The sequence below is a fragment of the Gorilla gorilla genome, chromosome X, assembly GCF_029281585.2.
Source record: "Gorilla gorilla gorilla isolate KB3781 chromosome X, NHGRI_mGorGor1-v2.1_pri, whole genome shotgun sequence".
Lineage (NCBI taxonomy): Eukaryota > Metazoa > Chordata > Mammalia > Primates > Hominidae > Gorilla > Gorilla gorilla.
This window is the reverse complement of record NC_073247.2, coordinates 131,527,219-131,669,881: the sequence shown is the minus strand read 5'-3', so window position 1 is coordinate 131,669,881 and position 142,663 is coordinate 131,527,219. Positions and strand designations below refer to the sequence as shown.

The window sequence follows — 142,663 nt, the reverse complement described above, 5'->3', positions numbered from 1 at the left end:
GCAGAAGCTCTTTAGTTTAATTAGATCCCATTTGTAATTTTGGCTTTGGTTGCCATTGCTTTTGGTGTTTTAGTCATGAAGGCCTTGCCCATGCCTATGTCCTGAATGGTATTGCTTAGGTTTTCTTCTAGGGTTTTTATGGTTTTAGGTCTAACATTTAAGTCTTTAATCCATCTTGAATGAATTTTTGTATAAGGTGTAAGGAAGGGATCCAGTTTCAGCTTTCTACATATGGCTAGCCAGTTTTCCCAGCACCATTTATTAAATAGGGAATCCTTTCCCCATTTCTTTTTTTGTCAGGTTTGTCAAAGATCAGATGGTTGTAGATGTGTGGTATTATTTCTGGGGGCTCTGTTCTGTTCCATTGGTCTATATCTCTGTTTTGGTACCAGTACCATGCTGTTTTGGTTACTGTAGCCTTGTAGTATAGTTTGAGGTCACATAGCGTGATGCCTCCAGCTTTGTTCTTTTGGCTTAGGATTGTCTTAGCAATGTGGGCCCTTTTTTGGTTCCATACGAACTTTAAAGTAGTTTTTTCCAATTCTGTGAAGAAAGTCATTGGTAGCTTGATGGGGATGACATTGAATCTATAAATTACCTTGGGCAGTATGGCCATTTTCACAATATTGATTCTTCCTATCCATGAGCATAGAATGTTCTTCCATTTGTGTCCTCTTTTATTTCGTTGAGCAGTGGTTTGTAGTTCTCCTTGAAGAGGTCCTTCACATCCCTTGTAAGTTGGATTCCTAGGTATTTTATTCTCTTTGAAGCAATTCTGCATGGGAGTTCACTCATGATTTGGCTCTCTGTTTGTCTGTTATTGGTGTATAGGAATGCTTGTGAATTTTGCACACTGATTTTTTATCCTGAGACTGCTGAAGTTGCTTATCAGCTTAAGGAGATTTTGGGCTGAGATGATGGGGTTTTCTAAACATACAATCATGTCATCTGCAAACAGGGACAATTTGACTTCCTCTTTTCCTAATTGAATACCCTTTATTTCCTTCTCCTGCCTGATTGCCCTGGCCAGAACTTCCAACACTACGTTGAATAGGAGTGGTGAGAGGGCATCCCTGTCTTGTGCCAGTTTTCAAAGGGAATGCTTCCAGTTTTTGCCCATTCAGTCTGATATTGGCCGTGGGTTTGTCATAAATACCTCTTATTATTTTTGGAGACGTCCCATCAATACCCAGTTTATTGAGAGTTTTTAGCATGAAGGGCTGTTGAATTTTGTCAAAGGCCTTTTCTGCATCTATTGAGATAATCATGTGGTTTTTGTCTTTGGTTCTGTTTATATGATGGATTACGTTTATTGGTTTGCATAGGTTGAACCAGACTTGTATCCCAGGGATGAAGCCAACTTGATCATCATGGATAAGCTTTTTGATGTGCTGCTGGATTCAGTTTGCCAGTATTTTATTGAGAATTTTTGCATCGATGTTCATCAGGGATATTGGTCTAAAATTCTCTTTTTTTGTTATGTCTCTGCCAGGCTTTGGTATCAGGATGATGCTGGCCTCTTAAAATGAGTTAGGGAGGATTCCCTCTTTTTCTATTGATTGGAATAGTTTCAGAAGGAATGGTACCAGGTCCTCTTTGTACCTCTGGTACAATTTGACTGTGAATCTGTCTGGTCCCAGACTTTTTTTGGTTGGTAGGCTATTAATTATTGCCTCTATTTCAGAGCCTGTTATTGATCTAGTCAGGGATTCAACTTCTTCCTGGTTTAGTCTTGGGAGGTGTATGTGTCCAGGAATTTATCCATTTCTTCTAGATTTTTCTAGTTTGTTTGCGTAGAGGTGTTTATAGTATTCTCTGATGGTAGTCTGTATTTCTGTGGGATCGGTGGTGATATCCCTTTTATCATTTTTTATTGTGTCTATTTGATTCTTCTCTCTTTTCTTCTTTATTAGACTTGCTAATGGTCTGTCAATTTTGTTGATCTTTTCAAAAAAACCAGCTCCTGCAGAGCTGAGTTCAATTCCTAGATATCCTTGTTAACATTCTGTCTCGTTGATCTGTCTAATGTTGACAGTGGGGTGTTAAAGTCTCCTATTACTATTGTGTGGGACTCTGTCTCTTTGTAGGCCTCTAAGGACTTGCTTTATGAATCTGGCTGCTCCTGTATTGAGTGCATATATATTTATGATAGTTAGCTCTTCTTGTTGAATTGATCCCTTTACCATTATGTAATGGCCTTCTTTGTCTCTTTTGATCTTTGTTGGTTTAAAGTCTGTTTTATCAGAGACTAGGATTGCAACCACTGCTTTTTTATGTTTTCCATTTGCTTGGTAGATTTTCCTCCACCACTTTATTTTGAGCCTATGTGTGTCTCTGCACATGAGATGGGTCTCCTGAATACAGCATACTGATGGGTCTTGACTCTTTATCCAATTTGCCAGTCTGTGTCTTTTAATTGGAGCATTTAGCCCATTTACATTTAAGGTTAATATTGTGATGTATGGGGCAGGGCGCAGTGGCTCACGCCTGTAATCCCAGCACTTTGGGAGGCCAAGGTGGGTGGATCACGAGGTCAGGAGATCAAGACCATCCTGGCTAACACGGTGAAACCCCGTCTCTACTAAAAATACAAAAAATTAGCCGGGCGTGGTGGCAGGCGCCTGTAGTTCCAGCTACTCGGAAGGCTGAGGCAGGAGAATGGCATGATCCCAGGAGGTGGATCTTGCAGTGAGCCGTGACCGCGCCACTGCACTCTAGCCTGGGTGACAGAGTGAGACTCCGTCTCAAAAAAAAAAAAAAATGGTAATGTGTGAATTTGATCCTGTCATTATGATGTTAGCTGGTTATTTTGCTTGTTATTTGATGCAGTTTCTTCCTAGCATCGATGGTCATCACAATTTGGCATGTTTTTGCAGTGACTGGTACCGGTTGTTCCTTTCCATGTTTAGTGCTTCCTTCAGGAGCTCTTTTAGGGCAGGCCTGGTGGTGACAAAATCTCTCAGCATTTGCTTGTCTGTAAAGGATTTTATTTCTCCTTCACTTATGAAGCTTAGTTTGGCTGGATATGAAATTCTGGGTTGAAAATTCTTTTCTTTAAGAATGTTGAATATTGGCCCCCACTCTCTTCTGGCTTGTAGAGTTTCTGCTGAGAGATCAGCTGTTATTCTGATGGGCTTCCCTTTGTGGGTAACCTAACCTTTCTCTCTGGCTGCCCTTGACATTTTTTCCTTCATTTCAACTTTGGTGGATCTGACAATTATGTGTCTTGGAGTTGCTCTTCTCAAGGAGTATCTTTGTGGCATTCTCTGTATTTCCTGAATTTTAATGTTGGCCTGCCTTGCTAGGTTGGGGAAGTTCTCCTGGATCATATCCTGAAGAGTGTTTTCCAACTTGGTTCCATTCTCCCCATCACTTTCAGGTACCCCAATCAGACATAGATTTGGTCTTTTCACATAGTCCCATATTTCTTGCAGGCTTTGTTTGTTTCTTTTTACTCTTTTTTCTCTAAACTTCTCTTCTCATTTCATTTCATTCATTTGATCTTCAATCGCTGATACCCTTTCTTCCACTTGATCGAATTGGCTACTGAAGCTTGTGCATGCGTCACGTAGTTCTCGTGCCATGGTTTTCAGCTCCATCAATTCATTTAAGGTCTTCTCTATGCTGTTTATTCTAGTTAGCCATTCGTCCAATCTTTTTTCAAGGTTTTTAGCTTCTTTGTGATGGGTTCAAACATCCTCCTTTAGCTTGGAGAAGTTTGTTATTAATGATCGTCTGAAGCCTTCTTCTCTCAACTCGTCAAAGTCATTCTCCATCCAGCTTTGTTCCGTTGCTGGTGAGGAGCTGTGTTCCTTTAGAGGAGAAGAGGCACTCTGATTTTTAGAATTTTCAGCTTTTCTGCTCTGGTTTCTCCCCATCTTTGTGGTTTTATCTATCTTTGGTCTTTGATGATGGTGACGTACAGATGGGGTTTTGGTGTGGATGTCCTTTCTGTTTGTTAGTTTTCCTTCTAACAGTCAGGACCCTCAGCTTCAGATCTGTTGGAGTTTGCTGGAGGTCCACTCCAGACCCTGTTTGCCTGGGTATCACCAGCACAGGCTGCAGAACAGCAAATATTGCAGGATGGCAAATGTTGCTGCCTGATCCTTCCTCTGGAAGCTTCGTCTCAGAGGGGCACCCAGCTGTATGAGGTGTCAGTCAGCCCCTACTGGGAGATGCCTCCCAGTTAGGCTACTCGGGGGTCAGGGACCCTCTTGAGGAGGCAGTCTGTCCATTCTCAGATCTCAAACTGCATGCTGGGAGAACCACTACTCTCTTCAAAGCTGTCAGACAGGGACGTTTAAGTGTGCAGAAGTTTCTGCTGCCTTTTGTTCAGCTATGCCCTGCCCCAAGAGGTGGAGTCTACAGAGGGAGGCAGGCCTCCTTGAGCTGCGGTGGGCTCAACCCAGTTCGAGCTTCCCGGCCACCTTGTTTACCTACTCAAGCCTCAGCAATGGCAGGCGCCCCTCCCCCAGCCTCACTGCCACCTTGCAATTTGATCTCAGACTGCTGTGCTAGCAGTGAGCAAGGCTCCGTGGGCGTGGGACCCTCCGAGCCAGGTGCAGTATAAAATCTCCTGGTGTGCTGTTTGCTAAGACCATTGGAAAAGTGCAGTATTAGGGTGGGAGTGTCCCGATTTTCCAGGTACCGTCTATCACAGCTTCCCTTGGCTAGGAAAGGGAATTTCCCAACCCCTTGCACTTCCCAAGTGAGGCGATGCCCTGCCCTGCTTCGGCTCACGCTCCGTGGGCTGCACCCACTGTCTGACAAGCCCCATTGAGATGAATCTGGTACCTTAGTTGGAAATGCAGAAATCACCCATCTTCTGCGTCACTCACACTGGGAGCTGTAGACTGGAACTGTTCCTATTCGGCCATCTTGGAAACCTCAAATTCTCACACTTTAAACAGCAAGACAAGGACTTGCGCGTTTGCAGTCCAACACGTAAAGAGCTTGGAAGTCATCATTCCTGTCCTCACAACAAAAAGCTGAACAAACTAAAAATAACTCTTCCTAGATATATCAGAGAATTACAGTGGAAGGCATGAAAACTAGAGACAGACAGGCAGATACAGAGAATTACCATTTACCAAGAGTAGAAGGCCATCAGCAGAAACCCACAGTTGGAGCCAGTACGAGTAGGAACACTCTGTAGGAACAACTGTTCTGATGAACTTCTAGAAGCTCAGTATGGCCTATCTAGAGAGTTAAAACTCCAAGGGTGGGGGCAGCCTTAAGGGGACTGCACACTTTCATGAGTTTTATCTCCAGAAGCCCCACCAAGTCGTCACTGGGAAGGGAGGGCATGGAAATCCCTTCCTGCTTCCAGCAGGTGGACAAGAAAAGCAATCATTTTGAAATATGCCCAGAGATCTCTGTTTTCCCTAGCCAAGGACTACCCTGAGAGGAAACTATTTTACCAGAGCCTAACCAAGTTCTGTTTCCCCAAAGCCTGACCAAACACAGGGAAAGGAAGTACTAAACTCCAGCCCTGTCTAGCCTTCCCCATCTAGGCTAAAGGGATGGGTGGGGACACTGAGAAGGACTTGTAAAGGTCACAGCCCAGGGACACAGGCTCAGTGAAAGACTGAGATCTAATCATGGGATGATAGAATGCTTGTGCTCCTCCCAACCTTACCACCACATCAGTAAGAATCCTGCGTAATAACCACAGATTATAAGTGAATTACAGCGGAAAAGACTGCAAGCCTCAGATCCTATTTAAGAAGGAGCCTCTGGAAAAACTCAAAGACAACAAAGGAGACAAAGATAAGGGCCCTACAAGAAATTTTAGCTTCTGACACTTAAAGCTACGGCCAACAGTAAACAGCATAATTCTTAGCCAGAGAACCATAAAACCTCACACAAAAGAACTACCTACCTCAGTGCTTTTTTATTTTTCCTTTTTTTGTAGTGACAGGGTCTCACTATATTATTGCCCAGGCTGGTCTCGAATTCCTGGCCTCAAGTGAGCCTCCTGACTTGGCCTCACGAAGTGCTGGGAATAGAGAGGCACAGCCACCATGCCCAGCCTACCTCAGTTCTTTCTACCCAGTACATCATGTATGGTTTTCAACAAAAATGTATAAGACTGCTAAAAGTCAAAAAACATATTCTAGAACCAGGTGCAGTGGCCTACACCTTTAATATCAGCACTTCAGGAGGTCAAGGCAAGTGAAACACTTGAGCCCAGAAGTTCTAGACCAGCCTGGACAACATAGTGAGACCTTGTCTCTACAAAAAATAAGAAAAATTAGCCAGGCATGGTGGCACATGCCTGTAGACCCTAGCTACTTGGGAAACTGAGGTGGGAAGATCGCTTGAGCCCAGGAGGTTGCAATGAGCCATGATCATGCCACTGCAGTTCACCCTGGGCAACAGAGTGAGACCTTGTCTCAAAAAAATCATGTTCTGAAGAGACGAAGCAAGCATCAGAACCCAACTAAAATACAGCACAGATTTTAGAATGATTAGGTTGGGAATTTAAAATAACTATGATTATTATGCTAAGTGCTCTATTGGAAAGAGCAGATAACATGCAAGAAAGATGAGTAATGTATAGAGTGATAAAAACTCTAAGAAAAAAATTAAAAAAGAAATGCTACAAATCACAAACATAGTAACAGAATTGAAGAATGTTCTGATGGGCTCATCGTTAGACTAGAGAAGGCAGGAAAGAAACAGTACACTAGAAGATATGACAATAGACTTCCATATGTGGGTTGGACATGGTGGCTCACACCTGTAAGCCCAGCACTTCATGGGGCTAAAGTGGGAGGATTGCTGCAGGCAAGTTTGAGACCAGCGGGGGCAACATAGCAAGACCCCATCTCTTAAACAAAATTATCCAGGTGTGGTGGCTGAGACGGGAGGATTGCATGAGCCCTGGTGTTGGGGGCTGCAGTGAGCTATGATCAATCCACTGTGCTCCAGCCTGGATGACAGACTGAGACGCTGTCTCAAAAATAAAGTAAAATAAGAAAAGAAAAGAAAAGCTCTTAATATGACAATAGGAATTTCCCAAACTGAAAAGCAAAGAGAAAAAATAATGAAACAAAAAACAAACAGAATATCAAAGAACTGTGGACCATTACAAAGGTGTAACATATGCATAATGAGAGAAGAGAGAAAGGAATGGAAGAAATAATTAACATAATAATGGCAGAAAATTTTTCAAAGTTAATACAGAGAGCAAACCACAGATCCAATATAGTCAAGGAACATCTAGTAGAATAAATACCAAAATAATCTATATTTAAGCATATCATATTCAAACTATAGAAAATCAAAGACAAAGAGAAACTCTTAAAAGAAGATGGATGAAAACAATACCCTACCTATAGAGGAGCAAGAAGAGGTATTCAAAGAAAAGCACCAACTACCTAGAATTCTGCACCCAGTGATATTACCCTTCAAGAGGAGAAATAAAGACTTTCTCAGACAAACAAAACTGGGAGAAATTGTCACCAGTATAACCGCTTTGCAATAGATGTTAAAAGTTTTTTTTTTCTTTTTTTTTTTAGACAGAGTATTGCTCTGTCACTCAGGCTGGAGTGCAGTGACACGATCTCGGCTCACTGCAACCTCCACCTCCCGGGTTCAAGTGATTCTCCTACCTCAGTCTCCTGAGTAGTTGGTATTACAGGCACCCCCCTTCCACCACACCCAGCTAATTTTTGTATTTTTAGTAGAGACAGGGTTTCACCATGTTGGCCAGGCTGGTCTCGAATTCCTGACCTCATGATCCGCCCACCTTGCCTCCCAAAGTGCTGAGATTACAGGCGTGAGCCACTGCGCCCGGCCAAAAGTTTTTCAAAGAATAGAAAAATGATCGGCTGGGCACAGTGGCCCAGGCCTGTAATTCCAGCACTTTGGAAGGCCGAGGCAGGCAGATCACCTGGGGTCAGGAGTTTGAGACCAGCCTGGCCAACATGGTGAAACCCCATCTCTCCTAAAAATACAAAAATTAGCTGGGCGTGGTGGCAGATGCCTGTAGTGCCAGCTACTTGGGAGGCTGAGGCAGGCGAATCACTTGAAGCCAGGAAGTTGCAGTGAGCCAAGATCATGCCATTGCACTCCAGCCTGGGAGACAAGAGCGAGACTCAAAAAAAAAAAAACAAAAACAAAAAACTCCAATTTACATAAAGAAAGGAAAAACATTAGAGAAATCATCGATAAAGGTAAAATAAAATAAATATCTCATTTTTCTTATTTGATCTAACTGATAACAGTGTTCAAATTAATTATAGAAACAATGGGTTCAGTGATTATAGTTTAGAGATAAGTGAAATGAATGACAGCAATGTTATAAAGGACAGCAATGTTATAAGGGAGGAATTGGGAATACTGTGTTATAAAATAGTTGTACTACCCATGCAATGATATAGTGTTATTTGAAAGTGAACTTAGATTAGTAGTAAATGCATATTGCAAACACTAGGGCAACACTAAAAATATTTTTAAGAAGTATAATTAGCCACGCGTGGTGGCGTGTACCTGTACTGCCAGCTACTCAGGAGGCAGAGACAGGATGACTGCTTAAGCTCAGCAGGTCAAGGCTGCAGTGAGCTATGATCGTGCCACTGCACTCCAGCCTGAGTGACAGAGTGAGACCTTACCCTAAAAAAAAGAAAAAGAAAAAGAAAACACACACACAAACCATTAAATAAAATTTTAAAAAAGAAGTATAACTGATATACTAAGAGAGGAGAGAAAACGGAATCATAATTAGAAGCTCAATTACAACCAAAGAAGGCAGAAAAAGAGTAAAAGACAAAATAGAAACCAAGAACAAAGGCAACAAATTGAAAATAGTTACAAATATGGTAGACACTAATCCAAATATATCAATAATCACTTTAAATGTGAATGATCTAAATACACAAATTAAAAGACAGACAGAAACTTCATGATATGAGCATGAAGAGGAAAAAAAAGACAGAAACACTCAGAATGGATAAAAATACAAGACCCAACTCTATATTGGCTACAAAAAACTCACTTTAAATACAAAAACAGGCCAGGTGTGGTAGTTAACACCTGTAATTTCAGCACTTTGGGAGGCTGAGGCAGGCAGATTACCTGAGCTCAAGAGTTCAAGACCAGCCTGAGCAACATGGCAAAACCCCTGCTAATATAAAAATTAGCCAAGCAGGATGGCCTGTGCCTGTAGTCCCAGCTACTCAGAAGGCTGAGGTGGGAGGATCACCTGAGCCCAGGGAGGCTGAGGTTGTAATGAGCCATAATCACGCCACTGCACTCCTGCCTGGGCAACAGAGTGAGACCTTGTCTCATAAATAAATAAATAAATAAATAAAATATAAAGACATGGATCAAAAGTAAAAGAATGGTTTTGATTTGGAGACAGGAGTTTTTTTCTGAAAAAGGATGGAGAAAGATTATGCTATAGTAGCACTAATCAAAAGAAAGCTGTGCCAGGTTCGGTGGCTCACACTTGTAATCCCAGTGAGAGGTGAAGCCAGCTGGACTTCTGGGTCAGGTGGGGACTTGGAGAACTTTTCTGTCTTGCTAAAGGATTGTAAATGCACCAATCAGCACTCTGTAAAAACGTACCAATCCACGCTCTGTGTCTAGCTAGAGGAGTGTAAATGCACCAATCAGCACTCTGTAAAAATGCACCAATCAGCGCTCTGTGTCTAGCTAAAGGATTGTAAATGCACCAATCAGCATTCTGTAAAAACGCACCAATCAGCACTCTGTGTCTAGCTAAAAGATTGAAAACGCACCAATTAGCACTCTGTAAAATGGACCAATCAGCACTCTATAAAATGGACCAATCAGCACTCTGTAGAATGGATCAATCAGCAGGATGTGAGTGGGGCCAAATAAGGGAATAAAAGCTGGCCACCCGAGCCAGCAGTGGCAACCCACTCAGGTCCCCTTCCACGCTGTGGAAGCTTTGTTCTTTTGCTCTTCACAATAAATCTTGCTGCTGCTCACTCTTTGGGTATGCACTACCTTTATGAGCTGTAACACTCACTGCGAGGGTCTGCAGCTTCACTCCTTAAGTCAGCGAGACCACAAACCCACTGGGAGGAACAAACAACTCTGGACGTGCGCCACCTTTAAGAGCTATAACACTCACTGCCGGGGTCTGTGGCTTTGTTCCTGAAGTCAGCAAGACCACAAACCCACCAGGAGGAGCAAACAACTCCGGACGTGCCACCTTTAAGAGCTGTAACACTCATTGCGAAGGTCTGCGGCTTCACTCCTGAAGTCAGTGAGACCACGAACCCACCAGAAGGAAGACACTCTGGACGCATCTGAACATCTGAAGGAACAAACTCCAGACACACCATCTTTAAGAACTGTAACACTCACCACGAGGGTCTGCGGCTTCATTCTTGAAGTCAGCGAGACCAAGAACCCACTGGAAGGAACAAATTCCAGACACACCAGCACTTTGGGAGGCCGAGGCGGCTAGATCACTTGAGGCCAGGAGTTTGAGACCAGCCTGGCCAACATAGTGAAAACCAACATAGTGAAACCTCCCATCTCTACTAAAAATACAAAAATTAGCCGGGCGCGGTTGCATGCACCTGTAGTCCCAGATACTTGGGAGGCTGAGGCACGAGAATCGCTTAAACCTGGAATGCGGAGATTGCAGTGAGCCAAGGTCATGCCACTGCACTCCAATCTGGGTGACAGAGTAAGACTCTTGTCTCAAAAAACAAAAAAGAAAAAGAAAGCCGGAGTAGCTATATTAATTTCAGACAAAGCAAACCTTAGAGTAAGGAAAATTATTAGGGATAAAGAGGGGCCCTTCATAAGGATAAAGGAGTCAATTCTCCAGAAAACAGAACAATCCTTAATGTGTATGTGTCTAATGAGAGAGTATCCAAATATGTGCGGCAAAAACTGACATAACTGCAAGGAGAATGAGCTAAACCCGCTATTATACTTGGAGACATCAACACGTCAACATCAGTAATTGACAAATCCAGCAGGCAGAAAATCAGTAAGGATATGGTTGAACCATCAATAAACTGGATCTAGTTGACATTTATAGAGCATTTTATCCTACAATAGAATACACATTCTTCTCAAACTCGCATGGGACATTCAGCAAGGTAGACCACTTCTTTGCCATAAGACACACTTCTAAAGAACACATGGATCAAAGAAGACATTTCAGGGGAATTTGAAAAATATTTTGAACTATGTGAAAATGAAAATACAACTTTTCAAAATGTGTGGTAATCAATGAAAGCAATGCATAGAGGAAAATTCATTAGCACTTAGTGCATGTATTAGAAAAACAGGGCCGGGCGCACGCCTGTAATCCCAGCACTTTAGGAGGCTGAGGCAGGCGGATCATGAGGTCAGGAGATCGAGACCATCCTGGCTAACATGGTGAAACCCCATCTCCACTAAAAATACAAAAAATTAGCCGGGCATAGTGGCACATGCCTGTAGTCCCAGCTACTCGGGAGGCTGAGGCTGGAGATTTGCTTGAACCCAGGAGGCAGAGGTTGCAGTGAGCCGAGATCGTGCCACTGCACTCCATCCTGGGAAACAGAGCAAGACTCTGCCAAAAAAAAAAAAAAAAAGAAAAGAGGAACTAAAATTCATAATCTAAACTTCAACCTTAAGAAACTAGAGAAAGAAGAGTAAATTGAATGAAAAGAAAGCAGAAGAAAAGATGGAATAAAAACTCAGAGCAAAAATCAAGGAAATTTAAAACAGAAAACAAGAAAAGCAACAAAACCAAAAGTTGGCTCTTTGAAAAGATCACAAAATCGGTAAATATCAAGTCAGGGTAACCAAGGGAAAAAAGAGACAAAACATAAATTTTTTCCTCTTTTGGCGGGAGACAAAAGTCTTGCTCTGTCACCCAGGCTAGAGTGCAGTGATGCAATCATAGGCTGACTGTAAACTTGTACTCCTGTGCTCAAGGGATCTTCTGCCTCAGCCTCCCAAAGTGCTGGGATTACAGACATGAGACACCATGCCCAGAAACAAATTTCTAATATCAGAAATGAAAGAGAGGTCATTACTACCGATCTCATGGACATTAAAATGATGAGAAAGGAATATTTTGCAAAACTTTATGGCCACAAATTTAATAACTTAGATGCAATGGACCAATTCCTTGAAAGATACTGTTGGGATGATCAGACCCAACACCAGGTTGTGGGGACGATGAAGTCCAGTGGAGTCAAAGGATTGAGAAAAAGACAGTTTGAGAGAAAGTGGGACCAGGGGGCCATCGCAAGTGTGGAGGCTGCAAAGGCCCTGAGCTCTGGGAGCCCACGCTATTTATTAGTGCTCAAAGAAACAGGTGGTGAGGATGTGGGGGTTGAAAGGAAACAGTGTATCAAGTGAATGAAAAACATATGGCTACTTGGGATAATGGGAGTGCTAGAAGCAAGGAGCCAGCAAGTCTAGCAGACATGCAAGCCCTGCCTCAGCTTCTCTCCCTACACTCAGCTTTTCTCCCTACACTCAGCTTTTCTCCCAACAGATACAATCTACTAAAACTCACACAAGGAGAAACAGACAATCTCAACATCTATATGTATTTTTAATTGAATCAATAATCTTCCAGAACAGAAAGCACCTGGCCAAGATAGTTTCACTGGGGAATTCTACCAAACATTTAAGGAAGAAATTATACTAATTCTCTACAATCTGTTCTAAAAAATAGAAGCATAGGAAATATGTCCTAACTCATCCTCTGAGGTTAGCATTACCCAAATATCAAAATCAGACAAATGCATTACAAGCAAGGAAAACCACAAATGAACATCTCTCATGAACATAGATGTAAAATCTTCAACAAAATGTTAGATCAAATTCAGCAATGTATACAAAAAAATTATACACCACAACTAAGTGGAATTTATTTCATGCATGCAAAGGTGGTTCAACATTTGAAAACCACTTAATGTAACCCATCACATTAACAAGCTAAAGAAGAAAAATAACATGATCATATCAACAGATGCAGAAAAAAGCATTTGACAAAATCCAACACCCATTCATGTTAAGAACTCTCAGAAACCCAGGAAGAGAGAGTAAGTTCCTCACCATGATAAGGACATCTAAAAATGCCTACATTACACTTAATGGTGAGAAACTAGATGTTTTCCCCTTAAGATCAGGAACAAGGCAAAGGCATCACCTCTCACCACTCCAATTCACAATTGTCCTGGAAGTCCTGCCTAATGCAGTAATAAAATAAAATAAAATAAACAGTATATGAACTGAGAGGAAAAAAATAAAATTGTCCTTATTCACAGATGACATGATTATATGTGTAGAAAATCCCAAGGAATTAACAACAATAAAAAATAACACTCCTGAAACTAATGAGCAATTATAGCAAGATTGTAGGACACAAGGTTAATATACAAAAGTCAATCATCTTCCTATATGTCAGCAATGAGCAACTGGAATTTGAAATTAAAAACACAATACCATTTATATTAGCACCAAAAAATTAAATACTTAGGTATAACATAACAAAATATGTGTTATATCTCAATATCTATATGCAGAGAACTACAAAACTCTGATGAAATAAATCAAAGATCTAAATGGAGATCCTTTGAGCTGCAAGGTAAAAAATTTAATAAAAATAAATAAATACATGAAGAGAGATTCTATGTTCATGAATAGGAAGACTCAATATTGTTTAGATGTCACTTCTTCCCAACTTGACCTACAGATTGAATGCAATTCCCATCAAAATCCCTGCAAATCATTTTGTGGAAGTCAACTAACTGATTTCAAAGTTTATATAAAAAATCAAATGACCCAGAAATTGCCAAATTAATTCTCAAGAATAAGAATAAAGTGAGAGGACTGACATTTCCCAACAACAAGATATTACTATTATAAAGCTACAGTAATCTAGACAGTGGGGTATTGGTGAAAGAATAGATTGATGAGACATAACAGACAGCTCAGAAATAGGCCCACACAAATATAGTTAACTGATCTTTGATAAAGGAACAAAGGCAATCCAATGGAGAAAAGATAGTCTTCTCAACAAATGGTGCTGGAAAAACTGGACAGCTACATGCAAAAAAATGAATCTTACACCTTTCACAAAGAGTAACTCAAAATGGATCACAGATTTAAATATAAAATGTAAAACTAGGCCAGGTGCAGTGTCTCACACCTGAAATCCCAGCAATTTCAGAGGCTGAGGCGGCTGGATCTCGTGAGTTCAGGAGTTTGAGACCAGCCTAGGTAACATGGCAAAACCCTGTCTCTACCAAAAAAAAAAAAAAAAAATTAGCCAGGCATGGTGGCGCCTGCCTGTAGTCCCAGCTACTCAGAAGGCGGAGGTGGAGGATTGCTTGAGCCCAGGAGGTGGAGATTGCAGTGAGCCCTGATCTCGCCACTGCGCTCCAGCCTTGGCAACACAGCGAGACTTCGTCTCAAAAAAAAAAAAAAAATTAATGTAAAGCTATAAAACTTCAAGAAGATAACATACGAAAAAATCTGGGTGACTTGGGGTTTGTCAATAAGTTTTTAGGTAAAAAGCAAACAGAATAGTCCATGAAAAAAAATTGATAACTTGGACTTCATTAGGATTAAAAACATCTGTCCTACAAAAAACATCATTAAGAGAATGGGGCTGAGCGCAGTGGCTCATGACTGTAATCCCAGCACTTCGGGAGGCCAGGGCAGGCGGATCACAAGGTCAGAAGTTCAAGACCAGCCTGGCCAATATGGTGAAACCCTGTCTCTACTAAAAATACAAAAATTAGCCCGGGCCTGGTGGCGGGCACCTGAAGTCCCAGCTACTCAGGAGGCTGAGGCAGGAGAATCGCTTGAACCCAGGAGGCAGAGGTTGCAGTGTGCCAAGATTGTGCCACTGCACACCAGCCTGGGAGACAAAGCAAGACTCTGTCTCAAAAAAAAAAAAGAGAGAGAGAGAGAATGAAAATACAAGCCACTGACTGAAAGGAAGTATTTTCAAAATACATATAAAAGGCTTGTATCCACAATACACAAGGAACTCTTCAACTCAACAATAAGAAAATAACCCAATTAAAAAGATGTGAACCAAAAGAAGACATACACATGGCAAACAAGCACATGAAAAGATGTTCAACATCATATGTAGTTTGCAAATTGAAAATTAAAATGAGATACCACTACACAGCTATTAGAATGGCCAAAATCCACAACACTGACAGCACCAAATGCTGACAAGAATGTAGACCAACAAGAATTTTCATTCATTGCTGGTGGGAATGCCAAATGGTTCAGCCACATTCAAAGACAGTTTGGTAGTTTCTTACAAGGCTAAACATAGTCTTACCATATGATCCAGTAATCATACCTCTAGGTATGTACCCAAGTAAGGTTAAAACATATATCTGCACAAAAACCTGCGCATAAATGTTTATAGCAGATTTATGCATAATTGCCAAAACTTTGAAACAATCACGATGTCCTGCAATAGGTGAATAGATATACAAATTGTGGTGTATCCATACAATAGAATATTATTCAGCACTAAAAAGAAATGAACTGTCAAGTCACAAGAAGACATGGAGGAATGTGAAATGCACATTGCCAAGTGGAAGAAGCCAGTCTGATTGCAAATATATGGCTGTGATGGTTAATACTGAGTGTCAAATTGATCGCACTGAAGAATGTTCCAAAGTATTGTTCCTAGGTGTGTCCATAAGGGTGTTGCCAAAGGAGATTAACATTTGAGTCAGTGGACTGGGAGAAGCAGACCCACCCTCAATCAGGGTGGGCTCCATCTAATCAGCTGCCGGGGGGCCAGAATAAAAGCAGGCAGAAGAACAGACTAGACTGGTTTAATCTTCTGGCTTACATCTTTCTCCCGTGCTGGATGCTTCCTACCCTTGAACATCAGACTCCAAGTTCTTCAGCTTTGGGACTTGGAGTAGGCTCCTTGCTCGTCAGCTTATAGACAGCCTACTGTGGGACCTCACCTTGTGATGATGTGAGTCAATACTCCTTAATAAACTCCATATATATATATATATGTATATATATATACATATATATGTATATATATACACATATATATATGCTATTAGTTCTACTAATGCTATTAGTTCTACTAATAGCATATATATACTACTATTAGTTCTACTGCTAATATATATGTATATACATATATAGTATATATATACATATACAGCATATATACATATATACTATATATACATATAGTATACATACACATATATTGTATATGTGTGTATATATACAATATATGTATACATATATTGTGTATATATATACATACAGTATACAATATATGTATACATATATACACACACATATATATGTATATATATAATTAGTTCTGTCCCTCTAGAGAACCCTAATACTATGGCATTCTAGAAAAAGTACAACTGTAGAGACAGTAAAAAGATCAGCAGTTTCCAGAAGTTTGGCAGGGAAGAAGGGAGAGGGTAGGGAAGGAAGGATGAATAGGTAGAGCACAGAGAGATTTTAAAGGTAGTGAAACTGCTCTGTATGATGCTGTAATGGTAGGTACATGACATTATGCATTTGGCAAAATCCATAGAAAGTAGAACACAAAAAATGAACCCTAACGTAAACTACAGACTTTAGTTAATTATCATATATCGAAATTCATTCATCAATTAACAAATGTGCCACACCACCAGGTGCAGTGGCTCACGCCTGTAATCCCAGCACTTTGGGAGGCCAAGGCAGGTGTAATCCCAGCACTTTGGGAGGCCTGAGGTCAGGAGTTCGAGACCAGCCTGGCCAACATGGTAAAACCCCGTCTCTATTAATAATACAAAAATTAGCTGGACATGGTGCCACATGCCTGTGGTCTCAGCTACTTGGGAGGCTGAGGCAGAAGAATCGCTTGAACCCAGGAGGCAGAGGTTGCAGTGAGCCAAGATCGCGCCATTGCACTCCAGCCTGGGCGACAAGAGCAAAACTCCGCCTAAAAAACAAACAAATAAACAAAAAAACAAATGTGCCATACCAAAACAAAATGTTCATAATAGAGGAAACTGTGGAGGTGGAGTGGGGCAGGGCAGGGGGAGTATATGGGAGCTCTGTACTTTCTGCTCCATTTTTCTGTAAACCTAAAATTGCTCTTAAAAATAAAGTCTATTAATTAAAAAAAAAAAAACAAGGCAAGATCAAAGCATGACTACAGCTAGCATCTCTGCTCACTGAGTCCAATGTTTTCAGGGCGTGCCTATTTTGGGTTTTCAGTTTATTGGCATGGCTTATCCGATAATAGATACGAGTACTTCATGTAGTGTTTAGTTAAATTTTGCAAAACTGCATTCTGAGGAAGTCCTGTTCTTTCATTTTTAAAGCTACAGGAAGAGAGGGGGAAGGGACAGAAGGGAAGGAGGAGGAAAAGAAGGGGGGAGCATGAGGGAATCAAATGACACAGTCCCATATTTAACATTTGCCCTTACAGGAATAGCAAATGTGCGGCACGTTGATTTCTCACTATCAGCACCAAAGTTTTGTACTCTAGATACTGCAAATAAGGAATGTCAGTTAATTGGAGTTAAGCAACACAGGAACAGAGAGTTATATCTTACTTCTCTCTGTAATCAACCCTCTTTCCCTTTTTTGCCCCTTCTCACATAGACGCAAACTGGAAGCTGTTCAATTGTATTTGGAATCTGTGACACAACTATTGTGTCTATTGTGATTATTGGCTGTGCTTTAGGATATCAGTTGTTTGGCCAAGTTTTGGGGCGGCCTCGCCCCCTGGCTAACATCCTAGTCCCCTAGGGACAGCAGAGCACTCAAATTCTCCATCCATGTCTAGCACTGAGCTCTGCTTCATTCAGTGTTCCTCTCTCTATCTTTTGTGTGTGCATGAGCACACACGATCTTTAGCTCGAATATATCCTAGAATGGTCACATCACTTATTTTATCCTGTGCTTTTGGTCCTCAGAACACACCTGCAAGTTCCAGCCATATTTCTACCTGTTTGTAGATACAGCTCCTCCTAGTGGAGTCAAATTAGAAACAGTTCTCCATTTATGACAGTCTTTCCAGTGTGAGATTCAAATAGGCTAACCCAAGAGTGCGAAATTTTCCATATTTAGGGGCCTAATATCATCCAATTTCTTCCTGTAGAAGTAGTAGCAATTCATTATCAGAGAAGAAATGCAGATAAGTGAGGTGTTAGAGGAACTGACAAAGCCAGCACGCCAGTTAAGTTATCAGGGATCACAGGTCTGTATTGACTAAGAAGTATTCTAAAAGAAAATTCTTTTTAGAAATTATGTAGTTCGGGTTTTGATCCTGCAAATTCTTTCAAAAGAGGTTAGTGATTAAAAACATTGTTTTAATCTCACAGTCTCTAAAACAATTGTTGGCATAATTGGAAAGCATCCTCAAATTCAAATGGACACAAACTACAAGAGTCCCCCTAACACCCACTCCTTAAATTCCATTTCCACAACCCAGATCCCTGCCTCAGTCCTCTGGGTGTTAGCCATGCACCTGTCCAGACAGCTGCAGAGTCTCAGACTTTGAAGAGGAGTAGTGAATGGAAACTGAATACCTCCATATCCCATAACACACAAATGGTTTAATTCCTGTAGAGAATGGATCAGGTCAGGTGAGGTGGCTCACGCCTGTGATCCCAGCACTTTGGGAGGCCGAGGCGGGCGGATCACTTGAGCTCAGGGGTTCCAGACCCACCTGGGCAACATGGCAAAACCTTGTCTCTACCAAAAATGTCAAAACTTAGCCAGGCATGGTGGTATGCGCCTGTTGTCCCCGCTACTCGGGAGGCTGAGGTGGGAAGATCGCTTGAACCCAGGAGGCGGAGGTTGCAGTGAGCCAAGATAGTGCCACTGCACTTTAGCCTGGGTGACAGAGTGAGACCCCCATCTCAAAAAAAAAAAATTTAAAGAAGAATAGGCCAGGCGCGGTGGCTCATGCCTGTAATCCCAGCACTTTGGGAGGGTGAGGCAGGCGGATCATGAGGTCAGGAGTTCAAGACCAGCCTGGCCAACACAGTGAAATCCCGTCTCTACTAAAAATACAAAAATTAGCTGGGCATGGTGGCGCATGCCTGCAGTCCCAGCTACTTGGGAGGCTGAGGCAGGAGAATCACTTGAACCTGGGAGGCAGAGGTTGCCCAGGCTGGAGTGCAGTGGCAGGACCCAAACTCTGCAAGCCTGATCCCACTGGCTGTCTGCACCTCCCTGTGTGCTCTAGCTCCCCCTCACTGCCAACTCATGAAACATAGGCTGCTCCCAGGATACCTGGCAAGAAGAGCACCATGCCATTCAGATGTGCAGGAGTAGGGGTTTTCTCTTCCCAACTAAAGTACATGTCCACCAGCCATGGGGCAGGTAGACCAATCACTGTTGCAGAGTTGGTTTTATAGGCAACTGATGTGAAGGTGTACAGCCTGTTGTCGCAAAAGTTAGGCAGTAGGTTTTCCATTGAAAACTTTCTTATTAGAAATTCTCCCCAATCTCCATCCCAAATCACAGAATTTCTCTTACTCGATTAAGTTTTTGGACCTGGCCCCATGACAAATTAGTTATACATAGAAGATATTCAATAGTGTGGTCCACTCTTTCCATTTAACATTATTTCATATGTCTTTCCCTTAAATTCCAAAAAAAGGAGATTTCTGATAATCAATTGGCATTAATTTTCATGATCTGATAAATTACTTCTTAGGAAAATCCCAGAGGCCATCATGCTACTGGCAGACTGGACTTGGAATTTCTTCAGCAAACCTATGTACCTTCAAAAATCCAAATTGAGGGCTGTGCATGGAGGCTCATGCCTGTGATCCCAGTACTTTAGGAAGCGGAGGCCGGCAGATCATTGGAGGTCAGGAGTTTGAGACCAGCCTGGCTTACAGGGTGAAACCCAGTCTCTACCAAAAATACAAAAATTACCTGGGCATGGTGGTGGGCACCTGTAATCCCAGCTACTTGGGAGGCTGAGGCATGAGGACTGCTTGAACCCAGGAAGCAGAGGTTGCAGTGAGCCAAGATCCTGCCACTGCACTCCAGCCTGGGCAACAGAGCAAGACTCTGTCTCCAGAAAAAAAGTCGAAATCAGTAGAATTAATGTTGGAATGCCCTTTGATTTAAAAACAGTAGAGGCCTAGGTGCAGTGGTTCAAGCCTGTAATGACAGCACATTGAGATGCCGAGGTGTGAGGATCACTTGAGTCCATGAGTTCAAGACCAGCTTGGGCAACATGGCAAAACCCCATGTCTACAAAAAAATTTAAAAATTAGTGAACCGTGGCACATGCCAGCTACTCAGGAGGCTGAGGTGGGAGGATCCCTTGAACTCAGGAGGTGGAGGTTGCAGTGAGCCAAGATCACACCACTGCACTCCAGTCTGGGTGAGGGAGCCAGACACTGTTTCACAAAAGAAAAAAGAAAAGAAAAACAGTATAAAATGAATAGAAATGCTGGGCGTGGTGGCTCACGCCTGTAATCCCAGCACTTTGAGAGGCTGAGGCGGGCGGATCACAAGGTCAAGAGATCAAGACCATCCTGGCCAACATGGTGAAACTCTGTCTCTACTAAAACTACAAAAATTAGCTGGGCGTGGTGGCACGCCCCTGTAATCCCAGCTGCTCAGGAGGCTGAGGCAGGAAAATAGCTTGAACCCTAGAGGCAGAGATTGCAGTGAGCCAAGATCGCGCCACTGCACTCCAGCCTGGTTACAGAGCGAGACTCCATCTAAAAAAAAAAAAAAAAAAAACAATAGGAATACTGATCCTTAACTCTATATTGCTGGGCTGGCATACAATGAGACTAGTTTAAGGAGCTGGACAAAGAGGGGATTACAAATTCCTTTTGCTGGATAGATAATAGAGGCTGGGTAGGGTATGTGGGAGGAAGCAGAAGGATGAAGAGAAATAGGTTAAAGGGTGCAAACATACAGTAAGATAGAAGAAATAAATTCAATGGTTTTTGTTGTTGTTTTAAGATAGTGTCTCACTCTGTCGCCCATGGAGTGCAGTGGATCAATCACGGCTCACTGCAACTTCGATTTCCTGGGCTCAAGTAAGTGTTCCTCCCACCTCAGTCTCCTGAGTAGCTGGCATGCACCACCACACTCGCCAAATTTTTAAATTTTTTGTAGAGACAGGGTCTCCCTATGTTTCCCAGGCTGGTCTCCAACTCCTGGGCTCAAGTGATTGGCCCGCCTCGGCCTCCCAAATTTCTGGAGTTACAGGTGTAAGTCACCATGCCCAGCCCCAAATTCAATGTTTGATAGTGACAGCATGGTAGAGTGAGAGTACACTATTTTTTTTTTTTTTTTTTGAAACACAGTCTCACTCTGTTGCCCAGGCTGGAGTGCAGTGGTGCAATCTCACTCTCGGCTCGCTGCAACCTCAGCCTCCCGGGTTCAAGCGATTCTCGTGCCTCAGCCACCCTAGTAGCTGAGATCACAGGCACGTGCCACCAGGCCCAGCTAATTTTTGTATTTTTAGTGGAGACAGGGTTTCGCCATGTTGGCCAGGCTGGTCTCAAACTCCTGACCTCAAGCGATCCACCCGCCTCTGCCTCCCAAAGTGCTGGGATTACAGACGTGAGCCACCATACCAGGCCAAGAGTACACTTAACAAAAATGTATTGTGCTCAGATAATGGACACCTTAAATACCCTGACGTCATCACTACACATTATATACATGTAACAAAATTTCACATGTATCCCATAGATTTGTACAAATTTAAAAAATAATAAAAAATTAGCTGTGCATGATGGCACATGTCTGTAATCCCAGCTACTCAGGAGGCTGAGGCAGGAGAATCACTTGAACCTGGGAGGCGGAGGTTGCAGTGAGCCAGGATAGCCACTGCACTCCAGCCTGGATGACAGAGTGAGCCCTTGTCTCAAAAATAAAAAAATAAAAAATAAAATGACACTTTTTGGGGAAAAAAATACAAGCCAGACGCAGTGGCTCACACCTATAATCCCAGCACTTTGGGAGGCCGAGGCTGGCGGATCGCTTGAGCCCAGGAGTTCAAGACCACCTGGGCAACAAGGTGAAACCCTGTTTCCCCCGACCCCCCTCAAAAAGAAAATTACCCAGGCTTGGTGTCGCATGCGCCTGTAATCCCAGCTATTCAGGAGGCCGAGGTGGGAGGATAGCTTGAGCCCGGGAGGCGGAGGTTTGCAGGGAGCTGAGATCTTGCCACTGTACTCCATCCTGGGCGACAGAGTGAGCAGAGTGAGTTCCAGTCTCAAAAAAAAAAAAAAAAAAAAAACCAAAAAAAAAAAACCTCCTTTTGCTGGGGCATATTGGTGGAGACGGTGGCTAGGGGATAAGTATGCAGTTTTTCTCTAGGCGGGAAACTTAATTGAAGTTTATCAGGCGCGAGTCATTAACAAAATTTGCGCCCTCTAAGCTAACACGGCAATATGGGGCTTAGACACCATAGCTCATCCCCAGTCGCGAAAAACCCTCCCGATTTGCTTGGGATTGGAAAGAAAAAGAAAATATACATTCATACTTTCATACATGACATACACACACACACACACACATTTATATATAAATACACACAGAAAGCACATGAAACACAAGCAGAATTAACTGTCTTGTTCATACGGCCACTCAGTGAAATGTATACTGTATATTGTGTTTGAAATATATACTTCCCTTCAAGTGTTTCAAGTTCAAGGCTGAGAAAGAACTTGGTCTCTTGCTTAGACTTGAGGAGCCTCACTCGGAACTGGAAGGATGCACGCAATCTAGTTGCCCCACCGGCTTATTTATATTGATGCACACATCGCTTCCTGTCGATGACGACCGCCTAGATCCGGGGAAGGGTTTTGCAGAAGGACCCAGAACTGTGTCCAAGGTTTCCTCAGATTTGGGCTGTTCCGCAGCGGCAGGTCCCGGGAACCAAGGCAACAGACATCTTCCTAGGCTCGCGAGAGCGCCCCCTTGTCCCACGGCTGCTGGGGCCCCCCAGTAGCCATGGCTCCGGTGTCCGGCTCGCGCAGCCCGGATAGGGAGGCCTCGGGCTCGGGGGGAAGACGTCGCAGTTCGTCGAAGAGTCCGAAGCCCAGCAAATCTGCCCGCTTCCCGCGGGGCCGCCGCTCTCGCTCGCACTCTTGCTCTCGGTCCGGGGACCGGAATGGACTCACCCATCAGCTGGGTGGCCTCAGCCAAGGCTCCCGAAACCAGTCCTACCGCTCACGCTCGCGGTCGCGTTCTAGAGAGCGGCCCTCTGCGCCCCGGGGCATCCCCTTCGCTTCTGCCTCCTCGTCAGTCTATTACGGCAGCTACTCGCGCCCCTACGGGAGCGACAAGCCTTGGCCTAGCCTCCTCGACAAGGAGAGGGAGGAGAGCCTGCGGCAGAAGTGAGTGAGACGGCCGCACTTTCTCTTGCACGAGCCTACGTGCCTTTGGAGTCCGATCTATCATTCATTCCGCTTCTGACTATTCGCATTTCGCTCACTCTGCTTGCCTTGCGCCCATTTTCATCCCTTTCTTTAATCCACCCACGACAACCCCTTATTCGTCCTTTTCATTTTCCCTTACCCTCAGGCCCCTTCATATAGTGCCCTGGTCTCCCGCTACCCCCTTCCGCCTCCTGTCTTGTTAGCGAATATTGCCGAGAGTTCAGACCTACCAGAACTGTAGCATTTACCTGGTTGTGTCATTATCATTCGTGAATATATTTGTATTCCCCACTAGACTGAGCTCATGGAAAGGAGGAGCCAGTGAACGGAGGAGAATTCTGATCACAGAATTCTAAGTGCCTGGTACTTTATAGGCGCTCAACCATTGCTTGTTGAATGAAGGAACTTACAGGTCTGAGATAACAGGATATTTATGTAGAAAACTTTTGTGGGGAATTAGGAAGGGATGAAATCAAGGGATTAAGTTGGAGAGGAAATAAACCTTCCCCTCAGACAAGACGATTAGATGCATGTAGGAAAAGTGATCTGATAAGCTATAGATGACCCCACTTTGAGGAAGGTCTTGTTAAGTGGTCTCAGTCTTGATCTCGAAAAATGACGCCAGGATGAGACTAGATCTCTAATCAAAGTGAGTATTGGAGTGGAAGAATGCATAGCTTGGGGATTGTTTTGTTTTGTTTTTGAGACAGGGTCTAGCTCTGTCGCCCAGGCTGGAGTGCAGTGGTGCAATCTTGGCTCACTGCAGCCTCCACCTTCTTGGGCTCAAGTGATCCTCCCACCTCAGCCTCCCTCATAGCTGGGACTATAGGTGCGCACCACCACACCCGGCTTATTTTCGTATTTTTTGGTAGAGACAGCGTTTCACCATGTTGCCCAGGCTGGTATCGAATTTCTGGGCTCAAGTGATCCTCCCACGTTGGCCTCCGGAAGTGCTGAGATTACAGGTATGACCCCACATGCCCTGCCGAACCTGTCCTTTTCATCACTATACTTTATTACCTCCCACTGCCGGAAGAAAAAGAGTCAAGACATCTCCCAACTGTTGGAACTTTAACCTACCTCTCAATGCCTGTAATATTTCTAAGTTTCTCATTTTTTTAAACATATAAGTGCACGTAAATAACTTAGTACAGTGCCTGACACATAATTTAACAATAAACAAGATATTAAGACTTACACAGCAATAATTATGAGCCTTTTCCTTTCTCCTTAAAACTATGCATTTTTTGGCTGGGCGCAGAGGCTCATGCCTGTAATCCCAACACTTTAGGAGGCCAAGGCAGGAGGATCACTTGAATCCAGGAGTTCAAGACCAGCCTAGGCAATATAGGGATACCCTTTCTCTACAAAAAGTGTTTTAAAAATCAGCTGGGTGTGGTGGCATGTGCTTGTAATTTCAGGTACTGGGGATGCTGAAGTGGGAGGATCACTTGAGCTGGAGAGGTCAAGGCTGCCGTGAGCCATGATCTCACCACTGCACTCCAGCTTGGGTGACAGAGGGAGATGCTGTCTGAAAAACAAACAAACAAAAAAAAAAAACAAAGAGAAGAACAGGAAGAAAGAAAGGAAAAGGACAAACTCCAGAATCAGACTGAGTATGAAGCCTTTATTTGCCACTTAATAGCTGTGTGACCTTGGTCAAGTTACTTAACCTCTCTGGGCTCCATTTCTTCATCATTAAAAGGGGCATAAAATAAGTACTATGGATTAAAAAGGATAAAATAAGTACTAGGGATTTGGGGATTGTAATAATTAAGTGGCTGGAACATAACTATTCCATAAGTGTTAGCTATTAATGTTTCATGCATGGGAGCAAAAACAGTAAAAACAGTCCTGAGTTAGGTTGGAGACCCATCTCTCCAAGTTACATTTTTCAGAAACATACCCACAGGCTATGTCAGTCAAAAAGTAAATAGTTTCTTCTTGGGGAATCCTCACCAAAAGATGTCAGAAGTGCTTGGATGAAACTTGCATATGTACATTTAGAAAATAAATAATGTATCTTTTTTTTTTTTTTTTTGGAGATGGAGTCTCGCTCTGTCTCCCAGGCTGGAATGCAGTGGTGCAGTCTCGGCTCACTGCAGCCTCCACCTCCTGGGTTCAAGTGGTTCTTCTGCCTCAATCTCCTGAATAGCTGGGATTACAGGTATGCACCACCACACCCAGCTAATTTTTGTGTTTTTAGTAGAGACGGGGTTTCGCCATGTTGGCCAGGCTGGTCTCGAACTCCTGACCTCAGGTGATCCACCCGCCTCAGCCTCCCAAAGTGCTGGGCCCGGCCAATAATTTATCTTAACATTACAGATGAAACCAGGTGACAACAGGACTTCCTGCTGTTTACAGTCTGGTAGGCGTTCTTCCCCCGATATCCATATATTCCAAGTACAGCTATAAATATGTTACCTTTTAAATTGTCTGTTACTTCAGGTGGGAAACCCTCTCAGTCTGACTCTGCATAGTTATAATACCTTTTCCCCTGATTAAGGAAGCAAAAACAATTTATACAAAAACTCATTGCAATTATATTTATTTTGGAAGGATTTTTAAAAACAAATGGAGTCACAAGCAGCTAAACTTTGAGAGAATGAGCCTTAGTCTTTGTTTTGTTTTGTTTTTTAGTTTATGAGGAATAACAAAAATTAAAACAGAAGAAACCATAGGCATAAAACAAAAGAAGAAACAAATTTTAGTGTCCTTCAAAGAATAGATACAAAATGCACTCCTTTTCCAAAAAGGAACTAAAAGGAAAACAGAGAGGGAACAAACCTTGTATCTCATTGAGTATAGTTTTTTTTTTTTTTTTGGTTTTTTATTTTGAGATAAGAGTCTCACTCTATCACCCAGGCTGTCATGTGCAGTGGCGTGACCTTGGCTCACTGCAACCTCCACCTCCAGGGTTCAAGGGATTCTCCAGCCTCAGCCTTCTGAATAGCTGGGACTACAGGCACATGCCACCGTGTCCAGCTAATTTTTGTATTTTTTTTAGTAGAGACAGGGTTTTACCATGTTGGCCAGACTGATCTTGAACTCCTGACCTCAGGTGGTCCACCTGCCTCGGCCTCCCAAAGTGTTGGGATTACAGGCGTGAGCCACCACGCCCAGCCCCAAGTATATTTTTTGTTAAATGAAACTTTTTGACTAGGTGCAGTGGCTCATGCCTGTGATCCCAACGCTTTGGGAGGCTGAGGCAAGAGGATTGCTCGAGGCCAGGAGTTCAAGATCAGCCTGGACAACAAAGCAAGACCTCTTTTTTTTTTTTGAGACGGAGTCTCGCTCTGTCTCCCAGGTTAGAGTGCAGTGGTGCGATCTTGGCTCACTGAAACTTCCACCTCCTGGGTTTAAGCGATTCTCCTGCCTCAGCCTCCCTAGTAGCCAGGATTACAGGCATGCGCCACCACGCCTGGCTAATTTTTGTATTTTTACTAGAGACGGGGTTTCACCATGTTGGCCAGGCTGGTCTTGACCTCCTGATCTCAAGCAATCCGCCCGCCTCAGCCTCCCAAAGTGCTGGGATTACAGGCATGTGCCACCGCGCCTGGCGGCAAGACCTCATCTCTACAAAAAAATAAAAAACTTTTATTTCGGGCCGGGTGCAGTGGCTCACGCCTGTAATCCCAGCATCTGAGGTGGATCTCCTGAGGTCAGGAGTTTGAGACCAGCCTGGCCAACATGATGAAACCCCATCTCTACTAAGAATACAAAAATTAGCCAGGCATGATGGCGCATGCCTGTAATCCCGGCTACTAAGGAGGCTGAGGCAGGAGAATTACTTGAACCCAGGAGGTGGAGGTTGCAGTGAGCCAAGATCGTGCTACTGCACTCCAGCCTGGGCGACAGAGCGAGACTCCATCTAAAAAAATAAATAAATAATAAAATAAAATAAAAACTTTTCTTTCATTTTCAGAACTTCAGTTGTTTTCTACGTCTAATGCATCATTTTTATTTTCTTCATTAATTCCTCGGTTTCTGAAAACTGAAGGTTTGACCATATCAAAAGAGACTTCTCTTCACCTTTCATAAATCTGTAAACAAATGAAGTTACTTACAAATGTGAAGCTGTTTCTGTCACATATTACAGATGATGAAATGAGCAGTTAAGAGCTGTGTCATGCATTCAGCAGAATGGATGCACTTGACAGTCTCCCAGGCCATCATTTCTATAGTCTGTACCATTTGATAGTATCATCAGAACATCAGACCTTAAGTGATGAGTTTACATTTAAACCAAGTTTTTATCCATGTTTAAAATATAAAGGGAAAAAAGGCTTAACTAGACTCCTATTGAATTTGATTATATATTTAGGAAACAACTCAGCCATTGAGTTATAATTTACATGTCTTTATCTGCTAGGAGATTAAGTGAGAGAGAGAGAATTGGAGAATTGGGAGCTCCTGAAGTATGGGGACTTTCTCCAAAGAATCCTGAACCAGAGTAAGTGGTTAAAAAATATATTTTTTAAATGTTATAATATGTGTTTAAATCCTGAATCTATTGTGAAAATGTTTAAGTGAAGAACTTTAAATATATTTCACATTTTTCTTTCTTGTGATTTATGTTCTTCTACCCCTTAAGTTTTAAAAACATAGAACATATCTAAAGATTAAAACATGTTGCTAGTAGATTTTAGCATAATCTAAAATAATTCATGGAGTATAATTTTCCTATTAATAGAAGGGTTGATTGTTAAATAATACACATTATTTTGAATTATTTTTTCTCAACTAAACTCAGTGGCAGATTGCATGTCAGATATTAGCATTACAAAGAGATTTTTTTTTTTGAGATGGAGTCTTGCTCTGTCGCCCAGGCTGGAGTGCTATGGTGCGGTCTCAGCTCACTGCAACCTCCGCCTCCTGGGTTCAAGCGATTCTCCTGCCTCAGCTTCCCGAGTAGCTGGGATTACAGGTGCCTGCCACCACACCCGGCTAATTTTTGTATTTTTAGTAGAGACGGCGGTTTCACCATGTTGGCCAGGCTGGTCTCGAGCTCCTGACCTCGTGATCCGCTTGCCTCAGCCTCCCAAAGTGCTGGGATTACAGGCGTGAGCCACTGCGCCCAGCCAAAATAATTTTCTAGATAATATTTAAATTACTCCAAGTATGATCTTCAGAGGAAAAGATTATATGATGTGGAAACTCCTTTTCTAAACTATTGTAGAATTTGAGTAATACTCATTTTCAGAATTCTCTGCAACAGAACAACATCTCTTTAGACTGTAGTTTGTTAGGTTTTTGCTCTGAGGAGACAGAACAGTTGCTGCTTTACCATTTGTCTTTTACGTGCTTAAAATAAAATTATAAAGTCTTTCTTCAGCCTTCTTACACCCAGTTTCTTTAATCTTTCCTATGGTTCCTGTTTCTCTACTTTTTCCCTGTGGTTTCTTGTGAAAATATAAATCCTCCATGCTGCTTTGTTTAAATAGCACTATGTAAACTCTAAAGTGTTATGCAAATGATAAGTTATTTTATTATTACGAAGATGGTAGACCCTCGAATTGCACGTTTATGAAAGTAGTTCAGTGCTTGCTTTGTTGTTGTTTTGGTTTTTTTGATTCCCAAGTTCTGCCTTAGGATCTCCAATGCTTGCTTTTAATGGTTCTTGGACAATCGATGCTGTTACTGAAAAATTTGGAGTTCATATCTTTATACTCCATGGTCCATATCTCATCACTTTCCTAATTCTTATAACCATTTTATTTAAATTCAGTTCTGATGAACATACACCAGTGGAGGATGAAGAGCCAAAGAAAAGCACTACTTCAGCTTCTACTTCAGAAGGTATTTTTTAAAAAAGGGTATTTTTAAAATACAAGCTATTTTATTGAGAGATTTAAAAAAATCAGTTTGTAAATAGTTGAACATTAGACTTTGCTTTTACTCAAATTGCCCATCGTCTGTTTCTTTTGATGTTCAGAAATAGTTTTTTAGAATATAATTTTTTTATTTGTACTTTCTTAGAAGAAAAAAAGAAGAAGAAGTCTAGCCGTTCAAAAGAAAGGTCCAAGAAAAGGAGAAAGAAAAAATCATCGAAAAGAAAACATAAGAAGTATTCTGAAGATAGCGACAGTGACTCTGATTCTGAAACAGACTCCAGTGGTAAGAACGCCAACAGCATTCTGCAAGCCTTGCTTCAAAACTAGTTTTACTTCTTAAAACTTATTTTAGAAGAAGGTTCCTGAAAACAATAATAATACTGAAGAGTTTTTGAACACTTGCTAACCTTGTGCCAGGTACCCCAATAAGTGCTTTATATTTATTATTGCCATTTAATCCATACAATAACTGTAGGGTACATCTTATAGATGAGGAAATGGAGACAGAGCAGGTTATAAGTACTATCCCTAAGGTCACACAGTTTGGATTCAAACCTAAGCAATCTGACTCCAGATTGGGATTGGTTGTGCAAAGTGTACAAGGCACATGGCACCAGACCAAGTCAGGGGGTTGGGCTGTACCAAAGTAAGCCTTACAGGGCTGCATCGGCCCAGTGGAAGGGCTCTTTTGTTTAATTCTCATGCCCAATGAGCACCTCTACAGTTTTCAAAAAGGTATGCCATAAAGTGCCTACTTCATGATGGCTGCCTATTTGTGGAAGGCACCCTATCTGGGGTAGTGCATCACAAAGAGTCTCCTTTTTGTACTCTCTCCTGGCTGATGATTGACCAGAAGGTGCCTCCTCTGAGGTTAACACATTACACAAAGATTCACCTTCCTCTGATATCGCCCAAGTTTCCTGGCCCTCCCTGTCACTTCTCTTCCTCAGTGCTAGAAGACAGAACTTTCAAATATTTCTGTATGCAACACTTAAAAAGAGGCATTTTTATACTTAACTACAACACTATCTCATACAATAAAATTAGTCATAATACCCTATAACACCAAATACCTACTTAAAATCCTTCAATAGCACTCCATAGCCTTCAGGGTAAAGTTCAGACCCTGACTCGTTTCTCTCTAATCACATATACCCTGTTACACTCTCTTGCAACATCCTCTGTAATCTGAAAACTACTTTCTGTCTCCTCAGTATTCCATGTTCTTTCTCTTAATTGTTACTTGGTAGAGAGGCCCTCTGCCTACAATGCCAGTCTCTCCCTCCATCCAGCTTGGTTTACTCATTGCACCAATGGGCATGCATTACTTCTGTAATCAACTACTTTAAGAGTCACCTTTCCTGATCAACCATTCCTCAGCCACCCTCCTCAAATCAGTCTGATTTTGAGACTCCTCTGTGTGTCCAGGTTCCCCAAGCTTCCCTCTGTCATTCCAGATTGTATTGATCTCTTTACCTATCTGTCTCCTCCATTAGACTGAGCTCCAGGAAAGGATTCTCTCTCCCCACTCCAACACACACATAGTTTTCTTTCCCTTTTTATCACGAAAATATTTAAATATTCAGAAAAGCGAAGAGAATAGTATAATTAATACCATATACTTAATCACCTAGATTTGGCAGTTGTTGGTATTTTTACATATTTGCTTCAAATATGGGCTTTTCACTGAGATAGTCAAAGTTAATTACAAATATCATCACACTTCCACCCTAAATATTTCTGTATGCATCCCGTAAAAAGAGGCATTTTCCTAGTTAGCCACCACACTATCTCACACAATAAAATTAATAATAATACCCTATATCATCAAATACCTAGTGACTTTAATTTCTATGTTCATAGTACCTCCTACAGTTCGTGACAAATAGCAATAAATGTTTCAATGAGGTAATTTCTTTGTAACAATAAGTGGGACAGCAATAGGATAGTTACCTACTCAAAAGTACTATGGTTTTAGAGTTAAAAAATTTTTTTCTTAATTGTAATGTGCTTTAATTTGCAGATGAAGATAACAAAAGGAGAGCAAAGAAAGCCAAGAAAAAGGAAAAGAAGAAGAAACACAGATCGTCAGTTTTTTAAGTTTTATTATGGAAAATTTCTTTTTTTTTTTTTTTGAGACAGTCTCACTCTGTCAGGCAACAGAGTGCAGTGGTTCGATGTCAGCTAACTACAACCTCCGCCTCCCAGGTTCAAGCGATTCTCATGTCTCAACCTCCCGAGTAGCTGGGATTATAGGCACCCACCACCATGCCCGGCTAATTTTTGTGTTTTTAGTAGAGATGGGGCTTCACCATGTTGGCCAGGCTGGTTTCGAACTCCTGACCTCAAGTGATCCTCCCACCTTGGCCTCCCAAAGTGCTGGGATTACAGGAGTGAGCCACCGCATCCGGCCAGAAAATTTCAAATGCATATAAAATTACATAAAATAGTATAATGATCCTTCCTGCACCTGTCATGCAGTCTAAATAATTATCAACTCATGGGCAGTATCTGCCATCCATCATTTATTTTGGACCCAATCTCAGATATCATTCCATCCATAAGCAATTCAGTACCTTTCTCTAAAAGATAGGCATTCTTTTTGTTTTGTTTTGTTTTTTTTGAGATGAAGTCTCGCTCTGTCGCCCAGGCTGGAGTGCAGTGGCGCGATCTCGGCTCACTGCAAGCTCCGCCTCCCGGGTTCACAAAGATAGGCATTCTTTAAAACAAAACAAAACAAAAAACTGGCCAGGCACAGTGGCACATATCTGTAATCCCAGCACTTTGGGAGGCCAGGCAGGAGGATCGCTTGAGCCCAGGAGTTCAATACCAGCCTGGGCAACATAGCGAGATCCTGTCTCTATATTTAAAAAAAAAAACAAACCCATAACCAGAATGCTATTATTGTGCCTAAAACATTTAATAATAATTCCTCTATTCTCAGCAGTTTTTTCTGTAGTTTATTCCAATCAGAATCCAAATAATGTCCCTAAATTGCAATGACCATATTCTTATGGTATTCTTTGGCATGTTCTGTCCTCTGTATTTCCAATAGATTAATAGGTCTAGAGGCCTGAGAAGGCTCAGATTTGAGTTTGGGGCAAGAATACTTCATAAGTGGTGCTGTTTACTGTCAGGAGGCAAATAATGTCTGGTTGTCACTTTTTGTCATATTAACAGCCATTGATGGTCATTATCTCGATCCATTATTTCATTAGGGGTTGTAAAATGGTCATAGTCTAATCCTGGCTTTATCCTTCATTTATTAGGCAGAATGATTCTATAAGAGAAACCCTCATCAACTATTTAGATACCCTGAAATATAGTTTATATTGTAAGAGCAGGATAATTGCTTGATTTTTTTTGTTTTAATGACTTTTCAAATAATGAATTGGATTTTTAAAAAGTATTATTAACCCAAGGAGTTAAACATATTTGACATATTTTAATCCATTACACAGAAAATTATTCATAATGTTCAAATTGTTGGGACTTTTTAGGCTGTTTTATTTCTGTTGTCTTTCTACAACATCAGAACTGTATTTCATTGTTCCCTTTAGTGAATTTTTTTTTTTTTTGAGACCGTGTCTCACCCTGTCACCCAGGCTGGAATGCAGTGGCACGATCACAGCTCACTACAACCTCAACCTTCCAGGATCAAGCCATCCTCCCACCTCTGCCCCCACTTTCCCCATACCTGGGACTACAGGCGTGTGCCACCACACCTGGCTAATTTTTGTATTTTTTGTAGAGACACGGTTTCGTCATGTTGCCCAGGGCTAGTTTCTAACCCCTGGGCTCAAGTGACCCACCCGCCTCAGTCTTCCAATGTGCTGGGATTACAGGGGTGAAACACTACACCCAGCCTCCTTTAGTGATAATTTTTATAGCAAAAGATGATTTGGTTAAATAAGTTAGAATACTTTTTTAAAAAATTGTTAAGAGGCAGTGTCTCGCTCTGTTGCCCAGACTGGAGTGCAGTGGGCTAATCATAGCTCATTGCAGCCTCGAACTCCTGGGCTCAAGTGATCCTCCCACCTCAGCCTCCTGAATAGCTTAGACTACAGATGTGTGCCATCACACCCAGCTACTTTTTTTTTTTTTTTAATAGAGACGGGGTCTTGCTCTGTTTCCCAGGTTCAGTTAGAAGCAGATTTTTTTAAGTAAAATTATCTTGTAAGTTTGAATAAGCTGGGAATTCAGATCATTTTATTGTCACCTTTCTTTGCCTTGAAAAATTAAGATGTATAGTCACCAGTTCAAAATTTAAAAAGAAAAGAAAAATTAAGATGCCCTCTAACATAGGAAGATTAAGTGAATTTGTATCAAATTAAAATCCCTATAGGAAGAAATATAAGAAAAAGAGGTCTAAGAAGAGTAGAAAAGAGTCCAGTGATTCAAGCTCTAAAGAATCCCAAGAAGAGTTTCTGGAAAATCCCTGGAAGGATCGAACAAGTAGGTTCTTCTGACAGACTAACTCAGAACAGATGAAACATTAAAGTAACCAATTAGTCAGAATGTGAATGTGTTTCTTAATATCTTTCATGCAGAGGCTGAAGAACCATCAGATTTAATTGGCCCAGAGGCTCCAAAAACACTTACCTCTCAAGATGATAAACCTTTGAAGTAAGTAGCAGTGTGTTTATAATATCTAAAGTACCTACCAAAAAGTCTGGTTCTAACTTAGCTTGCCAAGCTTATCTGACTCTATTCCCTTATTTCTACTCCAGCTGAGCTGGAGTTCCAGCTGAGCTGGACTACTAAATATTCCCTGGGCTTAATGTACACTTTGCAACTTTTATGCCATGTTCAGCTTATTTCTTCATCCAGTATGCCTTCCCTTCTTTTCCCTGCCCTCTGTTTTCTTCCCTATCACCAGTTTCTTCCTGTTAAAATCCTTACTATCCTTCGAAGCCCTTTTCAAAAGGAGATGCATATGCTGATTCCCAATACTTCCCCTCCACAAGTAGGTGTGATTTCTATTTCTCTTTGATCCTCACAGAATTTTTTATTCCTTTTTTTCTCTTTTTTCTTTTTTTACCAGCAGAATTTTTTTTTCTTTTTGTGAGACGGAGTCTCGCTCTGTTGCCCAGGCTGGAGTTTAGTGGCGTGATCTTGGCTCACTGCAACCTCTGCCTCCCAGGTTCAAGCGATTCTCCTGCCTCAGCCTCCTGAGTAACTGGGATTACAGGCACGCGCCACCACACTCAGCTAATTTTTTTTTGTATTTTCAGTAGAGACAGGGTTTTACCATGTTGGTCAGGCTGGTCTCAAATTCCTGACCTCATGATTCACCTGCCTCAGCCTCCCAAAGTGCTGGGATTACAGGCATGAGCCACCGCACCTGGCCTAGAATTTTTTGTTTGTTTGTTTTGTTTTGTTTTTTTGAGATAGAGTCTCACTCTGTCTCCCAGGCTGAAGCACAGTGGTGTGATTGAGTTTCACTCTGTCGCCCAGGCTGGAGTGCAGTGGCATGATCTTGGCTCACTGCAACCTCCACCTCCCAGATTCAAGTGATTCTCCTGCCTCAGCCTCCCAAGTAGCAGGATTACAGGCGCCTGCTGCCACGCCCGGGCTAATTTTTGTATTTTTAGTAGAGCTGGGGTTTCACCATGTTGGCCAGTATGGTCTCGAACTCCTGATCTCAAGTGATCTGCCCGCCTCAACCTCCCAAAATGCTGAGATTACAGGTGTCAGCCACTGCACCCAGCCTACTTTGTATTTTTTTTTTTTTTTTTTTTTTTTTGAGACAAAGCCTTGCTCTGTCGCCCAGGCTGGAGTGCAGTGACATGATCTCGGCTCACTGCAACCTCTGCCTCCCAGGTTCAAGTGATTCTCCTGCCTCAGCCTCCTGAGTAGCTGGGACTACAAGCATGCACCACCATGCCCGGCTAATTTTGTATTTTTAGTAGAGACGGGGTTTCGCTATGTTGGCCAGGCTGGTCTCAAGCTCCTGACCTCAGGTGATCCTCCCGCCTCAGCCTCCCAAAGTGTTCGGATTGTAGGCGTGAGCCGCTGTGCCTGGCATACTTTGGATTTTTTAAGGGAAAAAGGGAAAGGGAATCAGCTGGAGCCAGAACCAATAATGATAATACCTGTAGGGATAAATTAATCCATAATTGTAAACTGTGAATCTATACTCACAGCAGTTCTTTTCTTTCAAAATATTTCTGCATTTCTGGGTTAGTTGTATAGGTCATAGTGCAATGCAATGTTTAATACACTAATTAGGATAAAGCAATTCACATTGAGCTTCCCAGCACACTACTGCTGAGCACTGTTATTCCTACTCTTGTTTGAGAGAAAATGTGGGGGTTTTTGGTGCTCTCTTTAGATTATAAGCTTTTAATATTAAGATGATTTAATGGACCTTTTCTGAATTCTGAATTACTTTGTAGCTATGGCCATGCTCTGTTACCTGGTGAAGGTGCAGCTATGGCTGAATATGTAAAAGCTGGAAAACGTATCCCACGAAGAGGTGAAATTGGCTTGACAAGTGAAGAAATTGCATCATTTGAATGCTCAGGTTATGTAATGAGTGGTAGCAGGTATGTTGTTGGCATTAAGCTCAGTTTCCATGATTAGATCTTTTTCTTCTTTTTTACTACCAGAATTATATTTTGGTAATTGATTTTCATTAAGTGACTGTTTCTTATGAAAAGTAGAGTATAAATATTGGTTTGATATTAGTGTTGTTAGTATAACATGGTTTTCTGCAATTCCAAGTATATATGCAACTCAGCCTCAAACTCAGCTATATCTCTGACTTCAAAGAATCAATCTTCCTAATGTCCTTTCCTAGTTGGTATTTGCTTACAGATATTTTATCCACTGGAGGATATAGTTAAATTCAGCTATTTATCACTGCCCCATGAGGAATGTGGCAGTTAGGAAAATATTTTCACAAGACAGTGTTTCCTGGTTACAAGTTTGTCTTCAGTTCTTTATGGACCCAGATTTCTGAGACTGAATAACAGAAAAAGATGATAAAAGACATTGGTCAGCTGAGAATATATCCTGGCTAATAAATAAATGAATAAATAAATAAATTTTAAAAAGACACTGGATTCAGCATGGGAAATGAATATAAAATTAGGAAAGAGAAAAGTTCCAGGAAGAACCAGGAGAATGAGCAAATAGGGCAGCAGTACTTAGATCAAATTGAATTTTGGATTCTTTAAAACTTGATAAACTTTTTTTTTAAGTAGATAACTATTTTTAAATGACACTGAAGGCAAATATTTGCAGAAACCCTGAAGCACCTCCGGAATCTTGTAATACTGAGGACCAATATTTGAAGCATTGCATTGGAGGACCCACACAGTAAGGCAAGAAAAAGAAATTAGAGACACAAGGATTGGAAAGGAAGGCTGGGCACGGTGGCTCGTGCCTGTAATCCCAGCACTTTGGGAGGCCAAGGCAGGCAGATCACTTGAGTCCAGGAGTTCAAGACTAGCCTGGGCAACATGGCGAAACCCGTCTCTACTAAAAACACAAAAATTAGCCAGATGTGGTGGTACACACCTGTAATCCCAGCTACTCAGGAGGCTGAAGCAGGAGAATCGCAAGAACCCAGGAGGCGGAGGTTGCAATGAGCCAAGATCACACCACTGCATGCCAGCCTGGAGAGCAAAACTCAGCCTGAAAAAACAATAATAATAATAATAAGGATTGGAAAGGGCGATATAACAATGTCATTTTTTAGCCAGGCGTGGTGGCTCACGCCTGTAATCCCAGCACTTTGGGAGGCATAGTTGGGTGGATCACCTGAGGTCAGGAGTTCAAGACCAGCCTGGCCAACATGGTGAAACCCTGTCTTTACCAAAAATACAAAAATTAGCTGGGCATGGTGGCGGACACCTGTAGTCCCAGCTCCTCAGGAGGCTGAGGCAGGAGAATCACTTGAATCCAGGAGGAGGTTGCAGTGAGCCAAGATCGTGCCATTGCACTCCAGCCTGGGTGACAAGAGTGAAACTCCGTCTTAAAAAAAAAATGTCATTTTTTTGTGAATGACATGGTGAATGATTTGATTGTTTACATAGAAAATCCCAAAGAATCTCCAGATAAATTATAAATGAGAGGAGGGTTTAACAACTGGTTGGATATAAGGTTAGTACACAAAAATCCATTGCATTTCTATTTACCAGCAACAGACAACTAGAAAATGTAACTAAATAAGAAGAAAACATTTGTAATAGTATCAGAGAATATGAAGGACTTCAGAATAAATCTTAACAAAAGATGCCCAGGGCTCTGTGAGGAAAACTATAAAACATTATTAAGAGATTGTGTATTCAATACAGTTCCAATAAAAATGAACTGCATTTCTATTTACTAACAACAGAAACCTAGAACCTTGAACGTTTATAAGAGTGTCAGAATATGAGAGACTTAAGAATAAATCTTAACAAAAGATGCCCAAGGTTCTATGGGGAAAAATGTAAGACATTAAGAGTCCGTATCTTCAATATAGTTCCAATCAAAATCACAACACAGTTGTTTATGAGACTTATTAAGCTGGTTCTAAAATTTATATATTATACTAAAAGGACAAGAATAGCCAGGTCACTTCTGAAGAAGAAGAGCAAGAAGGTAAGATTAAAGAAAACTTAAATAGCTGGAGAGATACCAGGTTCACGGATAGGAAGGCAATATTGTAAAGTTGTCATTTCTTCCCAAATTGATCTTTATATTCAATACAGTCCCAATCAAAATCACAACACAGTTTTTCATGAAACTTAATAAGCCAGTTCTAAAATTTATATACTAGACTAAAAGGACAAGAATAGCCAAGTCACTCCTGAAAAAGAAGAGCAGGAAGGTAAGATTTCCCCTACAAATAGGAGGACTTATTATGAAGCTTACAGCACTTTAGAAAGCATAGGAGAACAACTGAATTGTTCAGTGGAATAAAATTCAGGCCGGGCGTGGTGGCTCACGCCTGTAATCCCAGCACTTTGGGAGGCTGAGGCGGGTGAATCACCTGAGGTCAGGAGTTCAAGACCAGCCTGGCCAACATGGTGAAACCCCATCTCTACCAAAAATACAAAAATTAGCTGGGCATGGTGGCTAGTGCCTGTAGTCCCAGCTACTTGGGAGGCTGAGGCAGGAGAATCGCTTGAACCCATGAGGCGGAGGTTGTAGTGAGCTGAGACCTCGCCATTGTACTCTAGTCTGGGCAACAAGAGCAAAACACTATCTCAAAATAAAATAAAATAAAATTCAGAGCCCAAAGATAACCATACACGTATGGAACTTCAGTGTATGAAAGAGATAGCATGTCAGATCAATGGGGAAAGAAAGAACTATTCAGTACATGAAATAGGAGGCTGAGGCAGGAGAATCGGTTGAACCTGGGAGGCGGAGGTTGCAATAAGCCGAGATTATGCCACTGCACTCCAGCCTGGGTGACAGAGGGAGACTTGGAAGTTAAATCCACTGATAAAAACTGCTGTTCAATTACAGATTTAGACTTGGTTCTTTTTTTTTTTTTTTTTTTTTTTTTTGAGACCTAGTTTTGCTCTTGTCTCCTAGGCTGGAGTACAGTGGCGTGATCTCAGCTCACTGCAACCCTCACCTCCTGGGTTCAAATGATTCTCCTGCCTCAGCCTCCCAAGTAGCTGGGATTACAGGTGCCCACCACCACACCCAGCTAATTTTTGTATTTTTAGTAGAGACGAGGTTTCACCACGTTGGCCAGGCTGGTCTTAAACTCCTGACCTCAGGTGACCTGCCTGCCTCAGCCTCCCAAAGTGCTGAGATTACAGGCGTGAGCCACCATGCCCAGCCTAGACTTGGTTCTTTTGGTTTTATGGTAAAGTAGAACCTTGAAGGAAGTTCCATCTGATTAATGACTAGTTAAATGTTTTATCTATCCTACTTCCATTTCCACAAAGGCAAATGGATATATCACCTAGGAAGTTTAATAATTTGCCCATTTCTGATTGTTTTACTGGAAACAAATTAGACGTATACCCTTAGTATTTGAAATTAATGATAGCGGCCAGGCATGGTGGCTCACACCTGTAATCCCAGCACTTTGGGAGGCCGAGGCAGGTGGATCACCTGAGGTCAGGAGTTCGAAACCAGCGTGGCCAACATGGTGAAACCCCATCTCTACTAAAAATACAAAAATTAGTCGGGCGTGGTGGCACACACCTGTACTCCCGGCTACTCGGGAGGCTGAGGCAGGGGAATCACTTGAGCCCAGGAGGCAGAGGTCGCAGTGAGCCAAGATTGCGCCACTGCACTCCAGCCTGGGTGACAGAGCCAGACTACAAGACTCACAAAAAGGAGAAAAGAAAAAAGGATAACATTTACTATGTTGACAGGAAATCAGAGATCATTATTTGAATAGTGGAAATGAATCAAAGACATATCAGGGCCGGGCACGGTGGCTCACGCCTGTAATCTCAGCACTTTGGGAGGCTGAGACAGGCGGATTACTTGAGGTCAGGAGTTCGAGATCAGCCTAGCCAACATGGTGAAACCCCATCTCTACTAAAAATGCAAAAATTAGCCAGACCTGTTATCCCAGCTACTCAGGAGGCTGAGATGGGGGAATTGCTTGAGCCAGGGAGGTGGAAGTTGCAGTGAGCCGAGATCGCGCCACTGCATTCCAGCCTAGGCAACAGAGCAAGACTCCATCTCAAAACAAAACAAAAAAAAAGGACGTGTCAGGCAGCTAAAATATTAATAAATGATCTTTTGGAAATTTAACCCATTTCAATTTTTGTCAGCTGTTAAATAGACCACTCTGGGTAAGAAAGGATTAATGATGATGTACTATGAAAATAATTACTGAGAAATTAAGCCAAAAATAAAATTCTCTCCAGGCATCGCCGAATGGAGGCTGTGCGACTGCGAAAAGAGAACCAGATCTACAGTGCTGATGAGAAGAGAGCCCTTGCATCCTTTAACCAAGAAGAGAGACGAAAGAGAGAGAACAAGATTCTGGCCAGTTTTCGAGAAATGGTTTACAGAAAGACCAAAGGGAAGGATGACAAATAAAGATTTTATGATTCTCTAGAAGACATTTTTAACAACAAAAAAGAAAGTCTGGGTTCCACACATACATAGAAAAAGATTATTATGTTCTGAGAAAGCTTTACAGTGCTACTGTGCCTTCTATTTAATTCTTTCAGTCCTTCAATAAAAAGCTGCTTATTGATATAACTTTAGCAAGTTCTTTGGGTTATTTTGGATTGACCATAATAACTTTCTGGTTTAAAAATCCAAATTATGGGCTGGGCACGGTTGCTCACGTCTGTAATCCCAGCACTTTGGGAGGCTGAGGCGGGTGGATCACTTGAGGCCAGGAGTTCGAGACCAGCCTGGCCAACATGGTGAAACCCTGTCCCTACTGAAAATACAAAATCAGCCAGGAGTGATGGCACACACCTGTAGTCCCAGCTACTCGAGAGGAAGAGGCAGGAGAATTGCTTGAACCTAGGAGGTGGAGGTTGCAGTGAGCCGAGATTGTGCCACTGCACTCCAGCCTGGGCGACAAAGCAAGACTGTGTCTCAGAAAAAAATAAAAGGCCAGGCACGGTGGCTCATGCCTGTAATCCCAGCACTTTGGGAGGCCAAGGCGGGTGGATCACCTGAGGTCAGGAGTCGAGACCAGCCTGGCCAACATGGTGAAACCCTGTCTCTACCAAAAAATACAAAAATTAGCCGGGCGTGGTGGTGGGCGCCTGTAATCCCAACTACTCGGGAGGCTGAGGCAGGAGAATTGCTTGAATCCAGGAGGCGGAGGTTGCAGTGAGCCGAGATTGTGACATTGCACTCCAGCCTGGGCAAGAAGAGTGAAACTCTGTCTCAAAAAAAAAAAAAATCCAAATTATGAATAAAATGCTACTGTATTGGAGGAGGTGGCTTGAACAAAAAGTGTTAGTGAGATGAGAAACTTCAATCTCACACCATGAGACAGTGCTACTATTAGCTCTATGCGATGCCTGCCCCACCCCCACCTCTACCCCAGCTGAACTTTTGGGAAATTATCACTCCTCTGTGTTGAGTGTGTTATAAATGGACTTGATAGGAACATATAGGAGGCCACTTTTGTTAACAAAATGAAGGCATTGCTGCGAAAAGCAAATCTGGAATTTGAAAACTGACTTGTGTACTATAATATATGATCTACCCTGGAAATAATGGGTTTGGATTTAAGTCCCTACCTCCACTCTAAAACCAACAAACAAACCAAAAAGCAAACTAACCCACAGATTTGTTGAATTGAAAATGTGAACATTAGATATTTTAAATTGTTTTTTTTGAGATGGAATCTCGCTCTTGTTGCCCAGGCTGGAGTACAATGGGGTGATCTCGGCTCACCACAACCTCCACCTCCTAAGTTCAAGCAATTCTCCTGCCTCAGCCTCCTGAGTAGCTGGGATTACAGGCATGTGCCACCATGCCTGGCTAATTTTGTATTTTTAGTAGAGATGGGGTTTCTCCATGTTGGTCAGGCTGGTCTCGAACTCCCAACCCCAGGTGATCCGCCCGCCTTGGCCTCCCAAAGTGCTGGGATTACAGGCGTGAGCCACTGCGTCCAGCCTAAATTCTTAATAAGTTTCTTAAAAATAGTTATTTGAAATATAAAGTCTTAAGAAGTCTACTCTTATCCCCATGTAAGTACTTTATTTCAATCTGAGCTGATATGAGCTTGAGGATAGGATAACATCGAAAAGAATAGGAGTCAACTATGGTCAAGAGTTCTGATAAGGAAAAATATAATGAGTCAGTATTTTAGCTTAATTGTTTCATAAGAGAAACTAAAATGATATTAAATATTTTTAACTGTCTTTCATATACTAAGTAGATTTCATTTTAAACACTTAAACCTTTCTGTTTGTTTTTAAGTTGGGGAGAAATGGAAAATTGTGGGACTATGATATCATGATCTTGTTCCTTTGTTTATTTCGTTCAATTTTAATTAGGTCAGAAGAGTGAATGGGGGAGGGAACCCAGGAAGTTTTGGCTGTTTTCATTAAGGTTGGTTTTCTGTTCTTTGTTTTTTGAGATAGAGTCTCACTCTGTCACTCAGGCTGGAGCCCAGTGGTGTGATCTCAGCTCACTGTAACCTCTGCCTCCTGGGTTCAAGTGATCCTCCCACCTCAGCCTCCCAAGTAGCTGGGATTACAGGCACTCACCACCACAACTGGCTAATTTTTGTATTTTCAATAGAGATGGGGTTTCGCCATCTTGGCCAGGCTGGTCTCGAACTCCTGACTTCAAGTGATCTGCCCGCCTCAGCCTCCTGAAATGCTGGGATTACAGGTGTGAGCAACCATGCCTGGCCGTTTTTGTTAAGGTTATTTGATCTGCATTATTATTACATGCCTATGATAAATTTAAATTACCTGAGTGATAAGGACATTCTGATTATACTATTGTAAAATGCCCGCTTGCCTTATATTTTTAAGTGGTTGTTTTTCAAAAGTGTTTAAATAAGGCAGTCATATTTCAAAGTATAGAGCAAAAGTTTTATTATTATTATTTTTGAGACAGGGTCTCCCTGTGTCACCCAGGCTAGAGTTCAGTGGTGCAATCTCGGCTCACTGCAACCTCCACCTCCTGGGCTCAAGCAATCCTCCACCTCAGCCTCCCGAGCAGCTGGGACTACCAGTGTGCACCACCATGCCCAGCTAATTTTTGTATATTTAGTAGAGACGAGGTTTCACCTTGTTGCCCAGGCTGGTCTCAAACTCCAGACCTCAAGCAATCCGCCCGCCTCGGCCTCCCAAAGTGCTAGGATTATAGGCGTGAGCCACCACACCCGGCCAAAAGTTTTATAATTAAACAGTATTAACAGTCTTAAATACTATTAAATATATGTTCCAGGAAATGTCTACTTTTAACCGGCAGCTACTGAAATAAAGAGTAAGCATGTAGCAGCATTAATGACCCCTGAATTTGAAATGATTTCTGTTTATTTATACCTAATTGTAGTTGCTGCCTAGCCTAATAAATCTGTAGTTTTCAAAAGTTAAAAAGAAACTAGTTCCCAAAGTTTTGAGTCTCAATCCATCTACTTCCCTGAATAATAAAATCTGAATTTTGTAATACCCACTTAAAAATTTTATTCTCAGCTGGGTGTGGTGGCTCACGCCTACAATCCCAGCACTTTGGGAGGCCGAGGTGGGCGGATCATGAGGTCAGGAGATCAAGACCATCCTGGCTAACATGGTGAAACCCCATCTCTACTAAAAATACAAAAAATTTAGCCGGGCGTGGTGGCACGCGCCTGTAGTCCCAGCTACTCGGAAGGCTGAGGCAGGAGAATTGCTTGAACCTGGGAGGTGGAGGTTGCAGTGAGCCGAAATCAAGCCACTGCACTCCGGCCTGGGAGACAGAGTGAGACTCCGTCTCTAAATAAACAAACAAATAAAAATGTATTCTCTAAGGACATTTTTTTTTTGGTTACTGGTTCCTAGAGATGAAATGATTATCTTATTTTCAGTAGGCAAGGTAGTTTAAATGCAGAAATTCTGCGATATATGAATATTGTGACATCAAGAACAGCTTCATTGGCATATTCTTTGGGAAAGAGGCAAGAAGAATAAATGGGCTAAAAGTATTTTATTTTCAGCTTATGAGTGTTGTTACTGCTTCAAATTGTGTTTAGTCACCTGAGCCATAAATCAGTTGTAGTAGGGCTATTGTATTTTAAATATATTTTTTGTTCTCCAAGGAGACTTATCTAGTTTGCCACCTCCTTGCCTATTGCTCTGATATGGTTTTCCCTCCTTTTTTATTTATTGCACAAATATCTAACAGTTAAAAAAGAAAAATTTCAGTACCATATCAATTGTCTTTCATATTTTGTGTTCCTCCTTTCCAGTGCTTTTCTATGTAAGTAAATATTCTGATGTACTTGTAAGTAATCACTCAGAGCATAATGTAATTTTGTCTTTGGTGTCTTAAAATTTTGCAGCCAGGCAAGAGAGGTTCACAGGGAAGGTAGGAACAAGTGATTATTCAGTGTGAGGATGGGAAGAAGATCAAAGATAAGTAAGGGCAATGATTGTATCCTTCCCGTGTCATTGCCCCTAGTCCCCAAGCCACCCTCCTGCAATCATGAGTATAGTGGTGTATTGTGGAAGGCAGCATGCCCAGTTTTCCAGTTTCAAAATATATTATTTAGCAGTGAGGCTTAACTCCCAGTAAATGAAGGGGTCTGTGAGTAGGGGAACCCTTCAGACTGGTTATATTATGAGCTGTAGAACTGTTGCCATTTTGTTGTTCCCAGTTGTGCCCATAAAGAGATGTGTCTGAGCTGGAGACTTAGGCTCAGATGGGGAACAAACAGCCAAGTACCAACCTTAGTTTGGTCCAATAGGTGAATTTTAGCAACTCTCTAAACTCAGCTCTATACCTGTAAGACTCAGAAGTGATACATATAGTGATAGAAAAAAATACTTTAGAAAATAGAAAACAACTTACTGGTTACTCTGCTAATGTGATGGAGGTTGCAGAATGGAAAATGAATGAATGCAAAAAAATACAGCTGGATTGTGTGCCACAAGTTTATTAATAAATATTCTGTGGTTTGACGTGCTGTATTGTATTTTTAATGTATCCTGATGAGAAAAACAATCCTAAGACATCCTGTAAGTATCAGACACGATTGAATAAGAAGGGGAATGACTCCATGAAACTATATTTGGCATCAGTAAGATTCTTCTGCCAGTTTTCTCGAAAGCGAACCATTCCTGGTCTACAAAGGAAGAAAAACAAACACTTTTAAAGTATTTTTAAATCAAAAGCTTTTAAAATCAAACAAAGGGGATTCCCTATTTACTCTTTTATATTCCTAGTAAGCAAGAAGCCTCTTTTATTGGCGGGGGAGGGGAGGTAGCTAAGGTTCTCTATGTCTATCCTTTACTGTTTCTTAAGCCCAGTCAATGAAAGGATTCATGAGCTTATATGTAAAGATACTTTAAGAGAGCTGCTATAAAAGGGATTATTATACATGAGTTAATTTTATGTGATATTGAAGTTTTCCTTAGAAACAATAGACATGACCCACTTTGCCTCTACCCCACTCCAGCAACTAATCCTCAAGCTTATAATGAATGAAAAACCAGACACTAAGAAAAATAATTTTCTAGAACAGTTTCAGCCCATTCTAAGGGGCTTGGTGGTCCAAAGAAGAAAAGTGACCATTACATGAACTATCTGTTGTTGCGCAACTGCTGGATTCCTGGAGTGTGATGACCTTTCTCCCACCCTTTTAAAACAAACCTCCAAATGTTCATTACCTGTGAACTAATGCTTGGTGGTCACCTACATAAGAAACAACAATGGGTGCATCCTAAAAAAGAGAAGCACAACTGTTAGCCCAGACCAGTCATACCAACTCTTTTTGTTTTTTTCAACATGGAGTCTTGCTCTGTCTCCCAGGTGTAAGTGCAGTGGCGCAATCTCAGCTCACTGCAACCTCCGCCCCCTGGGTTCAAGTGATTCTCCTGCCTCAGCCTCCTGAGTAGCTGGGATCATAGACGCCCGCCACCACACCCAGCTATTTTTTTTATTTTTAGTAGAGACGGAGTTTTACCTTGTTGCTCAGGCTGGTCTCGAATTCCTGACCTCAGGTGATCCACCCACCTCGGCCTCCCAAAGTGCTGGGATTACAGGCGTGAGCCACCACGCCCAGCCCAATCGTACAAACTTAATTCCTTACTTCCCTACACTTGCCCATATGCATACTTTTGAAGTTCTAGAATTCATCTTGCTTATGAATTGGGAATCTATAGGTGATAGTTTTTTGTCATTTTAAACCTGTGTTCCCCAAAATATCTTTTTGACAACAAATACCTTAAGAATCTTTACAATATTGGAAATAACTTGGGACAGGCTTGTGCTCCTCATTAATAGGAGTGTAAGTCATTAACCTTCTTTACATGCTCCACTTTACTCAACTGACAATCTCTACCTCTTAGGAATGGCATGAGAATGAATTAATATAGATGAAAAGGTGTGAAACATTTTTAAAGCAGCATAAACATGTAGGTTGTAATATTGTCTCCGTAGTCCCTCCCATCCTCGCCTCCAAAATTATACTTGGAATTTTGAGCAAGAGCCATTCTCCCAAGACCTCTCTCTGTGTGGTCTCTGGTGTAGTCTTGTTCCCCTCCACCAGTCTCATTTCCTGACCTCTGACCTGGCCAATTAGCAAGACAGCTGGTAGAGGGATATATGACCAGAAGTAAGATCTCCGCATATTGCACCTCTTTAGATTACTGCAGGTTCCAAACGCTCTGAATAGGCACATTTGTACTAGGATAGGATGAATATAGGACATAGTTGGCTCACTGACTGTGTGGTCATATACAAAATCTTAACATCAGGCCAAGGTGCAAATAACTTTTGGGAAAGGATGGGAAGGCAAAGAGGAAATAAAATGTTTATGTCTGTTATGTTTCAGGCACTATGCTTGGTACCAGCCCTGCTCCTCTGACGACCCTTCCCCTAGATTCATGGATGTTATTTTGGCTCTTTTCACACCAGCTATCAAGTTAACATATTTCTTATTCATGGTCTACCTCGTGGATACCAGCAATCATTCCTTCAAGTATTTATTGAGTGCCTACTATTTGCCAGGCCTTGTTTTACAGGAAGACAAAAATCCCAGCCTTTATGGAGTTTACATTCTGATGGAGGGAATAGACAATAATAAAACAATTACAGGGCTGGGTGTGGTGGCTCATGCCTGTAATCCCAGCACTTTGGGAGGCCAAGGCAGATGGATCACCTCAGGTCAGGAGTTCCAGACCAGCCTGGCCGACATGGTGATAGCCCATCTCTACTAAAAGTACACAAATTAGCTGGGTGTGGTGGCATGTGCCTGTAATCCCAGCTACCCAGGAGGCTGAGGCAGGAGAATCACTCAAACCCAGGAAGCAGAGGTTGCAGTGAGCCGAGATTGTGCCACTGTACTCCAGCCTAGAAGACGGAACGAGACTCCATCTAAAAAAACAAAACAAAACAAAACAAAAACAATTATATAGAATATGAAAAGGTGGTAAGTGCTATGGAGAAAAAGCATAGGAAAGTGAGTGAAAGAGGAGGTGAGGGAGCAGGCAATTCACATGCCTAGGGGAGAGTGTTCTAGTCAAAAGAAAAAGCAAGTGCAAAGGCCCTGAGGCAGGACTATACCTGACTTATTTGAGGAGAAGCAAGATCAGAATGGCCAGAGCACAGTGAGAGGGAAGGAGTAGTGGGAAAGCACAAGTAACAAGGGACCAGATCACACAGGGCCTTGTAGGCCCTTACTACTGAAAGCTGGTCTCTAGGCCTGCAGCCTCAGCATGGTCTGCGAGCTTGTTAGTCATGCAGAATCTGAATCCCTACCCCACACCTGCTGAATCAGATTCTTCATTTTAACAAGATCCCTAAGTAATTTGTACAAACTTTAAATTTCTTTCTTTCTTTCTTTCTTTTTTTTTTTGAGATGGAATCTCACTCTGTCACCCAGGCTGGAGTACAATGGCATCATCTTGGTCACTGCAACCTCCACCTCCTGGGTTCAAGCCATTCTCCTGCCTCAACCTCCCAAGTAGCTGGGACTACAGGCATGAGCCACCAGACCCGGCTATATTTTTGTGTTTTTCTTTTTTTTTTGAAATGGTGTTTCGCTCTTGGTACCCAGGCTGGAGTGCAATGGCATGATCTCGGCTCACCGCAACCTCCACCTCCTGGGTTCAAGCAATTCTCCTGCCTCAGCCTCCCGAGTTACTGGGATTATAGGCACGAGCCACCACGCCTGGCTAATTTTGTACTTTTAGTAGTGACAGGGTGTTGGTCAGGCTGGTCTGGAACTCCCGACCTCAGGTGATCCGCCCGCCTTGGCCTCCCAAAGTGCTGGGATTACAGGCATGAGCCACCGTGCCCGGCCTAATTTTTGTATTTTTAGTAGAAACGGGGTTTCACCATGTTAGCCAGGCTGGTCTTGAACTCCTGACCTCAGGTGATCTGTCCACCTCGGCCTCCCAAAGTGCTGGGATTACAGGCATGAGCTACCATGCCCTGCCAGCACTTTAAATTTTGAGAAGCACTTTTGGAAAGTTTATCTATTTTTTTTAATTTTTATTTTTATTATTTTTTTTTAATTTTTTTTTTTGGAGACGGAGTCTCGCTCTGTCACCCAGGCTAGAGTGCAGTGGCGCAATCTCGGCTCACTGTGACCTCCGCCTTTTGGGTTCAAGCAATTCTGCTGCCTCAGCCTCCTGAGTAGCTGGGATTACAGGCATGTGCCACCATGCCCGGCTAATTTTTGTATTTTTAGTAGAGATGGGGTTTCACCATGTTGGTCGGGCTGGTCTTGAACTCCTGACCTCATGATCTGCCTGCGTAAGCCTCCCAAAGTGCTGGGATTACAAGCGTGAGCCACCGCGCCTGCCCTTGGAAAGTTTTAAACAGAAGAATGGGCCAGGTGCGGTGGCTCACGCCTGTAATCCCAGCACTTTGGGAGGCTAAGCTGGGTGGATCACTTGAGCTCAGGAGTTCAAGACCAGCCTATGCAACATAGCAAGACCTTGTCTCTACAAAAACTCAAAAAAAAAAAAAAAAAAAAGTCAGGCGTGGTGGTGCATGCCTGTAGTCCCATACTTGGGGGGCTGAGGCAGGAGGATGGCTTGAGCCCAAGAAGTAGAGGCTGCAGTGAGCCCTGATCATGCCACTGCCCGCCAGCCAGGGTGACAAAGTGAGACCCTGTCTCAATAAGTAGATAGATAGATTAGATAGATAGATAGATAGATAGATAGATAGATAGATAGATAGATAGGCAGACAGATATAGATAAAACAGAGGAGTGACGGAAATTTGTTTTACAGCTGGGTGTGGTGGCTCACGCCTGTAATCCCAGCACAAAGTTTGCTGGGCATGGTGGTGTGCACCTGTAGTCCCAGCTACAAGGAAGGCTGATGTGGGAGGATCACTTGAGCCTGGGATGTCAAGGCCTCAGTGAGCTCTGATTGTACCACTCTGCCCCAACCTGGATGACAGAGCGACTCTGTCTTAAAAAAAAAAAGAGAAGTTTGAGAAGCACTTTTGGAAAATTTTAAACACAAAAGTGACAAATTTGTTTTACAGCTGGGCGTGGTGGTTCACACCTGTAAGTCCAGCACTTTGAGAGGCTGAGGCAGGAGGATAGCCTGAGGCCAGGAGTTCAAGACCAGCCTGGGTAACAAAGCAAGACACCATCTCTTAAAAAAAAGAAAGAAAAAGAAAAATTTGTTTTACAAGACTCATTCAGGCTGCCTGCAACATTGAAAACAGACATGATGAGGGCAAGGGTGGAAGCAGAGAGACTGATTAGGAGGCTATTGACATAATCTTGGTGAGAGAAGATGGTGTCTTGGACCAGGATGATAGAAGTGAAGTAGTCAGAAATTGTTTGTGGGGGCCGGGCGCGGTGGCTCACGCCTGTAATCCCAGCACTTTGGGAGGCCAAGGTGGGTGGATCACTTGAGATCAGGAGTTCGAGAGCAGCCTGGCCAACATGGTGAAACCCCATCTCTACTAAAAATACAAAAACCAGCCAGGCATGGTGGCGCACGACTGTAATCCCAGCTACTTGGGAGGTTGAGACAGGAGAATCACTTGAACCCAGGAGGTGGAGGTTACAGTGAGCCAAGATCGTGCCACTGCACTCCAGCCTGGGCAATACGAGTGAAACTCTGTCTCAAAAAAAAAAAATTGTTGGATTCTGGATATATTTTTGAAAGTAGAGCCAATAGGATTTCCTAATGGATTAGATGAGGGATATGAGAGAAGAGTCAAGGATGACACCAAGGATTTTGGCTATTAACTAAGATGAAGACTGCAAGTAGATAGGCTTGGAAGGGAAAATCAGAAGTTCAGTTTTACATACAATAAATTAGATGTTTATTAAACATCCACGTGGGACGGGTCTGTGCTAGAGATACAAATTTGGGGATCATAAGCTCTAGGTGGCATTTAAAGCTATGAGACTGGAAGAGATAACCACAGAACTGAGTATTAGAGAAGAGGTCCAAGGCCTGAGTTTCAGGACATTCCAACATGAAGAGGTTGGTATGAGGCAGGGAAACTACCAGTAGAGACGGACTGTGAAGGAATGGTCAGTGAGGCAGGAGGAAAATCAGGAAAGTATGTTGTTCTAGAAGCCAAATGGAAAGTTTCATGGAGCGGGGAGTGATCAGTTTTGGCAAGTGCCGTGCATAGGCCAGTAAGATGAGGACAGAAGTATGACTATTAAATTTTGTAAAAATGGGGTTATTGATGACCTTGACAAGAGAAGTCTCCATTCTCACTGAAGCCTCACTGAAGGGAGAAAAAGAAGAACTTACCGGCGGTTTGGTTTTGGAGACCTTCATGGTGAAGTAGGTACCAGCAGAGATTCGTGCTACGGGTAGGTCAGCAGTTGAGATACTCCAGTGTACATAGTAGATGTAGAGGAAGCTGTGAATTAAGTCTTTCCTCTCTACAAACTCTACGCCATGTGCCCAGCATTTTTTAGAAACACACTTCTGTTTCATAGAAAAAAGAAAAAGCACACAGAAAAAGAAAAGCCTTCTGTTCAAGTCCTGTAGATAAATGCAGCATGGCTGGGTGCAGTGGCTCATGCCTGTAATCCCAGCACTTTGGGAGGCCGAGGCAGGAGGATTGCTTGAGCCCAGGAGTTCCAGACCAGCCTGGGCAATGTAGCAAGACCCTATCTCTACAAAACAAATTTAAAAATTAGCCAGACATGGTGGCACGCACCTATAATCCCAGCTACTGGTGAGGCTGAGGCAATAGGATTGCCCGAGTCCAGGAGTTTGAGGCTGCAGTGAGCTGTGATCGCACCACTACACTCCAGCCTGGGTGACAGAGCAAGACCCTATCCCTAAAAAAACGAATAAATAAAAATAAAGGACAAGTGTGGCATGTAACAGTCAGGGTTAGAGCTCTGTTCTGGAGTCCGCTCCTATTTTTTTTTTTTTTTTTTTTTTTGAGATGGAGTCTCTCTCTGTTGCCCAGGCTGGAGTGCAGTGGCATGATCTCGGCTCATTGCAACCTGTGCCTCCCAGATTCAACCGATTCTCCTGCCTCAGCCTCCCAAGTAGCTGGGATTACAGGCGTATGCCACCAAGCCCGGCTAATTCTTTTTGTATTTTTAGTAGAGACGGGGTTTCACCATGTTGGTCAGGCTGGTTTCAAACTCCTGACCTCAAGCGATTTACCCACCTTGGCCTCCCAAAGTGCTGGGAATACAGGTGTGAGCCACCGCACCTGGCCACTCCTAATATTTTTTATTGGGGTCAAACTAGGGTCAGCTCCCAATTATCACCATGGGTGGAGGAGAGAAAAGGTTAAGCTGAAATGAAACAAGTGAAGAATGCAAACATCAGTTGAGATTGAGCCTTGGACTGTAGGGACACACATTGATTGACTGATTGATTGATTGATTGATTGAGACAGAGCCTCACTTCTTCACCCAGGCTGGAGTGCAGTGGCGTGATCTTGGCTCATTGCAACCTCTGCCTCCTGGGTTCAAGCGATTCTCCTGCCTCAGCCTCCCGAGTAGCTGGGATTACAGGCATGAGCCACCACGCCCAGCTAATTTTTGTATTTTTGGTAGAGATGGGGTTTCGCCATGTTGCCCAGGCTGATCTCAAACTCCTGAGCTCAAGTGTTCCACCTGCCTTGGCCTCCCAAAGTGCTGGGATTACAGGTGTGAGCCACCATGCCCAGCAAGGCACACCCTTCAATGTCTACGTGTACATACACACAGATGTTGCTTCAGACCCCCTCACAGGAGGCAGGTTCAATTAATTGGAAAATAATTAGAAAGTGATTAGAACACTTGTTCTGCTCATCCCAGGAGACCTAAATGTGTGACTGGAAAGTAATGAGGCTGGCTTTAGCCATTTGTGAAAATCCAACTCACTTAATTGTAGCCATAGGTGGTATATAAAATAAGTTCAGGGAGGCAATAGAATAATCCACATCCTACAGAAAGGAGGGATTCCTTGTTTGCACCCTTGGAGAAGCTTCCCCCTTTCTTTTTAAAATTTTATTTTATTTTATTTTATTTATTTATTTATTTATTTATTTATTTATTTTAGAGACCAGGTCTTGCTATGTTGTCCAGGCTGGCCTTGAACTCCTGGGCTCGAGCAATCCACCCGCCTCAGCCTGCCAAAGTGCTGGGATTACAGGCATGAGCCACCACTCCCAGGCGCTTCCCCCTTTCAAGGCACAAATCTTCGTAGTGATGAGAGTTGAGAAACAAAATCTTCCTTGGAATGTCTCCTTTGTCTGGGCCTATTCTTGGAGTTGAGATGGGAATACAGTCCCACCGCTGCGGATTCTAATACATAGGGCCAACCTTTTCAATCCACAGTTGGTTACATCCATGGATGGGGGGACGACTAAGGGACTTGAGCGCACGTGGATTTTGATATGCATGGAGGGTCTGAAAACGTATTCCCCTGCAGATATGGAGAGCCAACTGTACACAACTAAGGTTAACTACATTATTGAAAGTAGCATTTAGGCTGGGCACAGTGGCTCACGCCTGTAATGCCAGCACTTTGGGAGGCCGAGGTGAGCGGATCACTTGAAGTCAGGAGGTTGCAGTGAGCCAAGATCATGCCATTGCACTCCAGCCTGGGCTACAAGAGTGAAATTCCATCTCAAAAAAAAAAAAAGTAGCATTCATTCAGTTCTTCTTTCCTTCTTTCCTTCCTTCCTTAATCCATTTTTTATTAACCTTCGATCATATCTATTCTACCTGAAATGTGTCTCAAATCTATCCATTCTTCTCCAGTCCCACTGCCACTGGTCTACTTCAGCTCTTAGTGTTTCTCACCTGGACTTAGGCAATAACCTATCCAGACTCCATTGTCCTCAACCTCACTTCTCCAATCCCCCACCCACAATGAAGCCAGAGTTATTTTCCTTAAGCACAGCTTCAGTCATAGCTGATCAGCTCAAAAACCTCCCGTGGGCCAGGCGCAAGCTTAGTGGCTCACGCCTGTAATCCCAGCACTTTGGGAGGCTGAGGCAGGCAGATCACTTAAGGTCAGGAGTTCGAGACCAGCTCGGCCAACATGGTGAAACCCCGTCTCTACTGAAAATGCAAAAATGAGCCGGGCATGGTGGTGGGCGCCTGTAATCCCAGCTTCTTGAGAGGCTGAGGCATGAGAATCCTTCGAACCCAGGAGGCGGAGGTTGCAGTGAGCTGAGATCACGCCATTGCACTTCAGCCTGGGCGACAAGAGCGAAACTCCATCTCAGAAAAAAAAAAAGAAAAAAAGCAACCTCCAGCAGCTCCCCCATTGCCTGCCAAACAAAATGAAAATGTTTCACTGTGTCATTTAAGACTTCCCACAATGGCCAGGCGTGGTGTAATCCCAGCACTTTGGGAGGCTGAGGCAGGAGGATCGCTTGAGCCCAGGAATTTAAGACTGCAGTGAGCTATGATCGTGCCACTGCACTCCAGGCTGGGCAACTCCTTGTCTCAGAAAAAAAAAAAACAAGTTTCATGTCACACTTTTCTCAACAAAATGCTCATATTCCCATCAAACTATAACTAGCACTATTCCCCATGTTTACACCATGCTTTTGATCCAGCTGTTGTCATTTCTTGAGAAGCTTCTCTCTATCATCTACTTGATAAATTCTGTTTTCCTTAAAACTAGCACCTCCAAGAAGTCTTTCTGATCCCTCTTCCAACCAGATGTGACTTCACACCCTTTCCCTTTGAACACTGGTGGAACTTGTTTTCTGCCTGTCTTATGGCACTTGAGACATCCCCGCATAGTACAGCCATAAGGAACTGTCTGCATTGTAGTCTCCATATTAAAAAATTTCTTTTCTTTTCTTTTTTTTTTTGAAACAGAGTCTCGCTCTGTCACCCAGGCTGGACTGCAATGGCACCATCTCGGCTCGCTGCAACCTTCGCCTTCCAAGTTCAAACAATTCTCCCACCTCAGCTTCCCTGAGTAGCTGGGATTACAGGCGCCCACCACCACACCCAGCTAATTTTTGTATTTTTAGTAGAGACAGGGTTTCACCATGTTGGTCAGGCTGATCTTGAACTCCTGACCTCAAGTGATCTGCCCACCTCGGCCTCCCAAACTGTTGGGATTACAGGCATGAGCCACCATGCCCGGCCAATATTAAAACATTTCTAACAGGGCTGACTTATCTGTAAGGCATAGTAAGCTCAATACCTAGGGCCCACAAAAAAAAATGTGTTCATTTCTTTTAAAATTAGAAGAAAAAGGCCGGGCACAGTGGCTCACGCCTGTAATCCCAGCACTTTGGGAGGCCGAGGAGGGCGGATCACCTGAGGTCGGGAGTTCGAGACCAGCCTGACCAACGTGGAGTAATCCAGTCTCTACTAAAAATACAAAATTAGCCCAGCGTGGTGGCGCATGCCTGTAATCCCAGCTACTTGGGAGGCTGAGGCGGGAGAATCGTTTGAACCCGGGAGGCGGAGATTGTGGTGAGACGAGATTGCACCATTGCACACCAGCCTGGGCAACAAAAGCAAAACTCTGTCTCAAAAAAAAGAAGAAGAATATATGAATTTTAGGGTCATGATTATATTCATCTTTATACCAGTGCTGTCTTTAATTTTTTCATATTTTGAAGGAGAAAGGGGCCTACAAAGGGAAGAGTGCCTAGGGCCCACAGAAGTCAAAATGCATCCCTGATTCCTGGCACAGGGCCTTAGATTTCACAGGTATTCAACAAATTCAATTCAACTGAACTTCCTTGGGCTGGCTCTCGGGGCACCAGAAGCTTCTGAATCAAAGAAGAGCCTGAATTAAGATGAAGGTTCACAGAAGGAAGGAATTGTGAGAGTCTAACAAGTCCCAGTAATGTGGAGAGGGAGTACAGGAGACATCAAAAAGATTTCAGGCCCTCCTTTAAAAAAAATGTAGGCTGGCCTTTTGCCTCGGCTTATTTCAGACTTGTACCCAATTGGCTGTTTCAGTCCAGAGAAGAGCACTGGACTCGAGATTCCTTGAGATCAGGAGCTGTGTATTCTTTCATGTATCATTATTCCTTTTTTCTGAGACAGGGTCTTACTCTGTCACCTAGGCTGGAGTGCAGTGGCACGATCATGGCTCATTGTAGCCTCAACCTTCCCGGGCTTAAGTGACCCTCCCGCCTCAGCCTCCCAAGTAGCTGAGACTACATACAGGCATGCACCACCACACCTGGCTAATTTTTATATTTTTTGTAGAGATGACAGTCTCCCTATATTGCCCAGGCTGGTCTCAAACTCCTAGGCTCAACTGATCCACTGGCCTCGGCCTCCCAAAGTCATTATTCCTTCCTTTTTTTTTTTTGAGACGGAGTCCCTCTCTGTCTTCCAGGCTGGAGTGCAGTGACGTGATCTCGGCACACTGCAACCTCCGCCTCCTGGGTTCAAGCGATTCTCCTTCCTCAGCCTCCTGAGTAGCTGGGATTACAGGTGCTCACCACCACGCCCAGCTAATTTTTGTATTTTTAGTAGAGATCCAGGCTGGTCTTGAACTCCTGACCTCAGGTAATCCGCATGCCTCGGCCTCCCAAAGTGCTGGGATTATAGGCAAGAGCCACCGCGCCTGGCCCCAAAATCATTACTCCTTTTAATGAAGGGGCCCAACAGTCAACCCCTTATGGCTCATTGGAGCATGCCTCTTTTTTTTTTTTATGTTTTTGAGATGAAGTCTTGCTCTGTCACCCAGGCTTGAGTACAGTGGCGTTATCTCGGCTCACTGCAACCTCCGTCTCCCGAGTTCAAGTGATTCTTCTGCCTCAGCCTCCTGAGTAGCTGGGATTACAGGTGTGCACCACCACATCTGGCTAATTTTTGTATCTTTAGTAGAGACGGAGTTTCTGTGCTCGCTTCGGCAGCACATATAGTAGAGACGGAGTTTCACCATGTTGGCCAGGCTGGTCTCAAACTCCTGACCACAGGTGATCCACCTGCCTCGGCCTTCCAAAGTATTGGGATTACAGGCATGAGCCACCGCACCCAGCCAGAGCATGCCTTTTTTTTCAACTGTTCTATATTACTCAATATACTTTTCTAGCCCTAATGTTTAATCTGTCACACAATCACAGACTTTATAACATTGAATAGGTCGCTAGAGATAATCTAATGCAGCCCTTCACTTTGCAGATGAGGATACCAGGGCCTAGAAGTAGGTAGGGACAGTCTAACACAATAAACTGGGACTGGTACCCAGGACTCCTGAGCAGCCCACTCAGTGCTTTCTCCACCCCACTAGAAGCCTCAGTTCTAAGAGTTTCTTCTTCTCAGCTTGGCTCTTAGTGGATTTTTCCCCCCTTTTGTGAATGAAGGCAGCCTTACACATGACATTAAATTTAACTATTTTCATCAGGCGAATCTCCTCCCATTTTTATCCGTGTGCAGGCAGCAGACTTTTATGTATCAGCAGTGAGTGTGTTTTGTGATTTTTACATGATACTGCTTCATATACTCAGTTCCAGGAAACAGTATCTCACTGTACTACTTGATCATGGATGGCTTAGCCAGCTACATACTACTGGACACTCACAATCAACAGACACATAGAAGTATATGCACAAGGCAAAAAACAATGAAAAAAAAAGTATATGCACAAAACTGTTATCCATGGTAAGTGACCTTTGGGGTAATAGAAATGGGTATTTTGGGTAATTTCATTTTCTAATTTGTATCTTTTTGCTCACTGGGCATTTTTTATAGTGATGTCTTTTTTTTATTATAAAAGTAATTTTAACTCTCTGAGGTGATGGGCATTCTCTGATTTTTCTTTTATAAGGAACCCATTTGTATATTCCTGTTGCCAGACTGTGTTCCTGAAGAGAATGAACCAACTTTGCCATTGGCAATGTGTAAGTGTTCCCTCCCCACAACTATACCATCCTATACCATCCTTCTTCTTTTTTTTTTTTTTTTTTTTTGACAGAGTCTCACTCTGTTGCCCAGGCTGGAGTGCAGTGGCGCGATCTCAGCTCACTGCAACCTCCGCCTCCCAGGTTCAAGTGATTCTCCTGCCTCAGCCTCCCAAGCAGCTGGGATTACAGGCACACACTACCACACCCAGTTAATTTTTTTGTATTTTTGTAGAGACAGGGTTTCACCATGTTGACCAGGCTGTTCTCAAACTCCAGACCTCAAGTGATCCGCCCGCCTCGCCCTCCCAAAGTGCTGGGATTACAGGCGTGAACCACCGCGCCCAGCCTGTACCAGCCTTCTGATACCAGGTTTAATTATTCGTATTCACATTGTAGTACCTTAAAATCATTTGAATTTGTATTTTTAAATGATAATAAAAGTCTGCATTATTTTTGTCATCCAAAAGTACTTTTCCTGGGTCAGTAGAAGCTGATGAGAAAAAACAAATAAGAAAAAAAAATACTTTTCCTACTGTGGTGGAAAGAATATATCAGATAGAACTGACTGGGTGCAGTGGCTCACACCGGGTGCAGTGGCCACTGCCAGTGGCTGGCAGTAATCCCAGCACTTTAGGAGGCCGAGGCAGGAGGACCACTTGAGGCCAGGAGTTCAAGACCAGCCTGAGCAACAAAGTGAGACCTCATCTCTACAAAAAAATAAAAAATTTACTCGGCCATGGTGCTGTGTACCCATAGTCCTAGCTACTCAGGAGGCTGAGGCAGGAGGATCACTTGAGCCCAGGAGTTTGAGGCTGCAGTGAGCCGAGATTGCGCCACTGCACTCCAGCTTGGGCGACAGAGCAAGACTCTGTCTCAATAAATAAATAAATAAATAAATATTTTTTAAAAAGAATGTAGCAGGCCAGGCACAGTGGCTCACGCTTGTAATCCCAGCACTTTGGGAGGCTGAGGTGGGCAGATCACTTGAGGTCAGGAGTTTGAGACCAGACTGGCCAACATGGTGAAACCCCATCTCTACTAAAAATGCAAAAATTAGACAGGCATGGTAGCATGCACCTGTAGTCCCATCTACTCGGGAGCCTGAGGCAGGAGAATCCCTTGAACCCAGGAGGCAGAGGTTGCAGTGAGCCAAGATGGTGCCACTGCACTGCAGCCCTGGGTGACAGAGCAATGCCCTGTCTCACAAAAAAAAAAAAATCAGACAGACATATGATCATAACTTCGTTTTGCTGCTCAATCAGAGAGAGGTTGGGCAATTTGTGCAAAGTTCTCATCTTTTAAATGGGTACACTGATATACCCACACACAGTTTTGTTGTGAGGATTAAACGAGATAATGCATGATGATGTGCACTGCAGTGCTTAACACATAGCAGTGCTCAGTAAATGGCAACTCCTAATTTACCATCCCCTGATGTGTAGTGGACCCTGGGAAACTGGCAATAAGCTTGAAAAAGCTCTCCATCAGAAATGCCTCACACTTTGGCCGGGTGCAGTGGCTCACACCTGTAATCCCAACACTTTGGGAGGCCAATGTGGGTGGATCACCTGAGGTCAGAAGTTCGAGACCAGCCTGGCCAAAATGGTGAAACCCTATCTCTACTAAAAATTAAAAATTAAAAATAAATTGGCCTGGCATGGTGGCAGGTGCCTGTAATTCCAGCTACTCGGGAGGCTGAGGCAAGAGAATCACTTGAACCCAGGAGGTGGAGGTTGCAGTAGGCCGAGATCGCACCATTGCACTCCAGCCTGGGTAACAAGAGTGAAACTCTGTCTCAAAAAAAAAAAAAAAAAGAAGGGCCGGGCGCGGTGGCTCACGCCTGTAATCCCAGCACTTTGGGAGGCCAAGGCAGGCGGATCACAAGGTCAGAAGATCGAGACCATCCTGGCTAACATGGTGAAACCCTGTCTCTACTAAAAATACAAAATATTAGCCAGCACGGTGGCACACGCCTGTAGTCCCAGCTACTCGGGAGGCTGAGATAGGAGGATCACTTGAACCTAGGAGGCGGAGGGTGCAGTGAGCCAAGATCACGCCACTGCACTCCAGCCTGGGCGACAGAGTGAGACTCCGTCTCAAAAAAAAAAAAAAAAAAAAGAAATGCCAGGCATGCTGCATTAGTGGGGCTGGGAACAGGGCGATTTTACATCATGAGTTAATATAACATGTTTAGCTTTTCAGTCATTTACTTTTTAATTGTCTCTATCCTCACAACAGCCCTACGAAATAGGTAAGACAAATCCTTTGACCTGGCTCTTCATCTGTGAAGAAATATGGTAATGCAATAATAAATCTGCTCATGTATTCAACATAGAGTTATTGAGCATCTGTGTACCTGACATTGCTAGGGGCTGGGAAGAGAGCAGTCAAGAGAAATCTGCCTTCATGGACCATATGGTCTGGTGGTGGAAGACAGGCAGTAGGACAAGTAAATAGACTCTAGTAGGCAGAAAGAAGTGCGAAGGGAAAAATGAATCAGAGAAGTGGAGAGGGTTGTGATTTTAGATGAAGTGTCCAAGAAAAGCCTCAATGAGCAGGTGATAGTTTTCAACAAAGATCTGAAGGGAGGTAAAGCAGTGAGCCATGGGTATACATCTTAGGGAAGAGGGTTCCGGGGAGAGGGTTCCAGGCAGATGGAACAGCAAGAGCAAGGGTCCTGACAGGGGAACATGCCTGGCAGTCGAGGAACGGCAAGGAGGCAAGTGTGGCCGAGGGAAGAAGGTGAGAGGGGGGAAGGAGTGATGGCAGCTGAACCATAAGTTGGGAGGGGAAAGGGAACTCAGATCATATTGGGCCTTGTAGACCATTGTCAGGACTTACTTTTGCCTTTTACTCAGAATGATCAGTGGGATTTGCAAGGGAAATTTTTCCTACTTGCTATGTGTTCCATTCTAGTTTGATTCAGGAACCCTGAGTGCAGTAGGCAGGGGCCTTTGCCCAACCCCAAATGGAGAAGTGCTCCACAGCAGGAAGGCTCAAGAATAACTTGCACCATTCATCTTCACTATGCTCAAGATACCCCTCCTAATGAGAACGGTGAGTGGTGTCCGCTGGAGCATAGAAGGCGTGGAGCCAGAAATCCCTGACTTTTCCTCCTTCACACCTGACCAGGCCTTCCTAAGGCCTGGGAAACTGCCCTGAGGGCTGTAGGCTTTGAGGGGCTGGCCTGGGGAACAGAGACAGCTGGAACTTTTCCCAGGGGTAGGGGAGTTCGCCTCCACCAATTTCAACTGGTCTCTGTTCCATAGAAGCACAATGAGAAGGATTTCAAGCCATTTTTTTTTTTTTTTTGAGACAGGGTCTCAGTCTGTCACCCAGGCTGAGTGCAGTGGCGCAATCACAGCTTACTGCAGCCTCGACCTCCTGGGCTCAAGTGATCCTCCCACCTCAGCCTCCTGAGTAGCTGGAACTATACGTGCATACCACCACGCCCGGCTAATTATTATTTTTTTTTTTTGAGACGGAGTCTTGCTCTGTCGCCCAGGATTGAGAATGCAGTGGTGTAATCTCAGCTCACTGCAACCTCTGCCTCCTGGGTTCAAGCGATTCTTCTGCCTCAGCCTCCCGAGTAGCTGGGATTACAGGCGCCCAGCACCACGCCTGGCTAATTTTTGTATTTTTAATAGAGATGGGGTTTCACCATATTGGCCAGGCTGGACTTGAACTCCTGACCTTGTAATCTGCCCACTTCGGCCTCCCAGAGTGCTGGGCTTACAGGCGTGAGCCACTATGCCTGGCCTAATTTTTTAGTTTTATAGAGATGGGGTCCCACTATGTTGCCCAGGCTGTCTCAAACTCTTAGGCTCAAATGATTGATTCTCCCGTCTTGGTATTTCAAAGTGCTGGGATTACAGATGTGAACCACTGCGCCTAGCCCAAGCCATTCTCCTTTATTCACTCACCAGTTACGCAAAGTAATCCAGGGCCTTCTCAGCAAAGCTGCCACACGAAGAAGTCAGAGTCAGACACGGGCAGAAAAACAAAGGAATTCATGGGATTGTACATCTTACTATGCAGGCAATATATTCCAAAGCCAAATCAAAAAGTCTTTTGATCCATCTGCATCCCCTCTGTTAACAGGAGCATTCTAAAGTTGGTGGTGGAGGCTGGGTGCAATGGCTCACACCTGTAATCCCAGCACTTTGGGAGGCCAGGGCAGGAGGATCCCTTGAGGCCAGGAGTTCGAGGCCAACCTGAGCAACATAGCAAGACCCTGTCTCTACAAAAAAAAAAATAAAAATTAGCCAGGTGTGGTGACACATGCCTGTCTACTTGGAAGGCTGAGGTGGGAAGATCGCTTGAGCCCAGGAGTTCAAAGCTGCAGGGAGCTAGGATCGAGCCCCTGCACTGCAGCCTCGGTGACAGAGTGGGACCCTGTCTCTAAAAAAAATAAACAAAATCATGGTGGTGGAGAACTCCTATTTTGGAGGAGCATCTCCCTCCTTAGGCCACTAGGCCCCCATTTAATGCACCAGCATGGACAAATTGCTTAAGTAGGAAGAGCAAATTTTCCCAGGGAAATGTAAGGTTAGAATGATACAGACATAGGGAAAATGATTGTGATTGTGCATTTCACCTTCAAAGACTATCCCACCTTGATTTTGGAACTGAGATGGAGACGATGTTTACTTATTCTAGTCAGCCCCCTTTGATACCATCTCCTAGATTTTCCAGACTTCAAACTTTTGATCTGCTGAGAGTCTCTTTATTGTTCTTCACACTGGTGTACCATGCTGGAGTGGTCGGCCTAACTTACCGAAAAATATTCGTCAATTTGTTTAAGACCCTTTTCCACAGTGAATTCACCGTGAGTCATCCACTTGATGTTTTTCAAAGGGTTTCGCTCCTCTGCAAAAAAAAGGTGTGAATTCGTTAGTTGCCAGGTAGTGTGGTGCTATATTTAGACTATATAGACAATTATTTAGGCATCCAAACAAACAGGATCACTACCTTCCACAATCTTAACAGCATAATTGATGACATCCTCAACCAGAGCTAGAGCTACTTGAGTCAATTCATCCTCGTAGTTCTTGTCTTGTGTATTCGGCATTGTTTGGCTTGCGGCTTTGTTATCCTCATCCATTGCTTTCTGGCTTGTTGAATTTTGAGTCTCACTCATTTTCTTTTTCCTGGGGAAAAAAAGAAGTTACTGTGTGCCTGTGTGTGTACATACATGTGAACGCACTCATATAAGTACAGATCATCTCTTGAAGAATCACAAGAGACAGGAAGCAGTTATTGCCTCTAGGGAGGGGATTAGGGGTTTAAGGGTAGGAATCAGACCTGTGCCTGGCTGCTGATATCTACTTTTCCTGAAAACCAAGGATTCTCACATTCTCAAAACCATAATGAGGCCCAGCGCGGTGGCTCACGCCTGTAATCCCAGCCCTTGAGAGCCTGAGGCGGGCGGATCACCTGAGGTCAGGAGTTCAAGACCAGCCTGACCAACATGGTGAAACCCTGTCTCTACTAAAAATGCAAAATTTGCTGGGTGTGGTGGCGGGCGCCTGTAATCCCAGCTACTCGGGAGGCTGAGGCAGGACAATTGCTTGAACCTGGGAGGTGGAGGTTGCAGTGAGCCAAGATCGCGCCATTGCACTCCAGCCTGGGCAACAAGAGCAAAACTCCATCTCAAAAACAAAACAAAAAACAAAAAAACACCATAATGACTTAAATCAAAATGTAGTAGAAAAAAAGTAGCACTTCTTTGGAGTGCCTAGCAATATTGATTCCAAGTTGAATCTTTGATAAGAAACCCAATCCCTGCTAGGAGCAACTGAGGGCACCTGGCTCTTTTAAAATGATGTTAAAATGAAGTGGGTGTGGTGGCATGTGCCTGTAATCTCAGCTATTCAGGAGGCTGAAGCAGGGGGATAGTTTGAGGCTATGAATTTGAAACCAGCCTGGGCAACATAGTGAGATCTCCCCACTCCCCAACCTGTCTTAACTTTTAAAAAGAAATATAAAGGCCCGGCGCGGTGGCTCACGCCTGTAATCCCAGCACTTTGGGAGCCTGAGGCAGGCAGATCACGAGGTCAGGAGTTGAAGACCACTCTGGCCAACATGGTGAAACCTCGTCTCTACTAAAAATACAAAAATTAGCTGGGCATGGTGGCTCATGCCTGTAATCCCAGCTACACAGGAGGCTGAGGCAGGAGAATTGCTTGAACCGGGACCCAGGAGGCAGAGGTTGCTGTGAGCCGAGATCGCACCACTGCACTCCAGCCTTCCAGCCTGCGCTACAGAGGGAGACTACATCTCAAAAAAAAAAAAAAAATGTATAAAGACAGTGTTTTGTTTTTTGTTTGTTTGTTTGTTTGTTTGAGTCAGAGTTTTGTTCTTGTTGCCCAGGCTGGAGAGCAATGGCGCTATCTCGGCTCACCGCAACCTCCGCCTCCCGGGAGAATCCGGGTTCAAGTGATTCTCCTGCCTCAGCCTCCCGAGTAGCTGGGATTGGAGGCATGCGCCACCACACCCGGCTAATTTTGTATTTTCAGTAGAGATGGGGTTTCTCCATGTTGGCCAGGCTGGTCTCGAACTCTTGACCTCAGGTGATCCACCCGCCTCGGCCTCCCAAAGTGCTGGGATTACAGGCGTGAGCCAGCGCGCCGGCTAAGATAGTGGTTTTTTTTTTTGAGACAAAGTTTCGTTCTGTCACCCAGGCTGGAGTGCAATGGCACAATCTTGGCTCACTGCAACCTCCGCCTCCCGGATTCAAGTGATTCTCCTGTCTCAGCCTCCCGAGTAGCTGGGACTACAGGCGTGTGCCACCATGCCTGGCTAATTTTTTGTAGTTTTAGTAGAGACGGGGGTTCACCATATTGGCCAGGCTGGTCTTGAACTCCTGACCTCAAGTGATCCACCCACTTTGGACTCCCAAAGTGCTGGGATTACAGGTGTGAGCCACCACACCTGGCCTATAAAGATAGTGTTAAAATGAGTAGAGGCATTACAGCAGAGGAATATTGGTTTCATAGTTCTCTCTCTTGGGTTTTTCCAGTACAGTATACAATTATATCATCTCCAATAAACCATCACTTTTATCATCTTTTTTCCAGGAGTATATATCTCTTATGAGTATTAGCTTTGGTTAATACTTCCAGAAAAATGTAAAATGAAAGTGGAAATAATGAGCATCCTCCTATTGTGTCTGACTTTAATGGCCTTGCTTTCTGGTGTTACACCATTAGTATGATGCTGGTTTGTGGTTTGAGATGTATCACATCAAGAAAACATTCGTCTGTTCCTGTTCTAGTAAGATTTTTATCATAAATGATAGCTATAATCTTCCAGATGCCTCTAACATGTATTGACAATGTGAAAATTTGTGTTACTAGGGCTGTAAAGATGGCTCCATCACAGAGCTAGAAGTCTTTGCTCATTTTCAATGTTTTTTACATCTTTTCCCTTGAGTCTTAAATCCTTTCTTTTCTTGCTACTGTTTAAGTCTCTTTGCTTATGAAAAATTGCTTACTTCCAGCACACCTTTAAATTCCTTACAGGCGGCCGGGTGCAGTGGCTCAGGCCTGTAATCCCAGCACTTCGGGAGGCCAAAGTGGGAGGATCGCTTAAGTGCAGGAGATTGAGATCAGCCTGGACAACATAGCAAGGCCCCATCTCTACAAAAGTTTAAAAAATTAGCCAGGCATGGTGATGTGTGCCTGTAATCCCAGCTTTCTACTCACAAGGCTGATGTAGGAGGATCACTTGAGCCTGGGAGGTCGAGGCTGCAGGGAGCCGTGATCTCACCACTGTACTCCAGTCTGAGTGACAGAGCGAGACCCTGTCTCAGAGAAAATAAAAAACATGGCCGGGCACAGTGGCACACGCCTGTAATCCCAGCAATTTGGGAGGCCAAGGGGGGTAGATCACCTGAGGTGAGGAGTTTGAGACTAGCCTGGCCAACATGGAGAAACCCCATCTCTACTAAAAATACAAAAATTGGCCTGGGCCAGGTTTGGTGGCTCATGCCTGTAATCCCAGCTCTTTGGGAGGCCGAGGCGGGTGGATCACCTGAGGTCAGGAGTTCAAGACCAGCCTGGCCAACAAGGCAAAACCCCGTCTCTACTAAAAATACAAAAATTAGCCAGGTGTGGTGGCACGTGCCTGTAATCCCAGCTACTCGGGAGGCTGAGGCAGGAGAATCGCTTGAATCTGGGAGGCGGAGGTTGTGGTGAGCCCAGATCACGCCATTGCACTCCAGCCTGGGCAATGAGAGTGAGACTCCATCTCAAAAAAAAAAAAAAAAGTTGGACTGGCATGGTGGCCAGCACCTGTAATCCCAGCTACTTGTGAGGCTGAGGCAGGAGAATTGCTTGAACTCGGGAGGCAGAGGTTGCAGTGAGCCGAGATTGTGTCACTGCACTCCAGCCTGGTGACAGAGCAAGGCTGTCTCAAAAAATAAAAAATAAGTATGTTGCAAGCAATCCTTCCATTGAGTGGAAGGGCTACATGAAAGTGGGTATCTCTCTCCAAATGGAGCTATTTTTCTATAAATAACAGCTCCCAATTTGGGGGTGTTTAATGTGCTATGTTTCATTTAACTGTCATCACAGCCCTATGAAAGAGTGCGCTGGGCACCTTCCATTTGCCTTTCCAAATCCACTGTCCTTGCATCTCCTCCTGCTTCCTGCCCTGGAAAACTAACCTGACTGCACCCATAAATGGTGCCCTCTGGCTTCTAGGGGGTTCCACACAATAAGGAGATCAGGAAGTCAAAATGTATGTCCCTGGTGGTTTTCTCCCTGCGAGTTGGCTGATGGCTGGCTGCATGAAGTCCCCAGCGTCTTTCAGGGCGGCGCTCTCCCAGCTTCCCAGTGTGGTAAGGGTAAGCATTCTCTCCCCTCAACGTTTTAGGCCCACAGTTACTAGCCCTGGGGAGCTGCACCTTCCTCTGTTGCCCTGCACTCTGGCCACACCTTTGTAAATATTCCCTTACTTAACCCTTCTACAGCTATCCTCATTTTAATATGCCAACAGTTTCCTACAGGAGCCCTGAGTCACAAACAGAGGGCCTGTTGCTGCCATGTGAAAATGAGGAAACTGAGCTGTACACCCACAGTGTCTGGCTTCACAGCCCATGCTCTCAACTGTGCTGCTCTTCTCCCTCCAAGATTCAGAAAGAGCAGTAGGGCCCTATTCTCACATTTTCTTTCTTCCTTTTTTTTTTTTTTTTTTTTTTTTTTTTGAGACAGAGTCTTGTTCTGTCACCCAGGCTGGAGGGCAGTGGCACGATCTCCGCTCACTGCAACCTCCGCCTCCTGGGTTCAAGCAATTCTGCTGCCTCAGCCTCGCGAGTAGCTGGGATTACAGGCACCTGCCACCACGCCCAGCTAATTTTTGTATTTTTAGTAGAGACGGGGTTTCACCATCTTGGCCAGGCTGGTCTTGAACTCCTGACCTCCTGATCCACCCACCTCAGTCTCCCAAAGTGCTGGGATTACAGGCGTGAGCCATCGCGCCTGGCCTTATTCTCACATTTTCATCTAGAGTCCAGTGACCCACTCTCTCTCTGGGAGCCTCTTTCACAAAAGGCAACTCTTTTTTTTTTTTTTTCGAGACAGAGTTTTCACTCTTGTTGCCCAGGCCGGAGTGCAATGGCGAAATCTCGGCTCACTGCAACCTCTGCCTCCCGGGTTCAAGTGATTCTCCTGCCTCAGCCTCCCAAGTAGCTGGGATTACAGGTGTCCGCCACCATGCCCAGCTAGTTTTCGTTATTTTTAGTAGAGACGGGGTTTCACCATGTTGGCCAGGCTGGTCTTGAACTCCTGACCTCAGGTGATACACCTGCCTCGGTGTAATCTCCAAAGTGCTGGGATTACAGGTGTGAGCCACCACGCCCAGACAAAGGGCAACTCTCTGTTTCCTTTCTTGACATCATCATTGATCCCAGGGGGTAGTAGATACTGCAAAAGGCAACCTGGCTCCAACGGCCATCAGTTCAAGAACCACTGGGACAGCCTTTGAACATCCCTGAAATAATGTTGGCTATTGTTCATTTTAGCTTTTTGTTTTCCTTTTTTTTTCTCTTGAGATAGGGTCTTGCTCTGTTACCCGGGCTGGAGTACAGTGGTGCAATCACAGCTAGCTGCAGCCTCAACTTCCTGGGCTCAAGTGATCCTCCCACCTCAGCCTCCTGAGTAGTTGGGCCTAAAGGCCTATACCACCACAGCTGGCTATTATTTTTTTCTTTTGAGACAGAGTCTCACTCTGTCACCCAGGCTGGAGTGCGATGGCGCAATCTCGGCTCACTGCAACGTCCGCCTCCTGGGTTCAAGCAATTCTCCTGCCTCAGCCTCCTGAGTAGCTGGGATTACAGGTGTGTAAATACAAAATACAAAAGTATTGTAAATACAAAATACAAAAGTATTGTAAATACAAAAATATGCCCAGCTAATTTTTGTATTTTTAATAGAGACAGGGTTTTACCATGTTGGCCAGGCTGGTCTTCAATCCCTGACCTCGGGTGATCTGCCCACCTCGGCCTCCCAAAATGCTGGGATTACAGGCATGAGCCACCGTGTCCTGCCTACACCAGGCTATTTATTTTATAGGTCTCAGTATGTTGCCCAGACTGATGTTGGCATTTTTAAGCTCAGTTTGCCTCTGCCCCAGTTCCTTGTTGCTGCAGCTGGAGGTAGACAGGATCATCTGCCAGAGCACACAGAGCATTTCCAGGTTGCCCACTCCAGAGCAGCCAGAGGCTAAAGGGTGGTCAGTGAGGAGCCTAAAGGTCCTTAACACTAGAGAACTGGCTCTCCCTAGCCCTTAGGCCATGACAATTTGGCCAGAGCAACCTGCTATAAACTCTGTAGTTAAAGACAACTGTACAAAGGTTTTTGGGTAAATTGGTAACTTCAGTAGACTTTGGTGAGGTAGCCATATATCAACTTGATCCTTTAGAAAATTGTCCATTTGGGCCGGGCGCAGTGGCTCACACCTATAATCCCAGCACTTTGGGAGGCCAAGGCGGGCGGATCACGAGGTCAGGAGATCGAGACCATCCTGGCTAACACAGTGAAACCCCGTCTCTACTAAAAATACAAAAAATTAGCCAGCCGTGGTGGTGGGTGCCTATAGTCCTAGCTACTTGGGGGTCTGAGGCAGAAGAATGGCATGAATCCGGGAGGCAGAGTTTGCAGTGAGCCAAGATCTTACCACTTCACTCCAGCCTGGGCAACAGAGTGCAACTCCACCTCAAAAAAGAAAAGAAAGAAAGAGAGAAAGAAGGAAAGAAGAAAAGAAAGAAAGAAAATTGTCCATTTGGGGCCGGGCGCGGTGGCTCACACCTGTAATCCCAGCACTTTGGAAGGCCAGTGTGGGAGGATTACCTGAGGTCAGGAGTTCGAAACCAGCCTGGCCAACATGGCAAAACCCCGTCTCTACTAAAAATACAAAAATTAGCCAGGCATGGTGGTGCATGCCTGTCGTCCCAGCTACTTGGGAGGCTGAGGCAGGAGAATCACTTGAAACCAGAGGCAGAGGTTGCAGTGAGCCTTGATCACGCTGCTCCTCTCCAGCCTGGGCGACAGAGCGAGACTCTGTCTCAAAAAAAAAAAAAGAAAGAAAAGAAAAGAAAATTGCCCATTTGGTAACCTGGACATTCAGTAACTTTGCTTTCAGCAAATTTCCTATTGATAAATCGATGAGAAGTCAAATCTGTGACCTCCAACACGAAGCACATGGGGTGTGTGCTTTATGCATGGAAGGACCTCCTTAAGACTTTCCCTGGGGAGCCTGTGCTCCAACAGGAGAGGGAAGATGGGGAGCAGTGCCCAGGAAGAAGCTCAATTTTTACCCTCACACGTCTGTGGGCCCACACCATTCTTAAGCCTCCCTCCCACTGGCATCTCCTAGTTATTTTTCTTCCCTTCCCTCCCCTCCTCTCCCCTCCCCTCCGCTCCCCTCCCCTCCCCCTCCCTCTCCCTTGTCCTCCCCTCCCCTCCCCTCCCCTCCCCTCCCCTTCTCAGAGGCCAGATAGGCAGGGTGGGTGGGAAGAGATGGGGGGAATGGTAACGTTTGGGGTCTGGGTGATGAATAGGGAGAACCACTGCAAGTCCTTTCTGTGGACTCCCCCACCCCGGAGAATCCCCAGTACCGGAGTGAGCAGATCTTCTTTGCTTGGAACAGGAGCAGTGGTAGGTGGCTGGGGATGTCTCAGGATTCTCTCAGTAGCTTCTCTCAGATTGCCAGATGGAATGTTTGCAAGTGCTGCCAAGGAAACAACAATTTCAACCAATGGGAAGCATAGCCTACATGTTTCTGACTGCTTATGTTAATAACAGAGGGTAAGATGGGAGGGGGTGAGGGAAGGAGGGGAGAGCCAATCACAGCAACTGTCTGACCGCAATAATAGGACCAAACTGTAGTAGCTATACCTAGCTTCTCTTCAGCCGAAGATGAGCTTACAGGGCCATGCCAGGAAGAACAGTGGTGATAAGCCTCACAGCTGGTATGTATTGGGCATCCCTATGTTATGCCAGTCACTGTGTTAAGCCTTCAGTGTCTGAAGTCATTTACTCCTCACAATAGCATTATGAGGTATTAGTATTTGCATATTGCAGTTGAACAGACTGAGGCACAGCAAGTACTGTCCCAAACTCACACCCAAAGCTGACTTCTTTGGCTGAGCTTTTACTTTTTCATTTCCAAATTCTGAGGTTAGGACTTCCCATGTGTACTTCATTGCTTTGCAAACCAAAAAGTATCTGAAACAGGTCTCAATTCACCAGTTTATTTTGCCAAGGTTAAGGATGTGTCTGGGAGACAGGTCTGTGCCTTTCTCCAAAGATGACTTTGAGGGCTTCAGTATTTATTTATTTATTTAAAGACAGGGTCTCACTGTCACCCAGGCTGAAATGCAGTGGCACAGTCATGGCTCACCCCAGCCTCCACTGCCTGGGCTGAAGTGATTCTCCCACCTCAGCCTCCCAGGTAGCTGGGACTATAGGTGTGCCACCACCACACTTGGCCAATTTTTAAATTATTTGTACAGACAAGGTCTCGCTCTGTTGCCAAGGCTGGTCTCGAACTCCTGAGCTCAAGCTATCCTCCTGCCCCAGCCTCCCAAAGTGCTGGGATTACAGCCATGAGCCACCGCACCTGGCCAGGCTTCAGGTTTTTGTTTGTTTGTTTGTTTGAGATGGAGTTTCACTCTTGTTGCCCAGGCTGGAGTGCAATGGCACGATCTTGGCTCACTGCCACCTCTGCCTCCCGGGTTCAAGCGATTCTGCTGCCTCAGCCTCCCAAGTAGCTGGGATTACAGGCTCCTGCCACCACACCCAGCTAGTGTTTGTATTTTTAATAGAGACGGGATTTCACCATGTTGGTCAGGCTGGTCTCGAACTCTTGACCTTAGGCGATCCATGCACCTCGGCCTCTCATGGTGCTGGGATTACAGGCCTGAGCCATCACGCCCGGCCTAGGCTTCAGTATTTAAAGGAGAAATGCAAGGGCAGGTGCAGTGGCTCACGCTTGTAATCCCAGCACTTTGGGAGACCAAGGCAGGCAGATCACCTGAGATCAGGAGTTGGAGACCAGCCTGGCCAATATGGTGAAACCCTGTCTCTACCAAAAATACAAAAATTAGCTGGGCATGGTGGTGGGCACCTGTAATCCCAGCTACTTGGGAGGCTGAGGCAGGAGAATCGCTTGAACCCGGGAAGTGGAGGTTGCAGTGAGCCAAGATTGCGCCACTGCACTCCAACCTGGGCAACAAGAGCTAGACTCCGTCTCAAATAATAACAATAACAATAATAAAAAATAATAATAATAAAGGGGAAATGCGAGCTTGAGGGAAGAGAGGGAAGGTATGGTCACATGATTGAATCCACATGTTGCAAGAGAAAAAGAGCAGGTAGAGGAAGAATCAATTATGTATCCGTCTCCTGCTCAGTAAATCAGCACTTTACATAAGATAAGGTAAACATAGAGTAGCTACAGGTGGAGATATTTAACCTGTTATTTGTAGCTGTCTGCTTAGGAACAAAAGGAAAGGCAGCTTCTTGCATGACTCAGCTTTCAGTTTAATTTTTTTTCCTTTTGGCAGAGTGAATTGGGGTCCCAAGTTTTTATTTTCCTTTTACAGCTTTCAAAGATGTCTTTTATGAATCAAAGATGAAAGAGATATAGTGCTTATCAGCTTACACTCAGGAACAATTTAACATTTTTCTTTCTCAGTTCCCTTGTCTATAAAATGGGGTTAATAACAATGCCTACAGAATAGGGATTTTATGGGGATCAAACCAGGCAATTCATGTGAAGACCAAGAACAATGCCTGGTACATCATAATCTCTCCCTATAATGATTAGATAGCCTTTCTTTTTCTCTCTCTCTTTTTTTTTTTTTTTTTTTGAGACAGAGTTTTGCTCTTGTTGCCCAGGCTGGAGTGCAGTGGCACCATCTCGGCTCACCGCAACCTCCGCCTCCCAGGTTCAAGCGATTCTCCTGCCTCAGCCTCCCGAGTAGCTGGGATTACAGGCACCTGCCACCACGCCCAGCTAATTTTTGGTCTCAAACTCCTGACCTCAGGTGATCCGCCCACCTTGGCCTCCCAAAGTGCTGGGATTACAGGTGTGAGCCACTGTGCCCAGCCTTTCTTTTTCTTTCTTTCTTTCTTTCTTTTTTTTTGGAGACAGGATCTCAAAATGTTTCCCAGCCTGGAGTGCAATGGTGTGATCAAGGCTCACTGCAGCCTCAACCTCCCAGGCTCAAGTGATCCTCCTAACTCAACCTCCTGGGTAGCTGGGCCCACGGGCATGTGCCACTACACCCAGTTTTTTTTTGTTTGTTTGTTTGTTTTTGTTGAGACAAGGTCTCTATTTGTTGCCTGGGCTGGTCTTGAACTCCTAGGCTCCCACCTCCACCTCTCAAAGTGCTGGGATTACAGGCATGACCCACCATGCCCAGCCTAGATATCATTTCTATTAATAGTATTATTTATAGTAGTGGTATTGGCCAGGCATGGTAGCTCACGCCTGTAATCCCAGCACTTTGGGAGGCTGAGGTGGGTAGATCACCTGAAGTCAGGGGTTCAGGTTCAGCCTGGCCAACACAGTGAAACCCCGTCTCTACTAAAAAGTAGCTGGGCATGGTGGCGGGCGCCTGTAATCCCAGCTACTTGGGAGGCAGAGGCAGGAGAATCACCTGAACTGGAGATGTGGAGGTTGCAGTGAACCCAGATCTCGCCACTGCACTCCAGCCTGGGCGAAAAGAGCGAAACTCCGGCTCAAAGAAAAAAAAAAGACAGTGGATTTCAAACCCAACAAAGGAAGAAAACTGCAATGTTAAGTGTCTTTATCCAGGAAGAAATGCTGAGCTCACTGCCTGGAAGACATCACATGTTTTGAGGTCCCACACCCAGAGATCATGCTATGGAGGTGGAGTGGTGAGGCAGGGGAATGGAGGGTGGGAAGGGAGGAGTTTTGGAGACAGTGTGGTTTAGTAGAAGAAACACAGACTCTGGGCCAGGCACAGTGGCTCACGCCTGTAATCCCAGCACTTTGGGAGGCTGAGGCGGGTGGATCACCTGAGGTCAGGAGTTCAAGGCCAACCTGGCCAACATGGTGAAAACCCATTTCTTCTAAAAATACAAAAATTAGCCAGGCATGGTGGTGCTGGCCTGTAATCCCAGCTACTTGGGAGGCTGAGGCGGGAGAATCGCTTGAACCTGGGAAGCAGAGGTTGCAGTGAGCCAAGATTGTGCTATTGTACTCCAGCCCAGGCAGCAAGAGCGAAACTCTGTCACAAAAGAAAAAAAAGAAACACAGACTCTGAATGCAGATACAGTACAGGGTTTCAAATCCGAGCTCTGCCACATACTGGCGTTGTAACTGTGACTTCAGGCAGGTTGTTTTGTAGCAGGATGAGTCACAGACAAAACTCCTCAGACACTGGATTAAAGAAGGAAGAGGTTTTTATTCGGCCGGGAGAGTCAGCAGACTCGCGTCTTAAGAGCCGAGCTCCCTGAAAAAGAAATTCCTAGCTCTTTTAAGGGCTTACAACTCTAAGGGGTCCACGTGAAAGGGTCATAATAGATCAAGTAAGCGTGAGGAACGTGACTGGGGGCTACATACATCAGGTAACAGAACAAAAGGAGTGCTTTCTCATACAATGTCTGGAATTCACAGATAACCCCTGACCAAAACTACTGGTGTTATTATTTTAACCACCACGGCCAGGTGCTGGCGCCAGGATCATCTAGCTGTTTATCTTACTTCTGTTTCTTTCCAACTTTTTGCTTTCTCCCTTTTCTCCTGTCTCATAAACTAGGGCAAAGGGGAGGTGGGGGAAGAAGTTAAGAAGGACAAGAGAAGCAGTGGTCTCATTCCATAGTTTTACCTCTCTGAGCCTCATGTGCACAATGGGGACCTTAATAGTCTTTTTATAGGGTTGGTAAAAAGATGAATTTAGGTGATTCAGACAGAGACCTCAAAACAAGGACAGGTACATTGTACGTGCTCAATAAACATTAGTTAACGTATCATGATGATAGTAAGACTGACTGGGTCTGGAATTAGTGGGTTCTTGGTCTGACTTCAAGAATGAAGCCACGGACCCTCTTGGTGAGTGTTACAAGCTTTTAAGGTGGCGCGTCTGGAGTTTGTTCCTTCCGATGTTCGGATGTGTTCGGAGTTTCTTCCGTCTAGTGGGTTCGTGTTCTCGCTGGCTCAGGAGTGAAGCTACGGACCTTCGCAGTTAGTGTTGCAGCTTTTAAGGCAGCGAGTCTGGAGTTGTTCATTCCTGCCCGTGGAATCGTGGTCTTGCTAAGCTTCAGGAGTGAAGCTGCAGACCTTCACAGTGAGTGTTACAGCTCATTAAGGCAGTACGGATCCAGAGTGGCCAGTAGCAGGATTTATTGCAAAGACCAAAAAGAACAACGCCTACCACATTGTGGAAAAGAACCTCAGCGGGTTGCTGCTACTAGCGCTGGCAGCCTGCTTTTATTCTCTTATCTGGCCCCACCCACATCCTGCTGATTGGTAGGGCCGAGTGGTCTGTTTTGTTAGGGCACTGATTGGTGCGTTTACAATCCCTGAGCTAGACACAAAGGTTCTCCAAGTCCCTACCAGATTAGCTAGATACAGAGTGTCCACACAAAGGTTCTCCAAGTCCCCACCAGAGTAGCTAGATACAGAGTGTCCATTGGTGCATTCACAAACCCTGAGCTAGACACAGGGTGCTGATTGGTGTGTTTACAAACCTTGAGCTAGATACAGAGTGCCGATTGGTGTATTTACAATCCCTGAGCTAGACATAAAGGTTCTCCACCTCCCCACCAGACACAGGAGCCCAGCTGGCTTCACCCAGTGGATCCCACACCGGGGCTGCAGGTGGAGCTGCCTGCCAGTCCTGCGCGTGCGCCCGCACTCCTCAGCCCTTGGGTGGTTGATCGGACTGGGCGCCGTGGAGCAGGGGGCGGTGCTCGTCGGTAGAGGCTCGGGCCGCACAGGAGCCCACGGAGGGGGTGGGAGGCTCAGGCATGGCGAGCTGCAGGTCGCGAGCCCTGCTCCGCAGCAAGGCAGCTAAGGCCAAGTGAGAAATCGAGCGCAGCGCCGGTGGGCCGGCACTGCTGGGGGACCCAGTACACCCTCCGCAGCCGCTGGCCCGGGTGCTAAGCCCCTCATTGCCCGGGGCCGGCAGGGCCGGCCGGCTGCTCCGAGTGCTGGGCCCGCCAAGCCCACGCCCACCCGGAACTCCAGCTGGCCCGCAAGCGCTGCGCGCAGCCCGGGTTCCCGCTGGCGCCTCTCCCTCCACACCTCCCTGGAGCCGGCTCCTGCCTTGGCCAGCCCAGAAAGGGGCTCCCACAGTGCAGTGGTGGGCTGAAGGCCTCCTCAAGTGCCGCCAAAGTGGGAGCCCAGGCAGAGGAGGCGCGGAGAGCGAGCGAGGGCTGTGAGGACTGCCAGCACGCTGTCACCTCTCAATGACCAGCACAGACTCCAAAAGCAGAGGAACAGGGAAGAGCCCACCACTCTGCTGAGCTGGGAGAATTAGCCCAGTACTCCAGGGACCGGTGTGTCCTGAGCTCTCATTTGGTAGGGTCAATGCCCGGAAGCCAAGCCTGAAAGAGGATTTGTATGGGCCGTGCATGGTCGCTAATGCCTCTAATCCCAGCACTTTGGGAGGCCGAGGCGGGCGGATTACCTGAGGTCAGGAGTTCCAGACCAGCCTGGCCAACTTGGCGAAACCCCGTCTCTACTGAAAATACAAAAATTAGCCGGGCATGGTGGCGGGCACCTGTAATCCCAGCTACTCAGGAGGCGGAGACAGGAGAATCGTTTTAACCCAGGAGGCAAAGGTTGCAGTGAGCCGGATCGCGCCATTGCACTCCAGCCTGGGCGGCAAGAGCAAAACTCCATCTCAATAAATAAATAAATAAGAGGATTTGTGTGGATGTTGTTGTTGTTGAGCACATAAGCTCTGGAGCTGTGATCGACGATGGTGACTGCCCTCGGTTCTGCTCACCGGTCTGATTCCCAGAAAGCCCATCACACCAACTGTCTTTAACCCTCTGGTGCCACAACAGGCCAGGAACCACAGCCCTGCCCTCCTCCTGGGTTCAGGGTGGGGGAGTTGTGCTGCTTCTGGGATGGGGGTTAGAAACAGGCCCCACAGTAGCTGCATTGTGTAAAGCAGAGCTCCCGTTTCCTTCGTGTCGAGCTTAGGTGGGCAAGGACAGCAAGACCTCTCCTAGGCAGCCCAGAGGCCACTGGTGAGAAGAACATGGTGGTGAGGACCTGATGTGGGAAGGGGAGTGGGATTCTTTCTTTTTTCTTTTTTCGTTTTTTTGTTTTGTTTTGTTTTGTTTTGTTTGAGATGGAGTTTCACTCTGTCATCCAGGCTGGAGTGCAGTGGCGCCATCTCGGCTCACTGCAACCTCCTCCTCCCGGGTTCAAGCAATTCTCCTGCCTCAGCCTCCCTAATAGCTAAGATCACAGGTACACGCCACCAAGCTCAGCTAATTTTTTGTATTTTTAGTAGAGACGGGGTTTCACCATGTTGGCCAGGCTGGTCTCAAACTCCTGACCTCAGGTGATCCTCCCGCCTCGGCCTTCCAAAGTGCTGGGATTACAGGTGTGAGCCACCACGCCCGGCCTTATTTTAATTTTATTTTGAGATGGAATTTCAATCTTGTTGCCTCAGCCTCTTGAGTAGCTGGGATTATAGGCGCCCGCCACCATGCCCAGCTAATTTTTGTATTTTTTTGTAGGGACGGGTTTTGCTATGTTTCCCAGGCTGGTCTTGAACTCCTGAGTTCAAGGGATCCGCCAGCCTCAGCATTCCAAAGTGCCGGGATTACAGGTGCGAGCTACCACGCAGGGCCAGGATTTGTTTTTTTCCCCTTTGTTTCGTTTTCATTTTTCTTTTGATGGGGGGAGGGGAGAGATAGGGTCTCACTCTGTCACCCAGGCTGGAGTGCAGTGGTGCGATTACGGTTCACTGCAGCTTCGACCTCCTGGACTCAAGTGATCCTCCCGCCTCAGCCTCCCAAGTAGCAAGAGACCACAAGCACACACCACCAAGGTCAGCTAATTTTTTGTAGAGACTAGGTCTCACTATGTTACCCAGGCTGGTCTCAAACTCCTGACCTCAAGCGATCCTCCTGCCTCAGCCTCCCAAAGTGCTAGGATTACAGGCGTAAGCCACCCCAACGGGCTGGGAGTAGGATTCCTTATTGCCTGCCCAGAGGAGACAAATGCAGGCAAAATACTTTCGTGGAGGGAACCTGGAGAGATTTCCCAGCAGATTAGAAAGGCTCCTTCTTTGAAGCAGAAGCTTAAATTCTGTGGCCAGAACTTTACTTCTTACCCCCAGCCAAGCCCCTTACTGAAACGCAGAAATTTTGGCTTCCAGGGCTCTCTAGGTTGAGAGGCCTTTTGAATCCTCATGCAGCGCCGAGGACAAGTTCTTCCAAACTACTCCCTGCTCGGATGCTAGTGCAGGTATGAGTGGAGAAAAATGGCTTGGAAGCAGAGATGGAGGGGAGAGCTGGGAGGAGCAGGTGGGGCAGAGCGGGAGGAGCTGGCTAGAGCCTTGCCAAGCTCAGCCCCTCCCTCTTCGGGAAGAAAATAGACTTGGCTGCTTGGGAAGCCGTAACTCACACCCGACTCCCCACCCCCCGCGCCGCACCCCCGCCATGGGCCTCTGGAAGCATCGGGACTATGGGGGGCAGGGAGGCTGCGCCGGCTGCCCGCTGGCGCGTGGTCCAGCGATGCGCCCGCGTTCTTCTGAAAGAACGTGGAGACTGCACCAATACGCGCCGCCCCAGTAACAAAAATTAGCCGGGCGTGGCAGCGCGCTCCTGTGGTCTCAGCTACTTGGGAGGCTGAGATGGAAGATCACTTGAGCCCGGGAGGTCGAGGCTGCAGTAGCCATGATCGCACCACTGCATTACAGCCTGGGAGACAGAGCCAGAGCCTGATGCAGGCCTGGCCAAGTGGAGTGCGTCCTGTCTGCTCCCCAGGAGCCGATGGGCGGGGTCGGTCGCAAGTACACTGCCCTACTGTCCTGGGCTTTCCGAGGCTGCCGGGAGCTAGACAGACCGCCAGGGGGCGAGAGGGCCAGCGCCTCACTTGTCCTGAATGTGGAGAGTGGAGGGGAGGGGGAAATTTGTATCAAGGATGTTGTGCTCACTAGAGAGAACTGCTTTGGAGAGTCTTGCAGATCCACACACTTTTTTTTTTTTAGTCGGAGTCTCACTGTGTCGCCCAGGCTGGAGTGCAGTGGTGCGATCTCAGCTCACTGCAACCTCTGCCTCCCGGGTTCAAGCGATTCTCTTGTCTCAGCCTCCCAAGTAGCTGGGATTACAGGTGTGTGCAACCGCACCCAGCTAATTTTTGTATTTTCAGTAGATACGGGATTTCACCATGTTGGCCAGATTGGTCTCGAACTCCTGACCACAAGTGATCCGCCCGCCCCAGCCTCCCAAACTGCTGGGATTACAGGCATGAGCCATCGCGCCTGGCCTACACTCTCTTAGCTGCTGCTGCTGCTTTTTTTTTTTTTTTCTTTTGAGACAAGAGTCTTGCTCTTGTCGCCTAGGCTGGAGTGCAATGGCACGATCCTGGCTCACTGCAACCTCCCCCTCCCGGATTCAAGCGATTCTCCTGCTTCAGCCTCCTGAGTAGCTGGGATTACAGGCATGCACCACCACACCCTGCTAATTTTTGTATTTTTAGTAGACACAGGGTTTCACCATGTTGGTCAGGCTGGTCTCGAACTCCTGTCCTCAAATGTTCTGCCCACCTTAACTTCCCAAAGTACTGGGATTACAGGCGTGAGCCACCGCGCCTGGCCTAGGTTCTTCCTGAACTGAAGAAAATCCAGGGAGATGCCCTAGATAGGGGTAGTCTACATCACAGCACAAGGAAGAGAGGACAGAGCCCTCTCTTGGGACTCCACACCCTGGGCCTTGAATTATACTCTTTTCCACCTATGCCTCATTTTCATTCCCTCTCAGTTTCTTCCCTCTCCTCCCCTTATACTCTCATGCTCACCCTTTCACCCCTTCCCTTACTTATTTTTTCCCCTTCTTTCTCTTATCCTACCAATCCCTAGCAAGGCTGATGCCTCTTAGCCACAAGCCTAGGCTTAAAGCTGACATTCTCTGCTTGTCGAATGAACCCAGTCGGCCACCACGTATCTTTTAAGTGACTGTAAAGTGCACAGGTGGCAGGAATTGTGAGAGGTAAAACTGGCTTAAGACAAGGTTCCCACCCTCGATGCACTTACAATATAGTTGGGAAGACAAAGTGTGTTCACATGAAAAAATAACTAGCAAGTAAGTCAAAGCAGGGGACAATGAAATGCTTTCTTACCCAAAACATGAGGCATGTTGGATTTGGGCAGGTTCTGTTACCAGTAGAGGGTCTTTACTGCAAGTTGTCCAGGTTCTTGGCGTTTTGAACAAAGAATTGGACAAAACGCACAGCAAAGACAGGAAAGAAAGAAGCAAGGATGCACAGATTTATTGAAAGTGAAAGTATACTCCACAGTGTGAGAACGGGCGGAGCAGTGGCTCAAGGGCCCTGATACACAATCTTCTGGGGTCCAAATACCCGCTAGAGGTTTACCATTGGCCACTTGGTGTTCACCCCATGTTCATGAAGTTGCAGCCCACAATCAGAGGCTGAAATGAAGTTACAAAGGTCACACTCCTATGCAAACATCTTATTGGTTGTGGAAAGCAGCCAATCAGAGGCTAGAGTGAAAGTTGCCCTTCTATACAAACGAAGACTTGGCCCCCAATCCATATGATTGGTTAGGATAGCAACCAATCAGAGGTTGAAGTGAAGTTACAAAGTTACACTCCTATGCAAACGTCTGATTGGTTGCAAAAAGCAACCAATCAGAGGTACTTTCAATTTGCCATCTGCTTTTTTCCCAACCAATCAGAGGTACTTTCAATTTCCCATCTGCCACACAGAAAGGTGGGGATTTGCAAGGGGAGCAACCTCTGGTTCTTTTGTTACGTAGGCGTGGAAAGGTAGGGCTTTCCTTTCAATTTAGTTCTAGGAAGTCAGCATGAGATGGCCTTAGGTTCCCTGCTTCCAGACTCTATTCTCCTGCCTCAGTTCTAAGCAAGTGACTTTGCTTCATGTCTCAAAGGCCACCAGACTGCCCTAGGAAGAAAGAGGGAGGAGGTGGTAGGAACCCAGGGCCTTTCCCAAGCAGAAGCCCATCCTCTAACAGTAAAGGCCACAGACCTGAGTACTGTGGTAGTCAGGCCCAGGTGGGTAGGTCCTTGAGAGTCATGAATGTCACGAAAACCTCTCAGAATATCCTGGCCATCCTTGAGCATGAGTGCCTCATTGAATAGTGCCTTCCTCAGAACAAAAGTACTATGGCAAAGCTGTTCCTGATGGCTGGATTTTTAAATATATATATATACTTTAAGTTCTAGGGTACATGTGCACAACGTGCAGGTTTGTTACGTATGTGTACATGTGCCATGTTGGTGTGCTGCACCCATTAACTTGTCATTTACATTAGGTATATCTCCTAATGCTATCCCTCCCCCCTCCCCCCACCCCACGAGAGGCCCCAGTGTGTGATGTTCCCTACCCTGTGTCCAAGTGATCTCATTGTCCAATTCCCACCTATGAGTGAGAACATGCGATGTTTGGTTTTCTGTCCTTGCGATAGTTTGCTGAGAATGATGGTTTCCAGCTTCATCCATGTCCCTACAAAGGATATGAACTCATCCTTTTTTATGGCTGCATAGCATTCCATGGTGTATATGTGCCACATTTTCTTAATCCAGTCTATCATTGATGGACATTTGGGTTGGTTCCAAGTCTTTGCTATTGTGAATAGTGCCGCAATAAACATACGTGTGCATGTGTCTTTATAGCAGCATGATTTATAATCCAATGGCTGGATTTTTGATAGTGATGTCTTGATGTTCAGATCCACGGTCATAACTAGAGTGGGCTGCTCTTGTAGGCACTGTATGAAAACTCCAGGGTTTCCCTAGAGACCAGACCAACCCCACCCCAAATACTAAGTTCTTAGAGGTAAGAGAGAAGAACAAGCTTCTAGTAGCCGGGGTGACTTCTGGCCTCTAGAAATGAAGCGTATTAGGCTTAGAGGGAAAATCTGTCTGCTGAATGAAACACTCCCCAGCAACATGGCAGGTGGTACAGAGCAGATAGGCACAGTATACTAAAGAAACTGTGTTTTTTTGTTTGGTTGGGGTTTTTTTGGTGTTGTTGTTTTGTTTTGTTTTTTGAGACGGAGTCTCACTCTTGTTGCCCAGGCTGGAGTGCAATGGCACGATCTCAGCTCACCGCAACCTCCCCCTCCCAGGTTCAAGCAATTCTCCTGCCTCAGCCTCCCGAGTAGCTGGGATTACAGGCATGCACCACCACGCCCGGCTAATTTTGTATTTTTAGTAGAGACGGGGTTTCTCCATGTTAGTCAGGCTGGTCTCAAACTCCTGACCTCAGGTGATCTGCCTGCCTCGGCCTCCCAAAGTGCTGGGATTACAGGCATGAGCTGCCATGCCCAGCCACCAAAGAAACTCTTAACCATGTGGAAAATATCTTTGTTTTCTTGGGGCAGTAATGCTCAGTGTTCCCAGTGTTTTCCCTACCTTCTTTCTGTTGCCTTTGGGATTATAGTTTTTTGGCGTCATAATTAAAATTGCATGGTTGCTTATAAGTTTTATTGCCTGATCACTCTCCAGCCCAAATATAATAATTGGTCTCTCCATGTTTGCTCGAACTGAGGAAGGCACCTACGAAGAACCAAAACAATGGATGATACCAAATGTGTTCAAACGAATAAAGCAACAGTTGCTTGAGTTTATACAAGTAATATCTGCTGGGTCATTTTCTCAGTGGTGCCCTGTAAAGAACAATTATGTGTCTAATGGTGAATCAAGATTTGTGGAAATCCTAAAAGCAATTATTTGGATTTCTGTTGCAGAAGAGTCTTTGGGGTTGGAGGAAGGAGTATTACAGACAATAGCATAAGACATATAGGGTACAGAAATATGCCAAAAAAACTTAACAATTAAAGATTATGTAAACATAACACAGGATTTATTCTTTATAGGAATTTCTTTCTCTCTGCCTTTTATCAAAACTGCATCAAAATGTGACAATTGGCCATGTGTGGTGGCTCACATCTGTAACCCTAGCACTTTGGGAGGCCGAGATGGGTTGATCACTTGAGGTCAGGAGTTCAAGATCAGCCTGGCCAACATGGTGAAACCCCGTCTCTACTAAAAATACAAAATTAGCCAGGCATGGTGGGGGGCGCCTGTAATCCCAACTACTCGGAGGCTGAGGCAGGAGAACCACTTGAACCCAGGAGGCAGAAGTTGCAGTGAGCCGAGCACTCCACCACTCATGCCATTGCACTCCAGCCTGGGTGACAGAGTGAGATTCCATCTCAAAAAAAAAAAAAATTCTATAGTATTCAAACCTCAAAGATAAAATATTTGGTCAGGAGGGTATGGATGAGGTGACAGAGGGAGCATTACACAAGCACAGACAGACCCAAACCAGTAAGCTGAATGACAGTCTCTTTTGATATCTAAAATCCAAATCTATACACTTGGTATAGAAAAAAAAAAACCTAAAATTGTACCATGTGCCTTGTTTCCCACAGAAGTACAGGAGAATAATTTCTCAGTTCACAGAAGTATCAGAGTGATATGGAATCTTGAAAACCAACTGATGTTTAACTCTCATCCTCCATCCCTTACCCTCAACCAGAAGCTTCTTGGTGAGAATGGCCAGCTTCAGTCCTATCCATTCAGCACCTTCCCTTAGAGCAGAGCAAGCAGCAAGAGCTGAGAGGGGTAACCAGGCACTCGGTTCTCACAGTGGCATGAAACTGCGTTTTTAGCTCTGCTTTCAGAAAACAGCTTCCAAACAATTAGTGTCTTCATCAAAGTTCCTACCGTCTGTTGTCCTTGCAGTGCTCTGAGATTCCCTAGCTGTGACCACTCTAACAGGGGACCAAAGACCTGGCCTGAGGGTCCTCCCAACATCACTTTTGTGTAAGTGCCTGAGGGATTTGGGGGTTGGCTGGAGAGCTGTTAAAGGGGTGCTCAAAATGCAGCAATGGTCCATTCCACATGCACGAGGCTGTACACTTACAAACTACTTCACATACATGATTTCGTGAGATCTTCTCAGCTACCCAAGGACGTATGCAGGGCACATACTGTCCTCACTTGAGAGATGGGAGAACTGAAGCTAAGATTAGTGATGTGACCTACCAAAGGCCACACAACCCACAGGTGGTGCAGCTTCCTGATGTGAAGTTACTCCCAACTTTCTGTGTCTCCACATCTTACATCATCTATTTGGAAAAGAAACATGTTGTTCTGTGCCTTCTCAAGCTGAGGCACATCACTGAGAGTACATTGGGAGGCTGGGCATGGTGGCTTACGCCTGTAATCCCAGCACTTTGAGAGGCCAAGGCAGGTGGATCACCTGAAGTCAGGAGTTCGAGACCAGCCTGGCCAACATGGTGACACACCGTCTCTACTAAAAATACAAAAAATTAACTGGGTGTAGTGCACATGCCTGTAATTCCAGCTATTCGGGAGGCTGAGGCAGGAGAACTGGCTGAACCCCGGGGGTGGAGGTTGCAGTGAGCTGAGATTGCGCCACTGCACTCCAGCCTGAGCAACAAGAGCAAAACTCCGCCTCAAAACAAAAAAAAAAGAAGAGTACATTAGGATACTTCCTTGGAAAAACAAACACCTCCAGGGAAGGGATATGCTTCAAGTTTACAGATGAGCCAACAGAGATCTGAATGAAAAAAAGAACCAGGAGAGGGAGGGAGAAGGGAAATTGCTCCCATACATTTCTGAATAATTAGGACTTTTTAAAACTTTTTTCTCTCTTTAACGCTTTTTTTTTTTTTTTTTTTTTGAGAGGGAGTCTCACTCTGTCACCCAGGCTGGAGTGCAGTGGCGCCATCTCGGTTCACTGCAACCTCTGCCTCCTGGGTTCAAGTGATTCTTGTGCTGCAGCTTCTCTAGTAGCTGGGATTATAGGTGCCCACCACAACACCCAGCAATTTTTGTATTTTTATTTATTTGTTTGTTTTTGAGACAGAGTCTCCCTCTGTCACCCAGGATGGAGTTCAGTGGCTTGATCTCGGCTCACTGCAACCTTCACCTCCCGGCTTCAAGTGATTCTCCTGCCTCAGCCTCCCAAGTAGCCGGGATTACAGATGCACACCACCACGCCCGGCTAATTTTTGTAACTTTTGGTACAGATGGGGTTTCACCATGTTGGCCAGGCTGGTCTCGAACTCCTGACCTCAGGTGACCCGCCTGCCTCGGCCTCTCAAAGTGCTGGGATTACAGGTGTCAGCCACCACGCCTGGCCTAATTTTTGTATTTTTAGTAGAGATGAGGTTTCACCATGTTGGCCAGGCTAGTCTCAAACTCCTGGCCTCAAGTGATTGGCCCGCTCTGGCCTCCCAAAGTGCTGGGATTACAGGTGTGAACCACTGCGCCCGGACTCTTTAATATTATTTTTCAAAATAGATAAGGAGTTTTGCTGTGTTGCCCAGGCTGGTCTTGAACTCCTGGGCTCAAGCAGTTCTCCTGTCTCAACCACCCAAAGTGCTAGGATTACAAGTGTGAACCACTGTGCCCAGGCAGAATTTTTTTAAAAAACACTTCCCACTGTGTTCCTTAATGGAGACCCTGCTACTGTTTTCAGAGTTTCTCAACCTTGGCACTATTGACACTTAAGGCTACTGGAAACTGTCAACGTGGGACTGTCCTGTACATCTTAGGATGTTTAGAAGCATCACTGGCTTCTAACCACTAGATGTCAGCAACACCTCCCCACCCATACCTCCTGTTGCCTCAAGGAAAAATGTCTGCAGACGTTGCAATATGCCCTGGGAGGCAAACTCATCCAGCTGAGAACCACTGTGCAGAGCAGCCAGGCAGATGTGCGCAAGTCGCATCACTCTCCTACCTCCTGCTAGACTTCCCAGTCGCCCTCAGGAGGAATTCCGACACCCAGGGGGAGACATTCACGTTCTGGGCCCTGCCAACCTCTCTGGTCCCTCTCTTCTGCCTCACACTCTTCGCTCTGCAGAACTGCTTGTAGAGTTTCCCACATAGCCATGCTATTTGTGTCCCCACCCTTATGCTGTTCCCTCTGCTTGGAATGTCCTCCCCTCAGTTGTTTGTCTCGTAAATCCTATCCAGCCTTCCAGACAGCTTAGTGTAGACATCCTCTGGAAACGTATCCCTAAGCTCTTTCCTTTCCCCTCAACCCAAGGCTGGGTTGCCCTACTTCTGCGCTCCCACAGCACCTTCTGCAAACTTCTGTCACAGCACTTATCCTTCACATAGTTGTCTGTCACTCCCACTGACTGAGTTCCTGCAGAGCAGTTCTGTGTCACATTCATTTTAGGTCATTTTATTTTTTGGTAGAGATGGGGGTTTCGCTATGTTGGCCAGGCTGGTCTCGAACTCCTGGCCTCAAGTGATCTGCCCGCCTCAGCCTCCCAAAGTGTTGGGATTACAGGGGTGTACCGCACCCGGCCTGTGGTGTCATATTCAAATCTGAGGTACAGCACCTGGCGTGTAGCATTTACTCAATCAGTGTTTAGTGAAGTAAACCACAAAGAACAATACACTAGGTTGGGAGTCAAAACATCAGGATTCTAGTCCCAGCTCTGCCACTGGCTAAGTGATCATTTGGTTCCCAAACAAAAGGCAACGCCATTGTCTTCCTCTTCCTTCTGAATACGTGTGGCTTCCTCTATCTTTTTTCAGTCTTTTCCTATTGACTACTTTATTTGACCCTACAAGTAACAACCTGGTAGATGTAATTTCAAACAAGAACCATTCTTCCAAACTTCCAAAGAAGTGAACAGTATGTGTCAGATACTACAATTGCATACAAGACAGAAGAACCCGTTTGTATTTGTATGTGCAAAAAGAAACCCTATTGGCCAGGTACGGTGGCTCATACCTGTAATCCCAACACTTTGGGAGGCCGAGGCTGGCAGATCTCTTGAGCCCAGGAGTTCGAAACCAGCCTGGGCAATATGGCAAAACCCTGTCTCTACAAAAAATACAATTAGCCAGGCGTGGTGGTAAGTGCCTGTGGTCCCAGCTACTCAGGAGGCTGAGGTGGGAGGATCACTTGAGCCCAGGAAGCAGTGGTTGCAGTGAGCTAAGATCTCGCTACTGCACTCCAGCCTGGGTGACAGAGTGAGACCCTGTCTCGAAAAAAAGAAAAAAAGAAAAAGAAACACTATTGACCATTTTTGGTTTGGGTTTAATAAAAAAGGATTTTTTTTTGAGCCACCGCGCCCAGCCAAAAAGGATTATTTTTAAAGTAAAAAGAAACCCACGCCAGGCGCAGTGGCTCACACCTGTAATCCCAGCACTTTGGGAGGCCAAGGCAGGTGGATCACCTGAGGTCAGGAGTTCAAGGCCAGCCTGGCCAACATGGTGAAACCCCTTATCTACTAAAAATACAGAAACTAGCTGAGTGTGGTGGCGGGCGCCTGTAATCCCAGCTACTTGGGAGGCTGAGGCAGGAAAATTGCTTGAACCCAGGAGGCGGAGGTTGCAGTGAGCTGAGATCACGCCATTGCACTCCAGCCTGGGTGACAAGAGCGAAAACACCATCTCAAAAAAATAAAAAGAAAAAGAAACCCTTTGGGGTGGTGTGACAATTGACAGGTGTTGGGCAGGGGATTAGAGCAACTATTTTCACTGCATACCTCATATTGTTGGATTTTGAGCTAGGTGACTATAACATCTATTTTTTAAAAACTTAATGATAGTAAATAAAACCGAGCAAATGGGATTGTTTCCTAAGCAGCATTTTAACAGGCCTTAAGAGCTGGTGACAGATGGATCTGACATCAGTAGCTTTACCACATCAGTTAGAGCTGCTTAAGAAAACCCTTCTAATTGCACTTGCAGAAAAAAAAAGAAAAGAAAAAAGAAAAGAAATCCACCGTTAAATCTTCTATCTTCAAAGTGCTTTAATCTGGCTCACCCCCTAGCAGTAGAGTACAAAAATAAAGCTCAATTTCACAGCAGATGCTACAAAATAGGGCAGTGAAGAATTTGGACTCTTAACCGTGAACCTAACCAACTCTACCTGTCATTTTGTAGCCCCTCACTATACAGCTGTGTAGCTGTGACAGTCGTCTAAGGACATAAAAATTTAGGGGATGATCCCTGCCTACAGGCAAAATGGAGAAATAACAGACCTAAAAATCAATAAAAGTAGTAATAGATCAGTCATGTTTTCAACACATCTTCTGTATCCACAACTCCCTAGGTGTACTACTTGCCCTCTTCCTTCCTTTCCAGGGATAGTTTTTTTTTGTTTGTTTTTTGTTTTTTTTGAGACAGAATTTCACTCTTGTTGCCCAGGATGGAGTGCGGTGGCGCAATCTCAGCTCACTGCAACCTCTGCCTCCTGGGTTCAAGCAATTCTCCTGCCTCAGCCTCCAGAGTAGCTGGGATTACAGGCATGTGCCACCATACCCAGCTAGTTTTGTTATTTTTAGTAGGGACGGGGTTTCTCTATGTTGATCAGTCAGGTCTTGAACTCCCGATGTCAGGTGATCCACCGGCCTCCCAAAGTGCTGGAATTACAGGTGTGAGCCACCGCCCGGCCAGCGATAGTTCTCCTAACAGTCAATTACACAAGGCCTGTGAAGCATTAAATGATAATACAGGTTCTATTAAGTTTGTAATCATGACCAGGCTTTTCTTATAGAGTAAAAAGTAAAAGGTCATTGCCGATCAAGGGATGGCACAATCCAGCCACCACTGTAAGTTTAAACACCACTTCCTTCTATAAGCCCCGCCCTATAAAATTAGATCAATGGCAATCACACAGTGCAGGCATGTTCAAGGTAACCAGATCAAATGTTAAACTGGATAAGCAATGAAAAGCAACTTAGTATTCTCACCTGGAAGTGTCATCTGTGGTGTTGCTTTATACACATGGAGTTATCACCATCTTTAGTTTTATCTTTTCAGATCTTCATCTTTGGTTACCTTTAACGTTGAACACGCATCTCTATTTCAAGTGCTCAGTACACTCTCATTTTAATAAACCAAATGATTGCTGTTGCTGTATACTAAAACAAAAATTAACTTAAGCATATACTATTTGTTAGATACTATACAGGATGTATGAAGGTTGAAGGTGCAATCTGTTTTAAACATATCCCAACTGGAATTTTTTTTTTTTTTTTTGGAGACGGAGTCTCACTCTGTCACTGTCACCCAGGCTGGAGTGCAGTGGCACAATCTCAGCTCACGGCAACCTCCACCTCCCGATTTCAAACCATTCTCCTGTCTCACACCACCACTGCGCCCGGCCTGGAATTATCTACTTACACCCCTCTCAGCTCAAACCTAACCAACTGGAATTTTAAACATTGTAGGATCCACTCAGAAAAGGAACTAGAAAAAAAATACTTTTTCTGTATTCCCCTGGTCATCTCTGAAGAAACTATGTTTGTAAAATTTACTAATGTCAGCCGGGCAAAATGGCTCACACCTGTAATCCCAGCACTTTGGGATGCCAAGGTGGGTGGATCACTTGAGGTCAGGAATTCGAGACCAGCCTGGCCAACATGGTGAAACCCTGTCTCTACTAAAAATATAAAAACTGGCCAGCCGTGGTGGCTCACACCTGTAATCCCAGCACTTTGGGAGGCCGAGGCAGGTGGATCACGGGGTCAGGAGTTCAAGACCAGCCTGACCAAGATGGTAAAACCCCGTCTCTATTAAAAATATAAAAATTAGCCAGGTGCAGTGGCAGGCGCCTGTAATCCCAGCTACTCAGGAGGCTGAGGCAGGAGAATCACTTGCACTTGGGAGTCGGAGGTTGCAATGAGCCGAGATTGAGCCACTGAACTCCAGCCTGGGCAACAGAGCAAGACTCTGTCTAAAAAAATAAATAAATAAAGTTAAATAAAATATACTAGTGTCTATTACAATAGTAGCAACTACAATTTATGAAGTATTAGCTGCTAGGCACAGAGACAGGTGCTTGATGTACATTATGGATGTACATTATGTCTATACAAGCCTCGCAGTTGCCTTCTAGTTTTTTTTAAGTGATAAAGACTACATTGGGTAGATTGCTTGATTTTGTGTAACATATTTAAAAAAAAGAAATGCATTTTTTTCATTTTATTTTTATTAAGCACTACATAACACATTGCATGCTACATAATACACTGTAACCTTCTAGCAGGGGTAGATGGCCATAACTGAGTTATTTTTTTCATCAATCAGGAAAATGCTTCCTTAATCAATGTTCTCCAAACCCTGAAAAACAGTTTAAAAAGGAGAATGTGACAAGTCTGTTCCCATCAAAGATATGCCATGTACTTTTATTTCCAGTGTCATTAAATGGCATTCTGTTATTAAAAAGAGTGCTTCCACATCCCACATTTCTCTAACTGCAACAATACATTGGATTAAATTTTATAATCACTGAAGAATAACCTGTAATGATTTCTAGTTTTCATTTTCTGACAGCAGCATATTGCTTTATATGAAACAAACCTTCCCCGACCCCCAATCAGAACTAAAGTCAAGCAACTCTTTACCACCTGGATCCTTTTTTTTTTTTTTTTGAGATGGAGTCTCACTCCCGTCATGCAGGCTGGAGTGCAGTGAGGCGAGATGCAACCTGCATCTCCCAGGTTCAAGCAATTCTCCTTCCTCAGCCTCCCAAGTAGCTAGGATTGAAGGCGTGCGCCACCATGCCCAGCTGATTTTTGTATTTTTAGTAGAGAAGGGGTTTCGCCATGTTGGCCAGGCTGGTCTAGAACTCCTGACCTCAGGGGATCCACCTGCCTCGGCCTCCCAAAGTGCTAGGATTACAGGTGTGAGCCACTGTGCCTGGCCTCCACCTGGATCCTTTTACAAAGCACCTCAGTGAGTCAGAGGACAAGAAGGTAAAATCTGTTTTAAAAAATAACAGCCAACAAGAGGTAGATACTATTATTCTCATTCCATTTTTTTTACAAATGAGGAAATGGAGGCTCAGAGAGGTTAAAAGTCACCTGCTTAAGTCCATAAGGAATTAGCAGAGCCAGAATTCAGGGACCCCAACTCCCGAACCCTTCTCTGACAAGCACTACACTATCTATTCAAAATACCTACTGGATCTTACTAAGTTGACAACCAAATACTTCAGAAGCTATAAATTAAAAGATTACACCTGGCGTGGTGGCTCACGCCTGTAATCCCAGCACTTTGGGAGGCCGAGGTGGGTGGATCATGAGGTCAGGAGTTCAAGATCAGCCTGGCCAAGATGGCGAAACCCTGTCTCTACTAAAAGTACAAAAATTACAGCGCACCTGTAATCCCAGCTATTCGTGAGGCTGAGGCAGGAGAATCGCTTGAACCTGGTGGGTGGAGCTTGCAGTGAGCCAAGATCATTCCACTGCACTCCGGCCTAGGCGACAGAGCAAGACTCCGTCTCAAAAAAAAAAAAAAAAAAGACTCATCAGTGATGACACTTCTTCTAGGTATTAAATAACATAGTCCAGGTATTTGGTTTACTATTACAGGAAGAACTGCCTTAAGAGAAGTTAAAACTGTATCTTCTTGGAGCCATCTCTTAGAAATCCTAATTCTGTCTCACATGCTAGGTGATTCTGATGGTTATTCTTGGACCATACTTTGAGAAATATGGCTCCAGATAAGTAGATATCTATTATCATGTTCATTGGATTAGATTCTCAACTACCTCTCTACTGAGAGGTGTATCACCCAGGTTGAGTCCTTATAATATTACTTAATCACTCTGACCCTTGTCTATAAAATGGAAATACTATTTACTTAGGTTTGTTGTGAGGAATAAATGAGGAAGGAGAAAATATTAAAAAGTAAACATTTTTAAAAGAAGTATGAGAATGAACTACTCCTACAAAATATAAAAACATACTATTAGGGCCAGGAGTAGGGGCTCACGCCTGTAATCCTAACACTTTGGAAGGTTGAGGTGGGCGGATCACTTGAGGTCAGGAGTTAGGAAACCAGCCTGGCCAACATGGTGAAACTCCATCTCTACCAAAAAGTACAAAAAAAAATTTAGCTGGGCATGGTGGCAGGTGCCTGTAATCCCAGCTACTCAGGAGGCTGAGGCACAAGAATCGCTTGAACCCGGGAGGCGGGGGTTGCAGTGAGCCAAGATTGCACCACTGCACTCCAGACTGAGTGACAGAGTGAGACCTTGTCTCAAAAAACAAAAAAAAAAAACACAGAAAAACAAAAAATATACTATTAAGTTGAGCCTTATGAAATGCTACTGCTTGGTCGTTTTTGACCTACAAAAATGGCAATGTCATAATTGAATCAAAATATAAAATTATAGTAATTCTTTAAATGAAGTATTGTTGCAGGAATAGGCAGACCTAGAGTATAGAAAAGCACATCTGTGAAACAGGCCCATGTGTACATGGAAATTTAGTTTACCAGAGTGGTATTACAAATAAAAATGAATTGGGTGCTTGGTGGTTTTTTTTTTTTTTTTTTGAGACAGGCTCTCATTCTCTCGCCCGGGCTGGAGTGCAGTGGTACGATCCTAGTTCACTGCAGCCTCGAACCCCTGGGCTCAAGCTATCCTCCTGCCTCAGCCTTCTGAGTAGCTAGGACTACTAAACTCTTCTATAAATGGGTAATTGCGATAACTAGCTACCTGTTGGAAAAAAGTAAAGTTAATCCTCCCTTCACATTATACTCCAAAATGACCTGTAGATGTAACCAAATAACTAATTTTTTAAAGAAACTAACAATATTAGGAGAAATTATTTTTTAAAAGTATTTTTATGAGCCAGGTATAGTGGCACACCTGCAGTCCCAGCTCCTCCGAAGGCTGAGGCAAGAAGATCACTTGAGCCTATGAGTTTGAGGGCCAGCCTGGGCAACACAGCAAGACTGTCTCTATTTTATTTTTTGAACGTATTTTTATAATCTTAGATAGAAAAGGCCTTTGTACGGGAGACATAAAACCTAGAATCCAGAACAACAAAACATGATACATTGAATATCAAAATTTAGAACTACCTGATGAAAAACATCATAAAGTGAAAAAGACAAACAGCAGACTGGGAAAAATGTCATATATAAAATAGACAAAAAAATTAAAGTCTAGAATATATAAAGAACCATAGCTCAAAAAGAAAAAGACAATGGAACAGGCAAAGGATACAGGCAACAATCCACAGAATAAGAAATATATGACAGAAAAAAAACTAAAAAAGAAAAAAGAAATATAAAAGATTAAATATGTAAAAAGATGCCAACCTCACTAGTAGATAAGAAAATGCTAGTTATATATTAGCACTGTATGACCCTTGGCAAGGCATTACCAGAACCCACCTCAACCCTGGCAAAAGGCTGGCATCAAAGTGGCATCTTACCTTTGACACATAGTAACGATCAACTCCAGAGATGCGCCTATCTCTTTCCATCAGATTCCAGTGATACCCAAAATGAGCAACCCTTTTTTCCTTCAAATAAGAGACAATTATTGTTGCAGTTTATAAAAGTGAGTGACCCAATTGATAGATATTACAATTTTTAAAAGGGACATTCCAGAGAAATGGAATCATCGTTTAAATAAAAATGCAAATTAGTAGTACAAGAACAGAATCTCCTAAATAAAATCAGACCACTAAACTTTAGGATTAAGTTGGTACCTGTGACTTTTTACACTATTTTAACCAACATGAATTTTTTTTCCTTTTTTTTTTTTTTTTAAAAAAAAAGAAAAGAAATATCTAGTTGTTGCCTTTTGGGACACTAAGAAACAACAGCTGTAGATCACACGTGAAGAACAATAACAAAATCAAAAAGTAAATAAATTTATACTCTGTACTCTAGAGATGATGTGAAGAGCTAGGAAGAGGGGAAAATGAATCCTGATGTAAAAAAACTAGATCTCGCAGTAAATTCCTAAAGGCTTGCAAGAGAAAGTGGGGAATAAAAAAGTCAAGGGTGGCCGGTCGCGGCGGCTCACGCCTGTAATCCCAGCACTTTGGGAGGTCAAGGCGGGTGGATCACCCGAGGTCAGAAGTTCGAGACCAGCCTCGCCAACATGATGAAACCCCGTCTCTACAAAAAAAAAAAAAAAAAAAAAAAAAGCCAGGCGTGGTCCCGGCTACTCGGGAGGCTGAAGCAGGAAAATCTATTTTTTTTTTTTTTTTGAGACGGAGTTTCGCTCCTGTTGCCCAGGCTGGAGTGCAGTGGCGCGATCTCGGCTCATCGCAACCTCCGCCTCCTGGGTTCAAGTGATTCTCCTGCCTCAGCCTCCCGAGTAGCTGGGATTACAGGCATGCGCCACCACGCCCAGCTAATTTTGTATTTTTAGTAGAGACGGGGTTTCTCCATGTTGGTCAGGCTGGTATCGAACTCCCGACCTCAGGTGATCCGCTCGCCTCGGTCTCCCAAAGTGCTGGGATTACAGGCGTGAGCCACCGCGCCCAACCAGGAGAATCTCTTGAACCCAGAAGGCGGAGGTTGCAGTGAGCGATTCTCAGGCTTGAGCCACCTCTTCTAATCTACCTTCCCGGCCCCCGCGTCGCTACTCTGCCCTAAGGCCCACTCTGATACACCCAGAAACGCTGTTTTTCACTAGAGCAGGATGTGGTTTCTATCGGGCTTCGTTTCGCAAGCCTCGGCTTCTAGGCAACCGGAAGCAAGTAGAGGGCCGACCTCGGAGAGAGGGTTCGCAGGCTGACGGTCTCCCTGCCCACCACCCTTTTCGGAAATCAGCCCGTGGAGTCGGCCCCCGGGCCGAAGCCGGCTTACCTTGCCCCCGTTAGTGAACCTGTGGATGTACGCAGTAGCCAGTCCTGGAATCAACAAGCACACGCCCATGACGGAGAGTCCGGGGAGAATCTCGAACCACATCTCTGCCCCGTTACCTAGGCCAAAACCCTACTTCTGGGTCCTTGAAAAGTGACCTGGCTTCGCCTCTCTTCCCAGCAAGCCCCGCGGCCGCCCGCGAGCGGGGCGGTGCCACGTACGGCTCCGGAAGAAGCGACGGAATCTGCTACGGCACAAGAGAGACGGGCGCTCGCGCTCTCGCAGTCCTCTTCCGTCAGTGTCTTTTGCTTCGACTCCTGGCGGAGCGCGCAACGTGGAGTGACGTGCAGGGGCCAAGTGCAACCCAGGCAGCCACGGCTGTTTCGGAGCTCGGGACTCTAAAATGGCAGAGCAGCTTTCTCCAGGAAAGGCGGTGGATCAGGTGTGCACCTTCCTTTTCAAAAAGCCTGGGCGGAAAGGGGCTGCTGGACGCAGAAAGCGCCCGGCCTGCGACCCAGAGCCCGGAGAAAGCGGCAGCAGTAGCGACGAAGGCTGCACTGTGGTTCGACCGGAAAAGAAGCGGGTGACCCACAATCCAATGATACAGAAGACCCGTGACAGTGGTAAACAGAAGGCGGCTTACGGCGACTTGAGCAGCGAAGAGGAAGAGGAAAATGAGCCCGAGAGTCTCGGCGTGGTTTATAAATCCACCCGTTCGGCGAAACCCGTGGGACCAGAGGATATGGGAGCGACAGCTGTCTATGAGCTGGACACAGAGAAAGAGCGCGATGCACAAGCCATCTTTGAGCGCAGCCAGAAGATCCAGGAGGAGCTGAGGGGCAAGGAGGATGACAAGATCTATCGGGGAATCAACAATTATCAGAAATACATGAAGCCCAAGGATACGTCTATGGGCAATGCCTCTTCCGGGATGGTGAGGAAGGGCCCCATCCGAGCGCCCGAGCATCTACGTGCCACCGTGCGCTGGGATTACCAGCCCGACATCTGTAAGGACTACAAAGAGACTGGCTTCTGCGGCTTCGGAGACAGCTGCAAATTCCTCCATGACCGTTCAGATTACAAGCATGGGTGGCAGATCGAACGTGAGCTTGATGAGGGTCGCTATGGTGTCTATGAGGATGAAAACTATGAAGTGGGAAGCGATGATGAGGAAATACCATTCAAGTGTTTCATCTGTCGCCAGAGCTTCCAAAACCCAGTTGTCACCAAGTGCAGGCATTATTTCTGCGAGAGCTGTGCACTGCAGCATTTCCGCACCACCCCGCGCTGCTATGTCTGTGACCAGCAGACCAATGGCGTCTTCAATCCAGCGAAAGAATTGATTGCTAAACTAGAGAAGCATCGAGCTACAGGAGAGGGTGGTGCTTCCGACTTGCCAGAAGACCCCGATGAGGATGCAATTCCCATTACCTAGGTTTCCCATAATTCTTAAATTTAAAAAATAAACGTTTTGTTCTTTTGGAAGTCTTCGTGTCCTTCCTTTGTAGAGAAAGTGACAGAGAAGGCGGGTGGTGAAGTAGGGTCCTGGACTAAAAGCTTCAAGGTAGGTATAGTCAGGATTTTTAGCCCTAGGATAACCATTTTGCCTGTGTTTCTTTACAGAACACTTTGGCATAAATTATACGGGTGGGAGTAGTTTGAGAAAAGAGCTATAATTTGCTCGAAGTAACCAAAGCCATGATGAAAGCAAGACCTCTGAGCCTGTTTATTATATCACATTTCTGTATCACTTAATAGTTTACAAAGTACTTTCATGCATTCTTTCTCTTGGGAGCCTGTACTACAAAATATACCCGAGCCAAGGTGTGGGGGGGGAGGGGTTGTGTTTGGGGAATTGGTAGCTAGCACCACAGGCTTCACATATGGGAAATGTTCCTTGCTGTCTTGGTTATTTATTTATTTATTTGTTTTTGAGACGGAGTCTCGCTCTTTTGCCCAGGCTAGAGTGCAGTGGCGCGATCTCAGCTCACTGCAACCTCCGCCTCCCCGGTTCAAGCGATTCCCCTGCCTCAGCCTCCCGCGTAGCTGAGACTACAGGCGCATGCCACCACACCCGGCTAATTTTTTTTTTTATTTTATTTTTTTTTATTTTTAGTAGAGACGGGGTTTCACCATACTAGCCAGGATGGTCTCGATCGCCTGGCCTCGTGATCCACCTGCCTCGGCCTCCCAAAGTGCTGGGATTACAGGTGTGAGCCACCGAACCCGGCTCCCTTGCTGCCTTGGAAGCAGCTATAGTTAACCCCCACGTCCATGGGTGATAAAAGTATCTGTGCTCAGCTATCCAGTGTGACAGGACTAGCCTCAGGTGGCTATTGAGCACTTAAAATGTGTCTGACCACTGTATTGGACATTGCTATTGTAGACAGAACTCGTGAACCTGCAGAGGGCAAAAACAATATTTTATCATCCATTACCTGAAACTATCTGTGTTCTCACAGTCTCTGTAATAGTGCTGATCACACCTTATTAAAATTAGTCAATGTACCTGTCTCTCCAACTGGTTTATGAACTCAGTGACTAGCCTAGTGCTTGGCATATAATAAGCACTTAATAAATAAGCCTAGAGAGGTTTAAAAAGGGAGATTGGGGCCAAAGCCTTGAATCCAAGCTGAGGAGCGTTGACTGTATTTTGTAGGCAGCGGGGGAGATAGCAGAGGTTTGGGAAGAGAACACAATCAGACTTGGGTTTTTTTGTTTGTTTGTTTGTTTTAGTGTTACTGTGGTTGCGGCTATAGGATGGCTCACAAGGGAGATGGAACACGAGGCCGGGAGGCCAGTTAGGCCAAATGATTAGTAAATTTTTATTGACATGGCTAGAATTTGGGCTAATCCCACGAAACAGATGCAAGAATAAATTCTGGGTTAGTGGTTTTTATTCACATTCATTAATCCGTTTAAAGATATTCCTTTTTTTTTTTTTTTTTGAGACAGAGTCTTGCTCTGTTGTCCAGGCTGGAGTGCAGTGGCGCGATCTTGGCTCATTGCAACCTCCGCCTCCCAGGTTCAAGCAATTCTCCTGCCTCAGCCTCCCGAGTAGCTGGGACTACAGACGTGCACCACCACACCCAGCTAATTTTTGTATTTTTAGTAGAGACAGGGTTTCACCATATTGGTCAGGCTGGTCTTGAACTTCTGACCTCGTGATCCGCCCGCCTCTGCCTCCCAAAATGCTGGGATTACATGCATGAGCCACTGTGCCCGGCCTAAAGATATTCTTTGAGTAGCTACTCTCTATCAGGCACTGTGCTTGGCATGGGGGATATTAGCAGTGAACAAGATGGACACAGCCCCTGCCCTCATGGAGCTGGACATTGAATAATGACTGTTTGTTTGTTTGTTTTTTAGACAGAGTCTCGCTGTGCCACCCAGGCTGGAATGCAGTGGCATAATCTCAGCTCACTGCAACCTCCACCTCCCAGGTTCAAGCAATTCTCCTGCCTCAGCCTCCTGAGCTGGTCTCGAACTCCTGACCTCATGTGATCCACCCGCCTGGGCTTCCTAAAGTGCTGAGATTACAGGTGTGAGCCACTGTGCCCTGCCTGTTTCGTTTCTTTTAATTTCAAATAGGATCTCCTATGTTGCCCAAGCCCATCTCAAACTCCTGGCTTCAAGCAATCCTCCCGCCTCAGCTTCCCAACATGCAGGGATTACAGGCATAAGCCACCATACCTGGTCTAGGAAAGCATTTTGAAAAGTGTCATGTCCTACACAAAGCTTCGGACGAAAAGGAAATAAATGAAAAGTGTCATGGAGGCAAGGTGCAGTGGCTCACGCCTGTAATCTCAGCACATTTAGAGGCTGAGATGGGAGGATCACTTGAGGCCAGGAGTTGGAGACCAGCCTGGGCAACAGGGAGACCCCCGTCTCTACAAAAAACAAGCAAAAATTTTAGCCGGGTGTGGTGATGTGCACCTGTAGTCCCAGCTACTCAGGAGGCTGAGGTGGGAGAATCCCTTGAACCCAGAAGATCAAGGCTGCAGTGAGCCATGATTGCGCTACTACACTCCAACCTGGGTGACAGGAGTGAGACCCTGTCTCAAAAAAAAAAAAAAAAAAGAGAGAGAAATATGGCAATGAGTAGCAAAAGAACCAGAAAAAAATGTTCTTTTTTTTAACTATTTCTGATAATTTATACTAAAAAAGTTATTCAGGGTTGGGCACAGTGGCTCATGCCTATAATCCCAGGACTTCATAAGGCCAAGATTAGAGGATCACTTGAGCTCAGGAGTTTGAGAACAGCATGGGCAACATAGCAAGACTCCCATCTCTAAAAAATAAAAATAAAAAAAGTTATTCAAAAGTAGAATAAAGTGTTATGGAAAAAGATATACTTTGAATTGTTATCTATTATATAAGCTGAGAAAAAAGGTCCAGGAGAAAACACAGATGATAAAAGGTGAAAGAATGCTGCTGATGACTAAATTCTAGGAGGTAGAACAGAGAAGCGACAGAATTAAGAGCATAAATCAGTCTTAAAGAGTTGAGAGGGCAAGAGAAAGATGACGTTTGTGCACTACTCTCCACATGACGTTTTTTAATACTTGTCTGTGAATCTTTTTTTCTTCTTTCTTTTTTTTTGGTCTTGAGACAGGGTCTCACTCTGTCGCCCAGGCTGGAGTGCAGTAGCGCAATCTCGGCTCACTGCTACCTCTGCCTCCCAAGTTCAAGCAATCCTCCTGCCTCAGCCTCCCAAGTAGCTGGAATTACAGGCATGCACTACCACGTCCAGCTAGTTTTTTGTATTTTTAGTAGGGATGGGGTTTCACTGTGTTGGCCAGGCTGGTCTGGAACTCCTGGCCTCAAGTGATCTGCCTGCCTCGGCCTCCCAAAGTGCTGGGATTACAGACGTGAGCCACCGTACCCAGCCTTTTCTGTGAATTTTGAAAAAGTATACAATGTACTTGCAAATGAGCATTATTCTGGAGTCCGTAGCATTCAGCAGATTCTTAAAAGGGACCGTAACTCCATAAAAGCACCTAAATCAATAGTGTACTCAAAGTACTTTTCATGTTTACAAGCTTATGATTACATTTTCTACAGTTCAGGAATATTTTCATCACCTTTAATTAAATGGTACAACTTCATTTCATAGGTGGGAACTAAATAGTTATTCTTACAATTTAAAAGAAACTAAATATGTAGAGGGAAGCAAGCACTCCAGAAGAGATGAGGTTGCAGCTGGACCCTAAAGGAGCTTACCTAGTTTGAAAGGTCAGGGCACCTATGTCTCCCCTAGGAAATGAGCCTCAAACTGAGACCCGAGAGGTGAGTTGGAGAAAGAGTATCTCAGGTAGAGGGACAAGTGTATATACTAAGGCCCTGATGTGAGAGACTGCCTCCAGCTAAAAACTCAAGGCAGTCTAAGGTGGCTGGGGAAAAGAGACAAGGTAGTCAGGGCCAAAGAGCAGACACCTTGCAAGTCATGTTAAGGACTTTGGACTTTATCTGAAGGGCAAAAATGCGCTATGAAAGCATTTTAAGGGCCAGGCGCAGTGGCTCACGCCTGTAATCCCAGCACTTTGGGAGGCCGAGGTGGGCGGATCACTTGAGGTCAGGAGTTCGAGACCTGCCTGGCCAACATGGTGAAACCCCCGTATCTAGTAAAAATACAAAAAATTAGCTGGGTGTGGTGGCGGGCACCTTTAATCCCAGCTACTTGGGAGGCTGAGGCAGGAGAATCCCTTGAACCTGGAAGGTGGAGGTTGCAGTGAGCCGAGGTTGCGCCACTGCACTCCAGCCTGGGAGACAGAGCAAAACTCTGTTTCAAAAAAAAAAAAAAAAAAGTGGGGGGAGCTGGGCACGGTGGCTCACACCTGTAATCCCAGCACTTTGAGAGGCCGAGGTGGACGGATCACGAGCTCAGGAATTCGAGACCAGCCTGACCAACATGGTGAAACCCCGTCTCTACTAAAGATACAAAAATTAGCCAGGGGTGGTGGCACGCACCTGTAATTCCAGCTACTCAGGAGGCTGAGGCAGGAGAAGTGCTTGAACCCGGGGTCGGGGGTGCACAGAGGTTGCAGTGAGCCGAGATTGCACCACTACACTGCAGCCTGGGTGACAGAGCGAGACTCCGTCCCAAAAAAAATTTTTTTTAAAGGGTTTAAAAAAGAAAATGAAATGATCAGATCTGAATTTCAAAAAGATAATTCTGAAGAGTGGGGAATGGATTGAAGGCAGCCAGACATGAAACAGGGAGATCAGTTATGGGGGTGGTGCACTGGTCCAAGTCAGATGATGGTAGACTGGACTAGACTGGTGGCTGTGAACATTCATTTAATAAATTTGTATTGATCACCCACTACATGACAGGCATTAAGCACTGGAGATACAGTCATGACAAAAGCACACAAGTCCCTGCTTTCATAGAACTTACATGAAGTGAGCACAGTGGCTCACACTTGTAATCCCAGCACTTTAGGAGGCTGAGGCAGGAGGATCACTTGAGGCCAGGAGTTGGAGACCAGCCTGGGAAACAAAGTGAGACCCCATCTCTACAAAAAATAAAAAATAAAAAATTTAGCAAGGGATGGTGGCATGTGCCTGTAGTCCCAGCTAATCAGGAGGCTTAGGCAGGAAGATCCCTTCAGCCTGAGAGTTTGAGGTTGCAGTGAGATGTGATCATGCCACTGCACTCCAGCCTGGGTGACAGAGAACCCATCTAAAAAAAGAAAAGTCTCCCTCTGCCTCTGCCTCTGCCTCTGCCTCTGCCTCTCCCTCTCCCTCCCCGCACGGTCTCCCTCTCCCTCTCTTTCCACGGTCTCCCTCTGATGCCGAGCCGAAGCTGGACGGTACTGCTGCCATCTCAGCTCACTGCAACCTCCCTGCCTGATTCTCCTGCCTCAGCCTGCCGAGTGCCTGCGATTGCAGGCGCGTGCCGCCACGCCTGACTGGTTTTCGTATTTTTTTGGTGGAGACGGGGTTTTGCTGTGTCGGCCGGGCTGGTCTCCAGCTCCTAACCGCGAGTGATCTGCCAGCCTCGGCCTCCCGAGGTGCCGGGATTCCAGACGGAGTCTCGTTAACTCAGTGCTCAATGGCGCCCAGGCTGGAGTGCAGTGGCGCGATCTCGGCTGGCTACAACCACCTCCCAGCCGCCTGCCTTGGCCTCCCAAAGAGCCGAGATTGCAGTCTCTGCCCGGCCGCCCCCCCCCGTCTGGGAAGCGAGGAGTGTCTCCGCCTGGCCGCCCATCGTCTGGGATGTGAGGAGCCCCTCTGCCTGGCTGCCCAGTCTGGAAAGTGAGGAGCGTCTCTGCCCGGCCGCCATCCCATCTAGGAAGTGAGGAGCGCCTCTTCCCGGCCGCCATCACATCTGGGAAGCGAGGAGCGTCTCTGCCTGGCCGCCCATCGTCTGAGATGTGGGGAGCACCTCTGCCCTGCCGCCCCGTCCGGGATGTGAGGAGCGTCTCTGCCTGGCCGCCCCGTCTGAGAAGTGAGGAGACCCTCTGCCTCGCAACCGCCCCGTCTGAGAAGTGAGGAGTCCCTCCGCCCGGCAGCCGCCCCGTCGGAGAAGTGAGCAGCCCCTCCGCCCAGCAGCCACCCCGTCTGGGAAGTGAGGAGCGTCTCCGCCCGGCAGCCATCTCGTCCGGGAGGGAGGTGGGGGGGGTCAGCCCCCCGCCCGGCCAGCCGCCCTGTCCGGGAGGTGAGGGGCGCCTCTGCCCGGCCGCCCCTACTGGGAAGTGAGGAGCCCCTCTGCCCGGCCAGCCGCTCCATCCGGGAGGGAGGTGGGGGGGGTCAGCCCCCCGCCCGGCCAGCCGCCCCATCCGGGAGGGAGGTGGGGGTGTCAGCCCCCTGCCCGGCCAGCCGCCTGGTCCGGGAGGGAGGTGGGGGGGTCAGCCCCCCACCTGGCCAGCCGCCCCGACCGGGAGGGAGGTGGGGGGGTTAGCCCCCGCCTGGCCAGCCGCCCCGTCCGGGAGGTGAGGGGCGCCTCTGCCCGGCTGCCCCTACTGGGAAGTGAGGAGCCCGTCTGCCCGGCCAGCCGCCCCGTCCGGGAGGGAGGTGGGGGGGTCAGCCCACCGCCAGGCCAGCCGCCTCGTCTGGGAGGGAGGTGGGGGGTGTCAGCCCTCCCGCCCGGCCAGCCGCCCCGTCCGGGAGGGAGGTGGGGGGGTCAGCCCCCCGTCCGGCCAGCCACCCCGTCCAGGAGGGAGGTGGGGGAGGTCAGCCCCCCGCCCGGCCAGCCACCCTGTCCGGGAGGTGAGGGGCGCCTCTGCCCGGCCGCCCCTGCTGGGAAGTGAGGAGCCCCTCTGCCCGGCCACCACCCCGTCTGGGAGGTGTACCCAACAGCTCATTGAGAACGGGCCATGAGGACAATGGCGGTTTTGTGGAATAGAGGGGGGAGAAAGGTGGGGAAAAGATTGGGAAATCGGATGGTTGCCGTGTCTGTGTGGAGAGAGGTAGACATGGGAGACTTCATTTTGTTCTGTACTAAGAAAAATTCTTCTGCCTTGGGAAAAAAAAAAAAAGTACATGAGAGACAGTGACAGATATATATATATCAGATTGTGATGAGTGCTATGAAAAACAATAAAGCAAGGTAATGGGCTAAGAGTGCAGGGGTGTAGGGGAATGCTATTTTATATATGGTAGTCAGGGAGGGGCCTCTTCTGATAAGGTGACATTTGGGCAGAGACCTACATGAAACAGATATCGGGGAGAAGAGCATTCCAGACAGAGAACACCTAGTACAAAGGCCTGAGGCAGGAAAGTGCATAAAACACAACTTTGTAATAGAACCAATAATTATAGAAGAACACCTGCATAACCACCACCTGGGTCAAGAACTACAAGACTGAAAACACTGAAGAAGCCCCTCAAGGATCCCCTCCAGATCACACCCTCAGGATCACACCCTCAGGATCTCAGGATCACACCCTCAGGATCTCAGGATCTCAGGATCACACCCTCAGGTAATCACTATATTGTTTTTTTTTTTTTTTTTTGAGATGCAGTCTCACTCTGTCACCTAGGCAGGAGTGCAGTGGCGTGATCTCAGCTCACTGCACCCTCCGCCTCCCGGGTTCAAGTGATCCTCCCACCTCAGCCTCCTAAGTAGCTGGAACTACAGGTGTGGGCCATGATACCCGGCTTTTTTTTTTTTTCCGGTAGAGACAGGGGTCTCCCTATGTTGCCTAGGCTGCTCTGGAACTCCTGGGCTCAAGCAATCCTCATCCCTCAGCCTCCCAAAGCGCTGGGATTACAGATGTGAGCTACCACGCCTGGCTGTTGAACCTTTCTGTAAACACTTTTTTATTTGCTGAGGTGAAATTTACATAACATAAAATTAACCAGTTTAAAGCAAACAATTTAGTGGTATTTAATACATTTGCAATGTTGTGCAACTACCACCTCTATATAGTTCCAAAACATTGTTTTCATCACCCCAGAAGAAAACCCCACACCCATTAAGCAAATGCTCCTCATTTCCTCCTCCCCTCCACCAACCCCCCCAATCCCTGGCAACCACCAATCTGCATTCTCTGCGGATTTAATTATGTTATATATTTCTTTTCTTTTTTTTTTTTTTTTTTCCCCGAGACAGAGTCTTGCTCTGTCACCCAGGCTGGAGTTCGGTGGAGTGATCTCGGCTCACTGCAACCTCCACCTCCCAGGTTCAAGCAATTCTCCTGCCTCAGCCTCCCAAGTATCTGGGATTACAGGTGCGTGCCACCACGCCCTGCTAATTTTTGTATTTTTAGTAAAGATGGGGTTTCACCATGTTGACCAGGCTAGTCTCAAACTCCTGACCTCGTGATCTGCCCGTCTCGGCCTCTCAAAGTGCTGGGATTACAGGCGTAAGCCACCTCGCCCAGCCTATGTTAGATATTTCATATAAATGGAATTGCAATATGTAATCTTTCATGTCTGGCTTCTTTCATTTAGTTTTCAAGGTTCATCCACATTGTAGTATGTATCAGTACTTCCTTTATATGGCTAAACAGTATTCCATTGTATGCATAGAACACAATTTGCTTATTATCCAATCATCTGTTGATGGATATTTGTTCATTTACCTTTTAGCTCTGACTATGGGTGTACATGTATTTGTTTGAGTGTCTGTTTTCAATTCCTTTGGGTATATACTTAGGAGTGTAGTTGCTGGGTCATATGGTTAAGTCTATGTTTAACTTTTTATATATGTATAATATATATAGAGAGAGAGAGACAGGGTCTCACTCTGTCACTCAGGCTAGAGTGCAGTGGCCAGATTATAGTTCACTGAAGCCTCACACTCTTGGGCTCAAATGATCCTCCTACCTCAGCCTCCTGAGGAGCTAGAACTACAGGTGCACAACGCCATGCCTGGCTAATTTTTTTTTTCTTTTTTTTTTTTTTTTGTTGAGACGGAGTCTGGCTCTGTCGCCCAGGCTGGAGTACAGTGGTACGATCTCGGCTCACTGCAACCTCTGCCTCCCAGATTCAAGCGATTCTCTGTCAGCCTCCCAAGTAGCCGGGATTACAGACACCTGCCACCATGCCCGGCTAATTTTTGTATTTTTAGTAGAGACGGGGTTTCATGTTCTTGGCTAGTCTGGTCTCGAACTCCTGGCCTCATGTGATCCACCCACCTCAGCCCCCCAAAGTGCTGGGATTACAGGCATGAGCCACTGCACCCAGCTAAATCTTTTACTTCTTTTGACAATGTTTTATAGTATTTAGAGAATCAGTATTGCACTTCCTTTGTTAAATTTATTCCTAATATTTTGTTCTTGATGCTATTGCAAATAGAATAATTTTCTTAATTTCATTTTTAGATTATTCATCAACAGTATATAGAAATAAAATTTATTTTTTTCCAATATTGATCTTATATACTGGAACCATGCTGAACTCATTTATTGGTCCTAGCAGGTTGTTTTTTAGTGGATTCCTTAGGATTTTCTATATACATGACCACGATATTCTATGTACATGAACCAAGACTATGTCATCTGCCAATAAAGTTTTAGTTCTTCCTTTCCAATCTGAATACATTTTATTTCATTGTCTTGCCCAGTTGCCAATGATGGAGCTTCCAGGACAATGTTGAATAGAGGTGGTGAGATTAGACATTCTTCTCTTGTTCCCGATCTTAGGAGGAAAACATCCAGTCTATCACCACTAAGTATGTTATTAGCTGCGAGTTTTTTGTAGATGCTCTTTTCTGAGTTGAGAAAAGTTCCCCTGTATTCCTAGTTTGTTGAGTGTTGTTATCATGAAAAGGAGTTGGATTTGGGGCAAATGTTTTTTCTGCATCTATTGAGATGATTATGTGGTTTTTGCTTTTTATTCTACGATATGGTCTATTACAGTAATTGATTTTTGGATGTTTTAAAGATAGGAAAACAAAACAAAGTGTTTTTCCTACTCTCACACTCAAGGAAACACAGAACACTCCACCTGTGGTCACCAAAATGTGTGGGGAAATACACACATACACCAACCAAGCAATTCTCCAGCTGACATCAGCTGGATCTCCTCTAAATCAATTCATTTCCAACACTGCCTACCTGGAGATAGCATCAGATCCCATAGATCCTATACAGAGATTTGGGGCTCAGTCCTATGAGACTGCCCCCCCACCTCAAATGCCAATAGTAAGTAGTAGGTTGTCATCTACACTTCTGACCCACCAGCTATAAATCAGGAGTTTCTACTACCCTCTCCTCAGGCTCCATTAATTTGCTAGAGTAGCTCACAGAATTCAGGGAAACACTTTACTTAAATTTACTCATTTATTATAAAGGATATTACAAAGCATATAGACAAATAGTCAGATAGAAAAGCTGTGTAGGGCAAGGCATGTGAGAAGGGGCCCAGAGCTTCCATGCTCTCTCTCTCAGAGAACCACCCTCAAGGTAACTCATGTCCAGCTAGCCAGAAGCTCTCAGAACTCAGTCCTTTGGGACTTTTATGGAGGCTTCATTACATAGGCATGATTGATTACATCACTGGCCATTGGTGATCAACTCAACCTTCAGCCCTTCTCCCCTCCCCAGAGGTCTAGGTTTGTGGGGTGATGTGGGGTTGAAAGTTCCAACCCTCTAATTACATGATTGGTTCCCCTGGCAACCAGCCTCCATCCTGAGGCTATCCAGGATCCCACCAAGAGTCACCTCATTAAAACAAAAGATGCTACTATGACCCAGGAAATTCTGAGGGATTTAAGAGCTCTATATATCAGAGCTTTCTTTAATCTAATTTGTTTCTTTTGTTTTAATTTTTTTTTTTTTTTGAGATGAAGTCTCACTCTGTCACCCAGGCTGAAGTGCAATGGCAAGATCTCGGCTCACTGCAACCTACGCCTCCTGGGTTCAAGCAATTCTCCTGTCTCAGCCTCCCAAGTAGCTGGGATTACAGGCGTGTACCACCACGCCTAGCTATTTTTTTTTTTAGACGGAGTCTTGCTGTGTTGCCCAGGCTGGAGTGCAGTGGTGCGATCTCAGCTTACTGCAACCTCCACCTCCCAGGTTCAAGTGATTCTCCTGCCTCAACCTCCCGAGTAGCTGGGACTACAGGCGTGCGCCACCATGCCCAGCTAATTTTTTGTGTATTTTTAGTAGAGACAGGGTTTCACCGTATTAGCCAGGATGGTCTCGATCTCCTGACCTTGTGATCCGCCCACCTCGGCCTCCCAAAGTGCTGGGATTACAGGTGTGAGCCACCGTGCCCAGCCTTTTTTTTTTTTTTTTTTGAGATGGAGTCTCAAATCTGTTGCCCAGGCTGGAGTGCAATGGCATGGTCTTGGTTCACTGCAACCTCCGCCTCCTAGGTTTAAGCAATTCTCCTGCCTCAGCCTCCCAAGTAGCTGGGATTACAGGTGCGTGCCACCACACCTGGCTAATTTTTGTATTTTTAGTAGAGATGGTGTTTCACTCTGTTGGCCAGGCTGGTCCTGAACTCCTAACCTGGTGATCCACCTGCCTCGGCCTCCCAAAATGCTGGGATTACAGGCGTGAGCCACCACGCCCGGCCTCCTTACTTTCATATCCATATAATGTGTTACTGCATTTAACATTTGACATAAATAATCTCTTCATATTTTTGTAATGTAACAAACATTTTATTAATTTTATTAACATTACTTTTACATTTGAGAATTTACCAGTATTTTTAAGATAACTCTATAATTTTTTCTAGTTTTTTTTTAATAGCCCCTACACAAACTCACAGGATTTAGGGTTTTCGTTTTGTTTTGTTTTTTTAACTACCAGCCTTGGAGATGTAATTTAGATTTATGAATCAGCTGTATTACTTTCTAGCCATGCAATTTTGGGTTTGAGTGACCACGTGTCTTAATTTCACTCATTGCAAAATAGGGAAAACAACAGTACCCAATTCATAGGGCTGGTGTGAGGACTAACCAAGTTAACGCACACAAAGTGCCCAGCACAGGGCAAAAATAAGCTTTGATCATGATTGTTTTGTTGTAGTGAAAGTCCATAAGTCTCCTTTTGTCCAAATTTCATCTCACTCTCAGTACACAGGATCTTTCTAAGTCTACATTATAGAAATAGAATTAACTGATAATTTTCTATGCTAATACCTGTAAAATTATTCCCCTGAGAAAATTACACAACTTCAGGATTTTTAAAGCTTACTGGATTTACTTACAAGTTTACATGAGCACGGCTGGGTGCGGTGGCTCATGCCTGTAATCCCAGCACTTTGGGAGGCCGAAGTGGGAGAATCACTTGAGCTTAGGAGTTTGAGAACAGCCTGGCCAACATGGTGAAATCCCGTCTCTACTAAAAATACAAAAATTAGCCCCATGCCTGGCGCCTGTAATCCCAGCTACTTGGGAGGCGGAGGCAGGAGAATAGCTTGAACCTGGGAGGTGGAGGCTGCAGTGAGCCAAGATTATGCCACTGCACTCCAGCCTGTGCAACAGAGCGAGACTCCATCTCAAAAATAAATAAATAAATAAATAAAGTTTACATGTGTGGTACAGTTTGAGCATCCGAAATCTGAAATGCCCCAAAATCTGAAACTTTTTGAGCACTGACATGATATCACAAGTGGAAAATTCCACACCTGACCTCGTGGGACAGGCCACAGACAAAACACAGGCATACGACACACAGTTTATTCAGTGTCTCCAAGGAAAAAATTAAAATTACCTTCAGGCTCTGTGTACAAGGGGCATATGAAACATAAATGAATTTCATGTTGAGACTCGGGTCCTATCCCCAAGTTATCTCATTACATATATGCAAATATTCCAAAATTCGAAACACTTCTGAAATCCAAAACACTTCTGGCCTGAAGCATTTCAGATAAGGCATACTCAACTTGTATTCTCCCTCAGAATCTAATGTCACTCCTCCAAGGCTCAGCTACCAATTTTAAACTAAAAACGTTTCTTAATTGAGAAATTCATCTCTGTTTCCCATGTGACTGAATTCCTTATATTGTTCGTTAGCTCCTCCTGTTTTTTTTGAGACAGAGTCTCATTCTGTTGCCCAGGCTGGAGTGCAGTAGCGCGATCTTGCTCACCACAACCTCCACCTCCCAGGTTCAAGTGATTCTCCTGCCTCAGCCTCCCAAGTAGCTGGGATAACAGGTGCTCGCCACCACTTCCAGCTAATTTTTGTATTTTTAGTAGAGATGGGGTTTCACCATGTTGGCCAGGCTGGTCTCGAACTCCTGACCTCAAGTGATCTGCCCACCTCGGCCTCCTAAAGTGCTGGGATTACTAAGCCACTGCGCCCGGCCACCTCCTCCTGTTTTATGTCATCAGTAGACATCAGGAATAGCTGGTTAACATCTTTTGTTATAATCCTTAAACTGTGGGAAGGTACTTCAAATAATTATACTATGTAAGCCTCCTTTATGCACTGACTGGGAAGGAGTCCAACATTCTCATACATATTTTTAACTTGGCTAATTCATAAAATATTACCCTTTCTTTCATAGGTAATATTAGGATCAGCAGGTGCTCATGTGAAATAATTTTTTGTACTGTACAAATTATCCAACTCCTTTCCTAATTGTCTGTTTAGAATTTGGATAATTTCAGAGCTGATCTGGGTCAAGAATTAATTAAAAACAACATTGAATATAACATTTAAATAAAAGTCAATTTGATCTTAAAATTGGATATTAAACCACCTTTAAGCTAGGTGGAGCTGAACACCAGGCAGTTCCACAAGATTTCCACAAGGAGTTTTATTTGTGAAAGGAATTAATAAAAGACGGGCAAGACAATTTATTAAAAGTAGCCTGTTCAATGGAGGGCAGGGAAGATGTTTTAAAGTAAGATTCTTCCATTTGTGTATGGATATTTTCTTTCTGGGTTTTTGTTTGTTTGTTTGTTTGTTTGTTTTGAGACAGGGTATTGTTCAGTCACCCAGGTTGGAGTGCAGTGGCGCGATCACAGCTCACTGCAGCCTTAACTCCCGGGCTCAAGCTATCCTCCCGCCTCAGCCTCCTGAGTAGCTGAGACCACAGGCATGTGCCACCACACTCGGCTAATTTTTTAATTTTTTGTGGAGACGGGTTTTGCCATGTTGCCCAGGCTGATTTCGAACTCCTGGGCTCAAGTAATCCTCCCACCTCAGCCTCTCAAAGTGTTGGGATTACAGGCAGAGCCTCCTTCTGCTTTTCTAAAGTGGGGTCCCAAACATGATACTGCTCATCATCAGAAGTGGGAAGAGGAACCTTGGAGCATACAGTGAAACTGTGAGAATCAGTGGTGTGAGGAACTTTAGGGACAGCTCTCTTTCTCCCTCTCTCTCACACACACGCACACACTTATTCTTGTTCTCCCCCTTACTTGGTGGAAAGGAGCCATATCACCATCCCTGTTTTGTTTTGTTTCTTTTGCTCTGGCATAAATAATATAATAACCTGGTGCAATAACCAAAAGGATGGAAAGGCACACAGTGAAAAATGTATGAAAAGGTGCTTAACTTAATCATTAGAGAAATGCAAAGTGAAACTACAATAAGCCACCCCTACACACCCACGAGACAATACCAGATGTTGGGAAGGGTATGAAGCACTCAGGACTCTCACACACTGCTGATAAGTGTAAATTGGTACAACCCTGTTGAAAAACTCTATGGTAGTACCTACTAAAGTTGAGCATATGCTTACTCTGTGATCCAGCAATTCCACTCCTAGGTATGTATCTGACATGAATCATCAAACAATATGTACTAAAATCCCAGCAGCACTATTTGTATTAGCCCCTAAGAGTGGGATAAATTGTAGCAGACTCATACAATGGAATATTATGTAACAGTGAAAAGGAATAATCCACAGCTACATATAACATAAATGAGCTGGGCGTGGTGGCTCAAGCCTGTAATCCCAGCACTTTGGGAGGCCGAGGCGGGCGGATCACGAGGTCAGGAGTTCAAGACCAGCTTGGCCAATGTTAGAAACAAAATGCTTGTTCCTCGGTGCCACAAAGAAATAGCACTCGAACATAAATTTAATTTTCTCAGCAAGACAATTTTTACTTCTATGGAAGGGTGCGACTCATGAATGGAGTAATGGCGAGAGCACACCTGAACAAGGGAGGGGAAGGGGTTCCTATTCCTGACACAGGTAGCCCCTACTGCTGTGTCGCTCCCCTATTGGCTAGGGTTGGACTGCACAGTCTAAGCTAATTCTGATTGGCTACTTTAAAGAGACCAGGGGTATGAGCCAGAGTGGCGGGGTGAATAGTTTGGTGGGAAGAACGGTTAGGAACAGGTAACTAAAGGTGACTTAGGTCAGAGCAGGGACCAGGGGTGACTCAGGTCAAAGCGGATGACCGGGGTGAGTCAGGACGGAGCAGGTAACCAGGGGAACAGATGTGAACTACTGATGAAAACTAGTGGAAAATGTTGTTTACTGAAACTACGAGGAAGTTAAACTTCACAATGGAGGACAAAGAACTGAACATACTGACATACTGATTCTTTGAAGAGAGATCTAGAACTCACTGTATCCAACAGCCAATATGGTGAAACCCCATCTCTACTAAAAATACAAAAATTAGCCGGGCATGGTGGCACACGCCTGTACTCCCAGCTACTCGGGAGGCTGAGGCAGAAGAATCGCTTGAACCCGGGAGGTGGAGGTTGCAGTGAGCCAAGATGTAAGCCAAGATGGCGCCACTGCACCTCAGCCTGGGCGACAGAGCGAGATTCCGTCTCTAAATAAATAAATAAATAAATCTCAGTCATAAATGTTGAGAGAAAGGAGCCTAACATAAAAGAATACATGCTGTATGATTCAATTTACATAAAGTTCAAAACAGACAAACTCAATAGTATTAGAAGTCATTCATAAAAGGATGTAGCTGCTAAAAAAGAAAAAGCAAAAAGGATAGTGGTATTCTTGGTGGTGAAAATGACTGGGAACAAGTAGGAAGAGAGCATTTGGAGTGCTGGCAATGTTTTGTTTCTTGATCTACATGCTGGTTACATAAGTGTGTTCACTTTGTGAAAATTCAGCAAGCTGGATGCTTACTTTTAGTGCACTTGTCTGTACATCTGTTATACTGCAATTAAAAGTTTCATCAAAAAGGAAGTCTACAGTATGTGTTAGGTAGAATAATATCTCCCCCAAAGTTGTACACATCCTAATCCCCAGAACCCATGACTGTGTTAGGTTATATAGCAAAAGGAAATTAAGGTTGCTAATCAGCTGTCCTTAAAATAGGGAGATTATCCCGGATTTTACAGGCGGACACAATGTAAACACACGAGTCCTTCAAAGTGAAAGGGGAAAGTGCAGAGGCCAGGAGTTGGAGACCAGCCTGGGCAACACAGTGAGACCCCTTCTCTACAAAAATAAAAATAAATTAGCTGGGCATGGTGGCATGCACCTGTAGTCCCAGCTATTTGGGAGGCTAAGGCAGGAGGATCACTTCAGCTCAGGAGTTTAAGCCTTCAGTGAGCTGTGACCCTGAAAAAAAAACTTGGAATGGCAAGGCAGAGAATAAAAGAGATATAGACAATAGACAGAAGTAGGGGCAGGGTCAGAGAGAGATGCTTGAAGACGAAGGGTTCATAAGCCAAGGAATATGGGCCGCCTCAAGAATCTGAAAAAGACAAGGAAATCTATTATCTCCTAGAGCCTCCAGGAAGGAACTCAGTCCTGCCAACACCTTGATTTTAGCCCAGTGAGACCCATATTGGACTGTTTGTTTGTTTATTTATTTATTATTACTATATTTTTTTGCCTCCTCACAGGACAAAGCTAAAACCTTGTTGGACTTTTAACCTACAGAACTGTAAGATAATACACTTGCATTATTTAAACCCACTAAATTTGTAGTAATGTTACAGCAGGAATAGGAGGCTAATACAGTCGGTGTGGGGGAAGATCAAGTGTTCAGTTTTGGATGCATTCAGTGGCTGAACACGTTAGACGTCTTAAGTGGAGATGTTCAATAGGCAGTTGGATACATGACTCTGGAAATCATCAGGGAGGTATGGGCTGGAGATGTAAATTCTTTTTTTGTTTTGTTTTGGTTTTGAGACGGAGTCTCGCTCTGTCGCCCAGACTGGAGTGCACTGGCACAATCTCGGCTCACTGCAACCTCTACCTCCTCGGTTCAAGCGAATCACCTGCCTCAGCCTCCTGAGTAGCTGGGATTATAGCCGCCTGCCAGCACGCCCGGCTAATTTTGTTGTATTTTTAGTAGAGACGGGATGTCACATGTTGGCCAGGCTGGTCTCGAACTCCCGACCTCAGGTGATCCACCCGCCTCGGCCTCCCAAAGTGCTGAGATTACAGCTGTGAGCCACCACGCCCGGCCTGGACATGTAAATTCTAGAGTAGAGTTGTCAGCAAAGACAGAAAAGCCAAAAGAATGAATGAGATTAATAAAGGAGTGAGTGTACATAGAAAAGAGGTCTAAGGACTGAGCCCTGGGACACTTTATTCTGGCAACTGACAAACAGCTGGTGGTTTAAAGCTAGTGAGGACACCAAAACAGAGGCATACACTACCAACATGCAAGTGCAGAGCTAAGCAGTAGGTCAGAGGCAGATGCATAAACAAGGCTCATAAGAACGGCCAGGTACTGAAAGCAAGAGTAACAGATGTCAAATACAGGGAAACCGTTTTAGCCACAGGAATAGGAATCCAAGAATAGGCTGGACAATTGGAGTGAGAAAATTTAAGTGCAGAGTCAGGGGAATATACTCTAGAGGTCGGCAAAAATGGGAGTTGGCCCTTAGGCAGCTTTCTGCCTTGGGCTCCTATTGCATCTTTAATTTGGTTTCTGTCCTCTATGGGTGTCTGTGTCTCTCTCTCTTTTTGAGATGGAGTCTCACTCTGTCACCCAGGTTGGAGTGCGGTGGCACAACCTCGGCTCACTGCAACCTCCGCCTCCCAGGTTCAAGTGACTCTCCTGCCTCAGCCTCCCAAATAGCTGGGACTACAGGCGCCTGCCACCATGCCCAGATAATTTTTGTATTTTAGTAGAGACAGGGTTTCACCAAGTTGGCCAGGCTGGTGTCGAACTCCTGATCTCAGGTGATCCGCCTGCCTCGGCCTCTCAAAGTGCTGGGATTACAGGAATGCGCCACCACGCCCTGCTAATTTTTTTTGTTTTTAGTAGAGACGGGGTTTCGCCAAGTTAGCCAGGCTGGTCTCGAACTCCTGACCTCAGGTGATTCACCCACCTTGGCCTCCTAAAGTGCTGGGATTACAGGCGTGAGCCACCACGCCTGGCCGACTGATCTGCTTTCTATCACTGTGGTTTTATTTTTCTAAAATTTCATATAAATGGAATTGTACAACATGTACTCTGTGTCTGGATTCTGTCACTCAACATAATCACTGTTAGATTCACATTTGGATTGTTTCCAGTTTGGAGTTATTATAAATAATGTAAAATTGGCCCTTTTTAAGTGAAGATGGTGATCGCAACTAAATCAAGTTGGGTTTTATTTTTATTCCCCTCCCTGTGGGACATCAGTACCTGGGGAGAAGCATCCTTTTGCTAAAATAAGGTGATGAAAACAAATCTTGTATATTTTAGTCATATTACTCCTTTAAATATCAGTATCTTGTGTTTACTTATTATTATCCTTCTTTTTTATATACAGGGTCTCGCCCTGTCGCCCAAGCTGGAGTGCAGCGGCGCGATCATGGCTCACTGCAGCCTCGAATTCCTGGGCTCAAGATCCTCTCTTCTCAACCTTCCCGAGCAGCTGGGACTACAGGCGTGCGCCACTGAACTCGGCTAATATTGTAGTATTTACTAAGTATCTGTAAATCCTAATCAATATAAGGAAAATAAAGTTTTTTAAATGTTAGGCTTTTTCTTTTGGTTGTAGGAAAATAAATGCTAAAGCCTCTGAATTCAATGATAAAAAATACAAGTCGCTCCCCTAGTGAGGCAAAATTTGGACGGCATTGAGTTTATCTGATGGAAACTAAGCGTGCAGAACCTATCTTTCGACCTGGAAAACTCTGAAGATGAAAGGATTCGATTTACTCACAAACAGGGACCCTGAGATAGCTCTGGCTCCTGAACGCCCAACAAAAGCGGGTAGCTGCTTTGTATGCCGGGATTTGTAGTCCCCGACAGAGTCACTTCAAGATGGCGGAGTTGCTAATGACGCGCGAAGGGGCGGGCCCCGAGGGAGTCTGGGCCGCGAGGGGATTGGGTGGCGCAGGAACTTGGCGGGCGGGAAGTAAAAACCAGGTGTTAAAACCTTTGCACTGGGAAAGGCCCAAGTCTCGCGAGAGCTTGGCAGGACCCAATGGAACGTGGGGCCCGACTTATCACAAGGGGCATTTGTTGGGGGCGGAGCTTGGACGGGAGCTTCCCGGGATCCGTTTGTGCCCGGGGTAGCCCCGTTCCGGCCAAGCCGCTTCAGCGGGGGACGTAGCCATGAAGGAAGAGAAGGAGCACAGGCCTAAGGAGAAGCGAGTAACCCTGTTAACCCCCGCCGGGGCCACAGGCAGCGGTGGTGGGACCTCGGGGGACAGCTCCAAGGGGGAAGATAAGCAGGATCGCAACAAGGAGAAGAAAGAAGCGCTGAGCAAGGTGCCCGGTCGGCCGCTGGCCGGGGAGAGGGCGGGACGAGTCCGCAGCGCGGGGAGGATGGCTGGGAATGGGGCTGCCCCCTTTCTCTCTCAGGTTCCCCTTCTATCTCTTCGCCTGAATGGAAGTCGCATCATCCTGGTTCATCCATTCACCCGAAATGGGGAGAGCCCCTCCCGGCCAAATCCTGGGTGGGGGTGAGGAAAAGGGGGGACTCCCCAAACGGGAAGGGTTTAGGTCAGAGCTGTGAGATGATAATGGGAGGGGAGAGCGACGGTATAAAGAATGAGGAACTAAAGGTGTAACTGGGGAGAAATATTAAATAGTGAAGGAGACATGAGGGATGGGAATATTATTCATGGAGGCGAGTTGGGGGAGAGTGCAGGGTGATTAATGGTACAGGAGGGTAGATCGAGAGCATCCTATTTTGAGAGCAATGGGTGGATTTTTTGTATTCGTTAGAGTTTTGAATTCTTAAGTTCAATGGGCAAGGATTTTGTTTTAAGATGTGTTGGACGTGGGAGAAACTTGTTACTAAATCAAGATTTCGTGGCACCCACAAAGACCAGCGTTGGCTTACTAATTTCTTGCCACTAGATCTGTTAAAAAATGGGTGATCGAAAATGATGCACAAACCTGGTAAACTGCAGGGCTGCTGTAAAGAGCAAAACCTGCGATTTTTCCTTGCTCCAGGTGGTTCTCATTTCCAAGGGTTTTTTTAAACCGCGTTACTATTCTGTTTGACTAATTCTGAGCATTGGGCTGCAGAAGAATATTTTCTCCTGGGTTTTTACAAGTGATCTCATATTTTAAAGCCCAGCCTTCTTCAGGAACTGTGATTCTTTCAGGTATGACAGAAAATTGATTTGTACTAATTTTATTTTCCTTATGCATTTCTTAAGGTGGTAATTCGAAGATTACCTCCCACTTTGACCAAGGAGCAGCTTCAGGAACATCTTCAACCTATGCCTGAGCATGATTATTTTGAGTTTTTTTCTAATGATACGAGGTAAAAAAAAAAAAAAAGGAAAGGGGTAAATGAAAAAGGTTTTTTTCATTCTTTTTATCCTACTGTTTTCCATTTGATTTTTGAGCTTGTCTTTAATATATGCATACTTGTAATTGGGCCAGACACCTGCAAGTACATTTACATAATTGCTTTCCTCTCTGCAGTTTGTATCCTCATATGTATGCCAGAGCATACATCAACTTTAAAAACCAAGAGGACATTATTTTGTTCAGGGATCGCTTTGATGGTTATGTGTTCCTTGACAATAAAGGTGAGTCCTGGTAACTGAAGTAAAAAGGGAATTTCTTTGTCATTTGTATGTTTAAGACAACTTGTGCATTGCGTTGCTTCCTAGAGTTTTACACATTTAATAAGCTTATTGCAGTCTTATAAATAGACGTGACTTTTCACAGTCCTTGGTTATTTTTATTAACCTACTATTTTTTTAGTTTGATCAACTGAGTGAAATTGCAACTGTTTTCTCCTCGTGTGACACATTTTTTGCCCTGACTTAAACCTACTGTTTTGACTGTAGAATTTCAGCTGCAGTACTGATAAGTGACTCTTAAACTTGTTTGATAAGTTTTAAATATTTAGTTCTTATTTTGCTTCAAGGACAAACATTTATTTAATTCAAATCCATTAAGCCAACAGTTCCCAATTGGGATACTGTTTAACATTCTCACAAAGTTGTATATAATTAAAACATGAAACTTGATACATCTCGGCCTGGTGTGGTGGCTCAGGCCTGTTATCCCAGCACTTTGGGATGCCGAGGCAGGTGGATCACGAGGTCAGGAGATCGAGACCAGCCTGACCAACGTGGTGAAACCCCATCTCTACTAAAAATACTAAAAAAATTAGCCAGGCGTAATCCCAGCTACTTGGGAGGCTGAGGCAGAAGAATCGCTTGAACCTGGGAGGCAGAGGTTGCAGTGAGCTGAGATCACGCCACTGCACTCCAGCCTGGCGACAGAGCGAGACTCTGTCTCAAAATCAAAAAAAAGAAACTTGATACATCTCTTACTTTATATCCAGAAAGGTCCAGTCTATAGGGAAGACACATTTCTACTTTAACACTCTATTATCTGCTACCTACATTTAGCCAGAGAATATCTAAGCTGCCATTTGCCACTTTTCTTTTTGGTTTGCAATTATAGGTAAATAGTGTGTCTTCTTGTTTTGTTTTGTTTTTTTCAATATTACTTCAAAGTTGGTAAAAATTAAATTTTTGTCAGGGACTGTGCCAGTAAAAATTGAAGGATTGCCACTGTTTGTCCAACTTTTATTAATCTCCCCAAGCCAGCTATTTTTCCACTCCAACTATTTTATTCCAGTAGATATTTAACTAGATTCTAGTTACTTAGCCTGGAAATCCGAGTTGTGTTTAATTTTTTCCTTTTTTAAAAATCTCTTACATGTGAGTTATGAATCTTGTCAATTTATTGTTTATCTTTTGAGATAGGGTCTCCACCCAGGCTGGAGTGCTGTGGCGCAATCACAGCTCACTGCAGCCTGGAATTCCTGGACTCAAGCAATCCTCCCACCTCGGCCTCCTGAGTAGCTGGGACTACAGATGTATGTCACCATGCCTGGCTAATTTTCTTTAAATTTTTTATAGAGATGGGGTCTCGCTACGTTGCCCAGGCTGGTCTTGAACTCCTGGGCTCAAGTGATCCCCCCCCACCTCAGCCTCCCAAAGTGCTGGGATTACAGGTGCGAGCCACCATACCCAGCTCAACACCACTTATTAAAGAGACTATCCTTTCCTCATTGTGTTTTTTGTTTGTTTGTTTGTTTTGTTTTGTTTTTAAATCTTAGAGACAAGGTCTGCTTATGTTGCCCAGGCTGGATTTTATTGTTTTTTTTTAATATCTTGTTCACTTAGCCTTAAACAGTCACACTTTATGTCCTCATCACTTAATGCCTAGACAACCACCGTCTCTAAACTTACAGGATTTTCCATTTTTTTCATTCTTGTATAATTCAGTCTATTATATTGCCATGAAATTAATCTTTTTGAAAATAATGATTTAAATTAGCAGTTGGGGGAAAAAGTCCAAACTCCTTAGCCTGGTAGTCAGGGTCCTCCATATTCTGGCCTCACTTCTGTTTCTTCAGCCTGTCTTCCACAATTTCCCTCTGTTTCAGTCTGGTTTATCTATTCCTTCTCAAATATATCACAGTTTTGTTTTTTGGTTTTTTTTTTCTTTTTTTCTTTTTCTTCTCTCTCTCTCTCTTTTTTTTTTTTTTTTTTTTTGAGACAGAGTCTTAACTCTGTCGCCCAGGCTGGAGTACAGTGGCACAATCTTGGCTCATTACAACCTCCGCCTCCTGGGTTCAAGCAATTCTCGTTCCTCAGCCTGCCGACTTAGCTGGGATTACAGGTGTGTGCCACCACGCCCAGCTAATTTTTGTAATTTTAGGAGATGGGGTTTCACCATGTTGGCCAGGCTGGTCTCAAACTCCTGGCCTCAAGCAATCCACCCGCCTCAGCCTCCCAAAGTGCTGGGATTACAGGCATGAGCCACCATGCCTGGCCTAATATATCACAGTTTTGAAGCTAATCTGATTCTCTACTCACTGGGATTCCCAACATAATTTTTCCTCCATGACTGCTTTGCAATGCCTTCTGGTCAATTCTGTTTATTTTTATTTTTTTGCTTATGTCTACATGCCAATGATTTAAGGATAGGATACCTTGTTTTTGACATTCTGTAACAGGGTGCTTGTGAATTTTTTTCCCATTAGTCACTTGGGGTTTTTGTATTGAAATATAACTCACCTATAATAAAATTCATTGTCTTAAAGCATACAATTCAGTGGTTTCTGGTATATTCACAAGGTAGTACAACCATCAGTACTAATTCCAGAATGTTTTCATCCCTCCAAAAAGAAACCCATATCTATTAGTAGTTACCTCCCATTCTCTCCCTCCAGCCCCTGGCAACCACTAATCTACTTTATGTATCTATGATTTCCCTCCATTTCATATAAATGTAATCATACAATATGTGGTCTTTTCTGACTGGCTTCTTTTACCTAGCACAATGTTTTCAAGGTCCATCCATGTTGTAACATATATCATTACCTCATTCCTTTTGCATTTTTAAAAATTGTAAAAATACACGTAACATAAAATTTACCATCTTAACCATTTTAAGTGTACAGTTCAGTAGCATTAAGGTATATTCACACTGTTGTGCAACAATCTTGGGAACTTTTTCATCTTGAAAAACTGAAACTCTTTACCCATTAAACAACTCCTTATTTCCCTTCCTCCAGCCCCTGGCAACCACCATTATACCTTGTGTCTGTATGAGTTTCACTACTGTAGGTACCACATATAGGTGGAAACATACAGTGTCTGTCTGGCTTATTTCATTTAGCATAATATCTTCAAGGTGTATCCATGTCGTAGCATGTGTCAGAATTTTCATCTTTTTTTTTTTTTTTTTTTTTTTGAGATGGGGTCTCACTTTGTTGCCCAGGCTGGAATGCAGTGGCACGATCTCAGCTCACTGCAACCTCCGCTTCCTGGGTTCAAGCAATTCTCCAGCCTCAGCCTCCCAAGTAGCTGGGATTACAGGTACCCACCACCACACCTGGCTAATTTTTTTGTATTTTTGGTAAAGATGGGGTTTCACTGTGTTGGCCAGGCTAGTTTCAAACTCCTGACCTGAAGTGATGTGCCTGCCTCAGCCTCCCAAAATGCTAGGAATTACAGGCATGAGCCACTGCCCCCAGCCTCATTTTTAAGACTAATATTCCAGTATATGTATATACCACATTTTGTGTATCCATTCATCTGTCAAGGGGTATTCGAGTTGCTTCCACTCTTGGCTATTGTGAACAATATTGTTATGAACACAGATTTGCAAATATTCGAGTCCTTGTTCTCACTTCTTTTGGATATATACCGAGAAATGGAATTTCTGGAGTCATTTGGTAATTCTATTTTTATTTTATTATTTATTTATTTTGAGACAGAGTCTCTGTCACACAGGCTGGAGTGCAGTGGCAAGATCTTGGCTCACTGCAACCTCCACCTCCCAGGTGCAAGCAATTCTCCTGCCTCAGCCTCCCAAGTATCTGGGATTACAGACACCTGCCACCACACCCTGCTAATTTTTTATGTTTGTGGTAGAGACGGAGTTTCACCATGTTGGCCAGGCTGGTCTCAAACTCCTGACCTCAAGTGATCCGCCCACCTCGGCCTCTCAAAGTGCTGAGGTTACAGGTGTGAGCCACTGCGCCCCGCCGGTAGTTCTTTTTTGTTTTGTTTTGTTTTTTTGAGATGGAATTTCGCCCTCATTGCCCAGGCTGGAGTAAGTACAATGGCGCGATCTTCCCTCATTGCAACCTCCACCTCCTGGGTTCAAGCAATTCTCCTGCCTCAGCCTCCTGAGTAGCTGGGATTACAGGTGCCCACCACCACACCCAGCTAATTTTTGTATTTTTAGTAGAGATGGGGTTTTACCATGTTGGTCAGGCTGGCCCAATAATTCTATTTTTAATATTTTATGGAACTGCCATACTGTTTTCCATGCGGCTGCATCATTTTACATTCCCACCAATACATGAGTGTTCCAGTTTCTCCACATCTTTGCCAACACTTGTTATTTTCTGCTTTTTGATAGTAGTCCTCCTAATAGGCGTGAGATGATACCTCATTGTGGTTTTGATTTGCATTTCCCTAATGACTAGTAATGTGGAACATATTTCCATATGCTTGTTAGCCATTTGTATATTATCTTTGAAGAAATGTCTATTCAAGTCTTTTGACCATTTTTTAAATTGGGTTATTTGGTTTTTTGTTGTTGAGTTATAGGAGTTCTTTATATATTCTAGATATTACCCCTTATCAGATAATATAATTTGCAAATATTTCTCCCATTCCATGGGTTGCCTTTTCACTCTGTTGATTGTGTCTTTTGATGCATAGAAGTTTCTAATTTTGATGTAGTCCAATTTATGTATTTTTTACTTTTTTAAAATAAGAGATATACTTTATATTTTTGTTTTATTGTGGTAAGAACACTTAACATGAGGTCTACCCTCTGTATTTTTACTTTTGTTGCCTGTGCTTTTGGTGTCCTGGTGTATTTTTTTTAAGTGTTAACAGATTTTTCCCCAGCTTTATTGAGCTATAATTGACAAATAAAATAATATATATTTAAATTTTACTATGTAATAATTGTTTTTTCTTTTTTCTTTTTTTTTTTTTTTTTTTTTTTTTTTTTTACCAGGCTGGAGTGCAGTGGCACAATCTCAGCTTACTGCAACCTCCGCCTCCCAGGTTCAAGTGATTCTCCTGCCTCAGTCTCCCAAGTAGCTGGGATTACAGGCGTGCACTACCACGCCTGGCTAATTTTTGTATTTTTATTTATTTTTATTTTTATGTATTTATTTTTTTGAGACAGAGTCTTACTCTGTCGCCCAGGCTGGAGTGCAGTGGCATGATCTCAGCTCACTGCAATCTCTGCCTCCCGGGTTCAAGTGATTCTCATGCCTCAGCCTCCAGAGTAGCTGGGATTGCAGGCACGTGCCACCACGCCCAGCTAATTTTTGTATTTTTAGTAGAGACAGTGTTTCACCATGTTGGCCAGGCAGGTCTCAAACTTCTGACCTCAAGTGATCCTCTCATCTCGGCCTCCCAAAATGCTGGGATTATAGGCATAAGCCACCGTGCCCAGCCCAATGTGATAATTTTATATATGTATACATTATGAAATGTATAATTATGAAATGTATACATTATGAAATGTATACATAATGTATACATATATACATTATGAAATGTATACATAATGTATACATATATACATTATGAAATGTATACATAATGTATACATATATACATTATGAAATGTATACATAATGTATACATATATACATTATGAAATGTATACATAATGTATACATATATACATTATGAAATGTATACATAATGTATACATATATACATTATGAAATGTATACATAATGTATACATATATACATTATGAAATGTATACAATCAAGTTAACACATTCATCACCTCACATAACACATCACCTCAAATAGTTACACTTTTAAAAAATAACAGCTTTATTGAGATATAATTCACATGCCTGAAATAGTCACCCTTTTAAAGTATACAGTTCAGTGAATTTTAGTATATTCATAGGCTTATGAGCCTATCACCACAATCTAAATTTAGAACATGTTCATCACCCCTAAGAGAAACCCCACTCATTAGTTGTCACTCCTCATTCTTCTCACCACTTCTACCCCAAACTCCAGGCAGCTACTACTCTACGTTCTGTCTCTATAGATTTGCCTATTTTGGAGATTTCTAACATTTTTAAATGAAAAATAGTTTGTAGGGTCTTTTTCACATTAAAATATCACATTTTATAAGTTGAATTTATATGAATATTTTACTTCCATGCCGTGTTGTTTCACTATGTTATCAGTGTGAATTTGTGGCTCCTTTTGTAGTATGTTGATTATGGTTGTGCCAGTGTGCTTTATGCCTTAGGGAGACCCTCTTCAGATGACTGCCATCAAAAGAGTCATAGAAAGCAATGGGTTGATTCCCTTATATCCACTTTTGACATTTTCTTTGTTATAGCAAGTGTGGTATTTTTTTTCTAAACAGGTCAGGAATATCCCGCTATAGTAGAATTTGCACCTTTTCAAAAAGCTGCAAAAAAGAAGACTAAGAAAAGAGATACTAAAGTCGGGACTATCGATGATGGTACAGTATAGCTCTAATTATATAATGCTATTGCTGTGGGGTTTTTAAAAATAATATCTTTGTGAGAGTTAATTCGACCCCAAAATTTTAAATTAGAAAATATACAAAATAAAGTAAGTGAGAAATGTTATTTGCCGATGGAAGCTTTGCTTAATTGTTAGACTAGAGAGAGTTTCTTGCACAGAATCTCTGCTCTCTTTGGCTAGGGCATTTCATTCTTCAACCATTGAACAATATAATGTTGACTATTGAGTAACAAATCACCATAGGTTTATTGATTAGAAGATAGTGGAAAGGCCAGGCGTGGTGGCTCACGCCTATAATCCCAGTACTTTGGGAGGCCAAGGTGGGCGGATCATCTGAGGTCAGGAGTTTGATACCAGCCTGACCAACATGGAGAAACCCTGTCTCTACTAAAAATATAAAATTAGCCGGGTATGGTGGTGCATGCCTGTAATCCCAGCTATTCGGGAGGCTGAGGCAGGAGAATCGCTTGAACCCAGGAGGCGGAGGTTGCAGTGAGCTGAGATCACACCATTGCACTCCAGCCTGGGCAACAAGAGCAAAACTCCATCTCAAAAAAAAAGAAAAAGAAAATAGTGGAAAAAAATCAGGTTTCAAAGTTTAACAGGTGCTTCTTGAGGCCTCACCATTTTTATGATTATTTATTTGACTTTTGGTTTCCATTATATTTATAAAGGAGAAGGTTTGAACTGTCATGGGAAAATTTCCATACCCAGGTAACTTTGTATAAAGTAGCTGAAGTTGTCACTCCTATTTTCTGGTCTTTGGATATACAATTAGCTACACACATAGTATTACGTTGAACAGGAATAGAAGAACTGAGGCCAGGCGCGGTGGCTCACTCCTATAACCCCAGCACTTTGGGAGGCCAAGGCGGGCAGAGTTGCTGAGGTCAGGAGTTCGAGACCAGCCTGGCCAACATGGTGACACCCCATCTCTACTAAAAACACAAAAATTAGCTAGGCATGGTGGCGGGCACCTGTAATCCCAGCTGCTTGGGAAGCTGAGGCAGAAGAATCACTTGAACCCGGGAGGCGGAGGTTGCAGTGAGCTGAGACCGCACCATTGCACTCCAGCCTGGGCAACAAAAGCAAAACTCCGTCTCAAAAAAAAAAAAAAAAGAAAGAAATACAAGAACTGAAAAACCAAAATAATTGCCATTTAAGGTACACTGGCTCCAGATTTTGAGACCTCTGTAATGTTATGTTAGATAGCTGTTACACAACTCTTTATGTTGGATAAGGACTAGGACCATATTTTATATCAGATTGTTACTTTAGAATCATCTAGTTTAATTTCCATCATTTGTTACTATTACAGGTATTTTATAAAGAAAACACAGTAAAGACTCAATAACACATAGCTGTGATACTGGTTTTATTACAGATTTAGATCTGGAAGACTTGATCAAGTGACACATAGAAACAAGCAATATAATGGCTTAGATGTGTCACCCTTTCTGATGTTAGAGGTCTAGGAGAGAACTCCAGGAATTCCCATCACCTCAAGTGCCACATCTAGGACTTCTCTCTAATTTATCTTTTTGGAACACCTAACTTAGTTTAGTAGGACAGTGACTTTTAAAAGCAAACTATGTAATACCCCTAGTGGTTCTGTTATAATGCATGGCATCTCATTTTTCCTGACCCCATGTTATACCAGATTCCTATAGTGAGTATCAGTGATAGGAGTCCTGAGAGCAAGTGACCAATTAAGCTCTAAATAGTCTACCTTGTGGGTATGGTTTGGTTTTTTTTTATCTTCCATGAAGTAAAAAATTATCTTCTTTGATAAATCAGTATCCTAGATAATGTCTTCTTTTTTTGTTTAAAGTCTATTATATTTTCTGTTTCCTTAAATGATTATTTAGATCCAGAATATAGAAAGTTTTTGGAAAGTTATGCCACAGATAATGAGAAAATGACATCTACTCCAGAGACACTGCTAGAGGAAATAGAAGCAAAAAATAGAGAATTAATAGGTAAGTGGGCAAAAAGAATCAGGGCAACAGCCTTTTCATCACAGTACCTAAGTCTCCTACCTCCTTCAGTTGCTAGCTGTGTGACTTCGGGGAAGTTACTAGCTTCTCTGAGACTGTTACTGTAAAATGCAGATGGTAATACCCGCCTCACAGCATTATGAGAATCCATTAATGTGGGAAAAATTCTTTGACCTATTTAGTGTCACACAAATGTAATATAAATACAAAAAGTTCAATGACTGATAAGGAATGTTTAGACAGTGGTAAGCCTTTGAAGGTCAATTGGTATTTCCTAGTAATAAGTTCATATTCCTAAAAAAATTTTGACTTGAAAATACCAAAAAATGAAATTAGTTACTGCAAAATTGAAAACTACTTGAGGAATTCTAGCTTGGATCTTGGTTCTCAGTAATAGGCTGTCACTACTGTATCAGTAGCTCTAAACATGAGCATAATTTTTGACCCAGGATTTCTACTCAGGAATTTATCCTAAGGAATATGTGGGGTTTTGTTTGTTTGTTTGTTTGTTTTGCTTGCTCACTCCCTCTCTCTCTCTCTGTCTCTCTCTCTCTCTCTCTCTCTCTCTCTCCCCCCCTCTCCCCCTCTCTCTCTCTGTGTGTGTGTGTGTCTGTGTGTGTGTGTGTGTTTGTGTGTGTGTGTGTGTGTGTGTGTGTGTGTGTGTGTGTGTGTGTGTGTGTGTGTGATGGAGTCTTGCTCTGTCGCCCAGGCTGGAGTGCAGTGTCGCAATCTCGGCTCACTGCAACTTCCGCCTCCTGGGTTCAGGCGATTCTGCCGCAGTCTCCCGAGTAGCTGGAAGTACAGGTGTCCGCCACCACGCCCGGCCAATTTTGTATTTTTGGTAGAGCCGGGGTTTCACCATGTTGGCCAGGCTGATCTCGAACTCCTGACCTCAAGTGATCCGCCTGCCTTGGCCTCTGAAAGTGCTGGGATTACAGGCATGAGCCACTGTGCCCGGCCAGGAATATGTGTTTTAAGATGGATGTAAGGCTAATAGCTTATTCAGAATGTTGAAAATGAAAAATATTCTTCCAAAACTTGACTTTTATTAATAGATGGATAGTACAAGCCTATTTCTGGTAACTTTCTTAGAATAAATTCCCAGAAGTGGAATTATGGGGTCAAAAGGATTAGATATTTTTAGCCCCTTCCCCCCAACTTCTTCCAGTTGAACAAGTTTACACTCCTATCAGTAAAACAAGAGAATGTCCTAAGTACTTAATTCTCATCAGTTGGGAATGACTCTTTTAATAAATTATTTTATTGTTTTAATTTGAATTTCTTCACTTCTTAAAAGGTATTTTAATCCCGTATTGTTGAAATCGAATGCTGTAAAACTTCTTTCTGATATTACAATTGTGATCTTTCTGCATAAGGGGTGTGCACGTTTTCCCACCTTGGGTGGTTGGCAGGGAATGTCAGAAAATGGAATCGTTTCTAGGGGTTGATAAGTATGATTAATAATCTGTTTACATTTATGTAGCTAAAAAGACAACCCCACTTTTGAGCTTCCTGAAAAACAAGCAGGTAAATCTTTTGTCTTTATAGTTCTCTCTATACTTTAATTTCATTGCTTTGCATTCTATAAACATTTTAAGAGCATTGGGTTTCTAGAGGAGAAATAGCTGCTTTTTCCACCATTACTCTTTAAGGATTTGCCTTCTTGGTCTCACTCTCTGGCCCGCTCCTTCACTCTGGTTGTTGGACCAGGAGTTCACTCTACAAACCTGGAATGTTCTTAGGTTGTCCCAGAGACACTCATTTGATATTCTGAAAGCCTCTGAAGAGATAGTAAGGCAGCAGTGGAAGACTAATATTAGCAGGTCCTGGTCTTCATTGTCTTTCGTTTTCTGGGTGGAGTGGGGATAACGGTGGTAGAATGCCACTTTGTAGAAAGTAGGAAGGAAAGATTATTCAGTTGGGGCCTACCATGACTTCAGGATTTATTAGGGTTTTGGTGATGATTATTTTATTTGAAGGCTTGTGTTGATGTTTCTTTCTAGAGAATGAGAGAAGAAAAGAGAGAAGAAAGAAGGAGGAGAGAAATAGAAAGAAAAAGACAAAGAGAAGAAGAGAGGAGGAAATGGAAAGAAGAAGAGAAACGAAAAAGGAAAGATATAGAAAAGCTAAAGAAGATAGACAGAATTCCAGAAAGGGACAAATTAAAGGATGAACCAAAGATTAAGGTATGAGAATGTTGAAACTGACTGCATGTTGCTAAAAATTGCACGTATCTACTTCTTTAAATATGCATGCGTCTTGTGTTGGTGTAAATGAATTTTTTGTTTTGTTTTTGTTCTCTTTTGGGGGGAAGTGATCCAATAAAAATCTTTCCTGTAATAGTATTCGTTTTTAAATTTAAGATCATTTAAAAGGATAAAGTAGTATGTTATTTCTTCAGTGCAGATCTGTGCTGTTTTTGTCATTGAAAATGTTTGATTTTTAGACTATTGTCCTCTAAATTCATATTAAATGAGGGCTTAGGGCTGGCTGGCATGATTTATGGGTTTTTTTCAGCTTTTTCTTCATAATTGATACATGAAGTTACCTCATCTGTTTGTTTTCCACTGTCTTCAGGTACACAGGTTTCTGTTACAAGCTGTGAATCAGAAAAATGTAAGGACCAAGTACATGATACAGAGCATCTAGTATCATGTCACACACACAGGTCTTAGCTAATAAGTCCTTTTGGTGGTGGTGGTGGTAGTGTTACTTGTTGAAAACCCCTTCAGGTTGACTTGAGTCTTCTTAAAAGCTGAGCTATTTTATTATAAATTTCTACTTTAAAAGGAAGCCCAGGTGACTTCCTGATGCTCTGCTGTGTGCCCAGAAGCTTCATTGACCTACAGCCAGAGGACAACCATGCCTATATAGTTCTTTCTCATCTTCTTATATGCTTCTCATAACTGGCTGCCTTGTGGGAGGACTAGGGATAAATACCCTGCAATATGTGCCTTTCCCTCTCACATGACTCCCGTAGTATCTTCCTGCATATATCTGGGAATCTGTGAGCAGCAGATTCAGATTCATGCATTGCATTTGGGAAGAAGAAAACCTGCAGAGAGATCCCAACCTTGCCACTTCCCTTCTAAGGGCATGGCTTGGGCAGCCTTTGTTTCAACATATTTCCTGGGGAAGTACTAGTACCTAGTACTTCAGATAAAGTCAAAGAAAATCTCACAGAGAGGGTGACAGGGTCTCCTTATTTTATTTCCTGAAAACTCAGCAGTTTATGTAGCAAGGGTTCCCTAAGTCTCTACGGGGCTCATTACTGGTGATGAGAGGCTTGGGGGAGGATGGAGTTTCTCATCTTAATTCTTTCCAGCAATCTCTCTGTCTGCTATGCCACAAGTGACTTGACTTGCTATTCCTAACAATCAGCAAGGCAGAAGGTAGAGCCAGCCATGCTAGAGACATTCATTAATGTTCTTATTAGAGTAATGAACACCTTGGTTTCTAATAAGGATGTTCATTGGAGAAATAAGAGCACTTCCAATGAAACCTGCACATGGTATCCTCATTTTACACTGGTGCCTTCTCAGTGTCCATTTTGGACTCACCATTTGCAGTGGCTGTCTGTGTGCCAAAATGCTTTGTGCTTATGTCTTGTGGTGCTTTGCCTTTTGCTTAGTAATTTACATGATGCCTTCACCCTGAGATGAACCTTGTGTGATACCTTCACTCTGAGACTTGAAATTCTTCTATTTTGCCTAAGAATCTCTCTGATTATCCAACACTTGGAGGTATGCTCGAGAGATTCATAGCAGCAATGTAAAAAACAATGGCATTTTTGAACATGCGTAAATATGGCATTAAATACAGAGTTCCTACTCTGTAGAGATGGAACTTCACTATTTCGTTGTATAAGGCCTTTAGATTTTTAAATCAAATGCCAAATAATTCTTGTTATTAATCTCTAATGGCAAGATAATTGTACCATCATAAGTATGTTATTCTCAGGCTCAAGGCAAAATTATTCCTGCAATGGATCTCTCCTTTGGTGACCAAGGTATTTGTCATTCCAAGTACTACATAAAAACAGTCCCAACAGAAACGATCTGCCTATCACTTAAAATTTGTGGGCTGTTTCCCATTAAGTTATATCAACATGCTGGTTTGCTACAGAAGCATACTTTGAAGTATGCATTGGTTCACTTAAAGGTTGACCCATTTAAAGCCAAAGGAAGCCGGGCACAGTGGCTCACACCTGTAATCCCAGCACTGTGGGAGGCCGAGGCAGAAGGATGGTGTGAGCCCAGAAGTTTGAGACCAGCCTGGGCGACATGATGAGACCTTGTCTCTACAAAAAAATTAAAAAATTAGCCGTATGTGGTGGTGTGCATCTGTTGTCCCAGCTACTCAAGAGGCTGAGGCAGGAGGACCACTTAAGCCCAGGAGGTCAAGGTTGCGGTGAGCCATGTTCATGCCACTGCACTCCAGCATGGGCAACAGAGTAGTGAGACCCTGCCTCAGAATAAAAGCCAAAGGAGTCTTGATCCTATTGCCACAAAGTGATTAAACCACTTCGTTCAAGTGGATAACACTTTAACATTAATAGCATCCTTTTAGTAAATTACTACTCTTGTGCACTAGTTGTTCACCTGAAAGATTAAGTGTACCTGCAGAGATAGGGGACTTGTCTAGTCTAAATTTTAAATATTTGGTATACTGGGTTTTTAATAGAAGATAGTGTCCCAGCCTTCAAAATAAAAATAAACATTTTATCTTTAAAGCTGCTCAAGAAGCCAGAAAAAGGAGATGAAAAAGAATTGGACAAAAGAGAAAAAGCCAAGAAATTGGACAAAGAGAATCTCAGTGATGAAAGAGCCAGTGGGCAAAGTTGTACATTGCCCAAGCGTTCTGATAGTGAACTTAAAGATGAAAAACCAAAGAGGTCAGTAGTCAAGGACTCTTTGTTATGTTTGATTTATACATGCTAGTTTTGCTGCTATGTCCTGGACATGTACCTGAATTAAGATAAGCTGTTTTATGCAGGGCAGGGGGATGAGGAGGAACGGTTTCAGAATATTCTTGTATCTTAATCTGGGTGAATGGTTTTGGGGTTTTGTTCCTTCTTAAAACACTAGTATTTTTCACTCTGCTCTAAAAGTGCAACCTCATTGCAGGGGCCAAATCAGAATCACAGTGTTCCTGCATTTGTGATTACAAGATCTTTCAGGGTTCTGTCTCAGATTCGTTTTTCATGCAGACCTGAAGATGAGAGCGGCAGAGACTACAGGGAGAGGGAACGGGAATATGAACGAGATCAGGAGCGCATACTTCGAGAAAGAGAGAGGCTGAAGCGGCAAGAAGAAGAGCGCCGTAGGCAGAAGGAGCGCTATGAGAAAGAGAAGACTTTTAAGAGAAAAGAAGAAGAAATGAAAAAAGAGAAAGACACACTTCGGGATAAAGGAAAGAAGGCTGAAAGTACAGAATCAATAGGCAGCTCAGAAAAAACTGAAAAGAAAGAAGAAGTGGTCAAAAGAGATCGAATAAGAAACAAGGTGCTGCTTGTCATTAAACTTGTTTATGAGGGGTTTTTTCCCTTTTCCTGCAAGTGTAAAGAAAGTGTAAAGGGCACTGTTATTATAGAATTTTTAAAGGGGAACTTTAATCATCTGCAACTTTTTTTTTTTTTTTTTTTTGAGACAGAGTCTGACTATGTCGCCCAGGCTGGAGTGCAGTGGCACAATGTCAGCTCACTGCAAGCTCCGCCTCCTGGGTTCACGCCATTCTTCTGCTTCAGCCTCCCAAGTAGCTGGGACTACAGGCGCCCACCACCACACCTGACTTATTTTTTTGTATTTTTAGTAGAGACAGGGTTTCACCATGTTAGCCAGGATGGTCTTGATCTCCTGACCTCGTGATCCACCTGCCTCAGCCTCCCAAAGTGCTGGGATTACAGGCGTGAGCCACCACGCCCAACCAACTTTTATTTCAGTCTTGGCTGGGCTTTTATTAACTTACTATAGAAATTGTAAACATACACAAAAGTAGAATAGAGAATCGTATGATGGGCCAGGTGCAGTGGCTCACACCTGTAATCCCAGCACTTTGGGAGGCTGAGGTGGGTGGATTGCTAGAGCCTAGGAGTTCTAGACCAGCCTGGCCAACATGGTGAAACCCCATCTCTACTAAAAATACAAAAAATCAGCTGGATGTGGTGGCGCACACCCGTAATCTCAGCTACTCGGGAGGCTGAGGCAGAAGAATCGCTTGAACCTGGGAGGTGGAGGTTGAGGTGAGCCGAGATCACGCCATTGTATTCTAGCCTGGGCAACAGAGCGAGATTCAGTCTCAAAAAAAAAACTGGCCGGGCGCGGTGGCTCATGCCTGTAATCCCAGCACTTTGGGAGGCCAAGACGGGTGGATCACGAGGTCAGGAGATCAAGACCATCCTGGCTAACATGGTGAAACCCCATCTCTACTAAAAATACAAAAAATTAGCCAGGTGTGGTGGTGGGCGCCTGTAGTCCCAGCTACTCAGGAGGCTGAGGCAGGAAAATGGCGTGAACCTCGGAGGCGGAGCTTGCAGTGAGCCGAGATCGCGTCACTGCACTCCAGCATGGGCAACAGAGCGAGACTCTGTCTCAAAAAAAAAAAAAAAAAAACCGAATAGTATGATGAACTCCATGTACTGTACCCATCACCCAGCAGTTCATAGCCAACCTTCTCTCTATTCTACTTCATCCTTACCCCTACTAGATTATTTTCAAACGAACCCTGCACATAATTTCTTCCTTAAATACTTCAGTATATGAGATAAATACTCTATTAATATTACCCTAGTAGCATTTTCACACCAAAAAAAACTAACAATAATTCCTTAATGTCCTGTCTATTCAGTGTTCATATGTTCCCAATTGCTTCATTAGTGTCTTTTTTAAATTAATTATTTATATATTTTTTGAGATGGAGTCTCGCTCTGTCATCTAGGCTGGAGTGCAGTGGCATGATCTTGGCTCACCACAACCTCCACCTCCCGGGTTCAAGTGATTCTCCTGCCTCAGCCTCCCGAATAGCTGAGACTACAGGCTCAAGCCACCATGCCCGGCTAATTTTTGTATTTTTAGTAGAGACAGGGTTTCACCATGTTGGCCAGGCTGGTCTCGAACTCCTGACCTCAGGTGATCCTCCCGCCTCAGCCTCCCAAAGTGCCGGGATTACAGGCATGAGCCACCGCGCCCAGCCTAATGTCTTTTTTTAAATAGGACCTAAACAGATTCCACAAATTATGCTTCCTTGAAATGTCTTCTTCAGTTCTCTTTTGTTTTTAGTTTATTTTTTGAGACAGAGTCTTGCTGTGTCACCCAGGCTGGAGTGCAGTGGTACAATCTCAGCTCACTATAGCCTCGACCTCCTGGGCTTAAGCCATCCCCCTACCTCAGCCTCCAGAGTAGCTGGGACTACAGGCATGCATCACCATGCCCAGCTAATTTTTAAGTTTTTTTGTAGAGATGAGGTCTCCCTATGTTGCTCAGGCTGGTCTCAAACTTTTGAGCTCAGCCAATCCCCTCAAAGTATTGGGAATAAAGGTATGAGCCACTGCACCCAGCCAAGTTTTCTTTTAATCTAAACAATTTCCCCTTCTCTTGTTTTCCTACCATTTGTTGCAGAAACCAATTTGTCTTGTAGGGCTTTTCCTGTTCTGAATTGGCAGATTACATCCCCATGCTGTTATTTAACGTGTTCCTCTATCTTCTGTGCTTCCTTTAAAACTGGCACTTAGGGCCTGGCATGATGGCTCATGCCTGTAATCCCAACAATTTGGGAGGCCAAGTCAGGAGGATCACTTAAGCCCAAGAGTTGGAAAGCAGCCTGGGCAACATAGGGAGAGCTTGTTTGTACTAACAATGTAAAAACAGCCCAGTGTGGTAGCGCGTGCCTATAATCCCAGTTACTAGGTACCTGAGGTGGGAGGATCGTTTGAGTCTGGAATGTCGAGGCTGCAATAAGCCTTGATCATCCCACTTGCTCTTCATCCTGGGTGACAGGGTGAGGCCCTATCTCCAAAAAAAAATTTACCCAAGCATATAAAATAGTAATTACCAAATGGTTGCTTTTCTTTGGAGATGGAGAGAGGAAGTAGGCAAGTTGTCATTTACCAATGCCCTCACATTTTTGGTCTTAAATGACTTCACTTGAGTATATATTCATACATAACTATGACTCTTAAAAATCCCATATAAAAGCTTAGTAGCATTGTTGTAACAGTAACATATTTTATTGTACTTCAGGATCGTCCAGCGATGCAGCTTTACCAACCAGGAGCTCGAAGCCGAAATCGACTCTGTCCCCCTGATGACAGCACCAAGTCTGGAGATTCAGCGGCAGAAAGGAAGCAGGAAAGTGGTATTAGCCATAGAAAAGAAGGAGGAGAGGAGTGATAAGTCCAGATGGCCTTAGGTGTCCTGACTGTCTAGGCAGCCAAAGAGCACACGTTAAGCAATCCAGAGGTGCCTTCAGGGCAAAGAATAGAGAGAAAGGGAGTCGCTGTGCTGGTGGGGTACACTGCAGAGGAGTAAGTCTTGTGTCAAAGTAGGAATCTGATCAGAGGTTCAGAATTGGAAGTACAATTTCATTGCTTTTGCAATTTCTACAAATTAATTTTAAAGTGTCAGAAAAAGGTGACGGCAAGGACATGCATTGCAATTTGCAGGGGGAATTGTCAAGTGAGGACTTCATCACATATGACATGAGAGAAAAGTAAGAGCTGGTTCTAAAATCAAAAGCTGTTGTTCATCCCGAATTGAATTTTCTGAATTTGGGTGGAGCAGAGTCGCTTTGAAGCCTTGTTCCGATCTAATTCTATTGTATTGTTGATGATAAGTGTTGACATTGGGTAGTGTAGAAGCAACAAGCATGTCCTTGTAGTACAGGTACAGTGAAGGATAGAACACACTTTCGTTGATACAAAAATTTAAATAGTTATGTTACTTCTGTATCCAGTGTCCTAAAGTTTTAGGATTAGTTTTAGTTTTTTGTTTGCTTATATGAGCTTAGCGTAAAGAATATTTTTAAACTTTGTGTTTTGTCGTCAGCATCTTTTCTATTAAGAGGTAAAATGTAGTCCTTGTTTGACTCTTGACAATCCAGTGTGTTTGATCTTAGGTCTCATGATCTGAGTGCATACCCTCTCCAGGAAGGAAACTGCACCAATGTCTATTCCTGTTAAATAGCAACTTTTAGTCTCAGCTTGTTTTGTTTTGATGTCAATAAATAGTAACAGCATTCAAGTGTGAAGCTAAGTGTGTTTATTAACTTTACTAAATAGCTATGAGTTTTGAGAAATTAAATTTTTGACATCTGACATCACTCACCTTCTGGTGAAGCCTAAGGGAGCTTTAACTCATGGCAGAAGGTGAAGTAGAAGCAGGCATCTCACCCAAAACTGTAAACAAAAGTAAGAGCTGGTTCTAAATAAAACAAATAAAAGTCTATTAATTTAAACATAAAATAGGCTGGATGCAGTGGCTCACGCCTGTAATCACAGCATTTTGGGAGGCCAAGGTGGGCGGATCACTTGAGGTCAGGAGTTCAAGACCACCCTGGCCAACATGGTGAAACCCCATCTCTACTAAAAATACAAAATTATCTGGGCGTGGTGGTGGGCACCTGTAATCCCAGCTACTCGGGAGGCTGAGGCACGAGAATTGCTTGAGCCTGGGAGGTGGAGGTTGCAGTGAGTCAAGATTGTGCCTCTGCACTCCAGCCAGGGCAACAGAGCAAGACCCCATCTCTAAAATAATTTTTAAAAATTAGCTGGGCATAGTGGTGTGCACCTGTAGCCCCAGCTACTCAGGAGGCTGAGACTGGAGGATCAATTCAGTCTGGGAAGTCAAGGCTACAGTGAGCCATGATCACACCACTGCACTCCAGCCTTGGTTACAAAGTGAGACCCTGCCTCAAAAAATTTAAAAAAATAATAATTTAAAAATAAATATAAACTGTTAGAAACAATAGGAAAGCAAGTGTTTGATCAATTTCTGCCTCCTTTTGCTCAGATACATGTTTGATTTCTTTGGAAATAAAGGTAGTATGGAGACAACTCAGACCCTGGCTGTCTAAACAATAATTGAGCACCTCCTAGTATGTGTTGGCACTGACACTATGGTAGTGAACACAACGTGGTTGCTTTCTCATGATGCTTACAGCCATGGGGAGTTAGCTGCTCTGGTGGAGAGAAGTGATGCTAGGGGAAGGAGGCAGGAAAAATTGAAAGGGTGAGGGCAATGGGGGTAGCTAGTTCCAGGGAAGTGAAAAAGGATGACTTGGGCATTCATGAAGCTTTAATGCCTTCAAAATCTGGAGGAACTGGAACTGGACCACCCTCCACAGCATGCATACGTAAGGTAGTCCGGAGACAGTAATTAAGCTTTGATTATAAAATTAAGATGTAACTTTCTATGGTATTCACAGATGTTATCTTTAATTCCATAGAGGAAAGGTTAAGGAGGTTTTGTAACCTTTTGTTGGTATAAAGAGTCCTGTATGTTACATGTTTTTGATGGCAGGGTGGGGGCAGGCTGCCTAGATTTTTCTTTACTGTCTCTGGGCTGTCCTTTATACTATAAAAATTTATTATACCAATTGTATCATTATTCAAGGTAGCCAAGATTACACTTGGTAAATTCTTGGAAAGTGTATGCTGACAGCTATATACATAGGATTAGTCATCCTTAGAAATCTCACAAAAGGTCGGGCATGGTGGCTCATGCCTGTAATCCCAGCACTTAGGAAAGCCACGGTGGGTGGATCACATGGGGTCAGGAGTTTAAGACCAGCCTGGCCAACATGGCAAAAACCCGTCTCTACTGAAAATACAAAAATTATCCGAGTGTGGTGGTGGGCACCTGTAATCCCAGCTACTCTGGAGGCTGAGGCAGGAGAATTGCTTGAACCTGGGAGGCAGAGATTGCAGTGAGCCAAGATCATGCCACTGCAATCCAGCCTGGGCAACAGAGTGAGACTCCGTCTCAAAAAAAGGAATGAAATGGGCCAGGTGTGATGGCTCATACAGGTAATCCTAGCATTTAGAAGGCCAAGGCAAGAGGATCACTTAACTTCAGGAATTTGAGACCAGCCTGGGCAACATAGGGAGACCCCATCTCTACTAAAAATTTAAAAACTTAGCCCAGTGTGGGAGAGTGTGCCTGCAATCCCAGCTGCTAGGGAGCTGAGATGGGAGGATCGCCTGTATCTGGAATGTCAAGGCTGCAGTGAGCCGCAATTGTGCTACTTGCACTTCAGCCTGGGTGACAGTGAGACCCTGTAAAAGAAATTTACCCAGGCTTATAAAATAATAATTACAAAATGGTTGCTTTTCGTTGGAGATGGAGAGAGGAAGTAGAGAAGTTGTCATTTACTGTGCCCTCATATTTATGGTCTTAAATGACTGGGCTTTAGGATATATTAATATATAACTTATGATTCAGAAAATCCCATGTAAAAGCTTAGTAGCATTGTTGTAACAGTAACATATTTCATTGTACTTCAGGGTCGTCCAGGGATGCAGTCTTACCATCCAGGAGTTCAAAGCCACTATCAACACTATTTTCCTGATGACAGCACCAACTATAGATACTCACCAGTAGAAGAAAAGCAGGAAAGTAGTATTAGCTGTAGAAAAGAAGGAGGAGGCCAGGCGCAGTGGCGCACACCTGTAATCCCAGCACTTTGGGAGGCTGAGGCGGGCAGATCGCATGAGGTCAGGACTTCGAGACCAGCCTGGCCAACATGGTGAAACCCAGTCTCTACTAAAAATACAAAAATCTGTCGGGTGTCGGGGCAGGTGCCTGTAGTCCCAGCTACTTGGGAGGCTGCAGCAGAATTGCTTGAACCTAGGAGGCGAAGGTTGCAGTGAGCAGAGATTGTGCCATTGCACTCCAGCCTGAGCAACAAAGTGAGACTCAATCTCAAAAAAAAAAAAACAAAAAAGGAGGAGAGGTGTGTGATAAGTCCTGATGGCCTTAGGTGTCCTGACTGTCTAGGCAGCCAAAGGGCACATGGTAAGCCATCCAAAAGTGCCTTCAGGGCAAAAGAATAGAAAGGGGGTCGCTCTGCTCGTGGGGTACACGGCAGAGGAGTAAGTTTTATGTCAAAGCAGGAATCTGATCAGAGGTTCCGAATTGGAAGTACAATTTCATCATTTTTGCAATTTCTACAAATTAATTTTAGTGTCAGAAAAAGCTGATGGTGAGGACATGCATTGCAGTTTGCAGGAGGGAAATGTCAAATGAGGACTTCATCACATATGACATGAGAGAAAAGTAAAAGCTGGTTCTAAAATCAAAAGCTGTTGTTCATCCTGAATTGAATTTTCTTAATTTGGGTGGAGTAGAGTGTCTTTGAGGTCTTGTTCCGATCTTTTTCTATTGCATTGTTGTTGGTAGCTGTTGACTTTGTGTAGTGTAGAAGCAACAAGCATGTCCTCATAGTACAAGTACAGGGAAGGACAGAACAAACTTTCATTGATGCAAACATTTATTTTTTATTTATTTATTTTTTTTGAGACAGAGTACTGAATTCATCTCTTGGAAGTATTGAAAGCTGATGAATGATATTAGTTTCTGCCTTCACTAGCTTACCTTGGTTTTTTCCACCAGGGAAAGATCAATTCATGGTTCACTACTGTGTTAGGCCATTCTTGCATTGCTATAAAGAAATGCCTAAGAGTTGTTAGTTTATAAGAAAAGAGGTTTAATTGGGTCACAGTTCTGCAGGCTGTACAAGCATGGCATCTGACATCGCTCAACTTCTAGGAGGCCTCAGGGAGCTTTTACTCATGGTGGAAGGTGAAGCAGGAGCAGGCGTCCCACATCACAGAGTGAGCAAGAGAGTGAGTGCAGGGAGGAGGTGCCACACTTTACAACAACCAGCTCTGTAAGAACTCACTATGGAGAGGACAGCACCAAGCCATGAGGGATCCGCCCCATAACCCCAACACCCCACCAGGCCCCACCTACAACACTGGGGATTATATTTCCATGAGATTTGGGTGGGGACAAATATCCAAACCACATCAACTATTCTGGTCCCATAAGAACAAAATGTTTAGACAACATCCTTGAGCTTTTGCCTGATTTTCATTCATTCTGCCAGCCCTTCCTAACATGGCATCACTTTGCCTTTACTTTCTAAATAACTTTATGTTTCCTCAGCTTTTAGAAACAAGTAGCCCAAGAGGCATGTAGAAGAGCCACCAATAATGATTGAAAGTGAATGATTGTCAGCTGGGCGACAGGATTAAAGGAAGGGAAAATTTCAAGGAGATTGGCTGACATTGTCCCATGCCACAGAGAGATTAAGGAAGACAAGAAATGGAAGTGTTCATTGGATTTGGCAGTCGTGATTTCATTAGTGAACTAATGAAACTGATGACCTAAAAGAGACAGAAACCATGTTACAGTGAGGGGTGAATGGCAGGTGGGAAATGGATGTATGGATTTGGAATTCATCCATTTTTAGGAGTCCATTGAAGTCATGACCATGGATTCTGTCACTTTAGGGAGAGAGAGAAAAGAACAGAAGCAGACCTAGGGCCCAGCCTTGAATAACACTAACATTACATAGAGGTAAGGAAATGTATCTACAAAGACAGAGAAGGACTAGCCAGAGAATAGGAGAAAAACCAGAAGACTCTGGGTTACTTAATCCAAGAGAAAAGTTTCAAGGAAGAGGAGTGGCCAGCAGGGTTGGATGCTGCTGAATGGTCAAGTATGATGCCTGACAAAGGCCATGGCATTCAGTGACTTGCAAATCATTGATGACCTACAATTATGGGACAGGGAAGCCAGATTGGGTTGAGGAAGGAAACAATATATACAACTTTTTAGAGAGGTACAAGGGAACTTCAAAAGTCTGTGGACCCTTAGTTCTACTTTGAGGCCTCCTTCACATTCTCCTTAACATATCAAAGTATAATTATAAGAAAGAATCACCAGGCAGGGTGGCCGACGCCTGTAATTCAGCACTTTGGGAGGCCAAGGCGGGCAGATCACGAGGTCAGGAGTTTGAGACCAGCCTGGCCAATATGGTGAAAGCCCATCTCTACTAAAAATACAAAAATTAGCCAGGCATGATGGCGCACGCCTGTAGTCCCAGCTACTCAGGAGGCTGAGGCAGAAGAATTGCTTGAACCGGGGAGGCGGACATTGCAGTAAGCTGAGATTGTGCCACTGCACTCCAGCCTGGGAGACAGAGTGAGACTCCATCTCAGAAAAAAAAAAGAATTGGCTAGGCATGGTGGCTCACGCCTGTAATCCCAGCACTTTTGGAAGCAGAGGTGGATGTATCACCTGAAGTCAGGAGTGCAAAACCAGCATGGCCAACATGGTGAAACCCCGTCTCTACTAAAAATACAAAAATTAGCTGGGTGTGGTGGTTGGCGCCTGTAATCCCAGCTACTCGGGAGGCTGAGGCAGGAGAATCGCTTGAACCCAGGAGGCAGAGGTTGCAGTGAGCCGAGATGGCACCACTGCACTCTAGCCCAGGTGACAAGAGCAAAACTCTGTCTCAAAAAAAGAAAGAATGAATCATGATATGCAGTAAGTTCCTATAAGGAGATTTTTTTTTTTTTTTTAAGTAAAGACTCCCTCTGTCACCCAAGCTGGAGTGCAGTGGCACAGTCACGGCTCACTGCAGCCTTGATATTCTGGGCTCAGTTGATTCTCCCACCACAGCTTCTTGAGTAGCTGAGATTATAGGCATGTGACACCACACTCAGCTACTTTTTGTATTTTTTGTAGAGATACGGTTTTCCCATGTTGCCCAGGCTGCTCTCAAACTCCTGGGATCAAGCAATCTGCCCACCTTAGCCTCCCAAAGTGCTGAGATTACAGGCATGAGCCACTGTGCCCAGCCTCATGGATTTTCAAAAGAACAGAGGCCAGGTGCGATGGCTCACGCCTGTAATCACAGCACTTTGGGAGGCCAAGGCAGGTGGATCACCTGAGGTCAGGAGTTCAAGACCAGCCTGGCCAACGTGGTGAAACCTGGTCTCTACTAAACAATACAAAAAAAATTTAGCGAGGCATGGTGGCGTGTGCCTTTCCTTCCAGCTCCAATTACATGGAAGGCTGAGTCAGGAGAATCGCTTGAACCTGTGAGGCAGAAGTTGCAGTGAGCCAATATTGAGCCACTGCACTCTAGTCTGGGCAACAGAGCGAGACTCCGGCTCGAAAAAAGAAGAAAACCTGAAAAAAGAAAAAAAAAAAAGGTCGGGCACGGCGTCACGCCTGTAACACCAGAACTTTGGGAGGCCGAGGCAGGCAGATCATCTGAGGTCAGGGGTTCCAGACCAACTTGGCCAACATGGTGAAACCTCATCTCTACAAATATAAAAAAATAAAATTAGCCGAGCATGATGGTGGGTGCCTGTAATCCCAGCTACTCGGGAGGCTGAGGTGGGAGAATTGCTTGAACCCGGGAGGCAAAGGTTGCAGTGAGCTCAGATCGCACTGCTGCACTCCAGCCTGGGTGACACTGTGAGACTCCATCTCAAAAAAATAAAAAAAGAGGAAAAAAAACCCAAGAGTGTGTGGAAAGTAGAAATAAAAGGCTGGGCGCGGTAGCTTGCGCCTACAATCCCAGCACTTTGGGAGGCCGAGGCATGCGGATCACAAGGTCAAAAGACCGAGACTATCCTGGCCAACATGGTGAAACCCTGTCTCTATTAAAAATACAAAAATTAGCTGGGCGTGGTGGTGCACCTGTAGTCCCAGCTGCTCAGGAGGCTGAGGCAGGAGAATCGCTTGAACCCAGCCACTGCACTCCAGCCTAGGCGACAGAGTGAGAGTCCGTCTCGAAAATATATATATATGGGTGCGTGTTTGTGTGTATATATATATATATTTTTCATAAGCTCCACCAAGGTCAAGACACTTTGTAAGCAGTGATACTAGCCATTTATTTATATATTTATTTATTTTTGTCTCTTGCTCGCAGCACCTAGATACTAGCCATTTCATCCATCCCCAAGGAATTGGAGATCGTGGTAATTTAACCACATCAATGAGATCTTTTTTACATTATTTACTGAAGAGAAATGGTTGCCCTTTACAGATTTTTTAAGATTAGGAAGCAAAAAGAAGTCAGAGGGTACTAAATCCTGACTGTGAGGTAGATGCCTAATGGTTTTCCATGGAAACTCTCAAAATTGCTCTTGTTTGATGAGAGGCATAAGCAGGAGCATTGCCGTGGTAGAAAAGGACTCTGGTGAAAGTTTCCTGCGCATTTTTCTGCTAAAGAGTTAGCTAACTTTCTCAAGACACTCTCATAATAAGCAGATGTTATTATTTTCTGGTCCTCCAGAAAGTCAACAAGTAAAATTCCTCAAGCAGCTCAAAAAGCTATTGCCATGATCTTTGCTCTTGGCCAGTCCATTTCGCTTTGACTGGATCACTTTCACCTCTTCAGAGTCATTGTTTTGATAGTGCTTTGTCTTCAGAGTCATACTGGGAAAGCCACGTATCACTTCCTGTTACACTTTCCCAGTAGATGCTTCATGATCTATTGGTTGGAGCAAAAGTCATTGCTGTTTTTGACATTCCTTTCAATGGCAAAAACAATAATTAATTTTGCAGCAACGTAACAGATCCCACTTGTTTACAATTTCCATTGAAATCTCTGTTCTTGTCTGCAGCTGATCTGGTTTTGGCACCCATCAAGTGGAAAGTTTGCTCAACTTTTAATTTTTCAGTCAGAATTGTGTAAGCTGAACCAATAGAGATGTCAGTGTTGGCTGTTGTTTCTGCTGTTTGTTTTTTTTTCTTTTTGAGACGTGGTCTCGCCCTGTCGCCCAGGCTGGAGTGCAGTGGGGCAATCTCGACTCACTGCAACCTCTGCCTCCCGGGTTCAAGCTATTCTCCTGCCTCAGCCTCCCCTAGTACCTGGGATTATAGGCACGCACCACCAGGCCCGGCTAGTTTTTGTATTTTCAGTAGAGACAGGGTTTCACCATGTTGGCGAGGCTGGTCTCAAACTCCTGACCTCAGTTGTTCCACCCACCTCGGCCTCCCAAAGTGCTGGGAATACAGGCGTGAGCCACCACATCTGGCCGTGTTTCTGCTGTTAATCGTTGGTCCTTTTCTTTTTTTGAGACAGAGTCTCACTCTGTTACCCAGGCTGGAGTGCAGTGGCACGATCTCGGCTCACTGCAAGCTCCGCCTCCCGGGCACAAGCGATTCTTCTGCCTCAGCCTCCCGAGTAGCTGGGACTATAGGCGTGCACCACCATGAATGGCTAATTTTTGTATTTTTTTAGTAGAGAAAGGATTTCACCAGGTTGGCCAGGCTGGTCTCAAACTCTGGACCTCAAGTGATCCACTTGCCTTGACCTCCCAGAGTGCTGGTATTACAGGCATAAGCCACCACACCTGACTGACTCTTCAGTTAGGGCACAAAGAGGATTAATTTCTTTCCTTGCAAATTGATGTGGATGTCCTGCTGCTGCAGCCTTCATCTTTAACGTCATCTTTTCCCTTGTTACAAGTTATCCATTTGTAAACTGCTGATTTTTTTAGGTGCATTGTCCCCATAAACTTTTGGTAAAGCATCAGTGATTTTACCATTCTTCCACCCAAGCTTCACCCTAAATTTGATGTTTGTTCTTGCTTCAATTTTAGCAGAATTCATTTTGCTCTGATAGGGGCTCTTTTCAAACTGATGACTTCTCCTTTTTTAATGCCTCAAACTAGACCCTGTTGAGATATTTTATAATGAATTAGTACCAGTTTATTTTGGTGCAAAAAGATTTTGAAATCCATGCATAGTTTTTCATAATGCACAATTTCCATGGACTTTTTAAGACTTCTGATATGGCTGTTGATATAGTTTGGCTGTGTATACCCACCCAAATCTCATCTTGAATTGTAATCCTCATGTGTCTAGGGAGGAACTTGGATTATGGGGGCAGTCTCCCACATGCTGATCTTGCGATAGTAAGTCTCACAAGATCTGATGGTTTTATACAAGGCAGTTTTTCCTATGTTCGCACTTCACCTCTAGTCTGCTGCCATGTAAGACATGCCTGCTTTCCCTTCTGCTATGATTGTAACTTTCCTGAGGATCCCCCAGCCATGTGGAACTGTGAGTCAATTAAACCTCTTTTCTTTATAAATTACCCATACTCGGGTATTTCTTTCTACCAGTGTGAAAACGGACTAATACAGCTGTGAAAGAAATGGAGCTACAGCTGGGCGCAGTGACTCACACCTGTAATCCTAGCACTTTGGGAAGCCAAGGCCGGTGGATCACCTGAGGTCAGGAGTTTGAGACCAGAACGGCCAACATGGTGAAACCCCGTCTCTACCAAAAATAGAAAAATTAGCCGGGCGTGGTGGTGCACACCTGTAGTCCCAGCTACTCGAGAGGCTGAGGCAGGAGAATCGCTGGAACCCAGGAGGCTGCGGTTGCAGTGAGCAGAGATCATGCTATTGCACTTCAGCCTGGGCGACAGAGCAAGACTCCATCTCAAAAAAAAAAG

General features: G+C 44.4%; 5 protein-coding genes across 7 annotated transcripts; 3 read left to right on the top strand and 2 right to left on the bottom strand.

Moving 5' to 3' along the window:
- The first annotated feature begins 22,767 nt into the window (after positions 1-22,767).
- Positions 22,768-40,387, top strand: NKAP (NFKB activating protein). Its single transcript, XM_004064796.4, has 9 exons — positions 22,768-23,339; positions 27,754-27,834; positions 29,110-29,180; positions 29,361-29,498; positions 31,239-31,302; positions 33,561-33,670; positions 33,766-33,841; positions 35,614-35,763; positions 40,051-40,387. Exons 1-9 carry the CDS (start codon positions 22,954-22,956, stop codon positions 40,223-40,225), a joined length of 1,251 nt encoding a protein of 416 aa, XP_004064844.1. The 5' UTR covers positions 22,768-22,953; the 3' UTR covers positions 40,226-40,387.
- A 4,344-nt stretch (positions 40,388-44,731) lies between these two features.
- On the bottom strand, positions 44,732-69,608 carry AKAP14 (A-kinase anchoring protein 14). Of its 2 annotated transcripts, XM_004064795.3 has the most exons (7): positions 69,490-69,608; positions 69,210-69,322; positions 62,063-62,241; positions 61,869-61,960; positions 50,551-50,730; positions 45,481-45,533; positions 44,732-44,936 (listed from the first exon to the last, which is right to left on the bottom strand). In XM_004064795.3, exons 3-7 carry the CDS (start codon positions 62,229-62,231, stop codon positions 44,837-44,839), a joined length of 594 nt encoding a protein of 197 aa, XP_004064843.1. In that variant the 5' UTR covers positions 62,232-62,241; positions 69,210-69,322; positions 69,490-69,608; the 3' UTR covers positions 44,732-44,836. The 2 variants fall into 2 exon arrangements, with proteins under 2 accessions (XP_004064843.1, XP_004064842.1); XM_004064794.4 differs by lacking the exon at positions 50,551-50,730.
- Positions 69,609-88,834: 19,226 nt separating this feature from the next.
- Positions 88,835-93,559, bottom strand: NDUFA1 (NADH:ubiquinone oxidoreductase subunit A1). The gene is made up of 3 exons (XM_004064793.5): positions 93,415-93,559; positions 92,025-92,114; positions 88,835-88,917 (listed from the first exon to the last, which is right to left on the bottom strand). The coding sequence occupies exons 1-3, from the start codon at positions 93,514-93,516 to the stop codon at positions 88,897-88,899; spliced, it is 213 nt and encodes a 70-aa protein (XP_004064841.1). The 5' UTR covers positions 93,517-93,559; the 3' UTR covers positions 88,835-88,896.
- Positions 93,560-93,814: 255 nt separating this feature from the next.
- On the top strand, positions 93,815-94,896 carry RNF113A (ring finger protein 113A). The gene has a single exon (XM_004064792.4). It carries the CDS (start codon positions 93,815-93,817, stop codon positions 94,844-94,846), a length of 1,032 nt encoding a protein of 343 aa, XP_004064840.1. The 3' UTR covers positions 94,847-94,896.
- A 19,206-nt stretch (positions 94,897-114,102) lies between these two features.
- UPF3B (UPF3B regulator of nonsense mediated mRNA decay) lies at positions 114,103-133,423 on the top strand. 2 transcript variants are annotated; one of them, XM_004064791.3, is made up of 11 exons: positions 114,128-114,409; positions 115,309-115,415; positions 115,580-115,686; positions 122,059-122,157; positions 124,052-124,162; positions 125,664-125,707; positions 126,184-126,366; positions 126,758-126,796; positions 128,914-129,074; positions 129,390-129,684; positions 132,418-133,423. In XM_004064791.3, exons 1-11 carry the CDS (start codon positions 114,254-114,256, stop codon positions 132,565-132,567), a joined length of 1,452 nt encoding a protein of 483 aa, XP_004064839.1. In that variant the 5' UTR covers positions 114,128-114,253; the 3' UTR covers positions 132,568-133,423. The 2 variants fall into 2 exon arrangements, with proteins under 2 accessions (XP_004064838.1, XP_004064839.1); XM_004064790.2 differs by lacking the exon at positions 126,758-126,796 and having other exon boundaries at positions 114,103-114,409.
- The last annotated feature ends 9,240 nt before the right edge of the window (positions 133,424-142,663 follow it).

Coding starts and splice junctions, on each gene's coding strand:
- NKAP (XM_004064796.4), top strand. CDS start 22,954: ATGGCTCCGGTGTCCGGCTCGCGCAGCCCGGATAGGGAGGCCTCGGGC. Junction 33,671..33,765: donor TCCCTGGAAGGATCGAACAA/GTAGGTTCTTCT, acceptor TCTTTCATGCAG/AGGCTGAAGAACCATCAGAT. Junction 35,764..40,050: donor TATGTAATGAGTGGTAGCAG/GTATGTTGTTGG, acceptor AATTCTCTCCAG/GCATCGCCGAATGGAGGCTG.
- AKAP14 (XM_004064795.3), bottom strand. CDS start 62,231: ATGAGTGAGACTCAAAATTCAACAAGCCAGAAAGCAATGGATGAGGAT. Junction 61,961..62,062: donor TGCTGTTAAGATTGTGGAAG/GTAGTGATCCTG, acceptor TTTTTTTTGCAG/AGGAGCGAAACCCTTTGAAA. Junction 45,534..50,550: donor TCTCCAAAACCAAACCGCCG/GTAAGTTCTTCT, acceptor TCTCTTTTTTAG/GATGCACCCATTGTTGTTTC.
- NDUFA1 (XM_004064793.5), bottom strand. CDS start 93,516: ATGTGGTTCGAGATTCTCCCCGGACTCTCCGTCATGGGCGTGTGCTTG. Junction 92,115..93,414: donor GGTTCACTAACGGGGGCAAG/GTAAGCCGGCTT, acceptor TCTTATTTGAAG/GAAAAAAGGGTTGCTCATTT. Junction 88,918..92,024: donor ATCGTTACTATGTGTCAAAG/GTAAGATGCCAC, acceptor ACTGTTTTTCAG/GGTTTGGAGAACATTGATTA.
- RNF113A (XM_004064792.4), top strand. CDS start 93,815: ATGGCAGAGCAGCTTTCTCCAGGAAAGGCGGTGGATCAGGTGTGCACC.
- UPF3B (XM_004064791.3), top strand. CDS start 114,254: ATGAAGGAAGAGAAGGAGCACAGGCCTAAGGAGAAGCGAGTAACCCTG. Junction 115,416..115,579: donor TTTTTTTCTAATGATACGAG/GTAAAAAAAAAA, acceptor TCCTCTCTGCAG/TTTGTATCCTCATATGTATG. Junction 129,685..132,417: donor GAGATCGAATAAGAAACAAG/GTGCTGCTTGTC, acceptor ATTGTACTTCAG/GATCGTCCAGCGATGCAGCT.